General features: G+C 40.1%; 3 protein-coding genes across 4 annotated transcripts in view; 2 read left to right on the top strand and 1 right to left on the bottom strand.

Annotated features, from left to right (window-relative positions):
- fam210b (family with sequence similarity 210 member B) overlaps nucleotides 1-47,811 on the top strand; it is a 55,882-nt gene extending 8,071 nt beyond the window's left edge. Inside the window, exons 2-3 of the mRNA XM_060836304.1 lie at nucleotides 31,935-32,116; nucleotides 46,236-47,811. Of these exons, the coding sequence (XP_060692287.1) occupies nucleotides 31,935-32,116; nucleotides 46,236-46,452 (399 nt within the window). The 3' untranslated portion in view covers nucleotides 46,453-47,811. The remainder of the gene's footprint in view (nucleotides 1-31,934; nucleotides 32,117-46,235) is intronic.
- A 6,295-nt stretch (nucleotides 47,812-54,106) lies between these two features.
- Nucleotides 54,107-83,992, bottom strand: LOC132822710 (aurora kinase C-like). 2 transcript variants are annotated; one of them, XM_060835981.1, is made up of 9 exons: nucleotides 83,934-83,992; nucleotides 76,622-76,678; nucleotides 69,597-69,906; nucleotides 65,579-65,636; nucleotides 64,736-64,927; nucleotides 60,658-60,796; nucleotides 58,801-58,949; nucleotides 55,868-56,042; nucleotides 54,107-55,152 (listed from the first exon to the last, which is right to left on the bottom strand). In XM_060835981.1, the coding sequence occupies exons 2-9, from the start codon at nucleotides 76,661-76,663 to the stop codon at nucleotides 54,964-54,966; spliced, it is 1,254 nt and encodes a 417-aa protein (XP_060691964.1). In that variant the 5' UTR covers nucleotides 76,664-76,678; nucleotides 83,934-83,992; the 3' UTR covers nucleotides 54,107-54,963. The 2 variants fall into 2 exon arrangements, with proteins under 2 accessions (XP_060691964.1, XP_060691962.1); XM_060835979.1 differs by lacking the exon at nucleotides 83,934-83,992 and adding an exon at nucleotides 78,089-78,233.
- Nucleotides 83,993-86,034: 2,042 nt separating this feature from the next.
- znfx1 (zinc finger, NFX1-type containing 1) lies at nucleotides 86,035-143,286 on the top strand. The gene is made up of 14 exons (XM_060836303.1): nucleotides 86,035-86,428; nucleotides 97,235-97,369; nucleotides 100,191-102,095; nucleotides 107,161-107,292; nucleotides 111,918-112,066; nucleotides 112,156-112,299; nucleotides 113,027-113,147; nucleotides 120,198-120,430; nucleotides 121,527-121,666; nucleotides 123,384-123,538; nucleotides 126,615-126,760; nucleotides 131,012-131,122; nucleotides 133,351-133,446; nucleotides 138,360-143,286. Exons 2-14 carry the CDS (start codon nucleotides 97,249-97,251, stop codon nucleotides 140,799-140,801), a joined length of 5,895 nt encoding a protein of 1,964 aa, XP_060692286.1. The 5' UTR covers nucleotides 86,035-86,428; nucleotides 97,235-97,248; the 3' UTR covers nucleotides 140,802-143,286.
- Nucleotides 143,287-144,179: the final 893 nt, after the last annotated feature.

Here is a 144,179-nt window from a genome sequence, read left to right as displayed (position 1 = left end):
TTCAGAGGATATGGGGAAAATGCTGGTAAGTGGGACTGGACCAGTTTATGATATCTGGTCGGCATGGATGAGTTGGATCAAGGGGTCTGTTTCCATGCTGTACGTTTCTATGACCCTATGTTATATTTAAATGCATGTAGCATTTGAATCAAGGTAAATGAACTTCTAAATAGATTAACATTTGGCATGCTGTGGGCATCACAGAGATGTGGCTGCAAGTGGATCAGAGCTGGCAACTAAATATCCAAGGATACGCTCCCTATCAAAAAGACAGACAGACGGTTTGTTAGTAAGAAATGAAATGAAATTAATAGTAAGAAGAGATGTATGGTCAGAACATGTCGAATCTGTATGGGTAGGACTGAGGAACCACAAAATAGAACAGACTTGATTGGAGTTATGTTCAAGCCCCCCCCCCCCCCCCCCCCAACAATGTGCCAATGGACTAGGAAAATCCGATCGCTAGCAGATTCCATGAAAAGGAATATGTGGATTGTCAGGGGTTTTTTTTGATCAGTTTGTGGTAGAGCCAACTAGGGAACAGGAAATTCTGGATTTAGTGACGTGTAGTGGAGTCATAGAGTACAGAAACAGACCATTTGGTCCAATCAGTCCATGCCAAATGTAATCCCAAGCTATCTAGTCCCACCTGCCTGCTCCTGGCCTATATCCCTCCAAACCTTTCCTATTCTTGTACTTATCCAAATGTCTTTTAAATGTCGTTGTACCCGCATCCACTACTTGCTCCGTGTTATGACATGGGGTAAACCCTCCTGCTCAACTTAAACCAGCAACACAGAAAAGATTTATCTCATGCAGTAGTCTGTGAAAATTCGAGAGGTCGAGTACTACTTAAAGTAAATATTAACAACTTTATTTCTTAAAGTCTAGCAAAATAATGAGTTGACGACTATTTCCAACTCCTTTATCTAACCAATCACTTACTTTCCCTTCTATAATACTCATCCAATAAAACCCCTAATTAAGATTTACCAAAAATTCAAATTTGAAAAACAGCCAGCTGTTGAATCTTCTCTTTGTATCTTCTGGAGAATTTCTTCTTTGTAGGATTTCTCTTTCACAGGTCGTTGATAGATAAATGTACCTTTTAAGAGAGCTGTGTTTTGGGCAGTCTGTACATGCTGGTGGCGTGGCAGTTCTCCCCCAACTGTTCACGTATTCCCGGACTTACACGTCCAAAGCATCAGATTCTATCATTGGCTTTTAGTGTTGTCAATATACTAAATTCAAACTTGATTGGAGTTTGGTATTTTTGGGGGTAAAATTTAAACTGATTGGCCTAATTCGAATTTGTTTTTGTCTCCAGGCAATCAGCTACACTAGCTGGTGGACCAAAAGGTTGCATTGTATCTTGTTCAGAATACTTTGTGCTGTTAGGTAGTTCTGATAGCTTTTAATTTTCTTAAAAGTACAGAACGCTTCTACACCTTCATAATATCAGGAAGTTCATTCCATATGCGAACCAGCCTCTGTGTAAAAAAAAAAATTACTGCTCTGACGAGAACTTGATTAGAGAGCTTGAGGTTAAGGAACCCCTAGGGAGCAGTGACTGTAACATGATAGAAATGAGAGGGAGAAGTTAGAATCAGATGTAATCATATTACAATTGACTAGAAGTAGCTGAGGGAGGAGCTGGCCAGAGTTGACAGAGAAATCGGGAACAGCATAAAAACAAAAGATAAAAGCATACAATGTGGTAAAAAGGATTGGGAAGCAAGTGGATTGAGAAACCTTAGAAACCAACAGAGGGCAACTTAAAAAAAAGCATGAAGGAGAGAAAAAAATTAAATATGAGAGTAAGCTAGTTAGTAATATAAAAAAGATCACAAAGGTTTAGTTTAGATAGGCATGAATGGACTTTGGACTGCTGTAAAATGAGGCTGCAAACATAATAATGGAAACAAAGAAATGGTGGAGGAATGGAATAGGTATTTTTGCACCAGTTTTCATAGTGAAAGATAGCAAAACTTCAAGAGAATAAGGAGGCTGAGATGTGTGTATTAGCCATCATTAATGCGAAGGTGTTGAGAAGCTGAAAGGTTTGAAGGTGGATAAATCAGCCTGACCAGATGAATTACAGTGCAGAGTTCTGAAGGAGATAGCTGAGGAGATTGTGGAGGCATTGAAGTGATCCTTCAGCTATCAATGGAGTCAGGGAGGCTCCCAGAAATCCTTTTGAAAAATGGGTAATGTAACACTGTGTTTAAGAAAGAAGGAAGTCAGAAGATGGGAATTTATAGGCTGGTTAGCCTGACCTTGGTTGTTGTTGAGACTTTTAGAGTCCATTGTTAAGGATGACATTGCAGAGTACTTGGAAGTGCACAGTAAAATAGCGCTAAGTCGAGGTGGACCATGCTTGACAAATCTGTTAGAATTCTTGTGGGAGATAACAAACAAATGAGCCAAAGGAGAGCCAGTGGATGTGATCAATTTGGATTTCCAGAAGGCCTTTGACAAGTTGCAGCACAAGAGGCAGCTAAATAAGACAAGATCCCAAGGTACAGGCATGGATAGAGGATTTGCTGATTGAGAAGGCAGAGAGTAAAGATGAAGGGCTCTTTTTCAAGATAGCAGCCAGTGACTACTGGAGTTCACTTATGACTATGTTGGGACTACAACTATCCACATTATACATTAAAGATCTGGATGAAGCAACTGAGGGCACTGTTGCTAAATTTGCGGATGACACAAAGATAGGTAGAGTGACAGGTAGTATGGAGGATGCAGAAGCACTGCACAGGCTAGAACTGTAGGCAGAAAAATGGCAGATGGAACACAAGGTGCGAGTTTGTGCACTTTGATAGGAAGAATAGAGGCACAGACTGTTTTCTAAATGTGGAAAGGCTTCAGAATTCTGAAGAGATTTGGAAGTTCCAGTTCAAGATTCTCATAAGATTAACATGCAGGTTAATTTCCTAATCAGAAAGGCAAACATAATATTAGTACTCATTTCAAGAGGGTTAGAATACAAAGCAGGGTGTTGAGGCTGTGTGAGGGTCTGGTCAAATTACATTTGAATATTATGAGCAGTACTGGGGCTCATATCCAAGGAAAGAAGTGCTAACTTTGGAGGGGGTCCAGAAGAGATTCACAAGAATGATTCTAGGGATGAAGGGCTTGTCACTTAAGCAGTTGAAGACCATGGGTCTGTACTTGATGGAGTTTAGAAGGATGATAGGGGATCTGACTGACGATTATAGAATATTGAGAAGCTTGGATAGAATGGAAGTGGAGAAGCGGTTTTCACTGGTAGGAGAGACCAAGAGCCGAGGGCACAGCCTCATAGTAAAGGGATGATCCTTTGGAACTGAGAGAGGAATTTCTTCAGTCGGAGGGTGGTGAATCTGTGGAACTCATTGCTGCTGAAGACTATGGAGGCCAAGTCATTGAGTGTCTTTAAGACAGAGAGAGGCTCTTGATTAGTACGGGTATCAAAGTTGATGGGGAAGAAGCAGAAGAATGGGATTGAACGGTGGAGTAGACCTGATGGGCCAAATGGCCTAATTCCGCTCCTATATCTCTTACCTTATGGACCCTTCTTTGGAATCTTGATCACTTAGCGCACTGCTATTTGTGGGAGTTCACTGTTTACAAATGCTTTACTTACATATATATGTCTGTCTTTTTGGGTTGTGATAAAGCATTCAATATACGATTGAAAAAGGAATGGGGAGGTTTTCATGAGGTGTTGATCAGAACCTTTCCTTCAACCAAATATATCACAAAAACACATTTGATTACTTACCACTAAAATAAAAATAAAATACCTGTGGTTGCTGGAGATTTGAAATACTATACATGGAAAGTGCTGGGAAAACTCTGTTGATTTGGCAGCATTTGTGGAGTGAGAAATAGAATTAAAATTTTGCGTTAACTATGACTCTTCTTCATAGAGTCATAAAGATGTGCAGCATGGAAACAGACTCTTCGGTCGAAATCGTCCATGCCAACCAGATATCCCAACCTAATCCAATCCCATTTGCCAGCAGTTGGCTCATATCCCTCCAAACCCTTCCTATTCATATACCCATCCGGATGCTTTTAAAAGTTGCAATTGTACTAGCCTGCACCACTTCTTGTGGCAGCTCATTCCAGACATGCACTAACCTCTGCATGAAAAAGTTGCTTCTTAGGTCCCTTTTTATATCTTTCCCCTCTCACCCTAAACCTATGCCCTCTAGCTATGGAATCCCCTACCCCAGGGAAAAGATTTTGTCTATTTGCCCTATCCATGCCCCTCATGATTTCATAAACCTCAATAAGGTCACCCCTCAGCCTCTGACGCTCCAGGGAAAACAGCCCCAGCCTATTCAGCCTCTCCCTAATAGCTCAAATCCTCCAACCCTGGCAACATCCTTGTAAATCTTTTCTGAACCCTCAAGTTTCACAACGTCCTTCTGATAGGAAGGAGAGCAGAATTGCGCGCAATATTCCAAAAGTGGCCTCGCCAATGTCCTCCGAACCATGGTCACTTACCCCATTAATGTTTGTGGGAGCTTGCTGCTTGATTTCTATTTATTTCTGTAATTTATAACAGGGTGTGCTCAGAAGAGAAATGTAATGCATTGACTGTGAAGCATGTTGTGATATCCCAAAGTTGTGCGCTGTTTGGACAAAAGTATTTTTTGATTGGGAAGAGAAGTTTGCAGTCTTCATAAAATTGCTTCAAAAACTTATTGTTGCATAACAGAACAGCGGTAGTTCAGAGTCATAGAGCTGTACAGCACGGTAACAGACCCTTCAATCCAACATGTCCATGCTGACCAGATATCCTAAACTGATCAAGTTCCACTTGTCAATATCTCGTCCATTAACCCTCTAAACCCTTCCTTCTCATGTACCCATCCACATGCCTTTTATATGACACACTTGTACCCGCATTCACCACTTCCTCTGGCAGCTTGTTCCAAATCTGCACCACCGTCTGTGTGAAAAAGTTGCCCCTCAGGTCCCTTTAAATATACATTGGCAATGTAAAGTCAGATCTGTGTCAGACAAAGAGGCTGGGCTGCGATGAGCAGTAGGACCAGGTGCATGAACATCTTGAATGCTTGTCCACAAAAAAGTTTAAAGGTGTGAGTTGGTGGGATTGACTTTGTATGCCTAGATGGTTGTAGTTCCAAAGCTCGAGTTGTAAATACAGGTGTTAACTGAACCCACCGTAACTATGATCTGTGCAGAAAGGAAGATGTTTGTTTGTGTTTTACTTTCTTACAGATCTGGTTACATTTATCTTATAGATGAGACTGTGACCTGAGCTTTCCCTGTCAGCTCGCACTGTGTTATTCCAAAGAGAAGTTGGGAGTTTTCCCAGCTGACCTGGCCAAAATTTATTCATCCACGAACCAATGTCACTTAAAAACAGATTATCTTGCAGTTAACTAATTGTTGTCTGTGGGATCATCCTATGCAGTAGTTGTGCCGCAAAATTCTTGACTTAATACTGTGGAGCTGTTAATGTAACCATCAGGCTACACAACAGCCAATCATATAATAGGATGTTCACAGCCATGCTCCTTCTATCACAAATAAAATCTGCAGAAAATGACAAAAGGAAAATTCTCTAATCTTTTTTCACATGGAGAAAGTTTGTGATTGGGGCATATAGAATGTACGAATTAAAATCTCCTGAGCAATGGACACACCAGTTGCTTTAGGAATCTAACATTTTTTTGCACTAACTCTGTCTATTAGATGTTGCTGATTACAGCATTATCAAAAAGTTAGCTTGAAAGAATAAGCTGTAGCTTTTTATGGACTTTTTAATTGTGATGTTGAAGTAGGGAAGTTGCATTCTCAGAGATTCCAATGAGAACCACAGTGCAGCCTGTGGTGGAGCACTGTGTGATGTATTGAAATTTCAGGATTTCCGTGTGTGCCAGACATTCTAAAGCTGCAGTCAATTTCAGAGGGTAATGACAAATGCTGACAGCTGACTATGATGTAAAGGTTTATACCAATACTTGCTGACTTAGGAAATTGGCCCTTCTGTAAAATTAAAAAAAAGTCTGTGTGTGAATATATATATATTTATCTGTATCGAGGGAATCACAGAATTGTTACATTATAGAAGGAGACCATTCAGCCCGATGTGTTTGTACCAGCTCTCCCAGTGAAAAATTCATTTGGTGAATTATATGATTATTTATATAAGCCACATCTTTTAAATTTGAGGTGAAGTGAGGGATTCAACATCCAGCACCTTCACTGGCTTGTCCAGATTACCAGAGTGATGTTTGTGTACATCGACAGTTTCTGTCATTGTGTGGATGGTATAATTACCAAAATGGAAATACTACCCTGGTGGTTAGCACTGCTGCCTCTCAGCGCCAGGGACCTGGGTTCGATTTCAAACCCGGCCAACTGTCTGTGTGGAATTTGCACGTTCTCCCCGTGTCTGCACGGGTTTTCTCTGGGCACTACAGCTTCCTCCCACAATCCAAAGATGTGCAGGTTAGGTGAATTGGCCATGCTAAATTGCCCCGTAGAGTTCAGGGACGTATAGGGTGCATTAGTCAGGGGTAAATGGTAAAGTAATAAGGTAGGGGAATGGGTCTGGGTGAGTTACTCTTCAGAGTCGGCGTGAATGTGTTGGGCCTTATGGCCGTTTCCACACTGTAGGGATTCTGTGATTGTATGAAAATGAAGGTGAAACACCAACAGTATGTTCTGTGGTCAGCCACTGAGTTCAGTAGAAGCTATGATTGAGCTGCTTTATGTAGTACATCTTCTTTTATTAAATACTGTTCAACTAACCAGTCCTGCTGGGTGGCTACAAGATGTTCTTTCATGTATATATGACAAATTGATAGCAGATCCTTCACACAAGGCTGTATAGATACAGTAGTATTATTATTTATTGGTCTAGATGAACAGTGACGATAATATGTCCAGCAACTGTGTGGTAACTGAAAGGAGGTGTTTTCGCTATTAACCTTAACAGTACACAGCAGCCAGCATCCGTGTGCAGTGCTACAATCATAAATGCTATGTGCAGATGAAGTTACACCAGAAAAATGCTAGACAACAGGAAATTTAGTATCTAATGAGCAAAAACAGTGTGAAGTAGAAAATAAAAGAGAGAGAACTTCTTTAAATGTCACACTAACAATCAGTGCTTTCCAGATTAATTTAACTTCACCCATCAAAAATCTGAACTTGTCACTGAGACCAGGAAGGTGCAAAGTCATGGATGTACTTACAATCAAGACTTTCAAAGATTCTTGAGTTGCAAATGCTGAAGTTAAGTTTGTGGTGGTAATTGGAAACTGACATGTTTGGGCTGTCTGTGTAAATAAAAACATAAGAATATGAAGCAGGATTAGGCAATTCAGCCCCACGAGTCTGTTCAACCTTTTACGGTGCCTCATTCTAGATTAGTTCACTGGGGAAAAATAGGCTTTCTGTCTACTCTATCAATCCCCTTTAGCATCTTTTATGCTTCAATTAGATTCCCTCTCTTTCTTCCAACCTGTCATGAGTATAGGCTTAAATTGCACAAACTCTGCTCAGAGAGAAGATATATGTGACATTGAACTGTTTTGATGACAGATCAAATCAAACCATCCTAGATTTAAAATAAAAATGCTGTAGCTCCAGGAATGTGTGTTACTTCAGATTAAAAATCTGATTAAGATCAGAACTGCATAATTTAGCATTGATTTATATTTAAAGCAGTACACTCTCAGTTATTAATCTTGGTGATCTTGTCATTAAAATCTCTTACTTTTTAAAAAAGCCCTAATTTTCTAAACTGACCTGTTACTCTAGGTACTGTTTACTCCCAAGGCATGGTAAATGAATATTCATTTGTATTTTTATATCTTCTATTTGCCAAATTGAACTTTTTCTGTTTTTAGAATCCTAGAATCCCTACAGTGCACACAGACCATTCAGCCCTCGAGTCTGCACTAACCCTGTGTACAGCATCCCACCCAGATCCACATCCCCACCCAATTCCTGTAGCCTTGCAGTTACCAAGGTTAATTCACCTAACTTGTGCATCCCTGGACACAATGGGGCAATTTAGCATGGCAAATCCATTTAACCTGCACCCCTTTCGACCTTAGGAGGAAACTGGTGTTCCCAGAGAAAACCCACACAGATACAGGGAGAGTGTGCAAACTTCACACAAGTTCATCACCCAAGGCTGCAATCAAACTTTGGGTTTCTGGTGCTGTGATTCTCCTAGAAAGGGCTGGAGAGGGTTTCAGTTGAGGAAGTTGGTTGCATTTACATTTGTAAAACGAAATGAATTATGAAGACATAAGGCCCTTTTTTAAGCTCATTTTTATGCCAGTGGACAAGAAACTAGCGGGATGACTGACACAAATTGGTCTACAATCAATTGGTAGAATCCAGGCAAAATGTAACATATTTATTAAATTATAAACATTTCACTGAAAATTTGAAAATCAAACTAAACTTGTATGGCACAGCTAAGTGAAAGCCCTGAATGAGATTATGTTGGTGGTAATTGAGGAAACCAGAGCCCGTCTATTTATGCTGGAAAGTACCATGGAATCTTTCACACCACTTGAGTAGACAGACAGGTTTATCAACTCATCTGGCTCACTCATCCAGTTTTTGATTTATCAACTGTACTCAAAATTGTACTCCAGTGCCAAGCCCATTTATTTGCTTATGGGGAACTTAAACTTATAACCTCTATCTCATGAGAGAGTAAGTGTGCAGTATCTCTGTTTACCTTTATTAAAATACAATTGAAAATAATATTTCCTCAAAGATCTGTTCCCAAACATTTACTAGTCTCAATGACTCTGCTATTGTTTGCAAGATTTGGAGATGCCGGTGTTAGACTGGGGTGTACACAGTTAAAAATCACACAACACCAGGTTATAGTCCAACAGGTTTAATTGGAAGCACACTAGCTTTCGGAGCGTCGCTCCTTCATCAGGTGATTGTCAACGCTCCGAAAGCTAATCACCTGATGAAGGAGCGACGCTCTGAAAGTTAGTGTGCTTCCAATTAAACCTGTTGGACTATAATCTGGTGTTGTGTGATTTTTAACAATGTTTGCAAAGCCTGCATCGCCTTTTGTTCCATAATACTTACAAAAAAGAGAAATCTTTTCCAATTAAAAATTGCATTTTATCTTAATAAATAAGATACACACTTGAATAACTGAAAGCTTATTGGAATAGCATTGATAAATGGTACAAAATAAACATTAAATGTTTCCTCTTTTTAATAAAAATTGTTTTATGAGTGAAATTGTATTGTGTTGCATGAACTGTTTCTGCATGAAGAAACAATTATCTCCATTATCTGGTCTTGACACCAATGTCATTAAGGGATTAGTACAAGGGAATGCAGTGGTCAATTTGTGAGTCACTCTAGAGACTTTTAGAGGCTGATAATTGAATAAGGTTGAATATAGTGGCATTGTGATGCCCAGAGATTTAGTGATTCCATGTACGCTGACAGGTACTTCTTTGAGGATTGATTTATCTATACGATGTGTCAACAGATTTTTTTTTAAATGCTGTAACAAGCCTGAGTAAGTCTAGTACAACTTACTTCAGTGTCATTATTACCATTAGCCAAGGTAATACTCCACTAGTTTCAAATACCCGCTGACTTAATTTCTAATACCATAACATTGCTAACTAAATGTAATCATATGGCCAAGCTAATGAATATTTTTCAATATTTTTGTGGTGCTATGTCTGCTGTTACACCAATGTGGAGTATATCTACCTGAATAGTGACAAGAGCGCTGTCAAACTTTAAGACAAATCTTTTCTGGTTAGAAAATATCTCATAACAAAAAAAAATCTGTTAACGGTCTGCCTCCAATTAAATATGCGTCATCTGTTCCATGAGGTAATTTGGCCATATGGTACAGATGAAACCTATCCGATCAGAGTAAGCTTGGTGTTTATATTATTGTTAGGTCTGTCAGAAACTGTTCCTGAAGGACTAGCTGTTGATGCTGGTGGGGAGGGAGAGAAACACAAGCAACAAAGATAATCTGAGAATTGTAAATTTCCATGATGGGAATAGGCTGAGTATTGTTTACCTTTTGAAAGAGGAGCCTCAAGGTTTTCTAGATTATGAAGGCAGCTGGTGAATTGTGAAGGGTTAAATACTGAGACGTGGACTGAAAATCATTAATTTGATAAGAGACGGGATCACAAGGTACATTTTCACCTTTAAAGGCAATATAGTTGTGGGGTTTGTTATACAGGAAGGCCATTACAATTGGCGCACACATTTGTCTGTGTTTCTGGAGAGGAGTACGAAGGGCAGGCAAGTAGAACTAATCCATCAAAAAGGATATGCTTCATTTTTCAAAAGATTGCTATCCTTTAGATTTTGATTGAGAAGGTGACTGTTTGAATACTGAGTTAATTTAGAATTTGCAGTGGTGCCTTATCCATAATGAAGAATAGCGTGAACTGCAAAGAGAGCAATCAATATTTGTATCAGAGCCCAAGTGACCTAGCAGGTCTAGATTTGGCATTCCTTTCACATTGAAACATTTAATTGTATCATTGTTGCTGATAGGTAGTTGTCTTTAGTGCCTGCCTAATATAAGTGGAGACAGGTCAATATTAGGGAAGCAGATGCTGGCTTGCTGTTTGGAATGTGTGACAGATATGTGTATGTGGGCAGAGGAAATTTGCAGTGGGTGTGTGTGTTTTGGGGGTGGGGAAATGTGTGGCAAGCATAATGTGTGCGTAGGGAGACAAAGTTGAGTCAACAGATTAGCTAATCGACCAAATGTTGTTGTCACATCTGATCAGTCACCGGGAGTAGAGGCGGTGAGAGTTTGTGCTGTCACTTGAGGACATGAGCTAAAGTTAGAGACTTACTTAAAGCTCTGTAGAAACGATACTACTTCAGCAATGTAGCTCCAACTGAACCTCCTGTGGTAATAAGGTAGCGTGGCTGCATTCTACCTAGGGCTTTGTTGTGGTTTTCTGTTGTGGTTATTGCATCATTGCTCAAATTGTCTGGCTCCCTTTTGAAATGCTACGACAATGACACTGGTGAAACATGATTTTGCTGTCATTGCAGATTAGCCTGCTCAGTTCCAAGTGCTAATGTTCTATCTCCTGGCAACATTGCCGCATTCCATCAGTTGGAAAGACAAATGCTCTATGAAGCGAGAATATTTCCTGAATAATAATATTGCTGAAACGCCAGTGCATAATAATCTGTTTTTATTCACTTGTGAGATGTATTATTTAGTAATAGTAAATAATTGCTTGCACAAAAATAGTTAATTTAACTGTAAAAAACATTTGATTTTCTTTGTTTAAATCCCTTTGGGAAGGGGAAAACAAACCTGAACGTGCACTGGGAAAACTGAAATAGTTTTCTTTTAAAAAGTACTTTAAGTGATAAAATTAATTAAAAGTAACAGCCATATATCGACCTCACAATTAATTTGAAAGTACAAAGTGCCTGGAGACACTGAACTATGTGAATCAAAGCTAGTAATGTATCAAATATTCATAGATCAAAGTTTTATGCTACGGGGGAAGTTTGGCGTTCAACAGTACTTCAGTCACATTGAACTGAATTAGCACTTTGGAATGATATAGACTGGAGGCTGTCAGTGTCTGATTAAAGCACAGGGGAAGGGCAGTCCTGTCCAACCTAGAGCTTTGTAAGATGCTACTTGAGAAACTATTTGCCTAGAAGCCATAGATTGGAAGTGAAGTGTTCGCTGCAAACGAGCAGTGGAGAGGAATGCATTGATATTATTCTTGTGTGTGGTCTCTGATATTCTGAAAGCATTTGGTCTGTTGAATGGTTGCTGTGGGAGTGACACACTCCACGCGTTCTCTACACTGGTAACATGTCCCAACACACTATATTTAAAGCATTGAAGAGAGCATTTTTAACAAAAAAGACCTAAAGTATTAACTGTCTAAATTATTTACTTAAGAGCATTGTATTACATTGCCCCAACTTGAGATTATCTAGTATTTAACTATAAAGTCTTAATTTTGTGCATGAATAACTTTATTTAATTCATATAGTCAGTTTTATAATTGAACTTCAACCTTGTCGTTTAATTGTTGATCTCTGTTATAATTCTGGATACCTCCAAATCTGACCTTTTGTGTCTGTCTGATATTCATCCTCCCTCCATCCCTGACAGTTGGGCTTCAACTTATAGATGCCACTGTATGGAAATCCCTTCTTCTTCTCTCTTTTTTTTAATGCCCCTTAAAAGTCTTGGACCCAAGTTTTTCGTTCACCTGCCTCCGTGGTTAACAGTGCTGCCTCACAGTGCCAGGGACCTAGCTTTGATTCCAGCCTTAGATGACTGTGTCTGGGGAATTTCCAGGTTCTCCTGATATCTGCCTGGGTTTCCTGTGGGTGCTTCAGTTTCTTCACATGGTCTAAAGATGCGTGAGTTTGGTCCCATTGGCCATGGTAAATCCAGGTTATGGGTATGGGGTTGGATCTGGGTGGGATGCTCTTCAGAGGGTTGATGGAGACTCGATGGACCAAATGGTGTCTCAGTGCACTGGAAGGATTCAATGATTCTAATACTTCCCCGCGTCACTTGGTGACAAGCGTTACTTGACAACGGTCGTTTGAAGGATCCCGGTGTATTTTACTTCATTAAATGTGCTCTCCAAGTATGTATTATTTTATTGCCTATTTCCCCTTCCCAGTTAGTTTACCCTGACTGGGATTGTTTCTCTTCTTTTGCTGAGTTCTTCTGTTGATGTTAGACCTGATTAGGTTATATCAGTATTTCCTAATCATGTAGCATACAAAAGGAGGCCTTTCGTCCCATTGTGCCAGGACAGATTCTACCCCTGAACCCCAAGTTGGACATACTTGATTGAGCTTGTTTACAAAACTGTTGGTGGAGTGCAGCAGTTCAAGAAGGCAGCTCATCACCATCTCCTTAAGGCAACTAGAGACTGGTAATAAATGCTAACAAGGCAATGATGCTCACTTCCCACAAATGAATCTAAAAAAAATTAAGCTGTCCCCTGCAAATCATTCTGATGTAGGTAGCCAGTGTACCCTTCACCTTTAGAAACCGAGTGGAACCTCACTGGCATCATGGAGGAGTTTTATTGATTCCAAGTTTAAAGTCTGCTGTCACAAAAAAATTCACATTTCTATGATTATATTTATCCTCTGATTATTGTACTGTGGAAATTTTACATTTTAGAATTCCAATCTGCCACCTCCTTTTTAAATTTTTTGTCCCTTTGACACAGTAACATTTTTTTATTAGAAAAATGTTTGGTGATTCACAACATCAGTTGCAACTTTTTTAGGTAGTGTACCAGCTCGTAAGGTAATCTTTTAATGGAAAACCTTGACTTATAAATTACTTCCACATTTTTTACACTAGAGTTTCAACACCACCCTGGTAGGTTTTAATCACCTGGGGGAATGACACCCGCCCGAACTCATGGTAATGAAAATGCTAATATGTCCATTCCAGATGACTCTCTTTATTTTCCCAAAGATAAATGAAGCAGATGTGCAAAGTTGATAAGAAGCGACCAAATTTTCTACTTCATTTCAAATGTGTTCACACAATTGCTTTTTTATAAATGATACCATCCAGAAGGATGCCTTCATCCCTGTGCTGACTCTCGAAAGATTTATTTAATTAGTTTCACTGCCTCAGTCTGTGCTCATAACCCTCCATTATTTTTTCCCCTTTTTAAGTATGCATCCAACTTTCTCTTTGAAGGTGCTAATAAATCTGATTCCGTCGCTCTTTCACCAGTGCATTTTAGACCGTAACTCATTGTAAAGCCCTCTAATTTTGCTAATTGTCACAATTGTTGTGCCCTCTTGCTCTTGAGATCCTGCCAATGAAAATAGCTCCTCTCTAATTGTTCAACCAAAATGCTTCACACTCTTAATTACGCTACTCTATTAAATCCCCTCCTCCGCCTTCTCAGCTCTACAAATTGTAGTTAGTCACTGAGGTATGGCAGTTAATGCTTCCAGGTATTTATTTCACTTAATTATCTAAATGCAGAAAAACTTCAAAATGGTCCAGTACAGAGGAATCTTGGCATCCTTATACATGCATCACAGAAAACTGTGTAGGTGCAATTGGTAATGAGGAGGGCAACTGGAATTTTTTTTTTGCTAAGGGAATGGAGTATAAAAGTGGGGAAGTGTTGCTGCAATTATGCAAGAAGTTGTGTCTGAAGTACTGCGTACAGTTTTTGGTCGCATAACTTAAGGAAGAATGTAATTGCATTGGAGGCAGATCACTGCATTATCCCAGAGCTGAAAGAGCAGTCCTACAAAGAGAAATTGAGCAGTTTAGGCCTATACTCAGTGGAGTTCAGAAGGATGGCAGTAGGTCTAATTGAGATATATAAGATATTAAGGGGGATCAACAAAGTAGATATGGAGTGGATGTTTCTGTTTGAGCAGCAATCAAGAACCAAAAGTCATAATTTTGGGCTAAGAGGTAACATATAAAAGAGAGATTGCTTCTTTCAAAGGGTTGTGAATCTGTGGCATTCACTACTCCAGAGTGCAGTGAACACCAGGTTGCTCAATAAATTTTAAGAAGCAGATAGATTTTCAGGGTTATGGGCTACAGGCAGAAATAGTGGAGTTGATGCCAAGATAAGATCAGCCATGATCATATTAAATGACAGAACAGACTGGAGGTGCTAAATTGCCTGCTTCTGCTCCTGGTTTTTATATTCTTCCCATTTCTTAAGAAGCAATAACAATAACATGCAGTTATATATTGCATTTGGCTCACAAATATATCCAAAGCCATTTAATAACAGTGGGAGCAGAGGAAGAGACCCTAGAAGGGTTGAGCTGATGTAAAACTTGGTCCGAGAACTGGATTTTGAGGAGGCTCTGGAGGGTGGTGAGCAATATGAAGGTTGATTACTTTAGTGAAGAAATTCTGGAGCATTTGGGCTTAAACAGGATGCAAGGCTGCCAAAAATAGGACAAGGGAATGTAGTAGAGTCGGACTATAACCGATTCCTGATTCCTGGACTCCTGAAGAAGGGCTCATGCCCGAAACATCGATTCTCCTGCTCCTTGGATGCTGCCTGACCTGCTGCGCTTTTCCAGCAACACATTTTCAGCTCAGACTATAACTGTACTCACCTCCACAGCTTCCTCTGGCAGCTCGTTCCATATTTGCACCACCTCTCAGGTCGTTTTTAAATCTTGCCCCCCTTTCCAGCCTTACCTTAAATCTATGCCCTCTACTTTTGGATCCTACTACTGCAGAAGAAAGACCTTGGCTATTCATCCTTTCCATGACCCTCATGATGTTGTAAACTTCTACAAGTGTAATCACTATTAGAATAAATATAGGAATCATGGCAGCTAATGTGTACATAGCAAGTTCGAGTAAACAGCGATGGGATAACAATCCAATAATCTGTTTTTTGGCATTTGGTTTGAGATATAATTTTTGGTCAAAGCATGTGGAAAAACCCTACCCATCCTCGACAAAGAACTTTGGGAAGTTTGCATTTCCTAGAGAGCAAGGTGGTCCTTGATCTAACATCTTATCTGAAAGACAGCACTCCTGATGCTGCAGTGGAATGTCAACTTTGATTGTTTTGCTTAATCTCCGGGAGTAGGATTTGAACGTAGCCCTCTGAATCTGAATCAACCAAAAAGGAATAAAACAGTAAAACTTCAGAATGATGGATAATACTCCCACTTGTTCTGTAAACCTTAGAACAATGCTCTAGTATGACTAATATGTCCAGAGAATCTTATAGCACGGGAAGAGGCCCTTCGTCCCAACTCATCCATGCTGATTAGGTTTCCTAAACTGAACTAGTCCTGTTTGCCTACGTTTGGCCATAAATCTTTCCTATCCATGGACCTCTTTTAAAGCTTTGTAATTGTACCTGCCCCTATTCCTTTCACTTCCAATTATTTTTTTTTTAAACTGTTTTTTTTCTGGGAAAAGTGCTACCAACCAAGCCAGTCTGGCATGCGGTGCAGATCGAGATTAATTTAAGGAGCAAGCTGTTTTTTTTTGTGTGTGTGGAGACATCACAACTAGTTCTGGAGCACAAGTCTTTAGCATGACAGTTCAGGTGTTGTCAAGGCCCAAAACATTTGCTGGTACCAATATGCTCAGCCATTTCTTCATAACACGTGGAGTTAATCAAATTGCCTGAAGATTGGCATCTGTGATAATAGGGACCTCACAGGAAACTGTGGTGTTGGCAAACATTAAAGGATAGAAACTTGCAGCGCAGAAAGAGGCCATTCAGCCTCAAATGCTGCTTTGAAACAGCAATTGTGATTGACTGTTTGATCAGGAGTGATATCCTTCTGCCAGTCTAAACACTTGACAGCAAGACCCAGATTCCATCTCCCACCACCATCTCAACAGTCAGTGCCTCACAAGCTCTTATAGCCCTTCCTTTTCCTCTTTCACTCCCAAAGCTGCCCAGCTGCCTAGGTGATAGTTGCAGCTCTGAAGTAAAACTTCAGTTTTTACTGATTCTGTCAGAGCTGCTTTTCATGGCACAAACAGGAAAACGTACACACCAAAGCAATAAACCCTGACCAAGAATTGTGAATCCAGGCTGCAGTGTTGACAGCGCTGCCAAATCCTTAAAAAAGAAAATAAGAGACCTCAGGAACAAGCCCGAGATGAGCCTGATTGGGGAAGAGTGACAGGTTTACTTCTCTAATGGAAATTAGTGAGCAGATTCGGGTTTACGACATAGTAGAATTATTGCACAAATGTATTACAAAGGGAGGTTATTTGACCTGTTGAGCCTATGCCAGTTTTGTGCACAAACAATTTAATTGGTCCCACAGTAACCTTTTACAGTTACTGCAATTTTATTCTTGATTGATTTTTAATAGATTAAATTCCCGCACCCCCTTGGTGGGATTGAGCTCATGGTTTGGATCATTAGGCTAGGTCCCATGGATTACTGTTTGAGTAACACACCATTATGTTGCTATGCCCACGAGTGAAACAAAATCAAAACAGCGTTGTTACGAAGAATTTGATCTGAAACAGAAAAACCTGGAAACATTTTGGAGAAACAGATCAAAACTTTCAAACCCAGTCTTTCAAGCATTTTATTTTTAATCTCCAATAGGCAGAGACAGGGCGGACCTGGTTAGACCAGTACTGCTCGGTTTCTCAGTAACTTAATTAGAAAATTGACACTTAGCTGCCAGGCTTGGTGTAAATTTTAAACTTGGCAAGTTGGCTCTAATCAAGGCTTTCTGTGAGAAATGTACCAGCAAATGGCTGTGACCAATTTTGTTGAGTTGAAATAGAGGTAATGCATATATATGTTCTTTCCATTTGCAAAGGATGGGGTCTTGCATACTAACATGTGCTGTTTCCACTTAACATTTAGTGGACTACACTCTGACTGACAAATTATGCTTGTTCTAAACAATCTCTGTTTATTAGATTAATGTTCCGATTTGAAGACAATTACACATTATGTTGTTGTCTTGAAGGTTATTTGTAGTTAAGTTACTTAACTGGTAAACTGGAGACCCAGATTAATGATTAGGAAGTGCATATTCCAACTCAGCTGGGAGAATTCAAATGCAATTCATGAGTAATTTTCGAGCAAAAAACTGGTCTCATGAATAGTAACCATGAAACTACTGAATCATTGCAAAATCCTTTTGTGGATCCACTAATGTCCTCTTGGGAAGGAAATATGTAATTCTCAGCTGATCTGGCTTCTTTGTGAATTCAGGGATATAGTTGAACCTTAACAGCCTTCTAAAGCTGTCTGGCAAGCCACTCAGTTTTGCAATTAAGGATGGCCAATAACTTTTGGCTTTGCCAGTGACACTCCTATCTTGTTCTCAGGTTACACTGCAGCAGTCACTACTTTGTTTCTTCCTGTTCTTTGCTTCTGCATTAGCATTTCTGGGTCACCAGTCTGCTTTGCTGTATCCAAATGGTTCCCTTAGATGTAGGAGTGGCACTCAGGTGGTAGTGCCCTCGTGACTGTTGTCATGGTGACATGTCTGGAAGCAGAGCTCCCTATAAGTACAGTCAAATGGATTGCATACTGTTCATTGCTGATGACATTGGCACTGATAACTCAATAGAAGCTGTACAGGTGTAAGAAAACATCACTTTAGAGCTAATAGTTACTCTTGCTTTTAAAGCCATGTTTCCTTTTGGGGCAAAAGCAAAATTCCGTCATCTCTAATGGATTTCGATATGTATATAATTCACGCTGTTTTCAAATGTCACGCCTAATGATACTTTAAGAGTGTTGACAGCTCCGAACACATGTGGCAGCTGGAGATTTACTGTTTAACACAGCCACAGTCTGTAATACGTAAAAAAATGTATGTAATGGGTTTGTTTGCCTTTTACACAATAAAGTGTAGCCAAAACTCTTGTGTATGCAAAGTCTGGCTGATCAGGTTATTGAGTGCAGTCGACTTCCATGTGAGAATCCGTGGGTTTGTAATGACAATGTGGATCCTGGAAATGTAGACCAAGGGAAGGGGAGGGTCAAAGATGATCAGGTGGTGGTGAGAAAAGTGTGGAAATGGATTTTTTTAAAAACAATTCTTGAGAGAACAGGAAGCATTACAAATAATCAGTGAATTGGAAGAAAGATTTGAGGAAAGGGGTGGGAGGTGTGATCTGAATTGTAAAAACTTATTTTGTAACATCCCAGCAAAAAAAAGCACTATGGCTGTCCCCTCCACACTTCACTTCAGCTCTGATGGAGTCATCCAGACACAAAATGTTAATCTCCATGGATACTGCCTGACCTGCTGTGATCTCCAGCATTGGTTGCTTTCTGCAAGGTAGAGATCAATATGCCTGACAACCACAGTGCCATACTTGTTGCAGGTTTGAAAATAAAGCTAGGGTCACACTTCTGAGAGCAGAGTGCAACAAGTTTGGGAAAAGGGGACGGTTAGTGGCAGAGGTAAGCAGGAATTTAAGGGAGCCAATGTAATGGACCGAGAGCAGGTAAGATGGTGGAGCCAGACGTCCAAATGAAGGGAGGGTAGTGAATGATTCCATGTAGGAAGAAGAAGACTTCTGTCCAAAGAAGTGGATGTGGAGATAAGGGCAATGAAAGAAGAATTCAACATTTTGCTGCACCTGAAATTCATTGGAGTTAGGGCATAAATAGATAGAATGGCACCAATTGTTCAGGGTCACAGAGCAGAAAGCCAGAAGGTGTGGTAAATCCATGACCAGAGGGGCAATTAGAATGAGAGATGGTGGGGGGGGGGGGGGGAGGGAACAGGATATGAGGAAGGTTTTGGAGCTTGCATTCCCTAATACCTGAAAGGAAGAGAAAAGGTTTCTTGTTAAGATGTTAGATGAGTCGAAGAATAAATGGAACATAGACCAGGACAGCTTTGAGTTGCTGAGAGTCGCTGCTGTGTGCTGATATATGGTACTGAATGTGCTGATATATGGTACTGAATGTGTATCTCAGGCTGCAATGATCACATCAATCTGGGGAACATTCTATACCTCACATGAATAGGCAGCATATAGAGAGAAACACATCATGTGCAGGCAGATGGGATTGGTTTATAACAGTAACATGGTCAGCACAGATATAGTGGGCTGAAGGGCTTCGTCCTGTGCTTAACTCTTCTGTGTTCCACGTTATTATTGATAAGTGAAATCCTGGTGGATTTGAAACACCAAGGATGGAACTTAAACTGGAATCCAGGTTAGATGGGTGAGAGTTGGAGTCAGACGCTGGGGAAAGAGCTGTGGCTTGAAAGTGAGTTTTCACAGAAATCTTATCAAAACAAAAGCAAATACTGTGACTGCTCTTAATTTCCTGCAGAAGTAGTGGAAAAAACTAGCACTTCTGGCAGCATCTGTTAGAATTCTTATCTTCACAGTTAAATCTTTCCAAGCCAGTCCCTTTGGCTTCTGGTAGCCCCCCCCAACCCTCTTGAAAATTCTGTTTTCCTTCAGTTCTAATCCTTTGTGCATCCACCACATCTTTATTCCATCTTCAATGGTCTTCAGGCTCTCTTGTAACATACATTGGGGCTGGAATCACAATCTGGCTCACACAATACACATACAACTTATTTCTAAACATGCAGGATAAATGTGTGGGAATCATGGGTAATAGACTATGATCAAACTACTCCCACATCAAACAGGAAATGCAATCAAGACAGATCCCCATACCTGTGTCCCAGCAGGTCATATAATCTCATCTGAATTTCGCAAGTGAGATATTCCAGTCTGACCTTGTCTATTCTTGTGTGAAATGCCTCTAATAGTTCCTGTTCTGGTCCAGAGGTTTTATCTCCAACTCCCTTACCTTTATGGTTACAAATACAATGAAATAGCTTCCTCTCACCTCTATCACCGTTTCAGACTTGTAGCAATTATCTGTGACTTGACAAATAACTTCCCATTCTGACTTCCACTCCTATTACCCATAATGCAGCACTTCGGTCAGGGTACCAGTTTCTCTGATGCACATTCTACCACCATGAGTCAAACCAACCACTTAGGATTCGACCAGAAATGCCTTTCATTCATCAAAAGAATTAAAACAATGGTTATATGATTCAAAATTATTAATACAATACAGAAGTGAACAATATTTTGATTGTGTGTGTGTGTGTGTGTGTGTATGTGTGTGTATGTGTGTGTGTAGAATGACACATGCAAAGGCTTACAACTTGGAGTGGAATTTGAACCTGGAACATTGTGGCTAGGAGTAAGAGTATCAACAAATTTGCAGATGTGGAGGAGCTGGTGTTGGACTGGGGTGCATAAAGTTAAAAATCACACAACACTAGATTATAGTCCAACAAGTTTATTTGGAAGCACAAGCTTTCAGAACGCTGATCCTTCAGCTACCTGATCATCGATCTCTAATAATAACTTTGTTTATGCAAGTTATTTGGAAAATGTGCATCTGAGTTCTTAGTTATTTCTTCACGAGACACTATATTTATTTGGAAGAAATAGATCTGAGCTTCTTTCTTTGAAAACATTTGGTATTCGCTCAGAGTTGGGGAATTGTAAATATTCCTTGTGCATTAATCAGATTTGGCACGTGTTCTCACTAGGTGGGTGGTTTTTGCCTAAGGTTTTTATTTGAACAAACAAATTGTTGTCAAATTAACACTGCTGTTCACCACTCAAGTAAAAACTGGCACATTATTTCCATTATGTAGAAATTTATGCAATCTTAACTCTTACTGTTCTATTGTGTAGGTTTTCTACAGCTTGTGTAGTCGGATTTTCAACCTTTGGAACAGTCGAGCTATTGTGGGTGTACCTACAACAAATGATTGCAACAATTCAGGCAAATTGCTCACCACCAACATCTCCGATGGCAGTTAGGGACGGGAATAAATTCTGGCCCAGTGAGTGATACCCACATCTCTGAATGAATTAAAATAAAAAAACTACTGCATGGTAATTGGGAGGATTAAGCCGACAGTTTATCCCCCATCCGTCATACTACTTAGTATCCCGCTAAATTCTTACGACGTATCATAAGAGGTACAGTTAGTAAGTTTGCAGATGACAACAAAATTGGAGGTGTAGTAGACAGTGAAGAGGGTTACCTCAGATTGCAACAGGATCTTGACCAGATGGGCCAATCGGCTGAGAAGTGGCAGATGGAGTTGAATTCAGATAAATGCGAGGTGCTGCATTTTGGGAAAGCAAATCTTAGCAGGACTTCTACACTTAAAGGTAAGGTCCTAGGGAGTGTTGCTGAACAAAGACACCTTGGAGTGCAGGTTCATAGCTCCTTGAAAGTGGAGTCGCAAGTAGCTAGGATAGTGAAGAAGGTGTTTGGAATGCTTTCCTTTATTGGTCAGAGTATTGAGTACAGGAGTTGGGAGGCCATGTTGCAGCTGTATCGGACATTGGTTAGGCCACTGTTGGAATATTGCACACAGGGTGGTGTGTGTATGGAATAAGCTGCCAGAGGAAGTGGTGGAGGATGGTACGATTGCAACATCTAAAAGGCATTTGGATGGGTATATGAATAGGAAGGGTTTGGAGGGATATGGACTGCGTGCTGGCAGGTGGGACTAGATTGGGTTGGGATATCTGGTCGGCATGGACGGGTTAGACCGAAGTGTCTGTTGCATCTGTACATCTCTATGACTCTGTGATGTTATCACTGTGTGCTTACTGCATTCATAGTGTCATAGAGATGTACAGCACTGAAACTGACCCTTCGGTCCAGCTCCTCCATGGTGACCAGACATCTGAAATTAATGTAGTCCCATTTGCCAGCATTTGGTCCATGTCCCTCCAAACCCTTTGTACTCATATACCCATCCAGATGCCTTTTAAAGGTTGCAGTTGTGTCAGCCTCCAACACTTCCTCTGGCAGGTCAGTCCAACCATGTATCATCTCTGCATGAAAAAGTTGCCTCTTAGGTCCCTTTTCAAATTTTTTTCCTCCTACTTTAAACTATGCCCTCCAGTTTTTGACTCTTTCCCCCCCCCCCCCCCCCCAACCCACTCAACCCACACAAAACCTAATTCAATGTATGGATCTTGCAGTGGGCCAGTCTTATAGGGAAGAACCTGGGAGACTTTAATAAATGCTCATTTTACAGATGTATTTTGTGTCTCCTTGTGTTCAGTTGATAAGCATGTGCAATACAGTGGTAGCTAGCAATCATCTCACTGTCATTATGCTGTAAAACATGGCCTTTTGTTTGCTAGGTGCAGACGATGCTGAAGCAGTCTGTTCCTCCTCCATCCCATGTAGAATATATGCTGATTTGATTTACTTCCACAGTTTGTACTTGATGGAATCAATTTCACTCTTTAGTGATTATACATCATCTACACACCATAAGTCTGTCATCACAAAGCTTATAAAATTCTCATTTCACATTTCTGGCATCCACACGGTATTATGTTTAAGAAATGTACTTTCATGTGACAGCAGCAAATATCTTGGATGTCTCCAGGTTTTTTTTAATGATTATATAGGACGTTCAACAACCACTCCAACATTAATGGGAAGCTGGATTTAAACTGTACGTAAACGTCAAATGGCTAATTCTACCAGATCTTTGTGGTCTATTAGTACAGTTGCTTCTTTGGCAAATCAGTCCAAACAAAAACACCCATCCCACATTCTCCCCGTGTCTGCGTGGGTTTCCTCCGGGTGCTCAGGTTTCCTCCCACAGTCCAAAGATGTGCAGGTTAGGTGAATTGGCCATGCTAAATTGTCCATAGTGTTAGGAGAAGGGGTAAATTTAGGGGAATGGATCTGGGTGTGTTGCTCTTGGAGTGTTGGTGTGGACTTGTTGGGCCGAAGGGCCTGTTTCCACACTGTAAGTAATCTAATCTAATCTAATCTAATCTAAATCTCTGGGCCGACAAAGCTCTTGCTAAACCAACCAATGAGACATCCAAATGTAAAATGGAATGAGTTGCCTGGCTTCAAAGACTGGATTTTCAGGAATCTAGACTTGTAGTCAACGTTGTTGATGACCCTTCATTTCAATGACTATTTCTGTTCAGGGTCATAGGTTACTACCATGGGTCTTTGTGGCTGAATAGGCCAATTTTCAGCCTTTGGAGCAGCAAGGCCCATGAACGTTTGGGATCTGCAACACAGGATTTTTTTCCTTCCCTGTAGCTAGTCTGCCTCATCACTAAAATATGACTCAAAACCTGATGTACTTATACTTTGAGAGATTAGTAGCAAGCTTCTCCCCGTCATTAATGGTGCAGCTACTGCAATACATGGAGAGCGTTAGAGTGTATTTATTGTTTTTGCTATCTTAGGTGGCAATCATATCAGTGGAGGCCAAAGAGTTTACCAAACAGGACACAGCAGAGAAAATAATTTTTAACCCAATGGACACAGTGGCTGGTTCCATCAACATTGATTTTTTTCTTTGAGAGTTTTGTAGCTTGTAGAAAGGTAATAATTTCTCTTCCCCCAGTGCTGCCGTTGAATTTCGGAGATTTGGTGGAGATGTTGCTGGTGGAAGGGTCTCTCTCTCTTCTGCTTTGCTAATACACAATCCAGGTCTCGCTATAGTACGAGATATATTGATGACTAAGACATTTTGTTGACTTTGTTCTCAGAGACTTGATGGTGTAGTTTGTGACAGGCTGTGCTAGTGCAGCTGATTCACCATTGGATCTCCTCATCAATGCTGCGTGAGGCGAGTCCGGAGGAATGTAAAGAGCTTGAGATGTTCCCAGGTCTCTCCTTCAACATATGATAGACATGGAGTATTTGGCCAATGGGTTGATGTGAGCTTTGTTTGGGTGTCATTCAGGAACAGACTGTGTTTCTTGTTTTAAGTACTGAAAAGACATGGCTCTCGGGCACTTTTGAGTCTAATTCGTTATGCTGCACTGCAGTAATATGTGGAAGTGGATCTCATCCATACAATGATGGAGACACTTACCAAATAGATAATTTACCTGCTCTTGTCTTTCCAAAGTATTAACAGATAAATCACGAGTTAAGATTGCTCTAAAACAAGCTTCAATATTTAGTGCGGTGTAACAAGTTGCAGTATCCATGACTGTATGACATGAAACTAACTCGCACATTATTGTGGCCCTGATCTGGGTTATAAATTTCGTCATAGCTTCAGGAAGTTTTCAAATAAATGCTGTATGAATATTTAACAGTGAAAGGCCAAGCCGTGTCTGTGCTATCAATGTTGTTATCCTGCCAACTTGGTAATTTGCTTGACAGATCCTAGCTGAGATCTAATTAAAGTGGCTTCTTGACCTACAGAGTGCTAGCAAGCTCATCAAGTTACTGTGTGCTAATAGCAAATCTAGTCGAACATTGTGCTCCCATGTCCAGAATTAATGCAATGGATTGTACTCTGCTGGTTTCTACAAAGTGCCCATACTTGCTGGCTATCGTATATTTAAGGAATGCTACGGGTTTTAATTTGCTTGCAAGGCCAGCATATGTTTCCCATCCCTAAATGTCCTTGAACTAGTGTAGCCACTCAAATCTATTTCAAAGAGCACTTTAGAGTGGACCACATTGCTGTGGTTACGGAGTCACATCTAGGCCAGACCAGGTATGAATGACAGATTTTCTTTCCAAAGGGATATTCTTGAACCAGATGGGTTTGTACAATAATCAATGTTTAGAATTATAGTTGCCATCACTTACAGCTAGTTCTGTATTCCAGATCTATTAAATGAATTCCAATTTCACCAGCTGCCCATATGGGATTTGAAACAATACCAGTTAGAGAATTACTCTAGAACGACCTTAGACATTACCAGCACTCTGTGCAATGTCAATTATGTCTGCACACTTCTCAGAATTGGAGACCTATGCTTTTGTAAAGGCCTCAAATTACTAATGAGTCTATGATCAATGAATATTTTTCCTCCAAGTGTGAGGCATCAGAGGCAAGAGTACTCTTTCGGATGCATTAGTTAACCAATGTGTTATGTGCCATATCAGGGAAATTTATAAAAGATAAGGGAGCAGAACTGGGAGAAGTTGAGTTTTAAAGAATCATCACTTTTCCAAATTTTATTCCAAACAAGCATACAACCAGTTTGAAAATATGCGAACATAGATGGAGAAGGTAAGTTTTATCCTTTACAATTTTTATTGAATTCATTATCCTGGCAATTAAAAAGCATTTGGGATTGTGTTTGCACATATTTCTGTTAAATATGTGCCAATATAAAATATTAATCTTTTGGATTTGGGGTGTGTCTTTTGTGGATTATTTTTATACTATAAAAGATTCTAGCAGAATGAATTTTACAGGGGATGATTTGAACAGTTTAAGGTGCAGTTTAAGGGAGGTGCAGTTTTGAAAATTGTCTTTATCAATTTGTAGATCAGAAGTATGAGTCTGAGTCACTGAACACAACGTTAGCTGAGGAGACCTCTGGAAGGTTAGTTGCAAAGGTGTTTATATTGTCACTGGCCCTGTTGAGCCACTGAGTGGGAAAGTATTGTCACTGCTTGTGGTGAGGTATTGAAGGCTGAGCATTATTTTACAATGTGTTCTTGTCCTCATTCTTAAGTGTAGGCACTAATGTAATGCAGGCATTACAACAGCCAATTTGCAGAAAGTAAACTCCTGTATACTGTGCAGAAAACTGCCACCAAACAACAATGTGATTGTGACCAGAAAATCTGTTCATTTTGTGATATGGATAGAGGGGTAGAAGCGAATGCAGTTACTGAGCCTGATTATAATATTTCCTATCCAAAAAAAAATCTTTGGTGAGTAGCAATGACCAGTGGTTACTTAACAGACTATAGATGGAATTAATATCGTCACACAGAAATTTGCCAACCAGCATAATAAAAATTTGCTGCAAACAGCCCTTGTCTGAGAGACTATTTCTTTTTCAATCTTCTAAAAAGATGGATAGATCATAGTCATAAAAATGTACAGCACAGAAACAGACCCTTTGGTCCAACCCGTCCATGCCGACCAGATATCCTAACCTAATTTAGTCCCAATTTCTAGCACCTGGCCCATATCTCTCCAAACCCTTCCTATTCATATACCCATCCAGATGTCTTTTAGATGTTGTATTGTACCAGCCTCCACTTATTGTTGCAGCTCATTCCAACAAGCACCTCCCTCTGCTTTAAAACATTGCCCGTTAGGTTTCTGTTCTTTCTTTCCAGTCTCACCCTCCACCTATGCTATAGTTCTGTACTCTTTTTTTTTCTCTCTCTTTGTCTCTCTCTTCTCTCTCTCTTCTCCCCCCCCCCCCCCCCCCCCCCACACACACACACACACACACACACACACACACACACACACACACACACACACACACACACACACACACACGGGAAAACACCTTGTCTATTTATCCTATTTGTCAAAAAATATATTCTGGCAGCCCATCTGCTTCCAAGTGTATGTATGTGCAGGTTTGACTACTTTCTATGACCATTTATCTATAGCAAAATTCTATTTTCTATCACCCCAGGCTGATGTGTTTCTGAATAAAATTACTAATCTCCATCCATTTCGTTAACCTAGTTTCACAGAAATGGTTCAGGGTATCATTAATCTCCCTGGTGTTGCATATGACCTGACCTCCATACTCTCCCAAATCTGTCTGCTGCATTAAATTTGTGCTCACTTTTATTTTCATTGGCAAGCAGTTAAAATGACTGTTTTATCCATATTCTGGTAAATCCTTGTGATACAGCAAGATAGAATACCTTCCCAGAGGGGCTTCCTTTGCACTGTAAGATTGCAGACAGGCAGTTGCTTTCAACAAAGCTGCATTGCTTGTTGCCAAGATGTGGGATTGATATGTGATATACCTACAAATGACCTGATGGTGCTGGCTGTGTTAGTCAGGTCTCAGTGATTGTAACCGTCTAGCTTTCAGTTGTTAAACATTTTCTCAACAAAAGCATGCATTGCTGGAGTGAAACCTACCCTTTACGACCTTGCCTTTTGCTTTGGCACTTCTGCAGTTTGTTACCTGGTTCAATTCTGAAGTGCCTTGGGCATCTTATTATATTCCAGCTGCTGAACAATTGCAAGTCAGTGTGAAATTCAATCTCTATTCAAAGAAGGATTTTTAAATGCTTCCACAAGGAATATTTTATATAATGGAATTCTATTGGATTTTTGAAGTCTGTTTACTTCGTGATTTTTCAAATTGGTGACTGTTAATCATTGCCACTTAAGTTTTTGATCCTGGTGATAGGAACGTGTACGTTTTCCTGCAATCTTGTTTGGCCAGCGATTACCGTTTGTTTGCGCACTCTCGCTGTCTAATTTACAATTTGGAGCTGGGCTGGGAATGTTTCAGGCCTTGCAGCTGATCAGTTGGCATCTACAAACACAAACAATTCAGGCTAGTCTTAAAGGAAGACATTTACTCCTCTGCTGTTTTTCCAGAGGTACTGTCTGACCTGCTGTATGATTCTGGCATTCATTGTTTATGTTGCTGATGCTCTCGTGTTTATATTTATTTTCACCAAGTGGCAGGTGAGGGTACTGCAGTTGTGATCTATCAAGATTTTGGGTAATTTTGAAAAAATGTATTCAATTAAATTCAATTCACTCTTGTGTATTTAATCAATGATTGCATGGCCAGCGTTGTACAAAGTAGTGATTCTGAAGGGGTTAATGTTAAGGTAAAAGGCTATACTTGCTCCATTTATTCCACTGCTGTCTCTGTGTGTGTGTACTCATGTTCTCAGAGTGAGACCCCCTATAGTCCTAATCATTATCACCAGACCAAATATAGTTGTACTGATTACAATCATGCAATAAACCTTCTTGTTACCCAAGAACAGTATCACTTCTTTGCTGTATAGAGATTAGATTAGATTACTTACAGTGTGGAAACAGGCCCTTCGGCCCAACAAGTCCACACTGACCTGCTGAAGCGCAACCCACCCAGACCCACTACCCTACATGTACCCCTGCCCCTAACACTACGGACAATTTAGCATGGCCAATTCACCTAACCTGCACATTTTTGGGCTGTGGGAGGAAACCCACGCAGACACGGGGAGAATGTGCAAACTCCACACAGTCAGTTGCCTGAGGCGGGAATTGAACCCGGGTCTCTGGCACTGTGAGGCAGCAGTGCTAACCACTGTGCCACCGTGCCGCCCAATTATGGTCACTGGCTCCAAAGTGCTCCCCCACTGCCACCTCAGTCACCTGCCCTATCTTATTTCCCAAGAGTAAGTCAGATTTTGCACCTTCTCTAGTAGGTACATCCACAAACTGAATCATAAAATTTTCTTGTGGACACTTAAATTCCTCTCCATCCATACCCTTAACCTATGGCAGTCCCAGTCTATGTTTAGAAAGTTAAAATCCCCTACCACAACCACCCTGTTATTCTTACAGAGATCTCCTTACAAATTTGTTTCTCAATTCCCTCTGACTATTAGGGGGTCTTTAATACAATCCCAATAAGGTGATCAGAGATATTTCCTTCTTTTTTTAAAAAAAGGTATGTTCGTAGAATGTGGACATAGCTGGCTAGGCCAGTATTTATTGCCCACTGCTGTTCGCTCCGAGAAGGTGGCGGTGAACAACCGCTAACCATCAGGTTCATGACAGGAGAGACGACGTTGGTAACCTCCTGCAACAGTAACACATACTGAGATGGCAAATATCACAAGGTTCCAGCATTAGTCATCTGATAAAGTGCTAAGGGTCAGATCTTCTGAGAAGTCCATACATGTACTAACCGTGTGCCCCAGTACTCCATGCTGTTACCTGGGCCACAATAAATCTAAACTCAAGGATGCAAGTTGTATAGTTGGTGAATGCTGGAAATATATAGCATGCTACTCATGCTAGCCTCTGTGCTGGAAAAATACACATCACAAAGTTTCAGACAAGGCTCTTCAGAATCTGCCTGAAGTGTTTTTGCACTCTTGCAGTCTGTAGGAATACACTGACCTGCTGTGTGTTTCCATCATTTTCTGTATTTCATTTTTTAAGCTTTTTTTATCTTGCCTAATGACTAGTGACTAAAATTGTGGCTTCACTATGTACAAATGCATGAGAAATAATTGGAACTAGATTAAAGACCCAAATTCAAGAACATATTTTTTAATGATTAATGCACAAACAAGTATTGGAAATCTAGATTTCCCTCTGCCCGAGTAATTCATTTCAAATATTTAAAGAAAAAACATGTTAATTTTGATGCTATGACTCTTCTGTGTTTAGCCATAACTGAGTTGGAAACCTGACGTTTTGTGTTCAAGTCCCACTCCATTACTTATTTTGAGTGCATTCCTGGGGAAGTGCTGCATTGCCATATGTCCTTTGATTGAGACATTAAAGTGAGGCTCCAATCTGTCTTCAGAAGTGAGCATAAGGGCTTCAAGACACTTTTAAAAAGTGGTTAGGAGAGTTATCTTGGCTAATGGTTATTTCTCAATCAGTGTCACAAAGAAAAATCCAATTATTATTTAGTTGTTTCTGTGAATTTGCTGGCTACAAATTTACATTATAATTACAATCTACAATGTACTGCGCAACTTACATTGTAACCATGACAACTCTTCAAAAAGACTTCAAGAAATCGGAGGTGGTTTGAGCCATCTAGTGGTCATGAAAGGTGCTATATAAATGCCAGTTGTTTTCTTCATTCCTTGAAGGTTATGAATTGATTGCCTTTCATTAGCTTTTTCTTTTCCTTGAAGCAAGTTGACACTGTTACATGACCATTGTTTGAGTGCCACAAACCTCGGAAAATCCCACTGAATATGTGAAGATACCAACACAGCCCTGTGGCACCTACCCCTGCAACTGCAGAAGGTGTAACATCTGCCCATTATCTTCCTCCCGCCTCAGAATCAGAGGGAACTAAACATACATTCCAGATGAAGCAGCACCACCCACCTGCACTTCATACAATCTAGTCTACTGCATTCGCTACTCGCAATGAGGTCTCCTCTACAATGGGGAAAACGAAGCATAGACTGGGTGACAGGTTTTCTGTGAAGCAATGTTCTGTCTGCAAAAATGACCCTGAGCTTCCATTTGCCTGCCATTTCAATACGCCATTTTGTACCCAAAGTCTCTATCTCAGGCTTGCTGCAGTGCTCTGGCTGAGCCTGAAGAACAGCATCTCATTTTCCGCTTGGGAACTCTACAGCCTTTTGGACTCTATATTGAGTTCAACAGCTTTAGGGCTTGAGCTGACCAATGTCCTTACTCCTATTCCCAGACACCAGGCCTTATTATCACATGGTCTGCTATTACACACAACCCATTGTTAGCTAATAATGGTCCCCATTAGTAGCTATTCACCCTCCCAATCTGATCGTTATTTGTTTGTCTGTCTGTCTTTTGGCCTTCTATTATTTCAATGAGCCAACACACACTGCAGCACAGAGGAACTACGCAGAGCAGAGGAAAATCACTTATACTGTGTATTCAAAAAGAATGGGTACCCAATGAACACAGTCCACTGATTTCTCAGCAACAAACCCAAACAAGCAGTCAAAACCCATCCAGAAACCCAAGCCACTCTCCTCTACGTCAAAGACATCTCAGAAATGACTGCCAGACTACTCAGACCCCTTGGCACCATGGTAGCTCACAAACCCACCAGCACACTAACACAGCAGCTAATGAACTTGAAAGACCCTATACAGACAATGAGCAAAACTAACGTCATTTACAAAATACCGTGCAAGGACTGTAACAAACAGTACATTGGACAAACAGGCAGAAAACTAGTCACCAGGATACATGAACATCAACTAGCCACAAAATGACATGACCCTCTCTCACTAGTATTCTCACATACAGATGAGGAAGGACACCACTTTGACTGGGACAATACATCCATCCTAGCACAAGCCAAACAAAGACACGGATAAGAATTCCTAGAAGTATGGCATTCCAACTGAACTCTATCAACAAACACATCGAGTTAGACCCCATCTACCACCCCCTGAGAAAAGGAACAGGGAGTGACTTCACCACAGGAAATAACATCACCAACCCGAAGAAACCCAAACATCTAAATAGAAAGCAGGAATTTTCAACATTGCTGTACATGAGGCCCACTGATATTGTTACCTAGTAAGGTAACAAAATGTCTGGAAACGAACCTCCAAGCTCAGCGAGCAAACCTACATTCAAAATCTCAACCTGAGCTACAAATCTTCTCAAAACTTGCTTTAGCCTTCTCTTCAGCTATTGTTTACTCCTCCTTCTCCAGCACAGCTGTCTTTCACCACACCCACCCACTTCTCATCTGCATAAAAACTGACATTTTCCTAGATACTATCTGTTATGAGGAAGGGTGACTCTGATTTTCTCCACCGGTGCTGCCAGACCTGCTGAGCTTTTCCAGCAATTTCTGTTTTTGTTTCTGATTTCCAGCATCCACATTTCTTTTGATTTTTATAAGATATGTTTTGTTGCTTTTGCTTTATCCTTCATCAATAAACTTCCTCTTTGTTGTGCCTCCTCAGAGTGTAACTGGAGATGGAACAATTGGGAACGAAGCCAGAAGATTTAACAGCAGTGATAGTAAAAAACTCAGCAAGTCCCAGCAGCTGAAACAAGTCTTCAAAGAGTATGGAGCTGTAGGGGTTGTATTTCATGTTGGAATATCACTGACCTCACTTGGAATATTTTATCTGGTGGTTTCAAGGTTAGTTTTCTGAAGGATCCATTTTTAATTGTAATAGAACAGAGAAAGGTACAGTACACAGTACAGACCCTTCAGCCCACGATGTTGTGCCGAGGATTAATCCTAATCTAAAATCAAATAACCTAACCTCGCTCCTCTCAATTCCCTGCTGACCATGTGAATGTCCAGCTGTCGCTTAAATGTCTCTAATGACTCTGCTTCTACCACTGCCAATGCATTCCATGCGCTCACAACATTAAGCATAAAGACCCTAACTCTGATGTCTCTCCCTTACCCTCCTCCTAACACCTTAAAACTATGACCCCTTGTGGCAGTCAATCCTGCCCTGGGGAAAAGTCTCTGGCTATCGATTCTATCCATGCCTCTCATTACGTTGTGCACTTCGATCAGGCCACTTCTCTTCCTCCTTCTCTCCAGAGAGAAACATCTGAGCTCAGTCAATCTCTCCTCCTAAGAACAGCCTCTAGTCCAGGTAGCATGTTAAATAATGAGTGGATATTTCAAACAATGTGATTATGCAGTGTTTATTGTTTCTCCAAATTTTGCCCCTTTTCTACCTTCTGTCCTTAGGCACTGACTTCCTATAAGGCTGTAAGATGAGTATCAGGTGTCAAGTAATATCATTTTTCAAGTAACTACCCTTCATGTGTAAGCCTTGGCAGGGCTTATATTTTAAAAGTGAAGGCCATCACAGCTTAATCCGATCCTATTCTCACTTTTTATCTAAAACCAGATATATGAAAATGAGTTCCACTAGATCATAGTCAGGAGACGGCTCATGTAATTTCTAGTTCAGATTAACTAACGTGAGGGACTTTCATTAACTGTTGCTTCGTGAGCTACTAACAGCATCCAACTCTGTTGAAAACACACACAAATATTTGAAGTCATCTTTCCCAAAGTGTTTCCCTGAGTCCACATCATCAAAAACCAGTGACTAACATGTTTAGAAATTATTTGAATGCACTTTCGAATAACTGGTTTGTAAGGTTTGCTTGAATAACGCAGTTTTCAGAAGTAATTCACTGATTGTCATGATTGTGTATTGAATGCTGTGAACGTGAAGACACCAGATGATTGCAACAATTGAAAGGCAGCTCACCATCACTTGCTCAAGCAATTGAACATTGCCAATAAATGGTGGTGTTACCAGCAATGCCCATGTCCCATGAACAAATTTTTAAAAACCCAGAATGCCATCAAATGTATGTCAGAGAAATAGTCATGTGACCCAAGCAATTCCTGGAAACATTTATGCACCATCCAAGCTTCAATCTTTCCTCATTCAACTAGATCAAGATTGACATAAGGAAGTTCAGTAAAAATATGAATGTGACTTTATTAATTTGAAGAATTAGGGCTCCATCATTCATCTCTCTTCCTGTATTGAAACACAATGTTGTAAAGCAGCACTGATTTTAATACAGTTTAAAAATTCCATTTAGGTCGAAGAGGTTAACTTGAATCAGAGCAAACAGCAGTTGTTATGATAAGGAATTTAAGGAATGTGTTCATTTCGTGGAACACGATTTTTTCTATGTTGCTTATTTTCTTTTGATGAAGATTGGAATTTTCTTCCTGTTAACTTTGTGTTTTCCTGAGTAGTCATCCAAGAACATAGAAAAGTGCAGCACAGAACAGACCCTTTGGCCCACGATGTTGTGCTGAGGATTATTCCTAATCTAAAATAAAATAACCTAACATGTGCACCCCTCAATTCACTGCTGTCCATGTGTATGTCCAGCAATTGCTTAAATGTCCCTAATGACTCTGCTTCCACCACCACAGCTAGCAACTCATTCCATGCATTCACAACTCTCTGCATAAAGAACCTTCCTCTGACATCTCCTCTCTACTTTCCTCCTAATATCTTCAAACTATGACCCCTCATGCCGATCAAACCTGCTCTGGGGAAAAATCTCTGGCTATCGACTCTATCCAAGCCTCTAATGACCTTGTATACCTGGATCAGGTCACCTTTCTTCCTCCTCTCCAGAGAGAAATGTCCAAGCTTAGTCACCCTCTTTGTAAGACAAGCCCTCCAGTCCAGGCAGCATCATGGTAAACCTTCTTTGCACCTCTCCAAAGCCTCTGTATCTTTCCTATAGTAGGGCGACCAGGACTGCACACAATATTCCAAGTGTGGTCTCACCAGGGTCTTGTAGGGCTGCAGCAAAACCTCACGGCTCTTAAACACGAAATCTGCTGTTAACGAAAACCAAAATACCATATGCTTTCTTAACAACCCTATCAATTTGGGTGACAACTTTGAGGGATCTATGCACTTGAACACCAAGATCCCTCTGTTCTTCCACATTGCCAAGAATCCAGCCTTTACTCCTATATTTAGCATTCAAGTTCGACCTTCCAAAATGCATCACTCCACGATTACCCAGGTTGAACTCCATCTACCATTTCTCAGCCCAGCCCTGCATCCTGTCTATGTCACGCTGCAGCCTGCAATAGCCCTCGATACTTCCAACGGCACCTCCAACCTTTGTGTCATCGGCAAATTTACTAACCCACACCTCAATCTCCTCATCCAAGTCATTTATAAAAACTACAAAGAGCAGAGGCCCAAGATCAAGGCCCTGTGGGACACCACTCACCACTGACCTCCAGGCAGAATAATTTCCATCTACAACCAGTCTCTGCCTTCTGTCAACCAACCAGTTCTGAATCCAGACAGACTGACTTTACGAATGTGTCTACCATGGGGAGCCTTAACAAATGTTTTGCTGAAGTTCAAATACACCACATCCACAGCTCGACATTCGTCGACCTGTCTGGTCACCTCCTCAAAGAACTCAATAAGATTTGTGAGGCATGACCTGCCCCCCTCAAAGCCATACTGACCGCCTTTAATCAGGCTATGTATTTCCACATAGTCAAAAATTCTATCCCTCAGAATTCTTCCCAAAACCTTGCTGACCACAGATGTAAGACTGACTGGTCATAGAGTCATAGTGGAAACAGACCCTTCGGTCCAACCTGTCCATGCCGACCAGATATCCCAACCCAATCTAGTCCCACCTGCCAGCACCTGGCCCATATCCATCCAAACTCTTCCTATTCACGTACCCATCCAAATGCCTCGTGAATTGTTGCAATTGTACCAGCCTCCACCACATCCTCTGGTAGTTCATTCCATACCCATACCACCCTCTGTGTGTAAATGTCCCTTAGGTCTCTTTTATATTGTTCCCCTCTCCCACTAAACCTGTGCCCTCCAGTTCTGAATTCCCCGATCCCAGGGAAAAGACTTTGCCTATTTACTCTGTCCATGCCCCTCATAATTTTGTAAACCTCTATAAGGTCACCCCTCCGCTCCGATGCTCCAGGGAAAACAGCCCCAGTCATTTCAGCCTCTCCCTATAGCTCAAATCCTCTAACCCGGGCAACATCCTTGTAAATCTTTTTTAAACCCTTTCAAATTTCACAACATCCTTCCGATAGGAAGGAGACCAGAATTGGATGCAATATTCCAACAGTGGCCTAACCAATATCCTGTACAGCTGCAACATGGCCTCCCAACTCCTGTACTCAATTCTCTGACCAATAGAAGAAAGCATAGCAAACACCGCCTTCACTATCCTATCTACCTTCGACTTTCAAGGAGCTATGAACCTGCACTCCAAGGTCTCTTTGTTCAGCAACACTCCCTAGGACCTTACAGGAGTGTATAAGTCCTGCTAAGATTTGCTTTCCCAAAATGCAGCAACTCTCATTTATCTGAATTAAACTCCATCTGCAACTTCTCAGCCCATTGGTCCATCTGGTCCAGATCCTGTTGTAATCTGAGGTAACCCTCTTCGCTGTCCACTACACCTCCAATTTTGGTGTCATCTACAAGCTTACTAACTGTACCTCTTATGCTTACATCCAAATCATTTATGTAAATGACAAAAAGTAGGGAACCCAGCACTGATCCTTGTGGCACTCCACTGGTCACAGACCTCCAGTCTGAAAAACAGCCCTCCACCACCACCCTTTGTCTTCTACCTTTGAGCCTGTTCTGTATCCAAATGGCTAATTCTCCCTGTATTCCATGCGATCTAACCTTGCTAATCAGTCTCCCATAGGGAACCTTGTCAAACCCCTTACTGAAGTCCATATAGATCACATCTACTGTTTTGCCCTCAAAAATTTTCTTTGTTACTCCTTCAAAAAAACTCAATCAGGTTTGTGAGACATGATTTCCCACGCACAAAGCCATGTTGACTATCCCGAATCAGTCCTTGCCTTTCCAAATACATGCACATCCTGTCCCTCAGGACTCCTTCCAACAACTTGCCCACCACTGAGGTCAGGCTCACCGGTCTATAGTTCCCTGGCTTGTCTTTACTGCCCATCTTAAACAGTGGCACCACGTTTGCCAACCTCCAGTCTTCCAGCACCTCACCTGTGACTATCAATGATACAAATATCTCAGCAAGAGGCCCAGCAATCACTTCTCTAGCTTCCCACAGAGTAGTCGGGTACACCTAATCGGGTCCTGGGGATTTATCCACCTTTAACCGTTTCATAACATCCAGCACTTCCTCCTCTGTAATATGGACATTTTGCAAGATGTCACCATCTATTTCCCTACAGTCTATGTCTTCCATTTCCTTTTCCACAGTAAATACTGATGCAAAATATTCATTTAGTATCTCCCCCATTTTCTGTGGCTCCACACAAAGGCCGCCTTGCTGATCTTTGAGGGGCCCTATTCTCTCCCTAGTTACCCTTTTGTCCTTAATGAATTTGTAAAAACCCTTTGGATTCTCCTTAATTCTATTTGCCAAAGCTATCTCATGTCTCCTTTTTGTCCTCCTGATTTCCCTCTTAAGTTTACTCCTACTGCCTTTATACTCTTCTAAGGATTTACTCGATCTATCCTGTTTATACCTGACATATGCTTCCTTCTTTTTCTTAACCAAACCCTCAAGTTCTTTAGTCATCCAGCATTCCCTATACCTACCAGCCTTCCCTTTCTCCCTGACAGAAATATACTTTCTCTGGATTCGTGTTATCTCATTTAGATTTAGATTTAGATTACTTAGTGTTGAAACAGGCCCTTTGGCCCAACACGTCCACGCCGACCCATCGAAGCGCACCCCCCAGACCTATTCCCCTATAATTACCCTTGCACCTAACACTGCGGGCAATTTAGCATGGCCAATTTACCTAACCTGCACATTTTAGGACTGTGGGAGGAAACCGGAGCACCGGCGGAAACCCACGCAGAATGTGCAAACTCCACACGGTCAGTCACCTGAGGCGGGAATTGAACCCAGGTCTCTAGCGCTGTGAGGAGCAGCAGTGCTAACCACTGTGCCACCGTGCCACCCATTTCTGAAGGCTTCCCATTTTCCAGCCATCCCTTTACCCGCAAACATCTGCCTTCAATTAGCTTTCGAAAGTTCTTGTCTAATACCGTCAAAATTGACCTTTCTCCAATTTAGAACTTCAACTTTCAGATCTGGTCTATCCTTTTCCATCATGATTTTAAACAAATAGAATTATGGTCGCTGGCCCCAAAGTGCTCCCCCACTGACACCTAAGTCACCTGCCCTGCCTTATTACACAAGGGTAGGTCAAGTTTTACACCTTCTCTAGTAGGTACATCCACCTACTGAATCAGAAAATTGTCTTGTAGACACTTAAGAAATTCCTCTCCATCGAAACCTTTAAAACTATGGCAGTCCCAGTCGATGTTTGGAAAGTTAAAATCCCCGACCGTAACTACCCTATTATTCTTACAGATAACTGAGATCTCCTTATAAGTTTGTTTCTCAATTTCCCTCTGATTATTAGGGGGTCTATAATACAATCCCAATAAGGTGATCATCCCTTTCTTATTTCTCAGTTCCAACCAAATAACTTCCTTGGATGTATTTCCGGAATATTCTCCCTCAGCACAGCTGTAATGCTCTCCCTGATCAAAAATGCCACTCCCCCTCCTCTCTTGCCTCCCTTTCTATCCTTCCTGTAGCATTTGTATCCTGGAACATTAAGCTGCCAGTCCTGCCCATCCCTGAGCCATGTTTCCGTAATTGCTATGGTATCCCAGCCCCATGTTCCTAACCATGCCTTGAGTTCATCTGCCTTCCCTGTTAGGCCCCTTGCATTGAAATAAATGCACTTTAATTTATGATTCCTACCTTGTCCCTGCCTGCCCTGACTGTTTGTTTGATTCACTTCTGTTCTCAATTGTACCAGTCTCATATTGATCTCTTCCCTCACTATCTCCCTGGGCCCCACACCCCCACCTTACTAGTTTAAATCCTCCCAAGCAGTTCTAGCAAATTTCCCTGCCAGCATATTAGTCCCCTTCCAATTTAGGTGCAATCCGTTCTTCTTGTGCAGGCCACTTCCACCCGAAAAGAGATTCTAATAATCCAAAAATGTGAATCTTTCTCCCATATACCAGCTCCTCAGCCATGCATTCATTTGCTCTATCATTCTATCCTGCCCTCACTAGCTTGTACCACTGGGAATAATCCAGATATTACTACCCTTGAGGACCTCCTTTTTAAATTTCTGCCTAACTCTCTGTAATCTCCCTTCAGAATCTCCACCTTTTCCCTTCCTATATCGTTGGTTCCAATGTGGACAATGACCTCCCGCTGGCTCCTCTCCCCCGTGAGAACATTCTGCACCCTCTCTGAGACATCCTTGATCCTAGCACCAGGGAAACAATACACCATTCTGCTTTTTCTCTGCTGGCCACAGAAACGTCTGTCTGTACCTCTGACCACAGAATCCCCTAACACAATTGAACTCTTGGAAGCCGACGTACCCCTTGTTGCATTAGAGCCAGTCTCAACACCAAAAACTTGACTGGTCTACCAGGGATTCCCTATTCCCCTTCTTGAAAAGAGGAACAACATTCGCCTCTCTCTGATTCTCTGGTATGACTCCCATGGAGAATGAAGAAGCAAAGATCTTCGCCAGAAGCTTTGCAACCTCCTTTCTCGCTTCCTGGAGCATCCTAGGATAAATCTGGTCTGGCCCTGGGGACTTGTCAATCTTAATGTTTGCCAAATTTTCCAGCACATCAATTTTATCAATCCTGATCTGTTCAAGCCTGTTTCCCAGCTTCTCAAAGTTCTCATTCACAACAAGGTCCCTTTCCTGAGTGAAAACCGAAGCAAAAATCTCATTTTAGGGCTTCCCCAATCTGCTCAAACTCCACGCACAAGTTCCCTGCGTTATCCCTGACCAGCCCTATCTTCTCTCTGATCATTCTCCTATTCTTCACGTGTGAGTAAAATGGCTTTGGATTCTCCCTAATCCTTCCTGCCAAGCCTTTTTCGTGTCCCCTCCTGTCTCTTTTCAGTCCATTCCTGAGCTCCTTTCTAGCAAACCTGTATTCCTCTAAAGCTGTGCTAGATCCTTACTTCCTCCACCTTACGTAAGCTGCCTTCTTCCTTTTGATGAGAAGCTTCTATGTTCTTGTCATCCAAAACTCCTTAAGCTTACCCCTTCATGTCTGTCTCAGAGGAAGAAATTTGAGCATCATTTGCAACAATGCTCCTTATACAGTGTCCACATGTCTGTTGTGCCCTTTCTGTGGATTTAATTGCTCCCAAACTGTAGTTCCCAACTCCTGTCTGATAGTGTTATAATTTTCTTTTCCCCAGTTAAATATTTTCCCTTTGGTAACTGCTCCTTTCCCTCTCCAAGGCTATGGTAAATGTGAGGCAGTTGTGGTCACTGTCACCAAAGTGTTCTCCCACCACGAAATCTGACACCTGTCCTGGCTCAATGCCGAGCACCAAATGGCCTCTCCCCTTATTGGCCTGTCTACATACTGAGTAAGGAAACCCTCCTGAATACACCTGACAAAAACTGCTCCATCCAAACCATCTGCAGTAAGGAAGTTCCAGTCGATATTGGGAAAGTTGAAGTCACCCATAACAACAGCCCTGCTACTTCTGCATTTTTCCAGAATCTGCCAGCGTATGAGTTCTTCGATCTCCCTACTGCTATTAGGGGGCCTGTAGAAAACCCCCAATGAGGTGGCTGCTCCTTTGCTGTTCCTAACTTCCACCCATACTGAGTCAGTGGATAAACCTTCCTCAACAACCTTCATTTCTGTAGCTGTGATGCACTCTCTGATTAGCAATGCTACACCCCCTCTTTTTCCACCCTCCCTGTTCTTTTTAAATGTTCTAAACCTTGAAACATCTAGCAACCATTCCTGCCCCTGTGAAACCCACATCTTTATTATGGCCATAATATCATAGTTCCAAGTACTGATCATCATTCTTATTTCTGATAGTTCTTGCGTTTAAAGCAGGCACACTTTAACCGATCCCTTTGATTCATCACATGAAAAACCTTCCCGATAGATTCACTACATCCTGTCACTGCTCCGTCTACAACTACCCTCTTCTCAGATATGTAGCTCCGGATCCCACCCCTTACCAAACTGGTTTGTGTTGTCTTCAGAGGGATGGGCCAATATGTCACTTACCCCATCCTACTCCAGATAATGATGCGTTGTTTTCCTTGTTTAATTTGCAACAGTGTAGAATTCTCTTCCTCCACCAATTTTGTGCATTCCAGATCAGCTCAGTTCTTCTCACAGCAGTTAATTAATCACACTCCATACCATTTATTATTCCGTGGGTGGCACAGTGGTTAGCACTGCTGCCTTACAGCGCCTGAGACCCGGGTTCAATTCCCGACCCAGGCGACTGACTGTGTGGAGTTTGCACGTTCTCCCCGTGTCTGCGTGGGTTTCCTCCGGGTGCTCCGGTTTCCTCCCACAGTCCAAAGATGTGCGGGTCAGGTGAATTGGCCATGCTAAATTGCCCGTAGTGTTAGGTAAGGGATAAATGTAGGGGTATGGGTGGGTTGTGCTTTGGAGGGTCGGTGTGGACTTGTTGGGCCGAAGGGCCCGTTTCCACACTGTAAGTAATCTAACCATTCATCTTATCATTGTGGCAGCTGGTTGAGGAATATTTCAATCTTGATATCTTTTAATTTTCTGCCTCATGATTTGACTACTGAAATTTTGATTTGACTAAAATTCCATGTCTTTCCAAACCAAGTAATTGGATGACTATCTCTGTGGTAGCAATTTGGATTGTATTTCAAGGTGTGTGGAAAAGCATAATTCTCGTATTTTGCAGGACATCAAATCGCTACCACAGGGAAAAAAAGATTTCTTTTCTGCCTGATGGTAATTTTGTTACTTGAAGTTAGCATTAAGCCTGTTAATGAGATTTTAATTGGACATTTTTATCAGAATTCAGCAGTAGTTAAATGATTTGTTTGGAGTGCTCTTCCCAAATTGGCGTTGTTCCACACGCTCTTCCTATTTTCTGGGCAACCTGCTCCCAGATCCTCAGGAGAGAATTGCTGGGAAAACTGTCATTAACAGCAGGCACAAAAATGGCTGAGATGGTTTTCCTGATTCATGATTAATTCTCCCACCACTTATTGTAGGGAAAATAAGTTGGGTTGGGCCTCTTGGATTGTGAGCATGTACCTGTTGTGGCACAGGGTTTCCTGTATCTTTACTCCAAAATGAGAATGCTGTTAGAAGATGCCTAGGTAAATTACTGTGCAACATGTTGTAAATGATAGGGACATCACTGCCGACTGAGAAAGTTGTGACTGGGGAGTCCAATTAGGTGGCTGCCTTGAGTTGTATTGATATTTTTGAGAACATGCCATCACATTTCTAATTGGGCCTTGAACATTGGTGGGTAGGCTTTGTTGGGAAGTAAGTTACTCACTGTAAATTTCCCAGCCTCTGACCTGTTGTTCTAGTCATGATATTAAGGCACTAGTCCAGTTCAGTTCTGGTCATTGGTAACCCTAAGCCACTGGGTGATCCAGCAATGGTAATGCTTTTAAATGTAAAAAGCAGGGGGTAAGATTTTCTCATTGGAGGTGGTCATTGCTTGACATTTCTTTGCTGCAAATGTTATTTGCTACTTATCAGTCAAAGCCTGGTATGGTACCTTACTTAAACAGTCCATGCCAGCATTCAACAACTGAGAAGTTACGGATGGAACTGAGCATTGTTCCCTGATGATTGCACATTCCCATTTTGACTTCTGATGGAAGGAAAGAAATTGCTGCAGAAGCTGAAACCGGCCAGTGTTCTGAAGAAGTGACATCCTGCACTGATGTTCTGGGGAAATGGATTTGCCTACACAACCACAAAGCATCTTCATTTGTGTTAGATTTAACTCTAATGGGCGGTACAGTGGTGCAGTGGTTAGCACTGCTGCCTCACAGCACCAGGGTCCCAGGTTTGTTTCCAGCCTCGGGCGACTGTCTGCATGGGTTTCCTCTGGGTGCTCCGGTTTCCTCCCACAGTCCAAAGATGTGCAGGGCAGGTGAATTGGCTGTGTTAAATTGTCCATAGTGTTAGGTGCATTAGTCAGAGGGAAATGGGTCTGGGTGGGTTACTCTTCAGAGGGCTGATGTGGACTTGTTGGCCCGAAGGGCCTGTTTCCACACTGTAGGGAATCTAATCTAATTAGTGGAGAACACTCCCCCCAACTTGCACTAGCTCCAATGTTTGGTCTCTTTAATGCCACCCTGTTAACTGCTGCCTTGATGTTGTCTCTCTTATTTCACCATAAACCTTTTAATTTCTGGGGGGCAGGAAGAGAGAGAGTTCTCAAAACCAAAAGGAAATCACCCTGAGCACCTTCAGAAGGAACCTTCACACAGGGGATTTCTGCTCAGACACCCAGGATCTTTATTTTTAGGCACATTTTCTGTTGACTTCACAAAACCACATTTGCGAAGTTAATACCTTGAGAAACCTAGGACTAATTTGGCTCCATTTGCAACTGTTTTCCAGCCTAGAACCATAAATTATTGCGCGTTAAAGTTGAGTACTGAGTTGCATCGAACCATGGAGTTAGTCCTATTTTTTAGTATCACCATAGAAAAGCTTACTGTTTACCTTTTGAAATAGCTTGTCATATAGGAATTTCCTCTTGTTGAAATTTTATTTTGTGCCTGACAGTTGGCTTTCTAACCTGTTTGTCTTCTAAGGTCTGCTATACAAGCTGCTCTCTCTAATTCTGGTCTGAACCAACTGCCAGGACTTGCACAAACCAGAAGCATTTCTGAAATTGAGAAGCTTGAGTACTTGAAGCAGGTCACCAACAAAATTGAAAGCAATAAGAATATTCCATCATTCCTTTGCCAACATGTTGATGCAACAGAAAAGTGAAAATTATGTTCAAAGACAAACTTGCAAACAGTTCCTGTGGTGCAAAGTAGTCTGCCAATTTGCTATGGCCTACCAACTTATAATTAATCTTGACATTCTGGTATGCTACTGGGATCTTCCACATATAAAGTACTTATTCAGTTCTTCTGCCAACTTTGGTCCCCTTAGTTCTCTAGCCTCATTTTCCAGTGGTCCAATGTCCACGCCTGCCTCTCTTCTCTCCTCTCCCCCCACCCAGTTGTCCTCTGCTGGCTTTTAAAATATTTCACAATGTATTGAAAATTATTGGATACTTTTATGCTGTAACTTTTTGTTAGCCAGGGTTGTCTTGTCCTCCCCTCAGTACATGAATGTTCAATCATGTATGTTTTAGATTAGATTAGATTACTTAGTGTGGAAACAGACACTTCAGCTCAATATGTCAACACCAACCCTCTGAAGAGCAACCCACCCAGATCCATTCCTCTACATTTAACCCTTTACCTAACACTATGGGCAATTTAGTATGGCTAATTCACCTGACCTGCACATTTTTCGGACTGTGGGAGGACACGGGGAGAATGTGCAAACTCCATACAGTTGCCTGAGGCGGGAATTGAACCTGGGTCTGTGGCGCTGTGAGGCAGCAGTGCTAACCTCTGTGCCACCCATGTTAATTTTGTTTAATAGATCTTTACATTCTGAGTCGACAAAAAGTGGCTTGCCTTTATGAAGCATCTATTATAGTGAATGGTTGTTTTGGAATTTTTAAAGAAGTATTTTTATTCCACAAACCTATTTTCATTTTCAGTGCCGGTTTGAAATGATTCAAGTTCACTTCAGCTGATTGGTTCAGTGATGAGTCATATTACTTGTTGTGGTGAAGGGTGACTGGCAGGAATATCTTGAAGCAAATGGCCTTTAGAAATCAATGCTTTGAACTTTTACCTTTGACAGTACTGCCATTTAAATGATATAAGATGCTATCTTTCAGCTAGGACACCTGCTGTTAGGTAGATGCAAAAGAAATTCCCCTGGCACTCAGGATGATCTTTATCCCTCAACTGTATGGCACTTTGGTCAACCTTCTGCTAATTAAACAAAACTCTCAAAAGCTCAGCTCACCTCTTAATCTATGAAAGTATGAGTGACAGAACTACTCAAATTCCACTACTTAATTATTTACAACTCTAAGCCTCCTTTCTCTTAAAAAGGTTTGTTATCTACCTCCCACTCTAAACAATATACTGACACAATAAAGCCTCTGTTAAATTTACAGCAACTCAATCTTCAAAACCAGACAGTGGCTGTCATTTCTGGTATCAATCTTCCTCTATTTGTAGATCTCCCTGCATAGTTTTCGATCTTCTACTATACAGATTTTTCATATGAAAAAGGTACCATCGCCTGAGAGTTTTCAGGCAGTCTGTCAGACAATGGCAGATTAAGGCTCTTTCTGGCTAATCGTCCAAAATTTGGATAATCTAATTGGTTCTATGTTGTCAAAAACAGTAAAATTCAAATTTGATTGGGTTTTTGTACCTTGATGCATAATTTAAACTGGTTAAATTCAAACAGTTGGGCAAAATATTGGTATCGAAGTTACAGCCAAAATTTTACATCTTTCAATTTTCTAGCACACTGACATGACAGGTGCTTGGCAGTTTTCACCCCCTCAAAAGTACAATACCTTCAACTTCATAACACAAGCAGTGCCTGGATCATCTATTTTTAAATTGCTATTTGCATTTAGACCCTGTATGCAATTGACTTGTGTTTTCCTACATTACTCTTCAAAAATACATGATTGGCTAGGATGTTATTATAAATTCAAATTATTTCTGGCTCAATAATAAGAGACTTCTGGCACCTTTCAGCCCAGATGTCAGCCACAAGAATCACAATTCCTGAGGTAACTTGGCCAAGTGTGGCATTGGCCAGAAATTCTACCATCCCATAATCAAAAGTCTGACTTTTGAACTTTGGCCTAAGAGCAGCTTCTCATACAGATTTCGGAATAAAACTGCTTCGGGGCAAGGGCAGAGATAGCAGCGTACAATTCACTCTAAACTTAGTTGAGTTAGTCAAAATATGAAAATATTAAGAACTCTTGCATTTGCAGTCAACTGACAGTGACACCCCTAAATCACTAGACCCACTTTCCTCAACATTAACATATTTGCTTGTTAGAGCCTATAGTATATTGGAATATGATACTGTAGGCAGAAGTGGCAAGAATTCTAACTTTCATGCCTTTGGTGTGTAAAAATAAAAGGACACCACACATAGGCATCAACTAATAGAAAAAGAGTTCCAGTTTCGCAGTGTCTCATTTTATTTTACGGTCTGTACCAGCCTTAACAATATGGCCTAAGTTCAAGAACTTCTAATCAACTTCCAATAATAATTTTGTCCTAATGTATAGAATGTTAAGGTTTTAATTTTGTCCTAAAGTCATGTGCTTATTTAAAAAGGATTTGGCAGGTCAATTTCAATTTTCCAGAAAAAAAGCTTAATTTTAGTGATTTAATTTGTTTTCTAGTGTTTGTTCCATTTTAGAGATAATTTAACTAGTCATATCTATACTTGTCTTGTGAAGGGAGAGTTTACCTTGTGCCACTTCTACTGTTGAAGTATGGTGCTAATAGCAGTAAGTTTTTTTTAAATATAATAATCCAGTTTGCTTGAGAGACACTGAATTGACTCTACCACCACCACAGACAATGTATGCCTAGATCCTAACCAGGTTCTCGCAGGAAAAAGTGTCACCATTTGCTAATCATGTCAAATCTATGTCCTCTGGTTTTTGATCTTTCCATTAACAAAACCTATCAACCTTCTAAGAGAGATTGGTTACTTGGAAACAAATAAAATAGGTTGAAAATAATAAGCCCGGTACAGTTCATTGCAGAGAATTGCCTTTAACATTTTTTTTTTGTTTTTCAGTGGTGTGGATGTAGCTGCACTCCTTTACAAGATGGGATTTAGTGAAGCAGTCGTGCAGTCCAGAATGGCAGCTGGTACCAGTACCTTTGTACTAGCATATGCTGTTCATAAGGTCTTCGCTCCAGTACGAATGAGCATTACTTTGATTTCTGTGCCATTAATAGTAAGATACTTCCGCAAGATTGGACTTTTTAAAGCATCTACTTCCAAACCATGAAGAAATACTTGAATCTTAAGATTGTAGCTGCAAAGGATCTAGACAATTGACAAAAAAAATTCATAAATGAATGCAGTACTTAAAATTGTTAGGCAGTAGTTACCTGTAAGCCTGTGCTCTTGATGGCTGGTTTCAACTTGAAGCTGAACTATAGTGTCACTCTCAACCTTGTGCAAGACACTTTTACAAAGGCATCTATTGCCTAGATTGCAGCAGCTGAAGTGTCAGTTGCAGGGAAGGTAATAATCATTGGAAATATTTGCATGAGACAACTAAAATTAACTGTCAATATGTACCATTTGACAATCTAAAACTTGAATGCAGCCAAATTATTGACTTGAAGGAAATAAAGTGAGCAGTGTGGAAAAACAACAAACATGCTGTTAGAACACAGGGGCGTATTCTTTCAGCAGACTTACTCACTCAACTAATTTCCCCAGCAAGATGAGACTAATTTAAAACTCCATTACATGATTGTTGGTTAAGCCTTTCAGTTCACTTCAAATGCAAACATTCCCATGCTGTGCAGCTTAAAATGAAGTGGCACTTCCCTAAAGTAGTGCTTGAAGTGTGGTGTAGGGAAGAGTGGAGAAGACAATGGCCCCTGTATTCATTCCTTAGCCAAAAGCAATGAATTTGGACATCAATGTCCAGCAACGTTACCTAATAACAAACTAAAATTATGTACACAGGCACATGCTTGGGAGAAGTAACAGTGAACAAGCTATTTATCCTGATGTAGAAATTTTGGTATTTCAAATTTATTTTTTAAAAAGGGATGGATCATTTCTGAAGAACATTTTATACAATAAATCCATGCACATCCAACTCATTACATACAAATTAGCTGTCAACGGGAGCTACCCCTCTACAATCGTGGCTCTTCTGTTGGTACTGCACTACACCTGTCCAATGCAAACTCATAATTGGAAGCTGCAACAGAAAATGTGATATTCGCTCATTCACATTATAGCCAATAACTTCATTAATACAATAGATTAATACATACTACAGACTAAGTGTGACACAAGTGAATTGATTTTATTCAAATTAGTATGTAATAGCTGCTAATGCAACTTTCCAAATCCAATACTTCGAGACAATATTTATGCTAGGTTAAACTTAAGTTAAATAATCAAAACCACAACAGTAGCACCAATCTCATCCATTCACTTAAAAATCAATAAGCAATAATTGTTATTCCATTGAGGATGAATTAGGACCAAAGGAAACTTCAATACCTTGCTGCATTGTGTATGAGTAGTATAATCACAAACAAATACTTGGACTGTAATTGTTTACTGTTTGCCTTTTCAAATACTGGTGTTTCATTAAACAAGACCTCAGACTGAAGATTAATTTTCATTGTCATTTGAGTCTTTACATATTTTGTAAGTTACTGGCAGCGTGCTAGCAAGTGATAGTATTCTAATTACCACTTAAAATTTAATTATTAGTGCTTTGCTGCTGCGCACTCAAATGAGTAGGTGGTAACATTAGAGACTTATTTGGAATCTTAAATTTGAGCATTGTGAAACTTAAGATGTTTCCATTAAATGGCAAGTATCCCAAATCCTGAAAATAAAAGAACTGATCAAGCAAAAACCAGACTTGAATGTATTCAACATTACAAGTTGAAGTTACCTTAGTCAATCCAGAACCATCTTTACCATTTAAAACCAGGCTTTGGAAACTCGAGATGAATGGTTCTCTTTTGAAAAAGAGTTGTCTAATGTTGATTTTATCACATGGGTACTGACCAGAAGTGCAACATTGGCATGCTTTAAAACTAGGAATTCACCAAAATATCTGGTAGATTTCTCCTCCCTCCATTAAACTTGAATGTATGCATTAGTATTAGAGTTCTTTCACAGGTGGTCTCGGCTTGTATTTGCAAACTCAAGATTTTTTTTTAAAAAGGCACATTTTAGAATGGAGATGTAAAGCTAGGAAAACAAAATTGCTGCCAGAATGTAATACCAAATAATGCAGGTGCTCGCTACATTATACTATTTTGTGACAGTAAAGGTTTGAGTTTTGTGATTTGGTTTATCCTCTTCAATGTTAAAGTTAAATCATAAAAGTAGGAAAATTCTGTAGCAAATACAAATGCCATATACCAGTCCACAGGATCAGAGCAGAGTTTCACTAGTGCGTAGGTTTGTTTCACCATTAGTTCTAGAGGTGCACAAACAAGTCTTCACCAGCATTTAAAAACTAAAACAATGTTGCAGAATAAAGGCACTTAAATAAGTGTGATAGACAATTGAAACTTACCATGCTAGTACTCATAGGCCTAAAGCCATATATTGACAATATAACCTCTACTGTGAATCAGTTTTCTACAAGTAAAACAGCCTGTAGAACTATTGAATTTTTAAAAACTATGCATTTACAAAAACATTAAGACCCTTCAGAATTGGGTTATAACCTGTATATAATTTCAGTATGCTAAACATTAAGGCAATGGTGAAAAGTTTTAATTTAACCAGATAAGTTTTAACATTGTTTTCTCTACTCGAGTAAACTAGTTACTTTTACACTTTATTCAACTTCCACTGGTGAATCAACTTAAAATGTAATGGTTTGATTGCATAGTGTTTTCCACAAAAACAAAAAAAAAGTAAAAACGTTTTTACTTGCCTTGAAAGACATTTTTAAGGCATGACAGATTTGCAATCTGCAAGTGAATCATTTACTGTACAGTTAATTGCTTTTATTAGACAAAAAAACTAGATTGTAGAAACTTGGAAACAAGAGGCTGGTTTTAAAGTTAAATAAAAGAATTGGTTTTAAAAAAAAGTGTCAGTCCTTCTTTTTCTCTCCTGCTACTTGTGCTCCTAAAAGGTTATGAATTGAACAGGTACATTAATCTGAAAGTAGGTATATACATTACGTAGATTCCATTAAACAGAACATTTGTGGAATCAGAAGTTAGAACATAGAATACAGTGCAGAACAGGCCCCTCGGCCCTCGATGTTGCGCTGACCTGTGATCTATTCTCAGCTCATTTCCCCCCCCAACACTATCCCAAAATCATCCATGTGCTGATCTAAGGATTGTTTAAATCTCCCTGAGCAAAGGCTTTGAAAGATTAACTGCTTGCATCACTCAAGGGAGCTACCAGCTTAGAGATATGTTCAGCAGCACCTTTCAAAAGAAAAACTCAGCAGGATGGAGTCATGCAATATAATTTTTAAACTTGTTCAAAAGTTCATTGGATACAATGAAGTACCCATTGTGCTCTGTACCTTTTAAAGATAGTAATTTTTAAGTTGAAGTCACCCCACGCTAAAATGCCACCCTTACACAATACACATTTGAATTGGAATCACTAGGTTTGAGAGAAGATTTGTAGCTCGGGTGCTCTTTGTTGTGTTCTGTTCGCCGAGCTGGGAATTTGCGTTGCAGACGTTTCGTCCTCTGTCTAGGTGACATCCTCACTGCTTGAGAGCCTCCTGTGAAGCGCTTCTGGTGATCTTTCCTCCAGCATTTGTAGTGGTTTGAATCGGTCACTTCCAGTTATCAGTTCCAGCTGTCCGTTGCAGTGGTCGGTATATTGGGTCCAGGTCGATGTGCTTATTGATTGAATCTGTGGATGAGTGCCATGCCTCTAGGCATTCCTGGCTGTTCTGTTTGGCTTGTCCTATAATGGTAGTGTTGTCCCAGTTGAATTCATGTTGCTTGTCACCTGCGTGTGGCTACTAAGGATAGCTGATCATGTCGTTTCATGGCTAGTTGGCGTTCATGGATGCGGATCATTAGCTGTCTTCCTGTTTGTCCTATGTAGTGTTTTGTGCAGTCCTTGCATGGGATTTTGTATGCTACATTGGTTTTGCCATTGCTGGGTATCGGGTCCTTTGTCCTGGTGAGTTGTCTGAGCGTGGCTGTTGGTTTGTGTGCTGTTATGAGTCCTAGTGATCGCAATCGTCTGGCTGTCAGTTCAGAAATGCTCTCGATGTATGGTAGTGTGGCTAGTCCTTTGGGTTGCGGCATGTCCTCGTTCCGTTGCCTTTCCCTTTAGGCATCTGTTGATGAAATTGCGAGGGTAATCTGTTTTTGGCAGATACATTGTATAGGTGTTCTTCCTTTTTTGCAGTTCTGGCATACTGCAGTGTGTTGTGGCTCTTTTGAATAGTGTCTTGCTGCAACTTGTGTGTGTTGGGGTGGCTGCTTTCATAGTTTAGGACTTGATCCGAGAGTGGCTTTCCTGTATACCTTTTGTGGTGAATTCTCCGTTAGGTGTTCTCTGTACCATCACATCTAGGAATAGGAGTCAGTTGTCCTTTTCTTCCTCTAGTGAATCAGATTCCTGTGGAGTGTGGTGTTAATCTAGTGTGTTCTCTATTTCTGTGTTTTTAATGATTACAAAAGATGTCATCCACATATCTGCCAGAGTTTGGGTTGAATTTGCAGTAAAGACTGTTTGTTCTAACCTTTGCATTACCGCTTCTGCTATGAGTCCAGAGATGGGTGAGCTATTGATTTGTTCATATATTTGGTTGTTGAATGTGAAGTGTGTTGTGAGGCACAGGTCCAGTCGTTTGAGTATGCCGTGTTTGTTGATGGTTCAACGTCCTGTTGTGTATTCTATGTCCAGCAGGTTGGCTATTCTTTCTCTGGCTAGGGTTTTGTCGAGAGATGTGAACAGTGCCGCAACCCAAAGGACTAGCCACACTACCATACATCAAGAGCATTTCCGAACTGACAGCCAGACAACTGTGACCACTAGGACTCCTAACAGCACACAAACCAACAGCCACGCTCAGACAACAACAACTCACCACAACAAAGGACCCGATACCCAGCATGAACAAAACCAATGTAGCGTACAAAATCCCATGCAAGGACTGCACAAAACACCATAGGACAAACAGGAAGACAGCTAATGATCCGCATCCACGAACAACTAGCCACGAAACAACATGACCAGCTATCCTTAGTAGCCACACATGCAGATGACAAGCAACATGAATTTGATTGGGACAACATCACTACTATTACAGGACAAGCCAAACAGAACAGCCAGGGAATTCCTAGAGGCATGGCACTCATCCACAGATTCAATCAAAAAGCACATCAACGTGGACTCAATATATCGACCACTGCAACAGACAGCTGGAACTGAATCTTCCGGTTGTCAAACCACTATAAATTCCGGAGGAAAGAAAGATCACAGAAGCGCTTCACGGGAGGCTCCCAAGCACTGAGGATGTCACCTAGACAGGGGATGAAATGTCTGCAACACATTTCCAGCTTGGCGAATGGAATCATTCTGCTATACTGTTAGTTTTGTCAATGCAAATTGGCTATAATACAATTGACAATAGGGGATGCGGTGTTTAAAGCACAAAAAAACATATTTGCTATAATACAATTACAAATCGCTGATACTAAGTGTATTGGTATTGCATGATTCTTGGATAGTACAGGATTGCCCAGGAACATGACTAATGCTGTTTAGAAGAAATTGACTTTGATTAAATCATTTTCCCAATGCAGGTACACAAGACAATTCTAGGAAAGATCTTTATTCCTCAAATTGAATGAACATTGTTTTTCTATGATGATCTGTGGGATAACAGTTTTATAAATAAACAGGTTTTGTACTTGGAATACATTTGAACAAAGTTTGTGCGAAGATTTGTAGCTCAGGTGCTTGTGGTAGTGGTTCTGTTCGCCGAACTGGAAGTTTTTGTTGCAAATGTTTCGTCCCCTGGCTAGGAGACATCATCAGTGCTGTGGAGCCTCCTTCGAAGCGCTTCTTTGATGTTTCTTCCGGCATTTATAGTGGTCTGTCCTTGCTGCTTCCGGGTGTCAGTTTCAGCTGTCCGCTGTAGTGATTGGTATATTGGGTCCAGGTCGATGTGTCTGTTGATGGAATTTGTGGATGAATGCCATGCCTCTAGGAATTCCCTGGCTGTTCTCTGTCTGGCTGGACCACAAATTCCATCAACAGACACATCGACCTGGACCCAATATACCAATCACTACAGCGGACAGCTGAAACTGACACCCGGAAGCGGCAAGGACAGACCACTATAAATGCCGGGCGAAACATCAAAGAAGCGCTTCGCAGGAGGCTCCACAGCACTGATGATGTCTCCTAGCCAGGGGACGAAACATTTGCAACAAAAACTTCCAGTTCGGCGAACAGAACCACTGCAACATTTGAACAAATAAGAATCATAGGATCCCTTGTGTGGAAACAGGCCATTTGGCCCGACATGTCCAGACCGACCATCTGAAAAGTAACCCAACCAGACCCATTTCCTTAATCTATTGCTCAACATTTACCCCTGACTAACCTACACATTCCTGAATACTATGCACAATTTAGCATGGCCAATTCAATTAACTGTACATAGAGTCGTAGAGATGTACTGCATGGAAACAGACCTTTCCGTCCAACTTGTCCACACCGGCCACCGTGGTACCACTTGGCTTAAGGCCACAGGACCCCCCCCCACCCCAAAAAAACACCACAATTAATGCAGTCAGATTTGTCAGTCAAGTCAGAACTATGGCTCAGTTTTTCCCCAGTTGAAAAAAAAAGTGTTTGATCAGACACATACAGAAATTAAATTTTAAAATACAGAATAGTGCAGCATATTACAGGCCCTATGGCCCACAATATAGTACTGACCATTTTTCCTATTCTAAAAAGGATAAACTAACCTACATGCTCTTCATTTTACTAACATCCAAGAGTGATGTAAATGTCCCTAATGTATCTAACTTTACTACCACTGCTGGCAGTACATTCCATGCACCACTGCTCTATAAAGAGCCAAACTCTGACATCTCCCCTAAATCTTCCTTCAAATTACATCCCCCTCATGATAGCTATTTCTGCCCTAGGAGGGGAAAAAACCCACAGTCTCTGTCTATCAACTCTTCGCCTCATCTTGTACACCTCTATCAAGTCATCTAGGTTTAAAAAAAAGAATGATGTGCTGCACTCAATGTAATGCTGCAGTAAATTTGGCTGACCACCAAATCCAATTTAAGTCAGTCAGCAAGTTCCATTTTTGAGCACCACTTGGTTGTCAGTGCATAAACTCCCCCATTGTGCCCATTTTTAATGCTTGACCTAAGAAACTCAGTTTAAAAAAAATAAATTGGGAGAGAAGAAAAAAAAAAAGAGATTGCTATGTTGGGGCAGGAAGCTCAAGCATTGTTGTACAGGTACAAGAAAAATAAGTTTGCAAGCCCCATTACTGACAGCAATTATTCTTCACCGCTCATTCCATTATGCCACAGGTAGCACCAGTAAGTCACTTAAGGGGCCTTCATCAGATTCCTATTACCTTAGTCTTCATTTCCCCAGCATCATTGCTGCCCAAGCTCAACCCCAATTATTTGGCCCATGAGCATACTGAGTTTACCCAAAGTTTTGGATCACAGTTTGAAATACTCCAGCAAGACAAAGTTTTAGCCATAGCTCTTCAGAGTTAAATATTTAGCCAAAATATTTCTTATACCAAAATTATTTCCACTTCAAGATTCATGAATTGCAAAGGTATGTGCTCCCCTACCCCACTTTCAGATTATCACAATTCAGTTTGAAAGAAGGTAGTCTTGAAATACAGCAAACACCTTAACTGAAGGGGATCAGTAACAATTGAAGGATAAAAGGGGCAAGAGGAAAAGTTTGATTTTAAAAGCTAGATTGTTTATTAACATATGACAAGATCAACTTCATAGATACTGTAATCATAGCTTTAAAGAGATACTTTCAACTAGATCAAGAAATTCAATAGGAAAATTGAAAATAGGTGATCCATAAACTGCATGCAAATCAAAATTCCTGCATATCAAATCTTACCATTTTCAACTCTGATCGACTCATGGACGTTTTGGCACAAAGTAATAAGTATTTTACAACTGCAGTTTAAAGATCACCTCCCTTGATACCACAAGTACATTGACAGAACAAGACATTGGACAAGTTATTAAACATTAATAATTGTATTTATACAACCTGGAGTGTAATTAACTCATACAATTTACACAGTCCAAGAAACAGACCACACAATTTTGACTAGGTGCAAAGGAGTAAATTGTTATTGTCTGAAGCAGTGCAAGCAACAGCTACACAAATGCCTTTTTGGTCTTTCAAAGTTAGATCCCATTACATTAGAATTAATATTTTTAAATTCAACTGAGTTATTAGCACAAACCTGAAGTGCGTCTAATTCCTTATGTAAAGCGACCATGTGCTGGCAGTTGCAAAATTCAAATTCACAACTAGGGTTTGTTGGTTCATTTCATCCCATTCATTAGTGAAAACATTGTAGTATACACTCACCAGTGAAAACAAATTGTGAATTCTAAACACGTACAAAGAGGTAAATTAAGAAATTCACCAATTCTCTATTAGAGAGAGTCATCTGCTGACAGGAAGAAAGATTCCAGCACTCCAGTCAGACAATATGGTGGCCGCAGGCACTCAAAATGGTTATTGCACCGCCAAGTCTCAATCTATACATGTCCTTTACATTCCTGGTTTACAGATTGGGATCAGATGGTGTCACAGGTTCCTTTTTTTGTGAGGCCGATTTAATGGAGTGCTTAACCACCCAAAAATGTTCAAGCACATCTTTCAAAGGTAGCCGTTGGTTTGGGTTATGCTTCAGCAGCCTACTGATCAGATCTTTTGCACCCTCCATTATAAAGGATGGAAATTTAAGGTCAACCTGAAAAAGATAGAGCACAAAATAGTTTTAGTACCAGATTACGTAGGCACATTTAAATCAATAATACATAACTACAATTTTTTGTTGGATTTATTAAACTGCTCAGTATTTCATTTTTTAATGCAAATTAATTTTCCTTATTCTGTCAAACTAACCAAAATACTGATAAGACAAGTAGTTCTAGATTGTAGCTCAACAAAATTGACGTGGGCATTTATGAAAACCTTAGAGTCTCAGAGGAAGAAAATGAAGATCAGTGTTGGGCTTTATTATGTAACCACATGCACTACCTTGGATATTCAACAAGTCAGTTTGCTAACCTTCATCCTTTCTAGGTGAAGGATAGGAGAGAGAAATATCTACCTCCATGTTATCATTTTTAGTTGGAAGGGGATGTAGGAAATGAATTTTAAAGAGTGTGGTTCCGTCAGCAATTACTTAGTGACTCTTCTCAGTATATCAGGAAAATGAACATTGCATGTTTAAAAATGGTGATCACCTGGACCTCAAATGTTTGAAGTTAATGCCTTTATTAGATTCAGATTTTACAAAATTAAATATTTCTAACCCTAAAACTGATGTAGATGTATCCCTGCTGAAAGCAAACTAGACTACTTCAGGACATTTCGTTCAGTTTAAATGAGCAATTTCCATTATAAAATAAATCTACAATAATAGTTGCAATGGAAATTTTGTACTTATCCAGGTCACTCACTTTAGAAATTCTCCGAAAGGTTTCTTGACGATCTGCTGCTTCAAATGGAGGGTGGCCTACCAAGAATTCATAACAAAGAACACCTAGACTCCAAAGGTCAACCTTTTCATCGTGCATTTTCCCCTCAATCATCTCTGGTGGTAAATAATCCAGGGTACCACATAATGTTGCTCTTCTGTACAAATATAAACAAAAATGTTGAAAATACACATTCCTACATACTATTAAATGTATTGTTTCTAGTAGTAGTTAATTTTGACAGACTGCCAATGCAAAGTACATTGACTTCTAAAAACAATTAGAGGTATCACAAGGACTTGAGGAAAGTTTAGATAGTGAAATAAAAAAGGGAACAAAACAATGTGGATATAAAAAAAATTGAATGAAGGATCAAAAAGGAACAGTTAAATGGTATTTTAGAACGAAACAGTACAAGCTCCCTTGTGTTGGACTTAGTTTTCACATGACCTAGATTTTGGTATGCAGGACCAATTTCAAGAGTTTGAGAATGACAACGAAAGACTTAAACTGAAACTTCAGAAAAAAGATAACAAGTTGAAGTACTGAGGTGATAGAAATGTAAGGCAGCATACAATAAAAGGGTACTAGTGGGAGACAGAGGGAGTGTGTTCAGAAGAGTTTTAGGGATGAGGCTTTAGTTATGCAGAAGATTAGAAGATAGGACTGTTACTTTCCTTGGTCAGAATCAGCTAGTACTTCATTTGTAAGTCTTGGCTTTATCTTCCTCAAAACATTGAAACAGTCCCTGTAGACTAGAACCATATGCAAAGTAGGAATCATCCGAGAACTTCAAAATGTTGAAAAAATTTCTGCTTCTACCACCCTTACAGGAAGAGTTAGATTCCTACCATTTTTTTGGGGGTGGGGGGCACAGGGAAGCAAGGAAAGTATTTTCTTAATATACTTTCCAAAACTTTTGCCCTTACCATAAAAAAAAGGTAAACTCCGTGGTCAGTGATCCTTCAGGAAAAGGTTTCCTCCTGTCTATTCCCTAGTCTTCTCTGCTCAAAAAAAGGGGACAGCAACAGTTTACACAATCTCTTTTCATTAACTCTAAATTGGAGAACATCCTGGTGGATTTCCTTTTACATCTCATGCAAATCACCTCCCTGTTGTAAGATGGATCCCAAACTGTCCACAGCTAGAGAATCTATACTATGTATTATGCAGTTTCATCACAACCTTCCTGCTCTTCAATTGTATGCCTCGGCTAAGAAAGGAGTTTATCCCATAGGCCTTCTTAGCCACCTTACCTACTTGCCCCACTACTTTCAGGAACCAGTGGACATGCACACCAAAGTAGTTGTCATTCTTCTTGCTCCAAGCTCCTACCGATCATTTTTTTTTGCCCATTTGGCCTGCCCATGTGCACACTTATCTGGACTGAATTCCAGTTGCCAGTGATCAGCCTACGTCCTCCTATAATCCATGGCTATCTTCACTATTTCCTACCTCAAATTTTTATATCATCTGCAAACATACTGATCAAACCTCCTCCATTCAAGTAGGAATAATAAAAAAACACTCCGCATCAGAAAATGGGCCCAATACGGATCCCTACAGAAACTCACTGGCACAAGCTTCCAGTTAAAAATGCCCCTTAACTTCTTGCTACCCAGCCATCTGAATCCAATTTATCTTTGCTGTTAACCTCACTAATAAAATACTTGAAGTCCAAGTCAACTAAAGATATTGCCCTCATTTGCTCATGTGGTCACCTCTGAAAAAATAGTATCAAGTTGGTCAGACATGAGCTCCCCTTAAATCCATTTAGACTGTTCTGCATTTGCAGAGGCAGGGATTAATCCAGAATAGTTCTGTTCCTCAAATGGATTCCAAAAGTTTCCTCATTTACCCCACCCTCCCTTCTTGAATAGAAGTGCCACATTTGCTGTCCTCCAGACCTGCTCGTGACCAGAGATGTATTGAAAGTTACCACTGTCCCTCTATTTACTTGCCTGACTCAGCCTGGGATACATTTCACCCAGCTCAGGAGAGGAATATAAATTTTAACCTAACCAGACCACATTAATTTTATATACTTAGCCCTTACATCTCTCTCAGGAAGTCGATTGTTTAACTCTAGGGGACCCACTTAAGGGAAGAATGACACTAATATTTAGAGCAATTTATAAAGTTGTAGAAACTGAACTCAGCAGGTCTGAAATGGTTATTCAAAGTTTAATGGATTTGTTTCTGATAAGTAATTACTTCTCTGCAGAGATATTGATGAAATAGATTAGCAAATGGCCACACTACCCAAGCTCAAAACATTTGGTTGTATCACAATTAAAATCATTTGGACTTTACAAGCATAGCATGAAGTGTGAATAGTCCAGCCACTGAAGTGATGACCATTGCTGTATTATGTGGAAAGACTCAAACATGCAAGATCATCTGCCAGCTGAGTCTTCTTTGCCATCTACCCTCAACTCACTTAGCTTTCATTTGGAAGAAATCCTGTTACACACATCTCTCCATAATTACTTAACATTTCCAGTACACAAGAATAATATCTATTAAATGCTTGCCATCATCTCCCATTGAGGTCTACAACTAGATGCCCTTTCAATCCTAACTCCCAACTGACTTTGCAGACAAAAAACAAAAGGTTTGATGTGACATTTTATTGATTTTTGCTAAGGATTATTAACACTAAAGATTCTTATTATATTGAGTGTAGTGACAAGTGGGTCAATGGGTGCAGAAAGAAAAATCTATTGACTTACATGTTTGATAGCAACAATCATACTAAATGAAAAATAGATTTAGAAAAAGTAACTTAGTGTAAGCATCAAAATTTGTTTCCAAACCAGATGACTCATAGGAAAGAAAATCTTTAAATATAATGGTAGATATATGAACCCAAAATGGAATTCGTGCAGCTAAAAAAAGTTTAATAGAATCAGTACCTGGATGCTGGAGCATGCACAGACCATCCAAAATCTGCAATCTTCAGCTCTCCATTTGCTCCTAGTAGTAAATTCTCTGGCTTAATATCTCTATGAATCACCTTCTTTGAATGACAGTATACAAGTGCATCAGCCAGCTCTGATATATACTGTAAAAAGGAAAAATGTTACCAAATCATTATGTAGTACTAACAGTCAACCCTAATGACTCATTGGTTGTGCTTACAGATCCTCATTGCATTTTTTAATGAGATTACTCTAAAGAGCTCGTCCCTCTAAATATTCACTCAAAATTATACCTTGTTTTTGTATTAGATTTAATTCCTTAGAACTCCCTCTATTTCTTCTCTTATCTCCTGTTACTTGAGAGTACTTGGATGAACATTTAAAAAGGTAACCATGTTCTGCTCTATTCCCCGACTTTCAGCTTAATTCTTTAAGATGAAAGCCAAATTAATGCACACCAATTGTGTCTTTATGAAGTAGCACTCAGCTGCTGCAAGGTGTTACAGAGTAAATCCTTCTGCTAGCTTAAACAGACAAAAGCTCACCTTGCCTTGTAATCTGTAAAAATGAGTGACAAAGAACTGCCAAATCCCACTATTTAAAGAAAAGAAATTAACAATTTATTCTTAAACTCAGAAAAAAAAACTATCTACACTGTAATCCTCCTTTGTCGGTTCAGATTATCTACCTCCAACTCTACAACATGCTGATTCGATAATCGGGGAGTAGGGGGTTAAGATTTACAAAAAACTCAAATTTCAAAACCAGTCAGCTGTGTAGATTTTCCTTTGAATCTTTCTGGACATTTTTCTGGGTCTTATTTTCAGTCTTCTGCTGCACAGATTTCATATGAACAGGTACCTTTCAGAGCCTGCAAAATCAGTCTGTTGTTGGTGCTCTTTGCCACTCTGGCTAACTGTTCAAAGTGCCTGGTTTTTGTACCCCAAAGCAATCTGATTGTCTCATTGGTTTGACGTAATCAAAAAATTCGATTGACCTTTGGTATCTTGAGGCATAATTTAAACTGGATTGGCCAAATTCAAATTGGTTGTGTACCATAGCAACAGCTCAGCTAGTTATTTCACAACCAAATGTTGCATTTTTGAACTTTTTCAACACTGCTCAAGTGCTTGCCAGCTTTAACTCTCTCAAAAGGTACAGTACATGCCTTCATCAAAGGCACAATAAATATTGACAATTCAAAACCATACATGTCTTGAAGGCACACATCCCTGTACTTTGTTGCCTGAAATTGATGGAACCCATACTACAGAATAGGCTTAGGTTTAACTGCATTTCACGTTTTCTAGTGTAGTTTACCCAATAGCAGTGATTAATAAAAATTGCTAAAAACACAGGTTCAGCAATGCGTGCAGAATTAAACATTTAACTGTTCTCCATTTTCTTCAAACCCACTCAATACTTGCAGCATTTCAGCATCCATAGTATGTTACTTTCATTTTAATCTAATGGCACTCCATGCAAGTTTGTAACCACCACACACCACCCAAACTGGTTTCAAGCTATTGATCAGAATAGGACAAGAATAAAACAAAAGGACTAAGTATTTCAGCATTGCAGACTTCAAAATGAATAGTGTAGTGTAACTTGAATTGATAGAACAAATTGATCATGTTACCAGAAGAAAAATGGTCAGAAACAGGTGATACTCTTTTGCAAGCTGTTTCAGATCACATGTAGAATGTGCACGATATCTTAATGCCTATGACCAAAGAGTGTCTAACACTGGAGGAAAAAAGGTTGAATTGCTGAGCTGAAACCCTGGTTTGGTCGATTCACATTGGACAGCAACACTGGATCACCTCCCAAGAGCAAATAATGATCTCATACCGTAGCACTTCGTCCATCGTCAAACTTTCCACATCGCTGCAGCTCTTTATAAAGTTCACCACGGGGAGCATACTCCAAGATCAAATAAACTCGAGAAGCATCATGAAAGTAACCAAATAGCCGTAAAATGTTAGGATGTCTGTGGAAAGAATAGATAGGTCACAATACTTAGTTATGTAGCTTCTGAATATTAAAACGGTCACTGTTATAGAAAAGTTGTCACTTCATACCAAGTCAAAATAAGCACACAATGGTCTCAAAGTTAGGTAGAGCTCATCATAAACCAGTGGTAAGGAAGATGGACAGGTAGGACAGTTCAAGAGAACAGTGCAGAATTGGAGGGTTAGGATAAGGTAAGGGAGAAGGGAAAATCAGAATTCCTACAGTGTGTAAACAGGCCCTTCGGCCCAAAACATCCACAGTGACCCTCCAAGGAGTATCAATGAAGTGAGGAACCTCTACATTAGAGACAGGACACCAACTTGAAGAATGTTTCAGAGAATCTCTGGAATATGCACTAAACAACCCCACTGCCCTGTGGCCAAACACCAACTTCCCCTCCCACTCCAAGGAAATGCAAATCCTGGGCCTCCTCTACTGCCAAACTGTAACCAGACACCTGGAGAAAGAATACCTCGTCTTTCACCTTGCGACCCTCCAATTACATGGAATCAATGTGGATTTCCCCTCCTGCCCACTTATCCCAGATCCAACCTTCCAACTCTGCACCACCCTCCTGAATTGTCCATTTTCTTCCCCACCATCTGCTGCACCCTCCTTTCCAACCTATCATTTTCGCACTCACTTTCATCTACATATCACATCCCCAGGTACCTTCCCCTCTGCCCCAGCCCCATTTATCAGTCAGCCCCCTTGGGCCACAAGCCTCATTCATAATGAAGGGCTTATGCTCAAAACTATGATCTTCCTCAACTACAAATACTGAATTAAGAAATTGACCATAACAGAAATTGCTGGAGAAATTTAGCAAGTCTAGCAGCATCTGAGGAGAGAAAGCAGAGTTAACATTTTAAGTCGAGTGACTCTTCTGAATGCAGTAGCATTTCAATTTGGATTGAAAGTTTGGCCCCTATTTCTAACCAGTATTGACCACAGTGGAGATGTTACCACCTAAATTTAATAACAAGTCTCTAAAAAAAAAACAACAAAGCCATGCCACAGACAATTCTTCCTCCACCAGAAGTATAAATTTGTATTTTTTTTTAAAAAAGTTGTTTTAGGTTAGGGAAACCTATTGCACATTTCAAGCTAAGCTTGGTCAAAATGATTAGGAAGAAAGCAGCAAGTTATTTTTAAGTTAAGTTGAGAGAAAAAAAAATCAGTTCAGTTGAAGCAAAAAGTTGCCTAGTAAACACAAACCATTCAGAAGAATGCATTTTAAAAGTAGTTCAAATCACATCTAAACAACTGCATTATACGGCACCATTCAAATGGTGAAGTAGTTTAGGTGAAAAATTACTCCCAAAAATGGTAATTACTCGATCAAAAAGGAAAACAATTTTCTGTTGTATGTCGTCAATGAAGCTGCCAGTCCTCAGCTAGCATTTGCTAAGGATTGAAGACCCTAAGTAACACATTTAGTCTCTCTCATCACCACCATCATTCCACTGTCCACTTCAAAAGTACACTCCTGGCTTTCACTATGAAAGAATGCTGACTGCTAACAATGTTGTCCAATTAGAATCATTGGTAGATGCAAAATACAAACAGAAACAGAACAGTGCCATCAAGTGGTTGGCATAGATATGAAAGCATCAAACAATAGTTCTCAAACTGATGCACCAACTTTATGGAAATTGAAGCTGGCAGCCAATTAACAGCAAGTATTATCCCAGTTATGACATTTTTCTGGTTTTAGAGGTCACTGTTTGGGTTACTGCTGATAAGTGGATACCCTTCAGAATGAGGCAACAAGCTAGCTTCTACATAATGGACTGTAGCAGGTGAAGGTTTTAGTTTTGACCAGCAATACCATTAGGAGGGGAATTCCAAGATTTTGATCAAGCTACCCTGAAGGAACAGCAACACATTTCCAGGACAGGATAGGAATGACTTGAAGGGGAGCTTGCAGCTGGTGTTCCCATGTACAGAGGAATCTCAATTATCCAAATACAAGATTATCTGATCAAGATCAAGGTCTCAAAAACATTACCTCAAAGCAGTAATGGATTCAGGTTACCTATACTGAAGAACAAGTGAAAATGCTGGCAAAAAACAAAGAAACAAGTATCTCAGGCAAGAGCAGCTGGATTTTTTAAAAAAAACACAAGGACTAGTTACACAGTCCTTTGCAAAAGTGCTTGGTGTCACTTTTCCAGGGTGTTCATGAAGAAAAAAAAAGTAACAAAGCAAGCAGTGCTTCTGTCTTTCTGCTGCAGCACGGAGTTCAGCAGAAACTGAAACGTCCTTATAAGATTGTAGAAGCTATTTGGGACCTTGCTTCATGCTGGAATTTCATAAGTGATAAGGGTTTAGTCCTTCTCAGTTTAACCTGCAATTTGTAGAATGCAAAAGATTAGTTTGTTTAAATAGCAGACTTATCAAAATTATAGATTTAAACGAACTCTCCAGTAGAGCACAGCATTAGATCAGGATAGCTTCCCTTGTTTAAGGCCAAAATCAATTATCTGAACAAAGTACTGCCAGCCCATCTAGTTTGGATAATCAAGGTTTCTCTATCTTTGTTCCTCCAGATAGTAGTGGTTAGTGGTTTGTGTTCATTTTCTGTTAAAGTTAATATCCAGGGAATGGGTGGTAATGCCATTGAATTTCAAAGGCTCATGGTTAGAATTGCTCTTTGATTCAAGATGGTGCCGACACTGGGCCACTCTTCGCAAGCCCTCCAAAGCAGCTCTTTCTTCATTTCTTTTAATTATTCCACACTTTTAAAATCTAAGTCTACAAAGTTCTCACCTTCTGTACAGCCAGATGTATGCTTTGCTCTAAGCACCATAATGTGTCCTTGTTTGCTATGATATGCTGGCACTGCTCTTTTCGTTATATAGTACTTAGATACAATAAATCAAATTAAATTATACTTGTTGTAAATTTCATTTGCCATCCCAAGTCTGGATATTGTCCAGATTGTGCTACATTTGGACAAGAACTGCTTCAGTATCAGTCTTATCATAAAGATGTAATGTTTAGCACCAACCCAGTGACAAATATCCCTACTTCTGAGTTAGATGGGAGGGAAGATCAATGAAACTGCTGATGTTGGACGAGGACATTTGCCAGAGGCATTTCTGCAGGGGTGCCCTGGAGCAGAGATGACCAACTAATAGCCACAACCATCTTCCAGTGAGATAAGTATGCCCCTCCTTTAGTTTGTTCTTTTAAAGTCAGAAGAAAATTATTTGCGTAATGCCGAAGTTAACATTTGTATATTATGAATTTCCAATTAATATGTTGGAAACTGAACAAAAACTTCCAAAGACTAGCCACCAACTTTTGTAAGTAACAGCCATCCCATTTCAAAATGGAGCAGAGGAATAGTGCAGTCACTGACCTTTCCTGGAGGTATTTCAGAAAAGTTAAAGTTTCAAATTAAAATAGGTCATTGAAAAACACACTAGCTATCTCAAATTTAGGATATTAAATAGCAGCATGTAATTCACAGTTTCCTTGACACCTAATGTCAAGGAAGTTATCTTGGCTGCTTTTCAGAACTCCAGCACAAATTGAATGTTAACTGAAAGCCATCAAACGAGCTGCAATACATTCAAGCTCCCAAAGCATGAAACAGCAATGCCAGTTACAAAGGAATACAATTTGTCAACCTACGTCTGTGGGCCAATATGTCCAATTTTAAAAAAGGTTAAAAAAGAAAAAGCAGCAATTTATTTTCCATACCAACAGCTATATGTAACTAAAGATCTGGCACAATCTTTTGAAATGGGCATTTGACTGTCCATACTATATATAGCAGACTTTATTTGCAGGCATATTTCTCTTATCAATAATGAACTACCACACAAAGAAGTTATTAGAGTGTCTGTTTCATGCTCACTATTTTCCTTATCCCCCCATTCTGACACCTCCACAAATAGTAACTTACCGGAGATGTGATTGGATTTCAACTTCTCTTCTGAGTTGGTGTTCCACACCAGCCTTCTCAAGTTGAGATTTAAAAAGCACTTTCAATGCCAGGATAAATCTGGACTGTCGTTCACGGGCCAAGTACACATTTCCAAATTTACCTTTCCCAAGTGGACGCCCAATTTCAAAGTCATCCAAACACCATTGCTTTCTAAAAGAAAATACATTGAATGGTTTTGACGTTTTCAGAAATAAAGAGGCCATGAAATATTGCATTCATTTCCAAATGAATTTACCTAGCATCTAGGGATTAATAAATAAAATGTCCCTAAAACAAAGTCATTGTTTCATCAATGTACATCCAACCATATTTTCAAACCTCAATTCTTAAGTAGGTCAAATTGAACTAAGCAGCGAAATGAGTATGAACATATTTCTTAAGATATTAGGGGGGAAAAAAAATGTAGAAGGGGCCGAAATTCACTTCTCCCACTAATAACCTATAGACATTACATTCATAGTAGAGCTTGATCATAATCTTCAGTTGGACAAGTGATTACTTAGTTCAACATTTTAAATGAACCCAAAATTAGCAAGTATAAGGGGCCCTAAATACTTAAATTAAACACTTATACGGACACTGAAAGGAACTGGCTTTAGTAGGAAGACCAACTCAGATCTGATTATTTGATCATTCTGTTGTCAACTTATGATTGACACTGGAAACAAAAGGCAAGAGATGGGGGTTTTAAAAATAGGTGGTGAGATGAATATTGCTAAGGGAGTTGATAGAGGGAAAGTTTTTCCAGAATAGTAAATTCAAAGACAAGTGTTGAGATTAAAAAAAAAGTTACCAACTCACTTCTTTTTCTTTTCACTTGTACTATGACAATCCGTTGATACACTCTCAGTAGTCTTTCCTATTTAATAAAACAAAACAAATTGACAAAGCTGACAACAGAATTCATAGCCAGAAACTTTTTACAAAAGATACTCAAAAATTAGATTCTGGCTCCCTTAGTTTGTAAAAAAACTTTCCTGTTACTTATGTGCATATTGTCAAGTAACTTCAGTAATTAATCTGCTATGCTATGCACACCAAATTTCAGACAGTCAATTCTGTTAGAAAAAAAAAGTGTCATTTGGGAATGGAGCATCCACTTCAGGTGCAATTAAAGATCAGAGTACCAATTTTGAAAAAATAAATTTTATCCATTTTGAAAGTGGCAAAAGCTTGTGCTTTATAACCATATCCAGAGTTATCCAGTCATGGATTATATTCTAACATGCCCATCCCTTCTTTTTCTCAGAAAACTAAGTGCTTGGAGTGAAGGCATTGAAGAGTAATAGAAATCAGTTGGTTAAAACAAAATCAAATTGAAACACATTAATGCAATTTAAATGAGGACTGAATTTAAACAACTATCTTCAATCAAGTTTATCCTGACCTACCAATTGCAAAACATTTCTCCTCCAATTCATGAGCTGCAAGCCAAATAACATAGCAGCACAAACACAAGGCAGTAGGATGGCAAAAGGCCATTCAACCCATCATATTTACTTTAAATCTTTGTTGGAATAAATTCATTTCCCCAGTTGGTATCCTAGTGCTCTACTTCAATATACAAAGCAATGGCAAAACAGATTGATTTTTTAAAAAATTCACAAGATGTGAACATGGTTGGCTGGATCAGCCTTTCTGCCTATCCTAATTGCCCTTGAGGTGGTCAGCTGCCATATTGAAGGGCTGCAGTCCACGTGCAATAGGAAAACCTACATTGGGACTAGGGAAGGAGTTTTAGGAATTTGAACTAGCAACTGAAAAGAATGACAACATATTTCCAAGTCAGGTGAACAAGTGACTTGGAGATGAACTTGCAGGTGTTTAATTTCTCTGTATCCGTTATCCCTGTCCTTCTAGATGATAACAGAAGTGGGTTGGGAGATTCTTGAATTTCTGCAGTGCATTTTGTAAATAGTACACGGTTCCCACTGATGCTCAGTAGCAGAGAGTGATCGAATGTTTGTTGACATGATGCCAATCATCAAGTGGGCTGCTCTGCCTTGGATGGTGTCAAGCTTTAAATGGTTGTTGGAGCTGGACTTGCCCACTGTCACCTGCCTGGGTAAGGCAATTAATCCAATACCCAATTTGTGCCTTGGAGATGGCAGACAAGATTTGGAGAATTAGGTGGAGAGTTACAAACTGTAGAAATCCCAATCTCTGATCCAAGTAGGTAGCCATTTGGTTATTAATTAGACCAATTCAGTTTCTAACCAATGGTAAGTTGTCATGCTGTGAAAGCAGAGGATTCAGTGATAAGTGATGTCATTGACTCTAGAGTGATCAGTTATACAATTACTGGAAATAGCAACCACACAGCACTTTTTGCAAGTAATGCTCATGCCATTTGTCAGTACAAACCAGACTACTGGTTTGTGAATATGGAATCACAAATAATTAGAATGGATGCCCTGGAAATATGCAGGGAAGAGGTTTTGGGAATATTGGAAAGGACGAATATAGATAAGTCTCCTGGGCCTGATGGCATTTACCCCAGGATCCTATGGGAAGCTAGGGAGGAGATAGCAGAGCCATTGGCCTGGATTTTTATGTCGTCATTGTCAACGGGAATAGTACCAGAGGACTGGAGGATAGCGAATGTGGTCCCATTGTTCAAGAAAGGGAGTAGGGATAGCCCTAGTAACTATAGGCCAGTGAGTCTGACTTCAGTGGTGGGCAAAGTCTTAGAGAGAATGGTAAGGGATAAGATTTATGAACATCTGGGTAGGAATAACGTGATCAGGGATAGCCAGCATGGTTTTGTGAAGGGCAGGTCTTGCCTCACAAACCTTATTGAGTTCTTTGAGAAGGTGACTAAGGAAGTGGACGAGGGTAAAGCAGAAGATGTTGTGTATATGGATTTTAGTAAGGCGTTCGATATGGTAGGCTAATGCTAAAACTACGGAGGTATGGCATTGAGGATACATTAGAGGTTTGGATTAGGAATTGGCTGGCTGGAAGGAGACAGAGGGTAGTAGTTGATGGATTATGTTCATCTTGGAGCGCAGTTACTAGCGGTGTACCACAAGGATCTGTTTTGGGACCATTGCTGTTTGTTATCTTTATAAATGATCTAGAGGAAGGACTTGAAAGCTGGGTAAGCAAGTTTGCGGATGACACAAAAGTCGGTGGAGTTGTGGATAGTGAGGAAGGAAGTGGTAGGTTACAGCGGGATATAGATAAGTTGCAGAGCTGGGCGGAAATGTGGCAAATGGAATTCAATGTAGCTAAGTGCGAAGTCGTTCACTTTGGTAGGAATAACAAGATGGATTACTGGGCTAATGGTAGGCTACTTGGTAGTGTGGATGAACAGAGGGATCTTGGTGTCCATGTACACAGATCTCTGAAAGTTGCCACCCAGGTAAATAGTGCTGTGAGGAAGGCATATGGTGTACTGGGCTTTATTGGCAGAGGAATTGAGTTCCGGAGTCCTGAGGTCATGTTGCAGTTGTATAAGACTCTGGTGAGGCCTCATCTGGAGTATTGTGTGCAGTTTTGGTCGCCATACTATAGGAAGGATGTGGAAGCTTTAGAACGAGTGCAGAGGAGGTTTACCAGGATGTTGCCTGGAATGGTAGGAAAATCTTATGAGGAAAGGCTGAGGCACTTGGGGCTGTTCTCATTGGAGAAGAGAAGGTTTAGGGGAGATCTGATAGAAGTGTATAAGATGATTAGGGGTTTAGATAGGGTAGATACTAAGAACCTTTTACCGCTAATGGAGTCAGGTGTTACTAGGAGACATAGCTTTAAATTAAGGGGTGGTAGGTATAGGACAGATGTTAGGGGTAGATTCTTCACAGTGGGTTGTGAGTTCATGGAATGCCCTGCCCGTATCAGTGGTGAACTCTCCTTCTTTATGGTCATTTAAGCGGGCATTGGATAGGCATTTGGAAGTTTTTGGGCTAGTATAGGTTAGGTAGGATTCGGTCGGCGCAACATCGAGGGCCGAAGGGCCTGTACTGCGCTGTATCCTTCTATGTTCTATGTACTGTTCACATCTTGTTGCATTTTGACATGGACTGATTCAATATCTATGAAGGTACCAACGCACAACGTTTACCAACCGTTAGCAAAGATTGCTAATTCTAACTACACGGAGAGGTCATAGATGAAGTAGCTGAAGACTGACCTCTACCAACCACAACTTACTTTATGCCAGGTATGACTCCAATCAATGAAGAAATTGACCGGATTCCTGTCAGCTCCAGTTTTGCTAGAGCTCCTTGATACAGTCTATGTCAAGGGCATTCATTCTCACCTTATCTGGAATTCAGATTTGTTCATGTCTGAACAATGTGCAAGGTGGTCAGAAACTGAGAAGTCTTGGTTAACCTAAACTGAGCAAGTACAACTTTATAGGACTGCTAATGTACTTTCAATACTTTGATGATTGAGATAAAACTGATGGGGCAATAATTGGCCAGGTTAGATTTACATGCTGCGTATACAGGACATACCTGGCCAGATATTTTTATGTCGTCAGACTGGTACCGGTTTTATAGTTTTAGTGGAACATCTTGGTTAGGGGCCATTTTTGGGATATACAAGATTTAAATCTAGTCAATTAATAAAAAGTATACACATTGGGAATTAAAAAACTGATGGACAAATTTACCAAAAACTTGACTGCCTGAATCCATAATTTACCAGTGCAACATTGTTTTGAATCTGCATAATCCACTGAACATTAAGGCAGGCATCTAATCAAATAGCAGATCAACCAAGATCTCTCAGCGGTTATGGTTAGCTTCAAAACCGACAAATATTGTAGCATGCTGACATATACAACATTAGCATTGCAAGAAAGTATACATACCATCACTCGACACCTCACCAGGTTGTATATTAGTTTGATTTTTAGGAGGTTCACAAGTTTGTTGACCATCTTTCTGGCAAATCTGTTTCAGTTGGGAAGGCACTTGCACTGCCTGTTTCACTTGATTTGTTAACACTGGACGCTTGATTGGAACAGAATTGGCAGACAGAACCCGTGTTTGAAGTGGTACACTTTGCTGGCCTGAGTTAGGAGCAGATACCACCTGTGTTGACAAACTCCCTGTAGGTGGTTGATTCTGAGAATTGTGCTTTGCTTCTACAACACGTTTTGGACCATCCAAGGTTGGCATCTTTATTAAAAAAAAGAAAAAATAAAAGTGGCTTTTCATACAATAACATCCAAGCAATTGTTCCAAATACCCTGCTGGCACAGCAAGTGTATTATTTCAGAATTTTTCAATCCAGAATGCCATATAAAAATAACCTAGAGGTCATCCATGTGTCTGCTTTGACCATTGAAGTACAGCACAACTACAAATTATTCTTTATTTTGTTGCATGTTCTGTGGGTGGGTGCATGTGCACATATAGATAGAAGCAGCCACAGCCACACTATTGTGTCTGGTGTCAGTGTGTGCAAACAGAAGGGGTAATTATGCATTACTAACACCAAATCCAAAAATCTAGGTAGGCAGGAGTCAGTCTAACCCCTCAACTGGGTGGAGTTTCAGATACCAAACCATATCACTTTATTAGTGTCTTCTATTAGAGAAGATACCCTCATTATAATCGGTTTGAAGATACGAAATCAGTGCAAGCCAGTTTGTTGCATCTAGTATTCAGCAAAGCATTAAACAATTTAATTGCTTTATATATTGCAAGTTATATAAGACGTATAAAGAGTAACTGGTTTACAGTAGTGAATGTCACATGGGTACAACGTACCCACGTCACAATGTACTCTTGGGTAAAGAGTACACAGTGGATTTTTGGTGATCATTTGCCATTGATATCTTCTAGGAGTGTTCTTCCTCATGAGGTGAAAATATTTTGTCTATAAACATCCTCATTTATTTTCTCCTGCAAGTGAGACCACCCATCCTGGCAACCCTTTCTCAATATGTACAATCTTGCATCTTCAGTATCATCCTGGTGGCTTTATTCTGGTCATAGAATGGTAAGTAGAAATGTTAAATATTCCAAAATCACCTGACCAGAAATACAACCTGGCATTTCCTTTACTTTTGTGGCCATGCAAAAAAAAAAATTATTAATCGTTAGTGACTGATCTATGCACACTTTAGTCCCTTTTTCCTGCAATCTTTCAAGGCAAGTTGCCTATTCTTTCTATCAGCATTACTTTACTTATCTGTACTGAAGATCCGCAAGTTAATGCCAGGGTGCAATTTCTTGCACTCCAACAATCCTTCCTAGCTGGTCAACTACAAACATCAAAATTGTAGTTTTGATTCCAAATTCCAAAACATCAAATGTAAATTATTAACAGGAATTCCTCAGCACTGATCCTTGTGGATCACTGAACAGCTACTTTATTTCCACTGTTTCATTTCTTGAAACCAGCTCACAATCTATTTGGCCACTTGTCATGAAATTTCATATTTTATGATTGATCAGTTTATAATGGGGCATCCTAAATCAAAGGCTTTTTTGAAATTGCAGATGTAGTGGATGCAAGTTCCTGTCCACTGTGCTACCTACTCAAAATAAAAGCAGGAGAAAAAAAAAGTCATTAGGCTTGGTCACAAAATGTGGTTTTCAAAATGAGAGAAATTTAATAATGAACACTCAACGTTCTCTTCTCTCCATTAGTAAGGGTTCCATTATTTTTCCTAGCAGTGGCTTTAAACTGACTGGTCTGCAATTCCCAGGCACATTCAGTATCCTTAAAACTAAAAAGGCCCCTGTCTTTTGGTACTACAAATGTTTAAGCTATTAAAAACAAAAAATAACTCTGGTATCTCGTCCCATATTATTTTATGGTAGAGGTGTATTTACCCACAGTTTGTAGAATTATAAAACAAACCCTCTTTATATGCACTTGCGTCCACCTATTATCATTACCACCTATTTAAACTCCCAGATTCATACTAACAGTAAATTTGAGTACTGATAAAGACTCTGTCAAAGCTTTACAGGCTGTATTCAAAATAATTTGCAAGAATACTGGTTTAAGAGTATCACAAAAGGTTCATAATCATGGATAACTTGCAGACATCGAATTTCTATTTGCAAAAGGTCTTGAAAGAGAAATAGACATGCAGACCAAAAGAATGCAAGTTTTGGTCAAAGCTATTCAGTGAGTGCATGAAAGATCTGTGAATCATCAGTTGACTCAAATGAATCAGGAATGTCACAATTCATAGGTATCAAGGAAGCTTCAAGAAGAGGACTTAAAATGAAGAACTATAAACCCCTATGAGTTCTCAGTGTGAACATGACGGGAGAAGACAAATCTGGACAAAAGACAATGTTTGTGTATTCTTAAAAGTGGAAAACAAGACCAGGTGTCATAAGCCAGTTTCAAGTCTTGCTTGTGGGTACTAGTGGACAAAAATTTGTTGAAGTGTCACAAATGAAAAAACCAAGTCATTCTTGATTTACTTGTAAAATAAAAGGGATTCTCTCTTTCTGGAAACCAAAAGCAAGCATACACAGTCATACAGATGTACAGCACAGTAACAGACCCTGTGGTCCAACTCATCCATGCCAACCAGATATCCCAAACCAATCTCGTCCATCCTGCCAGCACACGTCTCATATCGGGAGGAAGGAGACCAGAATTGCACACAATATTCCAGTGGTCTGACCAATGTCCTGTACAGCCGCAACATAACCTCCCAACTCCTGTACTCAATACTCTGACTAATAAAGGAAAGCATACAAAAGCCACCTTCATTGTTCCATCTACCTGCGACTCCACTTTCAAGGAGCTATGAACCTGCAATCCAAGGTCTTTGTTCAGCAACACTCCCTAGGATCTTGCCATTAAATGTATAAGTACAGCTAAGATTTGCTTTAAGCAGAACAAAGGTCTTCCAGCTAACTTACAAGGCCAAACCTCAATGTCAATTGCTCATTTATCAAGTGTGTTATTAGTATCACCCAAATTAACTGCCACAACTTCACAAAATTCAAAGACCGACATCTGTTCTTTTATAAATTCTGTTTGAGATGCTTCACACTTCTAAAGCTGTGTGCACTTGTTGCATTTTGATGGGGGAAAGACAGTGAGTTGGAAGTAATGAGGAAGGGGAGTCACTTCATTCCTCCTCAACCAACAGCTTAATAATTTGGGGTATCACATCTGGAGCATAATAGACCCAGAAACTTCAACCATCAACTGATATAACAAGGAAAATCCAAATGTGTTGCAGGAGAGAATTGGTTGACAAATAGACTCATTGTTAGATGTATTGCCCGAGAGAATGCACAAACTTTTCAGAAACATTCAGGTTTTGTATTACTGACCGTTTTTTGTCCCCAAGCTGTGCTGGGTCCACTGCTTTTTGTAATTTTATATTAAATGATTTGGACGGAATATAGGAGGAATGATTAAAAAGTTTGCAGACTATACCAAAATTGCTGACATAGTGAACAACAAAGGAGGTTGCCTCAATAAATACAACTGCAGTCAGATGGAAAAAAATCTAGAAAATGGGAGGTGCTACATTTTGATATAGAAGTACAGCCCTGATTTGCTCTATGTACTGACAAAGTCCTGGGAAGTGTTGCCAAAACAAAAAAAAAGGAAACCTTGGAGTGCAGGTTCATAGTTCCTTGAAAGTCAAGTCACAGGTAGCCAGGGTGTTAAAGATAGCACAAAAGCAGAAGTTGCTGGAAAGATTCAGTAGGTCTGTCAGCATCTAAAACAAAATCAGTTAACATTTGGGTCTGGTGATCCTTCCTCAGAACTGACAGCAGCAAGGAAAATGTCAGTTTATACAAACCCCTCATTGGTCAGTGCGTAGAGTATGGAGTTTGGACATGTTGTAGCTGTACAAGACATTGGCCCACCCCTCCAATCACAACAAAGGTCAGAACCTTTCATGCCACCAACCACTATCAGTCTTATCATCCATGGACATATCCGTCATCTACAAATGGACCCCAGCAAAGACCATTCCCTCTAATCATCTGGTCAGGTCCATGCCCCCTAACAACCCACCAGCCCCTCCTGGCACCTTCCCCTACCACCACAGACATTGCAAAATCTGCACTCACACCTTCTCCCTCACCTCCATCCAAGGCTCCAAACGAGCCTTCCACATCCAACGTTTCACCTGCACTTCAACCAATGTCATTTATTGTATCTGTTGCTCCTGATGCGGTCTCCTCTACATTGGGGAGGCTGGACATCTTCTCAGAGCGATTCAGGGACCATCTCCGGGACACTCACACCAAACAACTCCACCACCCAGTGTTCAACCCCAGGGCATCAATGTGGACTTGACCAGTTTCCTCATTTCCCCTCCACCTACCTTACCACTGTTTCAGCTTAGTACCACCCTTATGACCTGTCCCACTTGTCAATCTTCCTTCCCATCCATCCGCTCCACCCTCCTCTGATCTATCACCCTTTATCTCCACCTATTGCACTATCATCTACTTTCTCCCCAGTCCCACCCTGCCCTCCCATTTATCTCTCCACCCCCGAGGCTCCCAGCCTCATTTCTGATGAAGGGCTCCAGCCCAAAACGTCAATTTTCCTGCTCCTTGGATGTTACCTGACCTGCTGTGCTTTTCCAGCAACACACTTAACTCTGATCTCCAGCATTTGCAGACCTCACCGTCTCCTAGGGAATCCAAAACTTGAGGGCATAGGTTTAGTGTTGGGGGGAGAAAGAAAGATTTAACAGGGATCTAAAGTAGGCTGGAAGTGAAAGTTTTATGGTGGGACAGTTGACAAGCAATGGAGGACTTCAGAGCAATTTTTCCAAAGTGCTCAGTAGAAGTATTATCAGTGAAAAGCAAGGACTGTAGGAAAAAGTGATATCTGCCATGGGCACCAGAAGAAATAAGGGAGACCATCAAATTAAAAAAAACCAACAGGAAACAAGATTGGGAAAACGTTAAAGGTCAATAGAAAGCCACACACAAAAAAGCTGTAAAGAAACATAACGTAGATTATGAGAGTCAACTAGTTCAGAATATCAAGACAGAGCAAACGTTTCTATAAATATATAAAATGAAAGAGTGGCCAAGGTAAACTCTCTTTACAGGATGAAAAGGGTGATTTAATAAGATGAGGAAGTGGCCAAGTCATTAAACAAATATTTTGTGTCAGTCCTCCCAGTGGAGGGCATGAATAATATACCAGTAATTGTCAAAGAGACAAAGGTAGGTGAGGACACGGAAACAATCAGTCAATCACAAAAGAGGTAGCATTTAGTTTGCCCAACGGAGCTAAAGGTAGACAAGTCTCCTGGTCCTGATAGAATGCATCTCAAGGTGCTGAAAGAAATGGCAAAAGCAGCAAATGCACTTGGTAATTTCCATTAATTCACTAGTTTCTGCGGCAGTTCCAACAGATTGGAAAACAGCAAATGTAACGTCACTGTTTATTAAAATAAAAAGGTAAACAAAAGATGGGAAATTATAGACTGGTTAGTTTAACTTCTGTAGTGAGGAAAATGCTTGAATCTATTATCAAGGAAGAAATAGCCAGAGATCTAGATAGAAATTGTATCTTTGGACAGACACAGCATGGGCTCATGAAATTAGGTCATGGTTCACTAATCTATGGAAATCTATGAAGACATTATGAGCATGGTGGTCAACAGGACCCAGTAGATATGGTGAATCAAGATATCCAAAAGGCATTTGGCAAGCAAAACAAAAGGATGCTACACAAGATAAAGTTGCATGGCATTATGGGTAACTTATTAGCATGGATAGAGGATTAGTTAGTTAACAAGAAGCCAAGAGTGGGGATAAATGAGTGTTTCTCTGGTTAGCAGTGATTCTTTGGTATGCCTCAGGGATCAGCGTGGGACTGCAATTATTCACAATTTACGTACATGGTTTGGAGTTGGAGATCATGCGTAGTGTGTCAAAGTTTGCAGATGACACTAAAATGAGAGGTAAAGCAAAGTTTGTAGAGAACAAGCTTTGTAAAAGGACAGTTTAAGAGTGAGGGCAAAGGTCTGAGTGTTAAGAAATGTGAAGGCATCCATTTTGTTTGTAGTAACAGTAAAAAGGACTATTACTAAAATGGTAAAAAATTGTAGTATGCTGCTGTGCAGAAGGACCTGGATGCATGAATCACAGAAGGTTGGCCTGCAGGTGCAACAAGTAAATAAGGCAGCAAATGGAATTTTATCCCTTGTTGCAAAATGGACTGAGTTTAAAAGCAGGGAGATTACATTGCAGTGTATAGGATGCTGGTAAGGCCACACCTGGAGTACTGCATGCAGTTTTGGTCTCCTTACTCAAGAAAGTAGGTACTAGCCCTTGAGGGAGTGCAGAGGTGGTTCCCTGATTCCAGAGTGAGGCAGTTGGCTTGTGAGGACAGACGGGGTAAACTGGGATTATACTAATTGGAATTTAGAAGAATGAGGCAGGGGGAAAACCTTTAGAAACATGAAATCAGTAAGGGAACAGATAAGATAGAAGTAGAGGATGTTTCCACTGGCGGGTGCAACTGCGACAAGACAGCATAGCCTCAGAATTAGGACCAATTGAGAAAGAACTTTGTCACCCAGACAGTCAAGAATCTGTGGAATTCCATATCCAGTAAAGTAGTTGAAGCTTCCTCATTGAGGATGATTTTAAAACTAAGATAGATAATTCCTACACTGTTCAAAAAATTAAGGGTTCTGGTGAAAGGGTGGATAAGTGGAGCCGCGGCCACACGGAGATCAGCAATGATGTTATTGAATGGCAGAGCAGGCTTCAAGGGCCAGATGGCCTACTCCTATTTCTTTTGTTGATATCTAGCTAGCATGTACAAGTTGGATTGAAGGGCCTGTTTCTTAATGCCTAAGTAGTTAGTCAATATTTCACTAGCTTCATAACCAATTGTTAGCACATCAATTGACAAATATACCTTTCCAGCATGTCCTCTTTGGCTCGCAACCTTTTTCTCCATTTGTTATCAAAAATCCTGCAAGTGGAAGTTAAAAAGTTATTGTACTGACAGCAGTAGTTAATATGTACAGTTTTCCAGAGAATTAGGTCATATGAAAACCCACCATGCATCCTTCCCATTGAAACAGCAAGAACAAAAAATTATTTTTGGGCAGGAATACACCCACTCTAGAACAGAATCCAGATTTGAGAGATTTGTTTACACACATTAACAGTTAATGCAATCACCATTTTCCTCACTCTTCACATCCATGAAAAAGGATTGCCCATCAAGTGCAATTCTACTGGTGGGTGGAGATGGAACAAAATAGAAAACATTTGAAATACAAATGGTTCAGGGCTTTATAGTGATACCCTCTGCATTTTATTGCATGGACTTGAAAAAAATAAAGCAAAAACAACTAGTATCAAAAAAATCCACTGGACAGGACCACTTTGCAAAAGTTAAAGGCTTGCCTCACTCTGTAATCAGTGAACCACCTCTGCACCCCTTCAAGGGCTAGTACCTACTTTCTCAAGTAAGGAGACCAAAACTGCATGCAGTACTCAATATACGGATAAGCTTACTCTACCCCTACTAATCCAGCCTGTCTGTGCTTATTCTGGAACAGCCAGCATCAGCATCGCTAAACACAGAACTCTGAAGAAAGGTCAATGGAACCTGAAACGTTAACTCTGCTTTCGCTCTACAGATCCTGCCAGACCTGCGGAGTTTTTCCAGCAAAAATTGATTTTTGCTCCCAGGCATTGGTCATTCCAATCTTCACACAAGGGCATGAGAGACAAAGTGCTATTTGTCACTCCATCTTGTAATTAACCGAACGGTTCTCATACAAAGCCACAAGAGTAAAATTGGTGCCTACTGGATGAATGGCAACAAGGCTCGAAAGAAACGAATTTCCCGCATGAGTCAATTAATCAGCCTAAAAAAAAATATTACATCCCACAACGTACCACTATCAAACTTCAGCTCAAAGAACAAGACAATGAAATTATCTCAGCATCCATGGGTACCTCGGATGTGATCCTGCCATTTTCAACAGAATGGCAATTATTTACTATGGGGCTGACTCACTCTAAAGCCATTAAAGAATTTGAAAAACTACTGAAATATTTAATGCATTCCAAATACCCTGCAATCGATAGCCACCAAATCAGATGCTGCTCGGAAACATCCCAGCGAAGGAGTTATCCTGGGGGAAAGACAGGGGTGACCATCTGCACCTTACCAGGCCCCAGCTTGACCCTGACAGGCAAGTTAGGGCCTGTTGGAGGAGAATAATGATGATGACATTGATTATTATTGCTAGCTGACCCCCACCCCACCGCCCCGTCCCCGAGATACAGGGAGGAGCAGGAGCACAACTGGAGAAGGCACCGCCAGGCCCCTAAAGCCACAGGAGGGAAAAGAGCGGGCAGAACTCACCCGACAAACGGTCAAGAACGTAAACCGACGGGGGACGGGGAAGCTCTTCCAGCCCCAAGCCCTTCTCCTCCACTTGCGTTCCTCCCCCTTCTCCCAAAGTCACAGCAGCCCTACCTAGCCCTCTCTCACCGCCCGTTTCCCTCAGCTCCTATGGCCGTTTAAATTCAAATCCACCGCACTTTAACCCATTTAACAGAGCCCGCGCGCCAATTGGCCGGCGCTCGCCCGCCACTGGCTTGCTATTGGCGGCTCTTCAACGGACTGACGCGAGCCGACGTCAGGCGTCATCGCGCACACCGTCTGCGTCGCTATTGTTCCAGCCGGGAGGTTGACACATGCGCAGACATGGAAGTGTCCGGAAGTTGTCAATGTGGTGTTATGCATGGAAGTCATAAGGCCCTGTGGTTTTCTTTAAAACAATATACACTTAGTTCTCTTGTTTGTTCTTTTCCTCTATATTTTAAACATTTACATTTATCTGTCACACTTTTTTAACTGTGGCGTTTGATTCAACTACAGTTTCTGGTAGGCCAGCTTCCCTTCCTGCATGGAAATAGAACATGTTAAGCTGTCCCTTTCTTTTTCTTAAATGTCTATCTTCTATTGACTAGTCAGTTAAAATGATGAATTTTCCCCATTTTTAGCTGGGTTTATATGAATTTTAACATTAAATTTGAAAGGAAGAATCAAGAAGCCATTAATCTAGTCCTGGTTGGACATAAGCTATTTTACTGTATTTTCTTCTGATACAAGAACATTAACCTCAAGCCCTAATTCTGTGTCTTTCTACAAATGGTTGCTGAGTATTTACCGTTTTTGTTTGTCTGTGAACTCCCAAGTTCTTAATTCTATATCATACACACAGTATCCTAGAATATGAATGTAAAGAAATGATAGATGACAGCTTGACTTTAATTTTATTCCTCTCCTGCAATGTTCCTCTCCTTATCTATTTAAATCTTTGTAATTTATAATTGTTTGCCAAGTATATGTTCCCAGTGTGAAACAATGATACCTGATTATTAGTTATGTGCCTGATTTGTTAAATATAACAATAAACTGGCAGAGACATTGCATGTGACTTTGTTTTGTTATCTTTGCATTTATACCAGATTTTACAGGTTTTCACAAAAACTAACAATTTATAAAGTAATTAAAAACTGAAGCTTGTATGTAATCATATCATCCTTTACATGATGTGTCAGACTTATGGTTTTTCCTTGGGAGAAACTGAGGACTCCAGATGCTGGAGATTAGAATTGAGAGTGTGGTGCTGGAAAAGCACAACTGGTCAGGCAGCATCAGGGGAGCATGAGAATCCCAACATTTCGGACAAAAGCCCTTCATCAGGCTTTTTCTTGCCAGGGAGGTCAGGTCATATAGGTTTGATATGTTGTTGAGTACAGGTTGGTATAATGCCTGATACTAATGGATTTTGTCAGTGTTGTAGCCATAATTCAGTGTCCCTGAGTGTGGGATTGGAACCTAATATGTGAATATCAGCATCAGAAAATGCATCTCCTTTTGACTATGTGGTCAGTTTACTTCCCACCTACTGGAACTTCAGTGGGAGGATTACAGAAACATAATGGAAATGGCATTAACTTTGCTTACACATTTTTTTGAGGGCTTCTATCGCTCTCCCCCCAAAGTTACACTATATGGTTTTACAAAACTCCTAAAAGCCTTTCCTTCTAGATTACATTAAAGCAAAATCATAGATTATCCCAAATTTGATCATGAAAGGAAGGTTCATGGTGGATGCTCGGGCATTTACGTTATCCTCTGAGTTAATAGGAACATAGAAAATAAGAACAAGAGTAGGCCATTCTGCCTTTTAACATGACTATAGCTGATTCTCAATCTCAATGACATACTCCTGCCCTCTCCACACTTCCCTTTTGCATTTCATCTTAAAAAAACTATCTATATCTTAAGCACATTCAAAAACTTGGGGTCTACAACATGCTATGGCAGAGAATTCCATAAGTTCACCATCCTCTGAGTAAAGACATTTCTGACCATCTGACTGATATTGCTTGCCCTATATTCTGAAACTGTGACCCTTTGTCTGGACATGACTCACCCCCATCGACCTCTTTTCTCACTCCCCAGCCAGGGAGACAGCATCCCTGTATCCACTCTGTCTAGCCCTGTCAGAATGTTATATGTTTCATTTCGATCCCTTCTCGTTCTTACAATCAAACAGTCTCTTCTCAAAAAAACAACTCGCCATTCCCAGGAATCAGTCTGGTGAACCTGCACTGCACTCCCTCTATGTCAAGTATATATTTTAGATAAAGAGACCAAAACTGCATATGATATTATGTGTGATCTCAATCAATCTATCCATTGCTTGTGAGAATTTTCAAAAGGCCAGCAATTAATCTGAGGTGCATGTCCTCACTACTATTAAAAACATTTGATAATGTGGTTGACTTCAATGTCGAATATGGAAGGTGTGTATGTCTTGTTGTTTCATGATGTTGCAATAATTTGTCTTGCAAAGTGACATCTTTACAGAGCCTGCAGAGAATGAAGGGCCACAGGTGCAACAAGTTAATAGAGGAAACCAACAGAAGAAACTCTCTGCTGTGAACTTGAAAAATAGGTGCAGCTGTCACATAAGAGTCTCTTAGCTGAATATATATCTTCATCATGCCTACACTTAATACTCATGTCCACATTCTTACCTTTTAACACAATGCATAAAACTATCATTTGTTTAACATTTTCTTTTAAATCTTTCATGGAATGTGGGCGTTACCCATCATTTAATGCCCAAACCTAGTTGGCCTTAAGAAGGTGGTGGTGAGCTGCCTCCTTGAATCGTTATGATCCATATGCTATAGGTAGACCCTGAACAGTATTAGGAAGGGAATCCCAGGATATTGAACCAGCGACACTGAAAGAATGGCCATATCTTTTCAAGTCGGGATGGTGAGTGGCCTCGAGAGGAAGTTGGAGGTGTTGGAGGTCCCATGTAACTACTGTGCTTGTATTGCTAAATGGTCATGGGTTTGGAAGGTGTTGTCAAAAGATCCTTGGTGAATTTCTGCAGTACATCTTATAGGTGGCAATATACTGCTGCGACTGAGTGCCCTTGTTGGAGATAGTGGATGTGGTACCAAATCAAATTTATTCAGGCTGGTTTCAAGTTTCTTGAGTATTGATGGAACTGCCCTCATCCAGGTAAGTGGGAAGTGTTCCATCACACTCCTGACTTCTGTCTTTTAAAGGTGTCAGGAGGTGAGATAGCACCTGCAGGACTCATTGCGTTAATATGACTAGTCCAGTTAGTTTCTGGTCATGATAACCCCCAGGACATTGATAATTGGGGAATTTATATTAAAACCTATTTCCAGACTTGGACAAGTACACTCCACATAATCAGCAATTCGGGTGTGACTGTATTTTTAAATCGACAAAAAATCCACCCGTACTACTTCCTACCACTGTGTTTGATCTGCGTTATGTTTGATGACAGGATATGATGTATGTTTTGATCGTAATCTGGTCATTCATCAAGGTGATCCCTCAGTGACAAGATTCTCTGAGGTGGCTTACGACTGTGTTAATTATTGAGTTTGTTGTGGTTCTGTTCGCCGAGCTGGGAATTTGTGTTGCAGACGTTTCGTCTACTGTCTAGGTGACATCATCAGTGCTTGGGAGCCTCCTGTGAAGCGCTTCTGTGATCTTTCCTCCGGCATTTATAGTGGTTAGAATCTGCCGCTTCCGGTTGTCAGTTCCAGCTGTCCGCTGCAGTGGTCGGTATATTGGGTCCAGGTCGATGTGCTTATTGATTGAATCTGTGGATGAGTGCCAAGCCTCTAGGAATTCCCTGGCTGTTCTCTGTTTGGCTTGTCCTATAATGGTAGTGTTGTCCCAGTCGAATTCATGTTGCTTGTCATCTGCGTGTGTGGCTACGAAGGATAGCTGGTCGTGTCGTTTCGTGGCTAGTTGGTGTTCATGGATGCGGATCGTTAACTGTCTTCCTGGTTGTCCTATGTAGTGTTTTGTGCAGTCCTTGCATGGGATTTTGTACACTCCATTGGTTTTGCTCATGCTGGGTATCGGATCCTTTGTTCTGGTGAGTTGTTGTCTGAGAGTGGCTGTTGGTTTGTGTGCTGTTATGAGTCCTAGTGGTCGCAGTAGTCTATCCTTAGTAGCCACACATGCAGATGACAAGCAACATGAATTCGACTGGGACAACACTACTATTATAAGCCAAGCCAAACAGAGAACAGCTAGGGAATTCCTAGAGGCATGGCACTCATCCACAGATTCAATCAATAAGCATATCGACCTGGATCCAATATACCGACCACTGCAGCGGACAGCTGGAACTGACAACCGGAAGCGGCAGATTCAAACCACTATAAATGCCGGAGGAAAGATCACAGAAGCGCTTCTCAGGAGGCTCCCAAGCACTGAGGATGTCACCTAGACAGGGGACGAAACGTCTGCAACACAAATTCCCAGCTCGGCGAACAGAACCACAACGAACACCCGAACTACAAATCTTCTCACAAACTTTGAATTATTGAGTTTCCTGAGATTGAGTTGACCCTTGTCTCACAACAGTTAAGAGTCATATGGTGCAATGTATGAGCAAAGTCAAACATTGGATATGGTTTTTCTCAGCCACATAGGGTAAAAAAAAATAAAATGGCAAGTGTAATACAGCAGACTTCACAGTCAGTTTACAGTAAAAGTTTTGGTATGGACCAGGGTATCATGGTATAGAAACTCAGTATGGAAATACGTATTCAGAATTTCATGAGAAAGTAAGCATACTTTTTGAAAAATTAGCCCATATAGGTTTTTAATATATGGAAGATAGTGGAAAGAAAACTTAAGCTGTTGTACAAGCTTGAGCCAGGGAATATTTTAATCTTAAGCTGATTGGAAGCTTGGAGCAGCATTTTCCAGTTGCTGAGCTCCATAATAAGACATTAGTAAAAATGAAGAAGTGTTCAATTTATTATGTTGCTTAAAGGGTTTCCTGCTTAAAATGTCAAGAATGGGGACAAACAAGTTTACAATATAATGATGGAATACTGGTAGATTAATCAGGTTGGCTAAAATGAGGCTTCACCTTTCTCTCGGATAAACTAATCAATAGCACAAGGCTAGACCCAAAAATGTCTCATTTGCCTCGTCAGATCAATTGTTTGAGCATAAGCTCCTTAATCTCAGGCTCATGGTTTTTGTTTAAATTATTGAGTACAGGAGTACAATTATTGAGTACAGCTGTGTTACGGCTACACAGGACATTGGTTAGGCCATTGTTGGTATATTGCATGCAATTCTAGTCTTCCTATTGGAAAGATATTGTGAAACTTGAAAGGTTTCAGGCAAGATTTACAAGGATGTTGCCAGGGTTGGAGGATTTGAGCTATAGGGAGAGCTGAATAGGCTAGGGCTATTTTCCCTGGCGCGTTGGAGGCTGAGGGGTGACCTTATAGAGGTTTACAAAATCATGAGGGGCTGGGATAAATAGACAAAGTCTTTTCCCTGGGAGGGGGGAATCCAGAGCTAGAAGGCATAGGTTTAGGTGAGAGGAGAAAGATACAAAAAGAGACCTATGGGGCAACTTTTTCACGCTGAGGGTGGTCCATGTATGGAATGAGCTGCCAGAGGATGTGGTGGAGGCTGGTACAATTGCAACATTTAAAAAGCATCTGGATGACTATATGAATAGGAGGGGTTTGGAGGGATATGGGCCAGGTGCTGGCAGGTGGGACAAGATTGGGTTGGGATATCTAGTCGCCGTGGACTGTTTCCTTGCTGTACATCTCTATGACTCAATGGTGCTCTTATGGTGCAGTGGTAGTATCCCTACCTTTGCTTCAGCAGGCCTGTGCTCAAGTTCATCTGTGTCCAAGGTATGTCATTGACAAGTCTGAACTGATTTATTAAAAATGTCCATAACAAGTGTCTTCTGACCCTAATGCACAACCAAAAGAAGAAAAGATAGACCATAGTCAACAAGAACACCGTAGGAAACAGCACCACAATCAACCAGAGCTGGAACCAGTGTTTGTGAGAACAGATTGTGAGTTAAACTTTGTTAACTACCATTTTATTGTTTGACTTGTGATTGTACTCAATACATTTGCTAATATTTACAACAAATTCTTCATGCTGAATGGGAACTAATGGTCCCAAACATTAGCTCAAACTTACAGTCTGATGATTGGCAAAATGAATAATTTGGTGAGAAGAAATGCAAACAGAAGCCTTCTGTAAATCTGAAGACAGTGCCCTCACTTCATAATTAACTTTTACATCTGGGTTACACCATCCTTTTTCAAGCATTCTCCAAAACCACCCCATTCTCCCACCTCTGCCTAATTAGATGACATTTCCCAAATCTATGATATAAAGTACTTGTAAAATTCTAAACTGCAGGGCAATGTAGGTACTCTAATGCACAAGTCTTTAAACATTAGTATGCAGATACAGCAAATAATTAAGGTGGCTAATGGAATGCTGTCCTTTATTAAAAGAAGAATGAAACATAAAAGTAGAGAGGTTATGCTTTTCCTGTACAAAGCATTGGGAATCGGTTTAGCTCAGTTGATTGGATTGTTGGTTTACAGAGCAGTGTGATGCTAATACCATGGGTTCAATTCCCATCACCAGTTTGAAGTTCCCATGAAGGACTCTTCTTCTCAACCTCTTCCCTCACTTGAGGTCTTGTGGCCCTCAGGTTAAATCACCACCAGTCGCTTTTCTGTAATAAGAGAGCAACCCATATGGTCTGGTAAGACTATAGTGACACACACACAAAGCATTATTGAGACCACATCAGGAGTACTATGTACAATATTGGTCTCTTTACTTAGAAACATAGAAAATAGAAGGTGTAGGCCATTTGACCCATCAAGCCTGCTCTGCCACTGAATATGATCATGGCTGATCATCCAACTCAGTAACCTGTTGCTGCTCTCTCCCTTGGCCCTAAGAACAACACATAACTCCTTAAAAACCTTTTGCGCATTATCTTCCTGGTAGCCCTCATCAACCTCATTGGCTTTGAATTTCCCCACATTTTTATCCAATTTGTCTAACTCTTAGTCTGTCTACCCCACCAGCCAAATGGAAATACAGCAGAAGCAATTCAGAGGAGATATCAGACAACCCACCCATTGCAGGTATGAGGATAGGTTGAATTGACTGCGCTCAATTCCACTTGAGTTATGAAGAGTGAGGGATGATTTAATTGAAGTGGATTGAAAATCCTGAATGGTTTTGATAAGGTGGACATCGAAAGAATGTTTTCTCTTGTAGCAGGGTCCAGAATGGGGAGGCGTTGTTTAAAATTTTGAGGTCGCCCTTTTAGGAAAGTGGGTTGAGCAACTTTGAAATATTTTGCCTCAGAAATCAGAGGCAGATTCGTTGAATATTTTTAAAGTGAATGATATCACAAATTATCAAGGGCACATGGGAATATAGAATTCAAAATACACATTGTTCAACTATTGAAAGTCTTAATTTTCTGCTCTAACTTAAATGTATTTCCTATGTATTATATTTCCTAACTAAATGGAAATATACTGAAGCAGGCCATAAAAGATTATGAAAAAAGTCTACCTATCATTTTTATTCCATGGACAAATCTGAGCTAAAATGAACTATTTTTTTACGGGCGAGTAGTTACAGATAAGAAGGAACAACAATGTAACAGGAGACCTTAGTATTATGCAAACTTATGAATACAATAATACGGATTAATATTGAATGTACATTTTTTTTCTGGTATTGCTTTTCTTCTGCTTTCACAACTAAAATTTATAGTATGCAATATTGCAATGATTGGAGTTTCGATTTCTGATTCGCTTCTGCAATACTTGGCTTATTTTGCCTAGCAACTGTGTTTTATTTAGGCCACTTAGCGTTTTCCTTTAGCAAGATGGGGTCGTAGTCTCCTGCGAGATGACCCTGGCACAGCCTAAGTCGCCTTTAGCAAGCTGGCCGCCCAGTGATTCAGCCGATCAGGTGACTGTCTCTCATTGCAGTCTTGGTTGTTTCGGATCAAAAACCCGAGTGAGAAACGAAACTGACGGGGCAGTGATGTGGGTGTTGAACGGATGCATCTCATATAGAGGGAGGGAGAGGGCCATCGTGCAGTCGACTGAGGAGCGGATCCCTCGAAACAAACACCGTCAGGGCAGGCCAGGCTGAAATCGATGCAATTGTTTTGCCTGAAGTGACATTTTGTTTTGTTTTCTCTCTGTTCAAATGGACCCGGTTCGCTTCATTGTTGCCACCGCGGCTTAGCAGCATTCTCCGGGCGTGGAGCTTGAAGAGGGGAGAAAGCAGGAAGAAAGCCAGGTAAAGAGCCCCAGCTGCACAATGGGCAAGGAGGCTGGGGGTGACAACCTGTCTCATTTTGGTTATATTAGTAGGAGTGCCGAGAGGAGGGGTAAGCATCAAGAAGGGAGTTGGCGATCGCAGTGGGTGCAAGCCCCCTCACTTTGATCAGCAGTGACAAGCCAGACTGGTTCGACCCTAAATTATTCAACAGTTCAGCCCGACCAAGTGGAGTCATCAGAGACGATCCGGAAGTGTAATTGTGTTTGCCGAGAAGTCATTGAAACGACGTGTAGCCGGGGAGATGTCTACGATCTCTTTCATTTCTCTCCAGCACACCCTGCCCCCCCCCCCCCCATACACACACACACACACACACAAACTTCCCCAAAAGTCCCCGTGTTGTGTCATCATGTGAAGGTGCGTTAGCCTTGGTCCAGGAAATGCAGCTGTCTGTCCATCTCTCAGTCTGTTGTTGTGCAGCTTCCCTCGGAGCTGATGTTGTTGGGGGGTGTGGGGGTGCGGGAGATGGGTGACCCACTTCCCAAACGCTGACCTGTTTTCCGCCGTCTCCTGTGTTTATTTCATTTCAGAATGTTAACTGGTTGCGTAAGTGACAACAAGGTGCTATAACTCGACCCAGCGTCCACAGGTATCGGGTGTAACCACAGGGTGAAATTCCTCTTGACGCTAATTCAGTTTTGAAGCTTAATCACGACGGGGACAAACTGAAATTTGTTAATTTTGTAACCGCCGGAACTTTAAAGAGAAACACTCACTTTGATGTAATTTATTCTTTCCCACCCTTCCAATTAATGTTCCAGTCCATGACATTTGGCCCTTTGGGGAATTTCACAGTAAACTGTAAAAGTGTAGCCAACTGAAAAAAACTTGTATTTTACTGGAAATTGGTGGGAAAAAATCATTTTAGAGCTTTAATAAGCAGCTTAACCTCTACTGAGAGGGACGGGGAAATACGTGTGCTGATCAGTTCCTGTTGTGAAAGTTGACTGACATTTAAAGTAACCCTTTATTAACATGCGTTATGCGAATATATTTCAGTTACTGAAAATGATCAATATTAATGAAATTTTGCTTTCGTGTTGGAGACGGAGAATAGCTCAAAGTTTGTTGTTGCTTTACTGTTGCTGCAAAATGGCAGGAGCTGATGGTAAAGTTGTCATGTTTCATGATTGTTTTTTTCGTATATGTTGGGTGGGCGTGGTGGGAGGTAAACAGTTTATCGTTTGGGATTGGAAGATGAATATTGCTGTGTGCATTTAATCTAAATGTTCAGCAACCGTTGTTTGTCCAGGAAGACGATTAAACGTTTCCTGGTTCGTGCCAGAGGACGTGAGAGTGGCTATCGCTGCATCTGACTGGTACAATATATCTAGTCAGTTTTGTTTTTCTCCCTCTGCCTCATGTTAATATCTCTTTTGTCTTGTTGACAACTTTGCAGTCAATGCCAGAAATTGACGGCTCCATCGTGTGGTGACCTATCGCCACTAAATCGACGGCGTATGTCAATGTCTTACTTTTTCTACTTTTTTTCCCCCCTTGTTAATAGAAAACTTGGTAACATGTATTGTTACCTTCCCGAAGCCTTAGATAAAGGTTGAATCATAACCTCATGTTGTGTAATTCTGTGTAAAAACAAAAGCTTTTACGGGGTGTTTACTGTAGATGCCGTATAGAAAAAGTAGTTTGACAGTACAATGATATAAAAGATTTCAGCGGAGAAGATAGTACCTGAAACAGTTTGCATATATCACAAGATGAGCTCCGGCCCAGGACGTCTTCCATATCGTGATGGGCGGAGCTTATCTGTGATGTATGCAAACTGTTTCAGGTACTGTCTCCCACCACCCTCCAATCCCATGTGGTGACATCTTTTCTATCATTGCGCTATGAAACTACTTTTGCACCAGCTATTCAAAGTTGTAAGGTCAATCCTAGAGCAAAGTTCATAGGGATAACGGTACTGTTCGTCTGACAAGATGCAAAAACAGTAATTGCTGGAGAAACTCAGCAGGTCTGGAAGCATCTATATGGAGACAGAGCAGAGTTAGTAATCCAAATTCTTCAGAATTGGCAAGAAGGTTGAAACCTTACTGCAATGTAAAAAGATCACTTTCTCCTGACGTGGTTTGAAGAAACTAAAGATCTTCCAGAGCAACCAACATTCAACAGGAACATGAATGGCAGAGAGCATCATCTGCAAAGGGCATTTAGGAGATCAAAATTTTGTTTAATAGTTCTAGTTTTGCAATGAACTACAGCAGACTTCTGCCCCAACCATGTCATCAGTCATTTGTAAAGTCAGAGACTTTGGGGGTGGGAGTTTAGGGTGGGAAGGAAAGATGGGATAGTGCTAAAACTATTTGGTAAGCCAACTTTACTTACCCAAAACAATTGTATAAATAATTTGATAACAAGAATAGAGCATGGTGACTATGTTGTATAAGACTGTTAGTATCCAAAAGGGTTAACAGAGTCTCCATACCTCAGGGTACAAAGGATGTCCTGGGAGGAGCTAACCAGTGTCTGTGCCAGTTCTTCTAAGTTGCAAGGCAAGTTCTAGTGCTGAGTCCACTGAGCTAACAGTAATGTTACTCTTAAGTCCAGCCTGATGGTTTCTTGTCAATTATGTTAACACAAATGTAATGTAACTAGATATTAAGTACTCTGTAACAAATCTGTTTTGTTTACCAAGATTGACCCTATCTTCTGCTGAAGAAATCAAAAGGATTTCCTTCTGCATTTGTCAATGACTTAGACTAATATCAAAGTTAAGAATTGGTGACAGTGAATCTACCCAAGGCATCTCAGATAGTTCCACTGGACACTGTATTGATCAAGGAGTGAATTTCATGATATATATCAGTGAGAGGCACTTTTTAAGCTTTGCCAGCTGAGTTTGAAGTATAGTGTGTGTTGCGGATGGGAAGTACTGAACTGAACAGCTATTCTTCACCAGTTTTTTTATGCAATTGCTGATGCTGGTCCAGAGCAGTTGTGTACCCATACTCTGGATCAGTGGTGCTGGAAGAGCACTGCTGTGCTCTTCCAGCACCACTGATCCAGAATCTGGTTTCCAGCATCTGCAGTCATTGTTTTTACCTGTGTACCCATACTGCCCTTTAAGCTGAAGGTGATGTATGGCCTCCTTCCCACTACAAAATTGCAAAGAAACACAACAGTGAAGAGTGGTGTAAAGCTGGAACCAATTTTGTGCTATCTACACTGAAAAAATAAATTTGATCATTCAGTGCAGAACAACATTGGTTTTAATTAATATCACAAATATAGATGCAAGAAGAATCAATTGGCCTGCAATTTTACAGATACATAGGATAATCTAATGAGAATTGAAACCTTCCATTAAAGATTAGGTGAAATATTTATTTTTCCAGACAGCCTTCAGCTACCAGGATGATAGTTCATAAACAGTTTCAGACATGTAAAATGTTACTATATCCTGACTTTTATGGAGAAAAAAATTCATATTTGGAGCAATACGAACTTGTAAAGAACATTTATGAAGGAAGTTAAAGTATGTGTCCTAGATGGTGGATAATATGTTTGAACATTGTCCTCCATTGTTTACAACAGTTTATTAAGATTTACAATTACCTACAAAAACTACATTTTGTAGCACAATTTTATTGGAGTGTGGACCCAAGCATTTTGGCAAAATGCACATCACTGCAATTAAGAACTCATTCAAAGTTGTACTTTAAGATCAAAGCATAATGGAATAGAATAAACATGACAAATGTTTAAGTCTTCTGAAGGTTAATTTTCACAGTAAAATTAGAATTCTTTCACCTAAGGTCAGAAATCTCAGAATGCACCATTCATTAAATTTGTGAAACTTTAACCAAATATTGTAATTAAAGTTTCTAACTTACAGCAAAATTCTTAATTGGAAAAATAGGAATCAAAGATTAGAATTGAAATGGATAGATTGTTTTAAATCTGTTATGTGTACTATGATGTACTGGTGTTTATTAAATTCTTCGGCAGAGTATTGGAGTCCAGCTATTAAAATGTGTGAATAAAATTTTATTGCAGGTCTCTCTGCTTGCTAACTGTGATCTTGAGTCATGGAGAGTGGGAAGGTTTTAACATGTTATGTCTGATTGTGCTCATTAAGCTGTTCACATCCAAGGTGGATTTATGTGTGCATGATGAAAATCTAAAATGAAAACCAAAAATATTGGAAATGCTGAGCAAATGAAGTATCAGCTGTAGAGAGAGAAACAGTTTAAGGTTCAGATATTACTTAAAATTAGTGATTTTTTTAAAAGAAAATTTTGTAGCTCAGGTTGATGATAACTATGTAAGTTAGCTCACTGAGCTTGAAGTTTTGTTTTCAGATATTTTGTCACCATACTAGGTAACATCATCAGTGAAAATCTCAGGTGAAGCACTGTTGGTATGGCCTGCCTCTCTATTTATAGGTCTTGGTTTCTTAAGGTGGGTGATGTCATTTTGTTTTTTTTCAAGGGAAGGTATATAGGATCTAAATCAATTGTTTATTATTAGAATTCTGGTTAGAATGCCATGCCTCTAAGAATTCTCGTGCGTGTTGTTGTTTTGCTTGTCCTAGGATTTGTGTGTTGTCCTCGTTAAAGTGGTGTCCTTTTTTGTATGTATAGAAACTAGTGATAGTGGGTCTTGTCTTAAAATTATCAGAACAATTAGAGGTAGTAAACATGGCCACAGGATTCCTGGGCTACCAATAAATCAATAAGTTTCCCTGTGTTCACTGATGCTGAGAATGTTATGTGGTTTGTTAGTGATGGTCTTTCACCTTTAAGTGGACGCAACACATCTACTAAAATTTGCACATGCGAATCAGCTGCAAGTCTGGTGTATGAGACAACTGCCAACACCAATGGAACAGCAATCTAAGAAGAACTGGTATCTTTAGGAGAAGAGAAGTAGGGCTGGGGAATTTACATTGCAGTGGTACTAAATGTACTTAGTATTTTTATCAACCTAAAGAATAAATGTGATGCATAACAAATTTAAAACAAAATTAGAAATTGCTGGAAAAACTCAGCAGATCGGCATCTTCTGTCAAGAGAAAGCAAAGTTAAAATTTGGGTCCAATGACCCTTCTTCAGAACACCTATCTCTGCCTCTCTTTGCCTGACCTGCTGAGTTATTCCATCAATTTCTGATTTCCAGTATTTGCTATTCTTTGGTTTTTCAGAACAAACTTAACTTTCATTTTTCCCAATAAAACAGATTGACCTTATTGCAGTTTGTCTGGTTAAATAAAATGTCCAAGTTATGTCCTAGCAAAGTCTGCCATCTATCCTGCATTATTTTTCTGGCATTGAATCTGCATTGTGACCATAAGCCAGTATGATGTGTTAGCCTGCAGTTCCTTTAATAATAAATGTGCATATTAGAATTTGGAATTTTTAAAAATAGAGGCAAATGGACTTTAGTTTCGGTTTTGTGAAGGTAACAGTTTTAATTTGAAGAGTTCAGAAAGTGCTTGAAACAGCAACCTAAATACGTTATTTCTGAGAGAGCTTGTGATTCAGTATACCTGTGGTGTTAAGTGTTATGTATACCTCTGAGTTTATGACAGACTGGGAAAACAAGCCAGAGGCCACTGGTTTAGGTTTTGACTTCAGTTTAGAAGAATCAGCAATTCAGTTCAGTAAACCAGTTTCCTCCTAGCAGAAAAAGAACATAAGAGACAACGTTTTTACACAGGGAGTGATTAATTCGTGGAATGAACTACCAGATAAAGTGGTGGATGCAGGTACAGTGACAATGTTTGAAAGAATTTGGATGAGTTCATGAATAAGAAAGGTTTGGAGGAATATGGGCCAAGTGCAGACAAGTGGGACTAGTTTAGTTTGGGAACATGGTTGGCATGGACTGTTTCCATTCTGAGCATAAGAATCAAATTTTCAGTTCAGAAGAATACTCACTTTAGCAAAAAGATTTTAGTTTCAGAAGTCTTCAAGCTGTGACAGTTTGTACATAGTTTTCAAGTTGTCAGAATTGAAAAGAGGTTTAGGCCATCAGGACTGGAAATAAACCATTTCCAGCAGCCCAAGGAGAATTGGAAAGAGTCAGTTAATAAAGAGTTGAGATAGGTATGATATTTCTCTGGATTTTGACTGTGTGTAAAGGATATTCCTGAGAAATAAGTTGTAGCTTGTTTCAATTAAAAATTTTCCAAATTCTCTCATGCTATACATAAATAGCTTTGTTTCTTTTAAATTTTATATAATAAACTTTGGTAAGAACATTTACAATCTTGTGTGAATATATTCACAGAATTGTAGAATCCCAACAGTAATGAAAGAGGCCATTTAGCCCATCAAGTCTGCACTGACCCTCTGAAGAGCATCCTACGCAGATCCAGCACCCACCCTATCCCAGTAATACCCCTATATTTCATGGCTAATCCGCACACCAATGGATACTATGGGTAATTTAGCATGGCCAATCCACCTAACATGCGCATCTTTGGACTGTGGGAGGAAACCGGAGCACCTGGTAGAAACCCACACAGACACTGGGAGAATGTACAAAGTCCACAAAGTTCCCAAGCCTGGAACCAAACACAGATACTTGGTGCTGTGAAGACAGCATGCTAACCACTGAGCCATCGTGCCACCCCTTAGTGACTAATACCAGAGTAACTAACTGTAGAATGTAAACATATGTTCTTGCAAGTCAGGGTTCACTCTGGAATCTGGCATGTTCAGTCACATTTGTGGGGAGGCTGTGCTATAATGGTAGTGTCACTGGACGCGCAAGCCAGAACCTCAGCGTAATGTTTTGGGAACAAAACCCATGATGGTAAATGGTAATATTTGAGTTAAATTTAAAAAAAGTGGCATAATGTTATTTTTCTTAAAAAAAAGTTATTTTTTTCTTTGGGGAAGAAAATCTGTGTCCTTACCTGGTCTAGCACCCATGCAATTTCAGGCCCACACCAATATGGTTGACTCTTAACTGAATAATTAGGGATGGGCATCAAATGCTGGCAGTGACACCCACATTCCATGAATATATATGTAAAAACACAAGTAGTACGATCAGCTAGAAATATTATGTGCGTTCCCGTTGCAAATTTTCACGGCTCCACGATTGGAAGATTGATCTCTGGATCACTGCTGTGTGCAACCCTAGAGAAAATCACAGGGATAAAAAATGATTGCTTATTCTTATGCAGTTCAGGACTAGCCATTTCCCTAACAATTTTCTCAAGCATAGCAACAACAATGGTATCTATTTCGCAATATGGAAATGTGGTAAATGGGACTATATTAGGATCTCTGGTCAGCGCAGATCAGCTGGAGCAAAAATTCTGTTTCCATGCTGCATAACTCTGACTCTATGTTCAGAAAAAGGACATTTTCAATGGAATTGGTTATTGACAGCATTTGCTCAACAACAATGTGCTCACTGATGCCAATTTGGGTTGTGCCAGAGTCATTTAGTTCCTTAGCTCCAAAGATGAACAAAGGAGCTGAACTTCAGACATGCGATTAAAAAGGTAAAGAAGGCTGTTCTTGACATCAAGGCAGCATTTGATCATGTATGGCATCAAAGATGTTTAATGAAACTCAAGTCACTGAGAATTGGAGGAAAGATTCTTTGTGGATGGGCATTATCCTTAGACAAAGGGAAATGGTAATGGCTGCTCCGAGTCTATAATTTAAGTCCTGGGACAGCATTGCAGGAATTCCTCAAGGCCCATCTTTCTTAGCTGCTTTATCATTGAGATCCAAAGTGAGAATGTTTGCAAATTCCAAACTGCAACCTCTACCACTATAAGAACCGCAGCAGAACAATGGGAATGTCATCAGTGGCAAATTCCCATTGAAGCTAAACATCATCCTCACTTGGAACAAATATCAAGAGATTAAAATCCTGGCACTTCATTATTAACAGCACTTGGATCTAACTACACCCCCAAGATTGCTGTGGTTCAAATAGGCAGCTCATCACAAGTTTTTCAAGGGAAATTGGTAATGCGTAATAACTGTCACCCTGGCTAGTGACACTCATCTTCCATGAGTGAGTAGAAAAAAAATCCTTCGAATATTGAAACTAAGGATAAATAACTGCTTGGCTGTTAATCAAGCATTACCCAATTACTGAGTAGCCTTCAGGAATACATTTAATCATGTTTGACAATCGTAATTTCTGCAGCTTTGTTTTGCATCAAAATATTTTGGATAAAGGAAAAGCACTGAATGTTCATAGTTCTTAAAAATATGCAGCATAAATAATAGCCATGGCAAGAATGAAAATGAAACTGTGATATAATGTTATAGAGAATCTTTTCAATTATATATAGTGTTTCATTGTAATAAATATAACTGAATATATGAACTTCAGTATCTTCTTTCTATTGTTTGTAATTGAATAATACCATGGATTTGAGTATTATGGTAAGTATTATTGCAGTGACAAAAGAGTAGGAGCTACTGGAGAAACTTTGATTACTGTGTAAACAGTACCTATCCCAGTCAACAGTTTCTTGTGCATATTTATTAACTTAGAGTACGTCCACCATAAAATGAAGGTTTTGTTTTAAAGTGCTTTGTGTGCAGGCATTAGGATCGCCATGTGCTGAAAAAATTCAAGTGTTCCCTTGCATAATATCATAGCCACCAGTTTTGCAAAAATCCTATTTCTTTAACAGTTTTTGCCTTCCACATGAATTTCAGTGACAACACAATTAAAGGATTTAGTCATCACTATAATTACTACTGCATTTATTTACAGGGTCCAGGGCTGAGAAAGCTTTTCATTGTGGTACCTGAGATCCTTACCCATGCCCCATGCATTGACGTCTTCTCAGGATGTATGTTGCTGCAGTGGATTATTAGTAGTCCAGTGGTGAACTAGCTGAACTCATCATCTGGATTACAAAATTACATTTGTTCCGTGATCCTGAGGCAACAGGAAGAGGAAAATGGCAGGACTTCTACTCTTACTATTAATGCTAGAAAGGGTTTGGGAGCACATCAGGATAGCATTGTGCTTGGTAATGATGCCTTATATGGATAAATGGTGACACTTTGAAGGCTAACAACTAATTGAGGTACCTGAGGATGTTTGTAGAACCAATCTGATCAGTTGGAGTTCTAACAAAACCAATAACCAATACTTAGCCCATGGAAGGCACACTCCAAATATTTGACTCTAGTCAAGACACAAAATTTGCGTTCACATTTAGGTTATCTCAGTGGGCTAGTAGGTAATCTTTTAATGACTAACCTGATGAGACAAATAACCCCAAATTTGAAACTTTTTCCTGACCTATATTAGTGGAACCATTGACTTCAAGAATGAATCAGGCGAATTAATGCTGGATCACAATATTTCTTTCACTGAAACACTGGGACAAATGAAACTCATATATTTTATTGGAACTTGCTGTCTTCTAGCAGTTAGTACCTTAGTCTGTTTACTGGTGAGGAATATACCTACGAATAGCTTTTTTTCTCACCTGGCATTTTCTCCTATGTTACATGGGATTATCATAATGCCAGTTGATCACTCTTTCATATCAACCATCATTTTTGGATTTGGCAGATGATTTACAGCTGGAAACCCTTCAAGGTCTCAATTCTGACAGACTGAGAATCAATACAAACACACATTAGCTTGTCTATACGAGTTACTGGATTATATATTTCTGTGTGTATATGTCTGCAATATTCTGAATAGCCCAGTAACATTCCATTGGACTGATACCTAGCGGCATCTTTTTTACCAGGTGTCAGAATAATAATTTTGACTTGATTCTATTAGGTAGTGTTATTATCACCTCCCTAGCATTAATGACCAGTTGTGGTTATATTCCAGGAAACCTCTATTAATTTGAATGTGAATTCATCAGCAGCACAATAAGAAGAGAACTAGTTTTGTGGATCTAATTGTAGCTATAAGGAAAATACTCTTCAAGACAGGCCTGAGGCTTTAGGCTGTTGGCTGAATCTTTTGAGTCATAATACAATGAATCAGTTTTTTAAAAAAAATGTACTCAGTTTTATTAGGACATAGAATTTATTTGCTTGAAAAATATCTCATTAAATGATCCCAAGGATCTGGAAGGTTGTCTGGGAATCAACGGCTAAAACACTGTGAATATTAGGTTTCATTTCCCCACATGTTTCAATCAAATAATGTGTAATATCATTGAAATGTCTCAGGTAGTCTTTTGGTGGATTATTGATTTTAAAACTTAAATCTATCACCATCCACTGTGTTGCTCAGTTGCTGACTATATAGAAAAGTTAAGCCATGCAGATGAGGAAGGCCTGGGATTCAATTCCTTGTTATACATATGAATGTATATTTTTAATCTAGTTTTCTAATCAATTTGTTATTACACACCTCTGGACTTGAACCTAGGTCACCTGGTGTAGGAGTAGGGACACTATCACTGAACTACAAGAACCCTCAATTCCTAGTTATACAATCTCAGCTGGTATGGCAATAAAGCGCCAGTACTTGGCCTCAATCCTCTTCGATTGGGAATAGGAAATTTCAGCTGTCAATTGCTGTTGTGTGATGAAAAGATTGGTCTTGGTTATAGTAGTCTTTTAATCATAGTTTTTCACCGCTTGTGATCCAGTTTTACAGATAATAATTGCCACTTTATCAAGGTACAATTTACCTTAAGGCCAGGAAAAATTAGTCAGGAGAGCAACAAATGATTCTAGTTCACCCTTTTTCTGAAACTTTGCCCTTATATCATATTTTGATGGAAGATATCACTTCTTGTTGCAAAGCAATGTGATTTAAAATGGCTTGATGTCTTCACAGGGAAGTTTTTTCAAATGGATCCTGACTGGCAGAGGGCAAACCACAGGAGAAGGGGTGAAGAAACTGAGTTGGAAAATACAAACAAAAGAGCAGCTGCAGCAGAAAGGCCAAGACGGAACTCGAGAAGAGGAGATGGTGAGTGGGATTGTGAAAGATTACAAATCTTTCCCTAAATCAGAGAAGAACGCATTATTACTTTGTATTATCAAGTGTTATTTCTTTCCCCTCTCTGTCCTGCTGAAATATTCAACATTTTCAAGCTAGGAACTGGTCTGCAAGAAGGCAATAGCTAGAATGATTTTCGATTGGCTGCTTGAAAGTGCTTGTGCCTGGCATGCAGTAACTTTCCATTTAATTCTTCCATGTTTGTCGTGAAATAGAAGGCTTCTGTCCAGATATCTTCTTGATAAGAGATGGGGTGAAAGATTATGTGGGTAGATGGGAAAGCAGAGTAATCAGATCAGCCATGATTTTATTCTGTAGTGGAGCAGGCTCAAGAGGTTATGTGACCTACTCCTGCGAGTTATTCACATGTTCAATATGTAAGTTAAAGGAATTTACCCTTTCTAAGTCCTGGTTAATTAATAAATGGACCCACTGACTCACACTGACAGTTCCTCTGCCCTTGACTACATCCCCAGACCAGAATCCTGAAGACCTGACTTTCCTGCTCAGACCCAATTCCTGTCCACCACTCCAGGGATCCAATCCCTAATTCTTCTCTCTATAAACCCAACTCTCCACTACCTAGCTAGCCCCTACCCTCCAAAGACCTGACCACTCCTCGACCTAATCTAATCTCTAACTCATTCTACCTGCCCCCTGTATTCCACTGTTGGTAGCTGTCAAAGTTATTTTGGGCATTTAAACCATAGAATAAGATATGCAGTGCTGTGAAAGAGGTGTCTGGTTTCAGCACCTGTCCATTGCACTGCTGTCCGTATTGGCTCCTAGTCTGGACCAAGCTGCTTTGTCTGGGAGGCTCCTTGCCTGGGAACCCACCCGAGAAACTCCTCTGAAGTAAGTGGGAAACATTTAGTTTCATCTGGTTGGATCCAACCCAAATCAGAAGATTCAGGCCCTTATCCCTCGACTTCTCACGATTACAATTGAGATTGGGAATTTCCAGTGTCAGAAATTATGGGTTATGTTTAGTGCCAGCTCTCAAATAGCACATTTCAATGTTAGTTTACATGCTTAGGAAGCCTGAGTTTTAGCTAAAAATAGCCATGCAATGTCTTTAGTAGGGAAAGAAGTAAATCGAAAGTGCATGTATTGTTTTCCCAAAGGGCATAAGTATGGTGAGTCAGTTGTTGATTGTTCTCTCCCTTCCTGTGAGAAAACATTGATATTTATAACCTGTCATTGCATTTTAACCCAATCGTCTCTGTTCACTGCTTTTTACTTCTATATATTTCTTTGGTTTACTATTTCTTGGTTGTCTTCAATTTTCTGTCCTTTAACAGTTACATTCTCTTTCTCTTATTTGACTTACACAAGTGATCTTATTACAGCAAATTTGGGATTGAGGAATCTGTTTCAGAATAACAACTCACAGCACATGGATGGACACTGATCTTGAACTTAGGGGAGTCAGTTTGTCACTGGATTAATTATACAGAGGCCCAGGCGAGTGTCCCAGCCCTGAAAGAACCTGGAACATTACAGCATAGCACACTACAGACCCTTCAGCCCTCAATGTTGACAAATTGGGTCTGTGAAACCAATCTGAAGCCAATTCTATTTAGATTATATCCCACCACTGTTGGAATTTAACTTCAGTTTAAAAATCTGGAGTTGTCAGACAATTTCAGTAACGTTGACCATGAAACTATAAATGAGTTTTATTAAAAATCATCTTGGTCCAATTAGGAATGAAAATTTGCCATCCTTACCTATGTGGCCTTATGTGATTCCAGACTCTCAGTAATGTGGTCACATACAAGTAAATACACATGCAAGTTACCCACTTCAACAGCAAGTTTAATAGGCATCAAATGCTGAGTTTGTCAGCAATCCCATAAACAAATTTTAAAAAAATTAAAACTGACCATTCATATGTCATGCATGAATACAGCCATCACCACCTATAGCTAAGCCCTGTGCAAAGCAAACATAGTCTACACAACATATGCTTTAGTTAGGAATATGCTGGAAGTCTTAAGAATATACTGGTTGGTAATGTAAAAAAACTGTTGCAAAATAAGAACTTGCAATTTGTTTATAATCTTAGCAAGAGTCCTTCAACAGCACTGAGTAAACTTGGAACCTCTATCAACTAAAAGGACAAGGGCAGCAGGTGCATTGGACTCCACCACCTCCATCCATCTTGGCATGTAACTATATCAGCATTCCTTCACTGTCGCCTGGTCAAAATCATGGAACCCCCTTCCCTAACAACACTGCATACACCCTACCCTGCAGCAGTTGAAGGTGGTAGTTCATCACTACCTTTCTCAAGGGCCGTTAGGGATGGGCAATGAATACTGTGGTTGAAAAGAATCTGTTGTGAATTTGAACACTCTGGTTGACCTGCCCTTTAACTATTCTGTGAGTTTAATAATACTGTACTGCTTTTACCAGTTTAGCCAGACCATAGTTCTAATCCATGGAAGTTAATGTTCATAGAACTATTCAAAACATATATTTTGATAATAAACCCATTAATAACTAGATTACTGTTAATGTACAGTGCTTTAAAGTAACTCATAGATTATACAGTGAAAACATTCTAACAGAGAGACATTATTTGGTGGATCTCTCAAATTTAATAGCCAACTGGTTCTTTGAAATAAATAATTACCCAGTGAGTCTGGGGCGAATGAGATGTAGTTACTCATCTTACAATGAAAACAAGGGATAGTAACATCTAAGAAAACTGTTTTCAACAAACATCGCCTGAAGAATTTGACTATAAAATATGTAATTCATCCTTCTGTTTTTTTTATGTCAATAGCCTCTTTGGAACGACTTCAACCACGAGGACGGCAGTATAATGGAAGCCAGAGGAATCCTGTAGGACCAGGCGACCAGAGAGGTGCACAACTGCGACGGGCACTTTCCACACCCAGGCATGGGGAGCTGCTGGCAATTGGAGAGACTGGGGGAAGGAACCAAGAGTGGCACATTGACCCCAACCCCAGATATGCAGAAGGGAGGCAAAATGTTGTGAGACCCAATAGAAATCCAGCTGGACGAGCTGCTCCTGCTCTGGGAAATCGCCAAGGCCCCCAACAGGCCAGAAGGGATCAGCACCCTGAACGTAGGAATGAACCGAAGAGAAGGAATGACTTTCGTGAGGGTGGTAGAGGCAGGCAGATTGAAGTGCAGGGAAATCCTCACTTCCAGAGAAGGAGGCCTCAAGAAGGAACTAAAGAGGAACATACAAAGGACAAAGAGCAGTTTGTGAGAAAGTTAGGCTATAAAACAATGGAGGGCCTTTTGGACAAAGAACCCTCTGAAATTGTCATAACTTTAGCCTATAGCTCTGGCTTAAAAGACTTACTAAATCAACAACTAAACACATCTTTTATTCAACTCATTTGTAAAGTTTTATGTAAGGCCTGCAGGTCAAAGACTGACAGACAGAGCATTCAGCATCTGCTAGGCATTGTAAAGGACTCTCTCTTTCTGAAGGTTCAACTGCCTCGCTATGTGGTTCAGATGAGTACTGAAGCAGTGCCTTCCCGAAGGCATCAATATCCTGAATATATTGAAAGTATTCTATTCTTACTTCAGGAATTGGTGAGTATTTTCCCAGCCAGTTCAGTTCAGGAAATGTCTATGATGATTTCAGTTTTGGATCCCACAGTGAATACCCTACGGGCTGCTGGAGTTTCAATTAGTGAACAGATTGAAAATAGCCTGGAGAAAATCAAAAATATAACTCATCACTTACAAGAGCGAAAACGGGATGGAACACTCAGAACAGATACCCATATGATGATTGACAATCAAGAAACTGGTCCTGAGGACAACTATAGAGCAATGACCATATATCCCACGTACAATGAGGTACATTTGGAGGAGAGGCCATTTCTGCGGCCTAATCTTATTACTGAAAGGTATGCAAGCACTGAAGTCTACCTTGATACCCATTTTCGTCTTCTGAGGGAAGATTTTGTAAGACCACTGAGAGAAGGAATATTAGATTTGCTTCAGAATTATGATGATAAGGGTCTGAGGAGGAGAAAATTCGATGACATTAGAGTATATTTCAACACACGTATTATAGTCCCACTCTGCACCTCCACTGGTGTAGGCTATAAGGTCCAGTTTGACACAATGCCACTGAAGTTTGTCCGGTGGCAAAACTCAAAGCGTCTGCTGTATGGATCACTTGTGTGTATGTCCAAAGATAACTTTGAAACTTTGCTGTTTGCGACTGTGTCTAACCGGGATCCCACAGAGCTGAAAGACGGCATTGTCCATTTGTCTTTTAACGTGCGAAGCCGACACTTGTTGGCTGAGATTGAACCTTCGGATTGTTTCCTAATGGTTGAAACAACAGCTTATTTTGAAGCCTACCGCCATGTTCTAGAAGGGCTGCAGGAGATCCAAGGAGAAGATGTTCCCTTTCAAAAGTACATTGTAGAATGTGATACTGAAATCCAGGTTCCAAGATACTTGAATTTCAACGATTGCTATGACTTTTCTGCTCTAATGAATGCAAAACCCCAAGACCCTGAGGAAAATCCTGATCAAATCTTTGAACATTTTCAAAGGAACACCAACATCAATGTCCTTAATCCTGCATCATGGCCAACAAAGGAAGAACTGAACCTGGATGAGTCACAGATGAGAGCTCTGCAGATGGCACTGACTAAAGAGTTGGCCATCATACAAGGTCCTCCTGGGACAGGTATACTCAAAGAACAGCATCTGCACTTCTAGTTTATTTAGAATGTTTTGTGGCTTAAAAATTTGAACTATTGTTGTAAAATCTTTGTTCGCCTACGATGTTTTCCTTTTCTATCCTAAAAATACGAAATCACTGTGGAATACGAAAAAATGCACTTAGTAGTTTTCAGCATCTCATCTGTGTGAGTGTCATTGAGTTTTGAAATAACATAAGGGCATCACAACCGAATGCAGATCCTTTCTCTGCCTAATTTCCACACACTATTGTGCTATTCATCCCCCCCAAATTAAATGCATTTAACTATTTTTGCATAGCTACCACAAGTGTATTTAATCACAGTCTGTAACCTCATGTCTTGGTGATTCCCCCTCTCTACCATTACCATCGAGTCAGAAGATCAATTCTGGTTCAGTAGAGATTGCAGGAGGACAGGCTAGGCGAAGCTCCTGGCATATCTAAAATTGAGGTGTCAACTTGATAAAGTAACAACACAGGACTACTTCCATTCTAAACATTGAAAGGAGCATGTAATAGACATGGCCAAATGATCCCAGAACTAATAGGTTAAATCTAAGTTCTGCAGTCATGTTGCATCCACTTATAAATGGAGGTGGACAATTAATAAATCTAGTGGAGATTAAAGCCCTGCAAACACGTCCATTCTTAACAATGGATGAGTTTGGTACATCAATGTGAAAGGACAAGGCTGAATTATTTGCACTATCTTTGGTCAATAACCCAGAGTGGATGATTCATCTTGGCCTCTTCCTCTTCCCCCTATCAAAGGTTCAAGTCTTCAATTTGATACACTCCACGTGACCTCAGTAAATCACTGTGAGTACTGAACAGGCTATGGGCCCAACCAATATTCCAGCAATAATACTGAAGACTTATGCTCCAGAATTAGCCGTGCCGCTAGCCTAGCTGTTCGAGCTTAGCTATAAGATTAGATTACTTACAGTGTGGAAACAGGCCCTTCGGCCCAACAAGTCCACACCGACCCGCCAAAGCGCAACCCACCCATACCCCTTACCTAACACTAGGGGCAATTTAGCACGGCCAATTCACCTGACCCGCACATCTTTGGACTGTGGGAGGAAACCGGAGCACCCGGAGGAAACCCACGCAGACACGGGGAGAACGTGCAAACTCCACACAGTCAGTCGCCTGAGGTGGGAATTGAACCCAGGTCCCTGGCGCTGTGAGGCAGCAGTGCTAACCACTGTGCCACCATGCCGCCCTTATAACTCTGGCATCTACATAATACTGTATATTCCTCAGCTTTGTCCTGACAACTTTTGCCCTGACAGTCTTATCTCCATCATTAGCAAAGTGATGGAAAGGGGTGTGGACTGTTGCAAAGGCAATAGGAGCCAATCATCTCTGATCACATGACAACCTTGATCCAAACACTGTCAAAAGAGCTAAAATCCAGACGTGGGGCGAGAGTGACTGCCTGTGAGCTCTGGGTGAACATTTGATCAAGTGAGGCATCAAGAATCCCTAGAAAAAACAGAATCAGTGGAAACCAAGGGGGAATCTCTCCACTGGTTGAAATCATACCTAGCACAAAGAAAAATTATTGCAGTTGTTGGAGGTCAATAATCTGAGTCTCACGACATCACTCGGGAGTTTTGACCAGCTTTCTCTCTCACTTTCTTTCCAGCTGCACAGGCATCCAAGGCCTGTGCACAGCAACGACTTCCAGAACTGGAAGCCAGTACCATGATTGGTGTGTTGATACCAATCACTATGTGCAACCTTGGAGTGCAGCCGTGCAGCTTGGAGGGAATGCTAGTTTAGATCCAACCTGGGCTCAACTTATTCCATGGGGCTAATTAAAAGCATTATAGTTCTTGCAGAATTAGTTTGTGCCACATTTGTGAGCTCCTGCTCTAAATACATCAAAACATTTAAACTGAGATTTATCTGAAAAGTAAATATGACTTTTTTCACCTAGATATTTAATAAATGTATGTATTGCAGTCCTTCACACAAATAATGATCAATCTACTCAATCTCATGCAAAGGAACAAATCTTTTTCTTCAGTAACAGATTGTCCTTAAAGCTTAGATGTTCCAAGGGAAGCAGTTGAGACAGTTCCATTAAAACTTGCATTTGTCGCAACTAAAGTATCAGCACAGGAGTTCCACCAAAGTTTCCAGTAACGTTCTTACATTTGATAGATGAAGGGATGTGAAGATATAAAAAGGAATTCACAATATACCACATGCATTGTGTACCTATCCTTCCCCTCCCAGCAAACCTCATTCACTGTCCTCTACAAACTTTCCTGGGCATGTCAGTGGGAAACTATCTCCAGCATCTTCTCTTCACAAATGCTATACAGTTGTGCCACTTCCTGAAGGCTGTTCCTCAGACAACTTAAATGTCCTTCAGATAACTCGTGAACATGATGCAAGCAACTCTTTTAAGTCACAGTTCTTCCAAATCACAACCACACACACGTACTGAAACTGCTCTCGATAGGCATGTCAAGAAAGTAATGCAATACACAATATTTTCGACCATCTTCAGCTCTCCCAGCAATGGTCTTGCCTCCACTATAAGATCGGAAGTAGGTTCATTGATAATTGCACAAAGTTCAGCAGCAGTTACAACTCCTCAGATACTGAACAGACTTTGTTTACATGCAGCAGGCCCTGGACAACATCCAGACTAGGGTTAATTAGTGGTAAATAATATTTACACCACACAGGTGCCAGGCAGTAAGCAAATCCAACAAGAAAGAATGTAGCTCTTGCCCCATAACCTTGTAAAGCTACATTAGAAAATTCGAGGCTTGGAACTCTGCAGCAAGTAACTCATTTTCTAAGTCCCCAGTTTCTGTCCACCATCTACAAGATTCAAGGCAGGAATATAATGGTGTACTCTCCACTGGCCTGGATGAGTACAAAGTTGATTTAACAAAGTTGATACTATTCATGACAAAGCAGCCCATTTGTTTGGCACCTGATCTATTATTTTCAATATTCACTCCCTTCCCAATTGGCATACAGTGCAGCAGTATGTAACACCGACAAGATGAACTGTACCAACTCAACAAGGTGAAGTAGCCTCAGTAGTTTCCCATCCTATTTAAACATTAATTGGAAAGTATACAAATAAGTGAAGAATCTAATTCAGGAATAAAACTGCCAATCAGGCCACTAATAAGTACAAAAATAATGAATAATCTAGGGCTCTTTCCTCTTAAATAGATGATTTTATGGAATTCTTTACATTTATGAAGGGCTTTAATAAGGTAGATCTGGAAAAGGTGTCTCCAGTTGTGTGACATTACAAAAATAGGAGCCACGAATGTGAGATACTCACTAAATCAGTAAGGAATTCAGCACACACTTTCTTATCCTGAGAGCAATTAAAATGTGGTACTCTGTATCATACAGAGTAACTGAGGTGAAAAGTGTGGATATATTTAAAAATATGTTGGATAGAGAGAAAGGAATATAAAGATATGTTGAGAGAAAGAGATAAAATAAGTTACGAGGTGGCTCATGCAGAGAATAAATGTGTTAAGCCAAATGGTCTATTAGTGTGCTATAAAATCATTTAAGTGTTAGCTATGGTAATTTTGTCATTTATTTTCATCCTACCTTTTATGCTGACAATCTTGTTTGATTTCTGTTTTTATGAATTGCCCACACGGAAATTTGAAAGATATTCTGCTGCCCCTGAGGGCACAGTTGGAAGAGATATTGAAGTGAAGCTGGAAGGATTCTGAATTTGTAAATGTGTTGCTGGAAAAGCACAGCAGGTCAGGCAGCATCCAACAAGCAGGGGAATCGACATTTCGGGCATGCCCGAAACGTCGATTCTCCTACTCCTTGGATGCTGCCTGACCTGCTGCGCTTTTCCAGCAACACATTTTCAGCTCTGATCTCCAGCATCTGCAGTCCTCACTTTCTCCAGGATTCTGAATTTACTTTGGCCAGGATTTTGTCCACCAGTGCCCTCCAGATCTGACCTCAGCAAAATGTGAAGGCTCAGTGCCCTGGCATCTCACATCAGACCAGAAATTCTGATGCTTGCTGTCATTGGTGGGTATTGGTTGAGAAATGACCTACTCGGGACCATGTATTTTGATGAGGGGTGGCAGGAGAGGCAAACAGGTGGTGTGAATAGGTGAGGCACAATTAGTGGGACAAGTTCAACCAACTTTCTTCCTGCCTGGTGGTTACAGGGTGTAAGGGCAGCTAAAAAGGAACAGTTCCATGACTGATTTCCATCCCATTCCATGGGATGTTAACATCACTGTTTTGTTGGTTGATCAGGCGCCTGCCTAAATCATATACATATGCAAGTCAGGGTCAATGTGACCTTGTGACTGTGTCCTGAGCAGAGCTCCCCCCAGTTCCGATGACCCAGCATGTGATATCACCCACGTGCGAAACCTTTGACTGTGAAGCCACAAGGAACAGGAGTGTTGTCAGATCAAACCAGCAACGTCTTAGACTCTCATACGCTGGACACCGTTCTCCCAACTTCCTGACCAGGAGATGCTGTTGAAACTGTGTTAAGGGGCTTCTAACTGATACGTAACTTCAGGTCATGTAATTTTAACAAACTGGCTGTCAGCTAATATCTTCTGTCTGTTTTCTTCAGGCAAGCAGCTGATTGAATGATTATAAATAAGGCCCAGGATCTGTAATATGAAAGTAATTCCTTACGTTTCATTTATTTTGCATTGTGTGTTGCCTTTGGACAGAGCAAATGGAATTAGTATGTTCAAAGACTGCTGCTTAGAAATGTTCAGAATTGGATTGCTCAAACCTCTTTGGCAAGATAGCTAGTAAACATCCAAACTTAGCACTGATGTGTAGAATAAATCTTCAGAATGACTGTTTCGGTGTTTGTAATGAGACAGAGTAAAAGAATCTGCCAGGTCTGTTATCCCAGATAACATACATGCAGTCACCTCCGGTTTTTTTTAACAAGAATGTTTAAACCCTTGGTGATAAATACCAAATTGGTATCATCTGGAATACTCATTTAAAGCTTTTCTTTAACCTGAGCTAAGTGTTGCTGATTTATCATTTACAGGAAAAACTTATGTGGGGTTAAAAATCGTGCAAGCACTGTTAAATAATGAGCCAGTTTGGCAACAATATTTAAGGAAATTTCCAATTCTGGTGGTGTGCTATACAAACCATGCACTGGACCAGTTTCTTGAAGGTAAGGTTCTGTCATCAATCTGCTTGAATTTCATTTTTGTATACTTTATTAAGCACCCCGGTGTTGTACTGGATTGTCATTCAAATATGCTGACTATAAACCCATTTACCATCTTGAATAGATTTACATAAATTAACTTGGATATTTAATCAAAATGTCTTTGTTTTGTAGAGCCCTTTATATTAAATGTTAGAGAGTGATTGTGCTATACCTTGGAGATGATCTTGTTATTCTCATTGCAATTTGTATTTATGGCATAAATCTATTTAATACAATGTGACAAACTTCCATTAACATCTGGATCAAAGAGCAGTTTGCTTCATTCATTGATCAGTTGATAAATGCAGAATGGCGCGACACATTGCAATCAACCTTGTATTGGTTACCAGTTTGAGACATAAGACTGGAATTTTGTAACTCAGCTGCTAGTGCAGAACAATACAAAGGATGAGTGTGGGTTGGAGAATCAGGTTATCGTGTTCTAATCCTGTCTTCAAATCACATCCTGTCAGAGTCACTTGCAACCAGAACCAGCCCCATTGTTTATATGTGATACTACTTCAGTTAGTGCCATGGTACTAGTGAAACAAACCATTTATACATCATTCTTTTGAGTATACTCTATAAAACAAGTGACTGTGCTTCAAAAATAAATCATTGTCTGAAAACTTGCTTTGAGACGTCTTGGGTGCATGCAACCCATTTTTTATAAATTCAAATTCCTTCTTTGACCATCAGGAACCTCTTAAAAACTTACCTTTCCTGATCTTCTTTCCCTAAACATAATCATATGCAATTGAGAAAGGTTCTGTGTGAGTATAAATAATAATAAATTGACAAACTCAGTGGTTAATTATTTTCTCGGAGCCTAGATGGCAAGTGTTGGTAGACTGTTTCCCATTTGAAGGGGGAATGTCTGGCAGTAACTCCCAATCCTGTATCATGGCACTTATTTATTGAATACTTCCAATACTCTGCTATAATAATTGATGTAGAAAGAAATAGAGTTAATGTTTCAGGTAAAACTGAAGAGAATTAGGAGAGAAAGACTCTAAGTTTTAAACCTGTTGGAGGGAGGAGGGGCTAATAAGTTTGATATACTGGAGACGGCAGAACTGCTCTATGAGGAGAGATTGATATGACTGAGCCCGAGTTCAGAGGGATGAGAGGGGATTTGATTCAAACACATAACATTCTAATAAGCTGGACAGATTGGATGCAGGAAAGTTGTTTTCCCTGGTTGGGAAGCCTAGAACCTGGGAACATTTTTATCAGGGTATGGGGCAGATCATTTAGGACAAGATAAAGAAGGTTGTCTTTACTTGAAGGATGTCGAAGTGTGTGGTGCTGGAAAAGCACAGCCAGTCAGGCAGCATCTGAGGAGCCGGAGAATCAACGTTTTGAGCATAATTCCTGAGGAAGAGCTCTTTCTTGAAACTTGGATTCTCCTGCTCCTCGGATGCGACCTGACCAGCAGCACACTCTCGACTCTGATCTCCAGCATCTACAGTGTTCATCTTCTCCCTTACTCGAAGGATAGTGGAATTATCTATTACAGAAGGCTATGGAGATGACAGCTTAATGGTATTATCGCTGGATTCTTATCCAAAGACCCAGATAATGTTCTGGGGACAGGGGTTCAAACTTCGCAATGGCAAATGGTGGAATTTGAAAAAAATAAATATCTGGAATTAAGAGCCTAATGATGACCATGAATCCATTGTTGATTGTCCTCAAACTCATCTAGTTCACTAATGTCCTTTAAAGAAGGAAATCTGCTATCCTAACTGGGTTTGGCCTACATCTGACTCCAGACCCACAGCTATGTGGTTGATTCTTAACTGTCCTCTGGGAAATTTGGGATGAGCAATAAATGCTTGCCTAGCCAGTGATGCCCTCATCCCATGTACGAATAATAAAAAAAAGCCTTGACCATATTCAAGAAAGTGACAGATCCTTTTTTTATGAAAGCTTTGCTTGCCTCATCTCTACAATGTTTATATATACATATATATATATATATATATACAGTAGGTGAACCACCATATGCCTTTAACCTTCAGACTTTCCAGAAATTTCTAAGAAATCGCATGGTAAGCCCCTTTCAAACCAGAAATTGTCCACTTCCTTCCATCTCTTTCAGCGCCTGTCACAAAATTAATCGTAAGGTCTGATACAGTAGAGTCTGAGGAATTTGCCTGGGAATTTAACATTTCCAAGAAGCAATCCTTATGTGCCTTGAACTCTCTGAAAACATCTATTTAAATCCGAGAATTCAGAGGGTTCTGCTGCAGTTCAGAGTTACCTTGGAAATATTAGACAATTAAACAAATAAGTTTGATTCCTGGTTAGCCATTAAACTGATCTCCCAACTTGGCACACAGCTCCAAACTACACCTCCCCAGAACCCTTATAGCCACTGGATTCTGACCTAACAAATTACCTCCTCCACCCTTGGACTTGACAATCCCTGGTCACCTGGGACCCAAAGTTCCCTCTTCGTTTGGGACTCAAAAACCACTTTTCTAACTAAGGTCACCTTCGCCTCTCTCTCCCAGAGACCCAACATCCACTAATCCCTGGAATCTGACAATCTTCGCTTCCACTCAGGAACCAGACATCCTATCTCCCCCGCCATGTGACCTGACATGCCCCTCCCCATTTCTGGACATAATATCCACCCACAGGACCTAATATCCCAAACTAATCTTAAAGACTCCCTCATTTACCTGGCACCCTTATGAACTTGTGCCCTGGTACCCTGCCCACCTGGTATCCTTACCAAATAATTACGTTAGATGCTCTTTCACAGGAGCTGCGGAAGGGGCTGTTAATTGGACATTTAAATCATAAAATACCTAACTACTGCCATGAGAAAGGAAGAATGGTTTGATTTTCTGTGATCATCCTGCACTTCAAGGCACCTTTAAGTCTGATTTAAGTAGATTTAAGTCTGCTCTACATTTCTGAAGGAGAATGTCCTGCGAGAAGTATAATAAAGTTTCCTAACAGGGAAAAAAATAAGAGTGAGATGGTTATCTGTCCGTGTTTGCTGCTCCTTGAACAATCTGTTATATTGGAGTCTTATAAATGGTTTGGAAATAAACTTGCGATAGCTGACTCAAGAAGAACTCTGTAATATATATTATGCTGACTAACATTTAGTTGATCACAAACAGCATCAAGCTTGGAAATGGAGTTTGCAAAAGAGCCATTCCAGAATTTAGTGAGCAGAAATTTTTGTCTGTTCACAATTGGGTGTGTGACAAAGTGTATGACAAATCAGAGATAATGGAACACTTAAGAGAGGTGGGGTCATATTGAACTGGCATTAGCAGCATACATGTTGGAAGCTGATATGTTTTTGATTAATGTTGTGTAGCAACAGCATTTGGATAAGAAATAGTTGAGGCTCAAAGTTGGATCTTTGAGGGACTCCAGTAGAAGAGAAGTCAGTGGAGGTTGTTGTCTGTCAATGTCTAGATAAACAAAACGGAGCCAGATAAAGTCTATCCTATCTCTCTGGATGATGAGGTGATGTATTAAAGGAGCTGTATTAAAGGCTGCAAGCAAGTGGAAAACCATTGGAGACATTTACTACAGTCACACAGACTGTCATTTATTTCTGCTAAAGGCCATTTCAGTACAGTATATATTGATGTGACACTTTTAATTTGAAATGAGTTTACAGAAATTAGCTTTGTAGCCAGAGTTAAGCGCAGAGTTGTGGATTGAAGCCAGATCAGTCAGGGTAATTTACAAAATGTTGCTTGAGCTGAGATCAGGCAATGGGAGTGCAGCAAGATCGTGGTGAGATAAAATACTTTTTTTTTGAAAACTGCAGTGCACTTTTGCCATGGCAGGGAATTCAGTCAGAACAGTGACAAATTTAACTGGCTGCATAACTGAACAATTGATGGTCAAGTAAGGAGCTTGAAGTCATCCCTCAAATTTCTGCTGAGAAACTCCAGGCATCAGTTGACAAACGAAACTGGCATTGTGAACTATCAGAAGCATGGTCATCATTTTCCCAATTTGAGGCCAAATGGGTGGGGAGGAGGTGGGTGTGTTAGGCATCAACTAACTCACCATCCCACTGCTGATCAAACTCCATCATTTGAGTGCCAATCAGTGAGCAAGCCTTAACAGTGGCATTCCAGCTCGCCAGAAGCTGCCAGGTATTCAGATGTTGGCTGTGTTCGGGTTCTGATATCAGTTGGTTGAGGCCTACTTCTTGGGAGCCAGTGTCGAGAAGTTACAGCTTGTGCTTGTCATGGGCTTGAGTTCCTGTGTGAAGAGAGCTCCAGGGTATCAGACACAAAGGCATCAAAGGCAGGACTGGCAATTCTGTCTTTGGAGGGTCGGAGTGGACTTATTGGTCCAAGTGGCCTGTTTCCATACTGTAGGGAATCTAATCTAATCATGTCGAAGGGTCTTTGGACTTGAAGCATTAACTTGACTTTCTCACCATGGGTACAGCCAGAGCTGTTGAGTTTCCCTAATAATTTCTGTTTTTGAATCAGAGCTCCAGCAGCTGAAATTCTTTGTTTTATTTTAGAGAAAAATTTGGGCCAGATAACTTAATAGTAAATGTCATTTTCCATTTGTGCTTTTTTCTTGTTCAGGGATCTATGGATTCTTGCACTCTGGCCTAGTCAGGGTGGGTGGAAGAAGTAACAGTGAGCTACTGAAAAGATTTACACTGAAGGAACTGAGAAACAGCAGAGATTTCAGAAGAAAACTTCCCCAACATTTACGAGGCGCCTATTTCGAGGTAAGGTTGCAGTATGATGCTGAAATCCCATGACTTTGTGTTATTGTTGGCAAAAATCACTCAGTTGTTTCAATTTGTGTCCAATAAAGGTCACCAATCAAATGAGAGAATCGGAGCAGAAGATTCGAGCAGCAGCACAGCAGTTGGAGTGCACAACGCAAGGGGTTCTTCACGAACAGTATTTAGAGAAATACATTTCTGCAGTACATTGGAACAGCTTGCAGAATGGACTGGTATGATCACATAAGATGTCTCCCTATATTTTTTCAATAATGCAATATGTGTTCCGAACATATTCTTGTCAGTGAAATTGTAGTTTTATGAGAATGCTTGTGTGTCTTCCAGAAGGGCATATTTTTCAGATGAGCCTAGATGTTATTGACCGTTATTTTGATTTGATTTGATTTATTATTGTCACGTGTAGCGAGGTCCAGTAAAAAGTGTTGTCTAATGTGCTTTACGGATAAATTATTCTATACAGGTGTGTCAGGGTAACAGCACAGAGTGCAGAATACAATATTACAGTGCCGAGAAGGTGCAGAGAGATCGACATTAACATTAAAGAGGTCCAATTAAAAGTCAGATTTTTACCTTGGAGGTGCTATCTAATTCTCAGCTGATGCCTGTAAGCATGCTTCTGCTAACAGAAGTCACTGGTTGACGTCAGAAGCTGATTGTTCTGAGTTATGGTGTGAATGCTGCATTGTTTTTGCCATTACTTCAGATCAGTGCTGGGAAGCCTCAGTGCTAATTGAAGAAGTTTGCTTATAATTTAAAAGTTGAAGTGTGATTCCACTGGGGTTAGGAATACTCAAGGTGTTTGTTAACACAGTTAAGGTCTAAAAATGTTACCAAACTCATTTTACATGGTTGTCTGAGGGCTTATGCTGTATGTTGTGCCAGTTACTGTGTTCAGGATAGAGAAACTACCTTTCACTGGATATTTTAATGCTTTTACAGGTATTCGATGATTTTGGCTTCCTTGGAAGAAGGTATTCATTAATGGTAGAGTGGTTGGGCCTTGGTTTCATGAGTGTGACTGCAATTCCTGGAGCAGATCCACAGAACATGGAGAATGCTGGTAAAATCTCCACTGTCATGTTCAGAATTTAAAAGAAAAAAATTGTAATGAATTTAAAATACAAACAATATCATCTTCTGTTACTTCCCCTGCTGACTTTTATTTTCAACAGTACCATTAACTAATTAACATGATCCCCTTAACCCTAAAGCCATGACGTGGAGGTGTTGGTGTTAGACTGGGATGGACAAAGTTAAAAATCACACAAGGTTATAGTCCAACAGGTTTATTTGGAAGCGCTAGCTTTCGGAGTGCTCTCCTTCATCAGGTGGTTGTGGAGCAGGATCATAAGACACAGAAAGCAAAAGATCACTATGTCATGCAACTGAAATGCTATATTGAACAAACCGAGATTGCTGCTAAGTCTTTCATCTATTAGAATGGGTTGCAGATTTCAGTTGATTAATATGTAAATTCCAGACTTCTTTCAAGTCACATTCTCAAGATAACTTGGAATTTTATTTAAAAAGTGACATCTCAGTTCAGACAATGCATTAAAGGTGTGAGGTTAGAGTCTGTCTGTTTCCCAACCTTGAATCAGACTGGTTCTATTTCCAAAGTAGGAATTTATAAAATGTTACATCACGCGCGCACACACACACTTATGAATACACCTTCTGACAGGCTTATACTCAATCACACATGCACACACTCATATCAAGCACGCACACATGCAAACACACTCTCTCTCACGTGCATGCACACTCAAATTCACTCTCTCTCTCTCTCTCTCTCTCTCTCATATGCACACTCACACACACATATAAGTCTATGAGATGAGTTTGCATTTGTGGGATTGTATTTGCAGATATATTCTATTTTGCTCAAAAAGTGCACAATCCGCAGGCAGTTAGTGCAGGCAGCCCATCCATGTAACATATTATAAATTCCTACTTTGGAAATTGAACCAGTTTGACTCAAGATTGGGATACAGACTCTAACCGCACACCTTTAATGCATTGTCTGAGCTGAGATGTCACGTTTTAAATAACACCTTAAGCTATCTTGAGAATATGGCTTAAAAGAAGTTCTGAGGTTTACATGTTAATGAACCGAAACCTGCAACCCCTTCTAAAAGATGAAAGGCTTGACAGCGATATAGGTTTGTTCAATATATTATTTCAGTTGCATGACACTGTAATCTTTTACTATAAATTCTGTGTCTTATGATCCTGCTTCATAACTACCTGATGAAGGAGCAGTGCTCGTGTCTAGCTGCATCATTTAAAGAAGAAGAGGTTACCATTACTTTCTTTAAAAGATCTTTTATATGTCTCACCTACCTTATTCACCATTCCTGCGCTGACAGCATTTCATAGTCAGAGCTAGTTTGTTCTGGTGTTTTTGTTTCTTTAGTCTCCTCTCTGGACCCACTCTTACAAATCCAAATAATTCACATGAGTTTCCTGTGTAACTTTGAGCATTCTGAACAAGGGTGTCCTACATTATTTCACTGAGACCCTCAACACCTTCTTTCCTGATCTGAGAAGAGGATCTTAGCACATTTCCAACTCTCTTTTCTTTATCTTGGATACTTCCCATCCTTTTGTTTTTCCACTCTATATCCTTCTTGAGTTTGAGGTAGATGGAATAAAGGTTTTGTTTTATTCATTATTTCACAATCATCAGCTATTCCTGCTGTCTGTCCAGCAGTTGTAACTCTCTGATCTTCAACAAAGGTTCTTACTACAAAAGCTAATGAGTTTCTCTGAGAACTTCATGCATTGTGTTTACTCCTCATGTTCCTTTCTATCTGTCACAATTACTTTGATTCACCCTTTGAAATTCAGTATATGTTTGCACAGGCTGCTTCTCCAAATGTCAAAACTTTTGCTTGAGAAACAAACTCCTTTTCACCAAGAATAACTTTCTATTTTAATAATGTTATAATCCATAGAAATTTCTCTGACAGTGATGCATATGTTTCAAGTCTTCCACTTGTCAACTTGTCTAGTTTTCCCTGGCCACTTTGTTTGTCTTACTAGTTTTTCAAATGACATAAAGAATGCTTCCACACTCTTTCCCTGCAAATTTCTCATCTGATGTCACTTCGGTGAACTGCAACATTTTAAGATGGTATTTCCGATCTCTCTCTCCACTTTTAACCTTTCTTTACCCATTTATTTATGAATCCCTAGTTCTGTCTTCTTAAACACACTCTTTTTATGTTTGACCTCTCTCTAAATTTCAAATTCAGGGTTTTAAGTTTAAATTCCCTTTTTTGTTATTTCCATCAGCTTCAATTCTATTTTATAATCAAGCTGCTTGGACCGCAACTGAGTTTTTGCTAACTCGAGTGATTCAGTTCTTTGTATACTTAGTTTCTCCTGTACTTCACATGTTCCCTGATGTTTTGTGAATATTTCAATTAGCTCTGCCTTTTTAGTTCTGGGAGGCAATTCCACTTTTAACTTCTTTTCCTACTTTAGCAGTCTAGCCTTTGTTACTTTTGGTTAAATCCATCAGGACTATCTATTCTAATGGCAGGATGGTTTTAGCTGCTTCCAATGCATCTTATTTTAATATGTGAAATCTGATATCTTTCTGTTTATCTTTTACCACGCACTTTAACTCCGCATCCAATTTTACGTTGACCTCATTCAAAAGGTCCTGAACACTAACCTCCTAAATCTCTGGGAGAAGTGCAACAAGAATCGTGTTGCACTATTGCACATGCTGTTGCTAAATGTATACAATCCCAATTAAACAATAGCCAATTTTCCTGACATTGCTATCCAGGACAAAGGAAATTCACATCATTAACAGAAAATAACTTGTTTATTGTAACACACTTAACTTTAATAACTGGCAGAGAAAAGGAAGAATTCCTAATCTACTACTATACAATTTAAGCTATACAAATTTAAAACCACAGAATACCCTCACAATCATTAAAACAAACAAAAAGTAGATAGCTTGACATATGTAATAAGTGGAAATACAATATATATAGAAAATAAAATTCTGAAGACCTAAAGTCTCAATTTTGAGGGTGTATTAATTGTCTCTCATTCCCTCTTCTTATTTTAGCAATGGCAATACATTGTTGGTCTTTAAAGCGATGGTTGCTTTTAACTTGAATAGTTGACCCAGTTGTGCTACACTTCACAGAGGCCAGGGGTCCTCTGTGCCAAATCATGAAAGGGTTGCTTCACATTTACATCAGATGTCAAGAATAGGGCTCATTACACTGGGCTGAGAGTAATGTATTAGCTTAGATCAATGGAGAGAAAATAGATCATTTTTGAGTTGGCAGGTTATTACTGGTGGGACTTAGCTATTTCCAATCAATACCATCTTGGATGAGGGGATTGAGTGTAATATGTAGAAGGTTGTTAATGGAAAACTGATGGAAAAGTAAATGTGAGGAGGACACGAAGTGGTTACAGAAAGATTAAATGATTGTGCAAGATTGAGTCAACTGTACAATTATCTACTTTGGCAGCAAGGATAGAGAGTAAAATAAATTTTTAATAATGTCACTAGTAAATAATGATGCAGAGGGATTTAAATGTCCTTGCATTCAAATTGTGATCATAGCTTTATTGTTATGTTTGACTCCTAGGTGAGGTTTCAACCATGTATCGATACTGACATTAAGATTGTCAATTTCCACCTTAATCACAATACCTGACTGTGTCCTTTCCTCAGCTCATTTATTGCTGAAATGCTCAATTATGACTTTATTATCTCTAGACTTGGTGATCTAATGCACTCATGGTCGACCATCCTCATTCCTCTGTGCAAACTTGAGTTGGTTCAAACTTTTGCTGCCTGTGGCCAAACTGGACAATATCCTAATCCCCGTTCATCTCTATGCATGCTGACCCACTTTGGTTCTTGATTAGGCAACACTTCAACCTTGGAAATTATTATCATTGTATTCAAAGATCTTGCTGCTCCCTACATTGGTTATCTCTTCCAATCATAACTGCTTGCTGAGATTTCTGTGTTCCAGCAATTCTGGCACAGTAATAATTGGAAATGCGCAATCATTCTAACAGTTGCAACTGTACCTTCAGTTTTCTAGGCTCTAAATGTTTTGGAATTCCCACTCTTAACCTCTCCAGCCTTTCTACCAATATTTCCTCCTTCATAGTTTCTCTTCAAATGGATCTCTTTGACCAGACCTTTGGACATTTGTTCTAATATCTCCTTTTTGAATCACGGCATAAGAAGGTCATTCTGCCCATCATATTTGAACTAGCTCTTTGCAAAGGCCAACACAAGCTTGTCCCATTCCCCTGCCTTTTCCCTTTAGCTTGACCAACTTTCCTCTTAAAAAAATTATCCAGTTCCTTTTTGAAAGTCACAATCAAATTTGCCATCTATCACTCTTACTCCAGGACTTAATAACTTGCTCCTTAAAAGGGTTTGCCCTCTTATTGCCTTTGATTCTTTTTGCCATTGTTGTCCTCTGGTTCTCCACCAATGAAATTCCTTTACTTTTCCTATGCCTCGATCTTTCATGATTTTGAAAATCAAATCTCTTTCCAACCTACTCTTCTATAAGGACAGCCTCCCCAATTTCTCCAATCCATTCACAAAACTGAATTCCCTTATCTTTAGATCATCACATTCTTAATATGGCTTGGCAACTAACTTAGGTTTATTCATACATGAAAAGTGATTGGGGATGTTTTATTACAATAAAGGCACTATAGGCAGCATGTGCTGTGTTCATTTTCATTCTAAGGAGTTTGGAGAATGAAGTAAAGGGAATTAATGAGACTACACCTGAAATTATCTGTACAGTTTCCATCTCTGCTTCAAAGAAATGTGTGTTTATCTTAGCGGGTTTATAGTAAAGATTGACCTGTGAGGTGAGGAAGAAGAAAGCTTATATTAGGATAAAATGTGAAAGCTCATGTAGGGTGCTTGAGAGTTACAGGTTAGCCAGGAAAGACCGAAAGAGTTATGAAGAGCCAGGGGGCGACATGAGAAGTCATTGGCAGATAGGATCAAGGAAAACCCAAAGGCTTTCGATAGGTATGAAAGAATGAATAGAATAAAATTAGGGCTAATCAAGGATAGTAGTGGGAAGTCGTGTGTGGAGTCAGAGGAGACGGGAAGCACTAAATGAATATTTTTAGTCAGTATTTACACTGGAAAAAGACAATGTTTTTGAGGAGACTGCTGAGATAGAGGCTACTAGACTGGATGGGATTGAGGATCATGAGGAAAAGGTATTGGCAACTCTGGAAAGTGTAAAAATAGATAAGTACCCTGGGAAGCCAGAGAGGACATTGCCAATATTTATGTTGTCATTGTCTACAGGAATAGTGCCAGAAGACTGAAGGATAGCAAATGTTGTTCCCTTGTTCAAGAAGGGGAGTAGAGACAACCCTGGTAATTATAGACCATGGAGCCTTACTTCAGTTGTGGGTGAAGTGTTGGAAAAGGTGATAGGATTTATAATAATCTAGAAAGGAATAAGCTGATTAGTGATAGTCAGTGTGGTTTTGTTGAAAGTTAGGTCGTGCCTTACAAATCTTATTGAGTTCTTTAAGAAGGTGACCAAACAGGTGGATGAGGGTAAAGCGGTTAATGTGGTGTATATGGATTTCAGTAAGGCATCTGACAAGGTTCTCCATGGTAGGCTATTGCACAAAATACAGATGCATGGGATTGAGGATGCTTAGCAGTTTGGATCAGATATTGGCTAGCTGAAAGAAGACAAAGGATGGTGGTTGATGGGAAATGTTCATTCTGGAGTTCAGTTACTAGTGGTATACCACAAAGATCTGTTTTGGGTCCACTGCTGTTTGTGATTTTTATTACGACCTGGATGAGGACATGGACAGATGGTTAGTAAATTTGCAGGTGCAGAAGGATGTTGTAGGTTATAGAGGGACATTGAAAAACTGCAGAGCTGGGCTGAGAGGTTGTAAATGGTGTTTAAGATGGATAAATGTGAGGTGATTCACTTAGGAAGAAGCAACAGGAATAAAGCGTACTGGGCTAATGGTAAGATTCTTGGTAGTGTAGATGAGCAGAGAGTTCTCGGTGTACAGGTACATAGATCCTTGAAAGTTGACACCCAGGGTGATAGGGTTGTTTAGAAGGCATACAGTGTGTTAGCTTTTATTGGTAGAGGAATTGATTTTTGGAACCATGAGGTCATGCTGCAGTTGTACAAAACTCTGGTGTGGCTGCACTTGGAATATTGCGTACAGTATTGGTCACCACATTATAGCAATGTTGCTGAAGTTTTGGAAAGGATTCAGAGGAGATTTACAAGGATGTTGCCTGGTATGGAGGGAAGGCTGAGGAACTTGAGGCTGTTTTCATTAGAGAGAAGCAGGTTGAGAGGTAACGTAATTGAGATAATCAGAGGGTTAGATAGGGTGGACAGTGACAGCCTTTTTCCTCACATGGTGATGGCTAGCACGAGGGGGCATTGCTTTACGTTAGAGGAGTGATAGATAAAGGACAAATGTCAGAGGTAGTTCCTTTACTCAGAATATTAGGGGCGTGGAACATACTGCCTGCTACAGTAGAAGACCAGCCACATTTTAGGGCATTTAAATGGTCATTGGATAGACATATGGATGAAAATAGAATAGTGCAGGTTAGATGGGCCTCAGATTGGTTTTACAGGTCTGCACAACATCGAGGGCTGAAGGGCCTATACTGCGTTGTAATGTTCTGTGTGATTTATTAGAATAGGCTTATATTTTGTGGAATTTAGAAGAATGAGAAGTTTTCTCAATGAATCATATAACAATAGCTTAGAAACCAGGGATTACAGTTTTAGGATTGGGAATTGGTCAATTTTAACTGAGATGAGGACAAATTCCTTCACTCAGATGATTGAGTTTTTCAGAATTTACTGTCCTATTGAGCAATGGTACTCAATTATTAAGTAAGCTTCATGCAGACAATACATTTGGAGAATCAAGGGATGTGGAGTTGGACAAGGAAATGGAGTTGAGATGGAAAATGAGCTATGATTCAGTTGAACGGCATGGGAGGTAAACAAGTTGATATGACTCAACCCTGCTCCTCTCTCTCATGTTATATACCTTCTTATTGCATTTTTTTGTGAAGATGAAGAGCAGGAGGATCTGGAAGATGAAGATATGGAGGATGATTTGATTCAAATCTCTGAGGAAGCAGAGCTTATCCAGAGAGACAGAATGATTGATGACGATGAACCAAAAATGAAGACCAAGAAGAAACAAGATGCTGATCTCAACGAACTGGCAAACACCTTGTTAGCAATGAATCTTAACAACCGGGGAGCTCAGAGAGGAAATCCACAGGACCAAGATGGCTGGCAGGTGAATCCAGAGGTTTTGAAACTTAAAGAGCTGCTGTCATGATTAGTTGGACTCTTCACTGAAGTTGGGCTGGATTTAATGTGCTCTCGCTGACAGGTTTGAAAGCAAGGTGGCATGTCCTACATGTCCACTCAGACCCCACTGTAAATACACCAGCGGCAGGGCTGGACTCATACTACTTGCCCACCAGTGGACCAAGTGAACCTCTTCAAAAGTGGATAATATATTTCCACTTGAGGACTTCATCCCACCACCACACTCATTTAACTGGCAGGACAGACTCGCATTCAGGTGGCCAACTCGACAGATTTCCATGCATGGTTTAATAGTGGCAATATCACTCCTTAAGTGTTTCCCTGGTCCATTGAAGTATCTCTTCTCCCAACTTCCCTTCCCCAATTTGCAACCACTCCCAAGGTTTCCCTTCCATAACAAACTCCCAAACCTCAGCACCCCCTACCTTCTCTGCTGATCCCTGAGCAGTTACAAAGTTCTGATTCTTACCTCTTATTGCCCAAGTGTAGTACTGACAGTGACCACTATTCATGTTGGCGCTGCTGCTACTTTGAGAGCTGTTGGCCTCTGATTGACTGGCAGTTCTTTCAGGTGGGATGTCCTCTCTCTGAGTGGCAGAAATCCCATCTTCAGCCTATTAGTGATTAAATAACTTAGGGCAGCCATTCTTCCCTTCGACAGACAACTCCCCTGTTCAAGTTGAGGCAAGGCAGTAAGGGAGTCTCTGAATATAATTCAATCCATGAAATTTCAAGTCTTCGCTCCATCAGTATGAGCGTGCACAAATTGATATAAAAGTCCTCAGAGTATGCCATGGCAATGGGAAGCTGACTGCTATCAGTGCACATCAGAGCATTTGCTTGGAGATTTGAGGCCAAATGGGCTGGATGAGATTCTCTGAAGCCAACACGTAGTTGGAAAAGAATACATTGTAGAAGTAACATATCACATATGTATTCATTTAAAAGATACCTGAAGTTTATCCCCTGCATTGCCTAAAACTGCGTTTTATTCCAACATATATTTTTGTCGTGTGATTATTCAATCCCACTTGAAGTGCATTGTTCCTGTTTTAAAACAGGTGCAACGGGGTGAAAGGAGGAAAATGAAACAGAAAGCACAGGCTGAACTCCGCAAGAGTGGTGCTATGACTGCAGAAGAGGAGGAGAGAATTTTCAATATCTGGATGCTTCCTCTCAAAGATCGATGGCGCCTGTATAGGTCAGAGCTGAGTGCTGCTACTTGATTTCCCTCAAGATTTCCTGCTCTATTTGCCCAGCTTTTTGTTGCTGAACTCCACTGTTTTTGAGACCATATAACCTTGCCACTTAGCAGAGCTTTATCAGTCAGAGAGATACCTCTACTGCAGCCTACTGGGGTTCTGTATGAAATAAGTTTTTCTCAAATGAAGCTACTTATTTCTTGTGTTTGGCATGGTGGCTCAGTTATTAACTCTGCTGCATCACAGTGTCAGGAACCCGGTTTCGATTCCAGTCTCGAGCGACTGTCTGTGTGGACTTTGCACAGTCCCCTCGTGTCTGTGTGTGTTTCCTCCAGGTGCTCTGGTTTCCTTCCACAGGACAAAGATGTGCAAGTTAGGTGGATTGACCATGCTAAATTGCCTATAGTGTCCAGGGGTGTGCAGGCTAGGTGGATTAGCCATGGGAAATGCAGGATTACTGGGAAAGGGTGGGATGGGGGCTCTTTGGAGAGGCGGTGTGGACTCAGTGGACCAAATGCCCTTCTTCCATGCTGTAGGGATTCTATGGTTCTATGATTCTCACTCATGGAATCATTGAACTCAGTTTACTGAAGCCACACAATTTGACTTAGCAAGTGGTTTTAAAATTCATATTTAAAATTCACAACATTAAAAAAGAAACCAAGTTATATATGTCACAGAAACTTTGCATGATGTTATTGAGTTTTATTAATCAATAAATATGTTGTCACCACTTTGGTAACATGAGTTCATTTGATAGAAATTAATTTGTTTTACTCAAATGGTTTTCAAAAAACATTTTTATCTTTACGTTTAGAAGGTATTAAATGTAGTGAGATGTAACATGCATTTGTGAGAAACTGATCAAATGCTGCAAGAGATACCTTATTTTAGAACTTGCCACCAGCAAATTGAAATAACAGGGCACATTTTCTTCACCCTTGTCCTGAGGAAGCATAGTTTGATAGTGATGATAAAGAAGATGGAAGTGGACTCTTAATCCCTGTCTGGAAACTATCGAGACCCCAGGAATAGAACCAACCCAAATTTAAGAGCATAGGAAAACAGGACGTAAGAGCAAGAGTAGGCAACTCAGACCTTCAAGCCTGTTCCACCATTCACTACGATCATGGCTGATTTGATTGTGGTCCAACTCCTGATTTCCTATCTGCCCATAACCCTAATTGACTTGTCCGTCAAAAAGCCGTCTAATCCACCTTGAAAATGACTCAGCCTCCACTGTTTTCTGTGGAAGAGAATTCCAAGACTAAAGACCCTGTGATAGAAAAGATTTCTTCCCATTGCCATCCTCAAAGAGAAACATTTATTTCAGACTGTGTCCCTTGTCATGGTCTCCCCCTCAAGAAGAAATATCTTCCCAATAACCACCTTCTCAATTTCCATCAGGATCATGTTATACGTAAGTTTGAATCTGAGCACAGAAGCACCTTCAAATTTCTAAGTGCAAATAACTGAAAATGATCTGAACAAATAGGTCTAGTGGCTAGTAATGGAGTTGTACTATAACTGTACTTGAATTTCCTGCACATCTGAAATGTGGGAATAGGGTGGAGTGTGTATTTGTTCCAGGAATACCCAGCATCATCTAGGTTTGTGGTGTTTTAAAGGAAAAGGTTCCTACATTGTTTCCCATACTTTCAGAACAGTGAGCATCCTAAGAATTAGATGCTATAAAAATTCCTTTGAAAATTCCAGGTTATGGTTGTCCATGTATCAAACGGACGTAAGACGAAGGATAATTCAGCATGAGCAGCTCTACCAAGCAGCAGCTGACAGGTTGGCAGAGTTAAGGCTACAAGAAGACCTCTGGGTTCTGAAGGAGGCTAAGGTTGTGGGGATGACAACAACAGGTGAGATCTTATTACATTTACTTATTGTGCTGACTCAATGCAGATTATGCAACATTGACATCAAAATACTCAACTTGATTTACCAACTTGCGTGTGGGAATGGGGTTGGAAGTCAGAGTAGGAGATTTTCTCTGTGACTAGTATGTAACAGAAATGTAAGCTTGTTTATAAATGGGTTTCTCATTCAAATATACATGCTGCATATAGAATTTTGCTGATACACTTAACAGGGTGGTCATAAAAACAGTTTTGACAATACAGCCTGAAATGGGTAGAGAGTGAGGTGTATTCTAGCAGGGAGACTGTTCCTATTCCTGTCTCATTGTGCAATTTGGATTCCACTATGCCCTTCCTTCATTGCTGCTCACATCCTCCTCAACTGTAATCCTTGCAGATTTCTCTTGTGTCCATTCTTGTCACTGGTATTTCCAGCGACTACCATGTAGGAAGTGATCGAAATGGCTGTATTCGTCATCAGCCCTCCTCTCTCCCCAGCTCTTGTAATGATGTTGTCATCCTTAAACATAGTCCCCACCTATCTTGTTTAGTAGTCGTAAGCCTCTCCTAAAACCTACAAGGCCAATGACTCCCTGATTTTGGGATACTTCTGCTTCCTTAAAAGTCTGACTTTTTCATTTTGGTATTGTCAGGAGACCACTATGACTATTAAATGCCCTCCCAGTGGAGAGAAATGAGTCTGGACTGAGGATAGGCTGGGTGGATTTCGGCTTGAAAGAGGAGAATCCGACCTGATGAACCAGAAGCACACACTCAGTGTCTGCTGATGAGCAGTCTCACTGCTTGGCAAACCTTTTAACTTCCTCTTATTGTAATCATAACTCTATATTTGGCTCTTTATTTCGTTGATTTTAACATTGCTTGGGTATATCATCTCTGAATTTTATGACACATTTCAAGTAATAGATTGTGACAAAAAAGGTCACCATTGCACATTGTTGACAGTCCATATATACAAACAGCACAGCAGCTTCTCCTGGTAGTCATCCATGTCCATTATCACATTGTGGTGATTGTAACAGCTCAGAATTTTTAAAACCCTCTTAAATGTGTCACCTGTCGCAAGGTTTAAGTAAATTTCCCTCAGCTATTTGAAAACACAAAAATGTTAAAATCAAAGCAAAAAGGCTGAAAGAACACAGATGGAGTAGCAGTGTCCTGTTATGATCCTACTTGATATTACCCTGGACAAGTCCAAGCCCAGACTGAAATCTGACTTATTTACCCTTAACAAGTTGTGAAAACACACAATAAGACAACAGCCCCATCTAACTCAACACCATCATGTTCACTGCTCAAACAGCAGAGAGAAATCATTTCTCTATCACAGCTGTAGGTTTCCCTTCACTATTTCCTTCAATTCATTGAGAGATTGCTAACCTTTTTCTTAATTAGTTTGAGCTTAGACTTTCTCATTGACATTGGAATCAAACAAGGGTCCCTACATTGCACTATGTTACTCAATACAATTTTTACTCAGTATTGCGAATGGGAGGCCTTCCACCATGGAAAAGGGACAGCCTGTAGTTCCAGGAAAGAGAGTGGGGGAGAACTTACAGACTGAATGCCCCTTTAGCTGCCAGACCAACTTTGTGCCATTCCAGTCTCCACTTGCAACTGTGATCATTTCCAAGTCGACATTGTTGGATGGGGAGTGGGTGTTTCAAAGCAATCCTGGTCACTCTTATCCTAGCCTGGCAGTGGGAGGTGACCGCCTCACTCTGGCCATGTTTTGGACACTACAGGGGGCTGACTGAATCCCTCATGTGCGATGAAATGTGCCTTTAAGAGAGATTTGTCCTGTCCTGTTTCTCTTGAAGAGAGGTGGCTGTCCCATGAAAAGAGGAGTAAATCGCTTTTTTTTTAATTGGACAAAAGAAGCATGAGTGAAACAGACACAGGATTTTAATTTTCTTTCAAAATGAAGTTGCAAGACACATCTCTCCCTCTCTCTCTTTCTCTCCCCCCCTCTCTCTCTCTGCTGCTGAAAAAAAGTTTGAGTTCTCTCTCTGCTGCTAGTTTCATTCTGTTGGTGTTCCTTCTTCTGCACTGGAGGCGATAGCATGTGAGGGAAATCTATTTTGTTGAATTTGCCTTTGCTGAAGGTGTGTTTTTGAGATGCTGCTATATTGGAACAGTAGATGAGCAGTATTTAAATAATATGTTAGTTCATTAAGTATTTTTATAGAGTTAAAGTTATGCCATTTTGTATGTATTTTAACAGCAGAGTAAGAATAAAATATGTTTTTCTTGAAATTTGACCAATTAAATTACATCTGGAATACAGTGCCTTATGCTTGCCTCTAAATAAGATAAAAATTCTGGTCTAGGCTATGTCCTTGATATATTTTGACGGGGTTTGGTCTGGTCCGTAACAAATGACAAGCATGAAGTTGCTATTCTGAACCTCACCCAATCTCCTGGAAAATGACCAGAAGTCTGACCTGTACTGAGAACTGACATGCTAATCAATGGTGAGAAATTGCAGGCTCACTCACAACCGTTCCCAGATTGATTTAGATTAGATTAGATTAGATTTACAGTGTGGAAACAGGCCCTTCGGCCCAACAAGTCCACACCGACCCGCCGAAGCGAAACCCACCCGTACCCCTACATTTACCCCTTACCTAACACTATGGGCAATTTAGCATGGCCAATTCACCTGGCCCGCACATCTTTGGACTGTGGGAGGAAACCGGAGCACCCGGAGGAAACCCACGCAGACACGGGGAGAACGTGCAAACTCCACACAGCCAGTCGCCTGAGTCGGGAATTGAACCCGGGTCTCAGGCGCTGTGAGGCAGCAGTGCTAACCACTGTGCCACCGTGCCGCCCACAATTGATGTGACAGATCACGACAAATCCGGCTCACTACAAAAATTCTGCCTAAAATTTTGGAGTAATAATCTTTAGGCAGATCTGGAATCCTGATGAAAGGTCACCGTATTTCTAGTATTTCTTGTTTTATTTCAGCATCTGCAATACTTACTTTTGTACAAAAATCAGGAGTTGTGACTCCATGACTAAAAGTATTGACTTGAATTATCCATGCAACTAGGTGCAGCGAAATACAGGAAGGTACTCCAGGAGCTAAGACCCCGCATTGTGGTAGTAGAGGAAGCAGCTGAGGTTCTGGAAGCTCATTTAATAACAACACTCAGCAGTGCTTGCCAACATCTTATCCTGATCGGGGATCACCAGCAGGTCAGTACAGCTGCTCTTCACTTCTGCCACTTAATTGACTGCTCATTTGATTTGGTTAAGCATTGCTTCCTGCTTTCTTTGATGATCTTCTCTACTCTTTCAAAGGAGTTTGGGGGAGGGGGGAGTGCTACTGTCATAGTTCGAAATGCAGATCCTTTCAAGGCTGAAAGTAACTGCGTCAGAGTTGATTGAGAGCAGATGACAGTTTTAAGAGGTATCTTTTATCCTGGTTTCTTTTAGAGAGAGATTAGAGGTGCTGAGCAGTCTATGAGAAGACAATCAACTTGAGAAGCCTTGGGTTTTTTTAAAAAGGTGAAACAATAGAAGCAGTCTGAGTGGGTATGGTCAAGCTCCCATCCACCGAATCAGTGATTTTAGATTCAGCAGTTGTTGCTGGAGTCTCAGAAGAATTGGAATGTAGTGGGTCTCTCCCAGCTGCTATACTCTCTCTCAATTGTCTTTTGATGTTCTTTCCTCCTGGATTAGTAAACTGTATGTGAGACCATTTATTTCCTGAATTTGCCTTTTACCAAAGGGGTGTATTTGGGATGTTATTATATTGTAACAGTTAATTAGTAATAATTACTGTATCTATTATTCTGTTAAGTTTTCCAGTGGAGTTAGGTTATTCCAAGTTCCTCTTTCTTTTGTTCTATTTTAACTATCATGCTTAAATAAATTGTTTTGTTTAACGTTGAGTAGTTTGAATAGCATCTGGAAAACAGCACCTCACATTTACGCTTAAAACATGATAACGTTAATGGCTAGACTACTTTTTTAATATATGTTGAGGGGCCTCATCTGGTGCATAACAATAGGCATTGGACATTCATATACTAGTGTTATGTTACAGTTTTCCCTTGAAGTCATTTATTTTGATGTTATCATGAGTTATGTTTACTGTGACGATACTATGACTTTAAGAGGTATATTTTGTCCTTTCTTTTTAAAGATGTTTTGAACTGAGCTATCTTTTCCAAGCCAATAAAGTAAACACTTTGTGAGGTCTTGGGTTTTCCTTTTAAACTTGGAACAATCTAAGCAGCATGAATGGATGGAGTCAAGCTCCCGTAGAATGAGGCTTTTAGTTTAGCTTTCAGTAGTTGTTTGGGTTTGAAATTGGTTTTAGAAGCTGCCATACCCTGCTCTCGAACAGAACTTTCTCTTGGTGTTCTTTCCTCCTGAACTGGAGAAACAACCCATTTTACTGAACTTGCCTCTGTCAAGGGTGTATTTATGGGTTTTACTATTGGAACAGTTGCTATTTTGCAGTTATATAATCTCGTTTTCTGTTAAGTTTTCTAATAGAGTCGAAGTCATATCAATTCTTCTTTCTTTTGTTTTTACTTTACCTGTAGGATAAAAGTAAAGTGTGTTTTGCTTAAAGCCGAGGAGTGTAACCAATCGAATTACATCTGGAACACATCACCTCACACTTTAAATAATATAAAAGCTCGGGTCTAGGGTATCTTCTTGATATTTTTGATGAGGGTTTTGTCTAGTCCATAATATTATTAATACATTACGAAATAATGTATGTCAAATAACTCTTCAGATGCTAGTATCCCCTCACCAATAACCCTTTATATACAAATGCATAGCCTTTGATAACAGCACTGCCTCTCACTGAATCAGGGATTCCAGCCTCAAAATCCCTGACATTTATCCTTTTGTGTTAGCCATATTTCCTTGTTTGGACCGGGGGACCACTGAAGGAACTCATATTATGGAATGTCCAGTTCACTGACCTCATTACAACCACTACAGTATAGAGAGATGTACAGCATATGAAATTTTTAAAAAACTGTGTCATTTAGTTAAGGAGCCTCATCACATTTAAGAGTGGTGGGACCTTTGGGGCTGGAGTGCTTTATCTCCCCTTCCAACAATTCTGATTTAGTTCCTTCCCTTGTTTCTCCATTTTTTTCCCTACCCCTGGTGAACATTTATTTAATTTGATTAATTGAACAGTTTGTTAATTTGGTATGTGTATTATTGAATTTTTTTATGTATTGAGCTGAGTTCTTCCCCAAAGGAGTGTTCATTTCTGGAAAGGGAAAGGGCCCAGGAGGGAAAGATGGAAACTGATGTTTGTGCCAATAAAATGTTCAAGAGTCTTTTATTAGTAAAGACTATTCATGGTTAAGACACTCGTTTGGTTCATTTCATGTGATGAAACTTGCATCTTGCAATAGATGGCAAATTAAAGATAAATTTAGGAACATGAATGGAATGACGAACACTAATAGCAACATATGCTTCTAGCAAGATATGCTGCAGAGTTTGTGCATATGAACTGTCAATGAGTCAAACTAAGGTAATAGTGTGCACATATAAGAATAGTTTCCTGTATTTAGCTTCACCAGTTGCAATGGAAACTTCATGGCGATGCTTGTAGTCATGAAGTCACAATACTCAATGTGTTTTCTAAAAATTTATCAATGAAATGACAAGTACAAAAATGACCTTAGTGTCGTACAGCATGGAAATGGACCTTTTGGTCCAACTAGTCCACGCTGATCAAGTTTTGAAACTAAACTGATCCCGCTTGCCTGCATTTAGCCCATATCCCTCCAAAACTTTCCTATTCCTGAGCTTATCGAAATGTCTTTTAAATATTGCAACTGTACCTGAATCCACCATTTCCTCTGGTAGTTCATTCTACACATGAACCACTCACTGTGTAAAAAAAAAGGTTGCCCCCATGTCCTTTTTAAAACTTGCTTCTCTAGTTTTGAACTCCCGCACCCCAGGGAAAAGAGCCTTGCCACTGACCTTATCCATGTCCCTAATGATTTTACAAACCTCTATAAGGTCACACCTCAACCTCCTATGTTTCAGTGAAGAAAGTTCCGGCCTCTCCTTATAACTTAAACCCTCCAATCCCAGCAACATCCTGGTTAATCTTTTCTGAGCCCTCTCCGATTTAATAACATCCTTCCGAGAGCAGGGTGATCCAGTACTCCAGAAGAGACCTCATCAACATTTTGTACAACCTCAGCATGACATCCCAACTCCTGTACTCAAAAGTCTGAGCAATGAAGACAAGTGTGCTAAATACCTGCTTAACCACCTTCTCTATCTGTGATGCAAATTTCAAAGAATACTGTACATGACTCCTCTGTTTTACAACCCTGCCCAGGGCTCTACCATTGCGTAAGTCTTGCCTTTGTCTTACTGAAATGCAATACCTTGCATTTATCCAAATGAAACTCCATCTGCCACTCTTCAGATCCAAATGGTGAATTTCACTTTTTAATCTTCGAAAACCTGTCCACCAATTTTGGTGCTATCTGCAGACTTAGTTACCATGCCTCCTATATTCTCATCCATATCATTTATAAAAATGGCAAACAAAAGTGAATCCAGTATCGATCCCTGTGGAACACCACTAGTCACAGGCCTCCAGTCTGAAAAAACAACCCATCACCACCACCCCCTTCTTGCTTCTTTCCACATTCCACTTCTTGTGGTGTGCTGTCATATCTGAAGAGCAGATGTACAAGCAAACACAAATAACTTTTTGTTTAACTGTTTTTCAACTTGGTTTGTCACCTTTTTTCTCCAGTTGTCCCTAAAGTGAGTTTTTGTCATCGACCTCAAAATAGAACCAAAACAAACACATTTATTTTGATGCTCGTAGATTATAAAGATGAACACAATTTTGCCCAGGGGTCCTATGTATATATTCAATGTCAATCATTTTGTCCTTGCCACAACTTTTTTTGACATCACCATCTGTTTATCAATTATTTAAATATTAGCAATGCATGTTTTTTTAAATGTCGTAACAGGATTGCTCTACAAAATCTTAGATAGTCCACTGAAATGTCTAGGTTTTAAACAAGACAAGATTGCTGTAACCAACAGCCTGTACTGTAATTCAGCAGCTGTAACCACCTAAACTGGGAACTACTTCAATGAAAGTCTTATTTTACACAAACCTATGCCAGACTAGGCTGAACGTCCAAAAGAATGTGCTTTAACTTCAATACATTATGGTTTAACAAAAGACTTCCTTATGATCTTACACTTGATGTTTCTCTCATAATATGCCAATCTGCAGTCTATGTGGTTTTCTTGGTGATTATCCAGTGACTACCATGAAATCTCATCTTAACATTCTACTAATGCTTTTGAAGAGTTTTTAATGTGCCTGTCTGATCATCTGTTAGGGGTCAATTATGTGAATTTTGTGTGTTTTCTGTGTCTTTTAACTCCAGTCATTAATATTTAATTCTTTCTTAACAGCTTCGACCTAGTGCTACAGTATACGATCTGGCCAGAAACTTCTATCTCGAAGTATCTTTATTTGAACGTCTTGTAAAAGTGAACGTTCCATATGTACGACTAGATTATCAGGTGAGAATGGATAAATGCAAAAATATTTCAGCTACCTTGCCTCAATGCTGTTGGAACATAGCTATAATTTAAATTGGAGCAAATTAAAGATTGTCATTTTCTAACTATGATATTACAAAAATTGATAGGTCAATATTTGGCTTTCAGGGAGGATAAAATTTCACAGCTCCTGTTACTAATTTCTCAAGAACCGCTACTCCAGTAGCTAGTACAGCCACACAAATAAGAAACTGTTTCTTGCTGGAGCTGAAAAATTCCCTCCTGCTATTGTATTAATCTAAAGTAAATGCTCGCATGGGAATTTGTGATGAGCAAAATCTCCCCAGATACAAATTCCTTCCTTCTGTGAACAGGTGTAAAGAGCAGGAATGAGAGCCAGCTGAAGTGCTGCTTCCTAAATTCATGTTGCATGGTAATTGAGGTTGCTTTGTTCAAACACTCCCAGCAATTATGTTCCTATGGTTTCCACATTTATCATGCACACGTCATTGCAATGCTACAGCAACAGGGTCAGCTGTCAAATCTCTGCTACAGATCTGAGAAATCCCAGCAGCATTCTGGGTGTAGCTCATGCTTATGTAACTGACTGTATTCTCTGTTTTATCTGAACCAGTGAAGAAAAGCAATGGCAATTTCAGGTGCAGAGTTCACTGCAGTCTTGGTTCTTTGACACAAATCCTTTTCTAGTATCAGTATATTTGCCCACTATTAATTAATCATGATGCCAGGTCCCTCCCTTGCCTGCAGGCTAAAAGCCCATGCTGCCAATACCAGTCAGGGGGCAGCTTGTTCTCAGCACTGCTGCCATTACAGTTCATGACAGCTTTTAAAGCCACAGTTCCTCCTTAGGGGATAAAAATAAAATGATACAGTCACAGCAAGATGTCCAGAGATGTGCTAGAAAGCATCTAGAATACAGACTGTTTAAAGTAGGTGCTTGAACTATGCCTCTAAGACCAAAACGTTATTGATCCAGAGAAGCAAGGTATCAAAGTTAAGGTTACTGTCAGAATTGAACGTCTCACAGGAGTCATACTTCCAGTCTCTTTGAAGATGACCAGAAGAATGCAGCAAAGCTTTGGAAAGCCAGTGTAAGATTGAAGTGAAATCCAATGAATTTAAAACCAGCAACAAATTTTCCAGTGGAAGAATGCAGCTACACAGGTGATGTTGATCTGAATGAGAATGTCAGTTGTAAGCTCTTTGTGTGTTGTGCTTAAGGTTTGGGGTGGAGCATCACAATAGTGCCACTAGCACACTATGTCCCTAGATTATAGTTATTGTATTATCTCTCTCTCTAGCTTAAGCAATTAAAGTTGAAGGTAAACATAGAGATTGAATACTGAACTTTTTTGGAGGCTGTTTCATGTACAGCTTATTATACAAATTGATTAAGATGTGACATTGTCTCTCTCCCCGTTATGATCTAACTAGTTGTATAATCATTTCTTTAAATAAACCTATTTTATGTATTAGCAAGCATACTATCACAACATTCCCTTTCCTTGAAGAAAATAAATATCTAACATGACTGTGTACGTGAATCAACCATTTTTAACCCACATGAACATGAGTAATGTTAAAGTTGTCAAATATTGAATGAGCCATTTCATAGTCTCTGAAGGGTACTTGCTGTCAACTGACTAGACCGGACCTGGGAACTACAACATAAAGCTGTGATTTTGATCCTTCTGTTCCTTCATTCTGAGGACTGCGTTTGTGTTGACTGTGTAGAGTTATCATGATGTTTAATATGTTTCTTGATGTCTGCTCATTTGCAAACCATACAAGCTGTGCACAGATGATGCTGATTTGTGGCCTTATGTTTGGCTAGCACTGACCTCTGTACACAAACCTTATGGACTACAGTGGTTCAAAAATGTAGTTCACTACCTTCTCCAGGGCAATTGGGGATGGGCATTGAATTCTGGCCCTGCCCATGAAGTTTTTTTTTAAAGTTAGTGACATTCTTAAAACATTCTTAAGACATGTCTATCTTTCTCAGGCTACAATGTGATGCTGACATACAAGAAGATTATAGGGATACAAGCCAAGCTTTGCACATGCGAGTAACCGACTCTATTAAAGCTAAGAAGATACTCACAATCGACTACAATTCATTACATTTCCCTATGAGTTTAATATCTACAGAATAGTGAGTGTGATTGTATGGGGGAGGTTAACATTTGGTAGAAAATGTTAATTCTGTCATTTTTTTTTTGTTCCAGCATCGCATGAGGCCTGAAATAGCTGCATTATTGAGTCCTCATATCTATGAACAGCTAGAGAATCACCCATCTGTGATGAATTATGAAAATATCAAGGTTTGGTCTGCATTTCTACATTTGTGAATCAACCATTTTGACAGCAATGGAACAAGTCTAAATTGGATAATATCGAATGCAGTTTTACTCTGATCGTTGCAGTAATTTAGAGAAGTCACTGGTGCACTTAGGATGATAAAAGCTTTTGGTCCACACTTCCATTCATATGGTGCCTTTAATGTAATGAAATGCCCCTTCAAAGGAGTATTATAAAGCGAATTTGAAGCTAAATCAATGTAAAACCATTTTGACACTTAATTCATGTAAAGTAGTATTTGGGCAGATGACCAAACACTTGGTTAACAAAGCAGATTTTAGCTATTATCTTCAAGGAGGAATGAGAGATCGAGGCAGACAGATTTAAGGAGAGAATTCCATGTTTTAGGACAATGGTTCCAAACATAGGAAATTGTGTTTGATTGAGTTTTTTTGAAGATTTTATCAGCAATATTGATTAAGGAGAGCCAATAATAGACCACTTGATTTTCAGAAGAATTTGATAAGTACTCCACGGGAGACTAGTTAGAAATATTTAAGCACATGGAATCGGATGTAATGTACTGATATGAATTAATGATTGATTAATAAAGAATGTGATACTGAAAGTAGTCATGAATAGGTCAATCTCACGTTTACAGGTTGTGACTAGTGGGGTACCGCAAGGACCGATACTTGGGCCCCAGCTGTTCACATTATATATCAATAATTTGGAAGTGGGGACCAAATGTAATATTTCCAAATTTGCATATGATACAAAGCTAAGAGCAAAGGTATTTTGGAAGGAAGATGTAATGGGACTCTAGCAAAATTTTAACGGGCTTAGTAAATGGGAAGAATATACAAGATGGAATATAATGTGGAAAAAATAAGAGGTTATTCACTTTGGTAGGCAAATCAGATGTGCAGAGTATTTCTTGAATGATATGCTGTTAGAAATTTCAGATATACAAAAGTACATCCTTGTATCCTAGTTGTTAAGTCACTGAAGGCAAACATGCACGTACAGTAAACTATCAGGAAGACTAATAGAATGCTAGCCTTTCGTGCAAAAAAAAAACTTGGATCCAGAAGTAGTGAAGTCTTGCTTCAGTCGTCTAGCAGCTTGGTTACACTGCACCTGGAGCACTGTGGGCAATTCTGGTCTCCTTATCACAGGAAGAATATCATTGTTGCGGAGAGAATGCAATGAAGGTTTACAGAACTTGCTCTTGGGATGATGGAACTGTTCTAAGAGGAAGATTGGGCAAGCTCTACCTGTATTAGAATCATAGAGTCATAGAGATGTACAGCATGGAAACAAACCCTTCAGTCCAACCCATCCACGCCAACCAGATATTCTAAACTAATCTAGTCCAAATTGCCAGCACTTGGCCCATATCCCTCCAAACCCTACCAATTCATATACCCATCCAGATGTCTTTTAAATGTTGTAATTGTACCAGCCTCCACCACTTCCTCTGGCACCTCATTCCAGACATGCACCATCCTCTGCATGAAAAAGTTGCCTCTTAGGTCCTCTTATATCTTTCCCCTCTCACCCTAAACCTATGTCCTCTAGTTCTGGACTCCCCAACCCAAGGAAAAGACTTTGTCTATTTATCCTATCCCCTCATGAATTTTTAAACCTCTCTAAGGTCACCCCTCAGCCTCCAACACTCCAAGGAAAACAGTCCCAGCCTGTTCAGCTTCTCCCGATAACTCAAATCCTCCAACGCTGGAGACATTCTTGTAAATCTTTCTGAACCATTTCAAGTTTCACAACATCCTTTCAATAGGAGGGAGACCAGAATTGCACACAATATTCCAAAAGTGGCCAAACTAATGACCTGTCAAGCCGCAACATGACCACCCAACTCCTATACTCAATGCTTTGTCCAAGAAAGGAATGTATTCCAAATGCCGCCTTCACTATCCTATCTACCTATGACTCCACTTTCAAGGAATTATGAACCTGTACTCCAAGGTCTCTTTGTTCAGCAACAATTCAGTCCTGCTCTGATTTGCCATTTCAAACATTCCAAAGTGCAGCACCTCACATTTATTTAAATTAAACTCCACTTGCCACTCCTCAGACCATTGGCCCATCTGATCAGATCCCGGTGTACTCCGAGTTAATCATCTTCACTGTTCACTACAGCACCGATCCTTGTGGCACACCATTTAAGATTACTTACAGTGTGGAAACAGGCCCTGAATAAGTCCACACTGACCCGCCGAAGCGCAACCCTCCCATACCCCTACATTTACCCCTTATCTAACACTACGGGCAATTTAGCATGGCCAATTCACCTGACCCGCACATCTTTGGACTGTGGGAGGAAACCGGAGCACCCGGAGGAAACCCACGCAGACACGGGGAGAACGTGCAAACTCCACACAGTCAGTCGCCTGAGTCGGGAATTGAACCTGGGTCTCTCAGGCGCTGTGAGGCAGCAGTGCTAACCACTGTGCCACCGTGCCGCCCACGGTCACAGGCGGTCATCATTGGTCACAGGCCTCCAGTCAGAAAGGCAACCCTCCACCACTACCCTTCTTTTTCTTTCAAGCCAGTTCTGTATCCAAATGGTTAGTTCTCCCTGTATTCCATGAGATCTAACCTTGCTAACCAGTCTACCATGAGGAACCTTGTTGAATGCCTTACTGAAGTCCATATAAATCACTTTTAATGCTCTGCCCTCACCAGTCCTCTTTATTACTTCTGCCAAAAACTCTATTAAGTTCTTGAGACATGATTTCCTATGTACAAAGCCATGTTGACTATCCCTAATCAGTCTTTGCCTTTCCAAATAGATGTAAATCCTGTCCCTCAGGTTTCTGTCCAACAACTTGCCCACCACCGATGTCAGGCTCACCAGTCTATAGTTCGCTGGCTTTTCCTTACCAACTTTCTGAAATAGTGGCACCATGCTAGCCAACCTCTAGTGTTACAACACCTCACCTGTGACTATTGATGATACAAATATCTCAACAAGGGGCCTAGCAATCACTTTCCTAGCTTCCTAAGGAGTTCTAGGGTGCACCTAATCAGGTCCTGGAGATTTATCCACTTTTATGCATTTTAAGATATCCAGCACCACCCCCTATGTAAAATGTCCATTTTTCAATATGTCACCATCTATTTCCCCACATTCTATATCTTCCGCGCCCTTCTCCACAGTAAACATTGATGGAAAATAATTGTTTTGCATCCCCCCCATCTGCTGTGGTTCCACAAATAGGTTGCCTTTGCTGATCTTTTGAAGGGCCCTATACTCTCCCGAGTTATCCTTTTGTCCTTAATGTATTTATAAAGTCCCTTTGGATTCTGCTGGCTTTCCTGATTTCCCTCTTAAATATACTCCTACTGCCTTTATACTCACAGGATTCACTCGATAATATTTCGAAGAATAAGAGGTGATCTCATTAAAACCTCCAAAATACTTAAAGGAATAGATAGGGTAGATATAGGTAAGATATTCCCATAGGATGGAAAGTCGAGAACCAGGAAACACAAGTTAAAAATAAATGGGTTCCCATTTAGATCCAAGGTAAGAAGGTTTTCTTTTTACTCAGTGGGTTGTGATCCTTTAGAAATCTCTGTCACAGAGCACTTGGAAGCTCAGTGTTTGAGTATTTTTAAGGTAAGATTGATATATTTGTGATTACCAGTGACATATGGATTAGAATAAGTAACAGACATTGTCTTGTTAGATTGACGATGATGATATTGAATAACAGAGAAGGCTCAATGGACTGAATTGCCTACTTCTGTGCCTATTTTCCTATGTTCCTATGCTTTCCCATTGTGACTCCACTTTGAGGTTTGAGTGTTGTGAACTATGACAAACAGGCGGGGGGGGGGTGGGAGGAGAAGACCTCTGAAATTGGTTGGGGGAGAAGGATAGAGATCCGCTTCAGCCATTGTGACTTCAGAACTCACAATCCCAAAGTCAACACTCTGGACCCCTTTCGGGTTTCTGATCCACATGTTGGAACACGCTCGCTTGGAGCCTGTGCAACTTAAAATATAGCCATAAATTAAGGTTGCACAAGAGGATAGAATTGGAGGAGCACAGACAGACACTATGGAGGAGGTTACAGGGCTAGGGACTGTTGAGGCCTTGTAGAGATTTGACAACAAGGATAAGAATTTTAAAAATAGAAGCTTAGCTTAACCAGAGGCCAATGTTGGTTAGCAAACATGTGAGAGGTGGACCAAACTTGATAAAAGTTAGATGAGCAGCAAAGGTGTGGATGGCATCAAGATTGTGAAATTTAGTATCTGTGAAATGGCCAGAGTGCATTAGGATAAAGGAATAAAGGTTGTGAGTATAGAAGCTTCCCACCTTAGACACTAAAATAACAAACGTAGCTTAAAATCTCTAACTTTGTAATGAATATGCCTGAATTGATCCTGCTGACTCTGTTTAAAAAAACAGCCTGAATAACATAGGCTGCCGATGGCTCAGATGATAAAATCTCAGTCTGAGGCTGATCTCGACATAATTTCAAATGCATTCAAGCTGGAACAAATCAGCTTTTCCCCTTACCACTAGTACACAACTGAACTGAAGTGCTTAATGTTACTAATATATATCTGAGATGTAATGTGTACAATGACATAGCCTGTACTATTTAATTTCACTTTTGAAAATGGTCATTGTATCTGTAATAATCTGAAGGGTTTCGACATTAAAGGCCGCAAGCCTCTTACAAAGGAATACCAGGCTTCTGTGCCAGTTCCATTTTAAATGGGGAATTTCAGAGAAGATTTCTGTAATTTCTCAGCAACACAGATACATCCAGTCCATCTATATCAATTTATTATGTGTTCTGCATAAGGCAATTTTAGTCAGCTGTGGAATTTGTTGCATTGACATTTTCTTTGCATTTTTATTTAACTCTCTCTCTTCATTCCCATAATTCATCAACAGGGAGTGTCTTCAAACCTGTTTTTTGTGGAACATAATTACCCTGAAGAGGAAATCCAGGATGGGAAGAGTCATCAGAATCTGCACGAAGCTGCCTTTGTTGTAGCCTTGTGTCACTATCTGATCTGTCAGGATTACGCACCCTCTCAGATTACTATCCTTACCACATATACAGGACAGCTCTTCACTTTGCGCAAGATGATGCCATCCAAGAAATTTGCTGGTGTGAAAGTCCATGTGGTCGACAAATACCAGGGGGAGGAGAACGACATTATTCTGCTTTCACTTGTGAGAAGTAATAAGTCAGGCAAAGTTGGATTCTTGCAAATAGCAAACAGGGTTTGTGTTGCTCTCTCTCGGGCCAAGAAAGGTCTTTACTGCATAGGAAACATGAGCATTCTGGCAAATGTTCCTCTTTGGAGCAAGATCATGCACACCCTGCATGAAAAGGCCAATATCGGTCCCTCACTAATGTTGACCTGTCAGAATCACCCTAAAACTATGACGCTTGTGTCCAAAGCAGAAGATTTCAACAAAGTACCTGAGGGAGGCTGCAGCCTACCTTGTGCATACAGACTAGACTGTGGTCACGTTTGTACTAGAGCATGTCATCCGTATGATATGGAACACAAGCAATTTAATTGTTTAAAACCATGCCAGAAAGTACTTTGTGAGGATGGACATAGGTGTGCAAAGTCCTGCTATGAGAAATGTGGCAAGTGCCAAGTAAAGGTGGATAAAGTGATTCCACAGTGTGGACACTTGCAAAAGGTGCCTTGTTCTATGAAGCCAGGAGACTTCATCTGTAAAGAACCATGTTCCAAAATCCTGTACTGTGGCCATAAGTGTGCTGCAGCTTGTGGTGAAGAATGCGCAATGTGCACCAGAAAAGTGTCAATAACCCTGAAATGTAATCATGTCCAGGAAATTGACTGTTGCATAAAAGAGGCTACAAAGATTGGAACATGCGTTCCTTGCAAAGAAAAATGCAAAATGCTTCTGGACTGTGGCCACCAGTGTCCAGGATCTTGTCATCATTGCTATGAAGGCCGCTTTCATGAAAGTTGCAAGCAGCCTTGCAGACGGTTACTAATATGTTCACACGAGTGTTTGGAACCTTGCACAAAAGAGTGCCCTCCATGCCAGCGACGTTGTGAAAACTTATGCAAGCACAGTAAATGTAGCAGGAAGTGTGGGGAGCTGTGTACTCCTTGTGTGGAGCCTTGTGAGTGGGTCTGTCAGCACTATAAGTGTCATAAGCTCTGTTCAGAACCATGTGACAGGCCACCTTGTAACAAGCCTTGCAAAAAATTCCTTAAATGTAAGCACCCATGTGTTGGGCTCTGTGGTGAGCCTTGCCCCAAGTTGTGTCGTGTATGCCATCATGCTGAGCTCACGGAAATTTTCTTTGGGAATGAAGATGAGCCTGATGCAAGATTCGTTCAGCTAGAAGACTGCAACCATATTTTCGAGGTGACTGCTTTTGACCATTATATGAACCAGGAGCAAGAAGATACTAAGACAGCCATAAAGCTAAAGGACTGTCCAAAGTGTCGAATGCCCATCAGGAAGAATCTTCGCTATGGGGCGATAATAAAGAACAGTCTCAGTGAAATTGAAAAAGTGAAGAAGCTTGTCCAAGGAGATGCAGAGAAAAATAACCAAATTAGAAAACAGTTAGAATTAGAACTCAGGAGGCACTCTATAATAGCTGAACAGCTTCCAAAACAAAATAAAGACTTAGTGCATGCACTACAGAACCCTCTGCCACTACAGGGTCTGAGTATGGTAGAAAATAAAATTGCATTTCTCTCTAGACTTGCTGAACTTAAACATCAAGAGGAAAGACTAAATTTTCAGATGAAAATGAAGTTCAAAACGAAGTTCCTTGAATGTCTGAAATGGGTAGATAGACCCAGAGGAAGATTCACGGAACAAGAGCTTACTGATCTGCAAAATGAAATTCAGAGGCTAACATATCTTTCTGACCTTTATAATCGGTGTACTATGGCATCAGGTAAGAAGCTAGATTCTTCAACGCAAGATGATATTGCGTCTCTGCAAATGATTCTTGAAAGCACAAAAAGGTTCACAGAAGATAACGAGACATTTGTTAAAAAGGAAATGGAACGACTGAAGAGAATTTTACCTGACACTGGTCTTGCTATATCTGAGAAGGAGAGAGTGATGATAGTGAAGGCAATGGGCCTTCGTCAAGGTCACTGGTTTAAGTGCCCAAATGGACACGTCTATGTTATCACAGAATGTGGAGGTGCAATGGAAAGTGCAAAATGTCCAGATTGTGATGCAGCAATAGGGGGCAGAAACCATACTTTGGAGAGTAGCAACCAAGTGGCTTCAGAAATGGATGGTGCTCGCCATTCTGCCTGGTCAGATGTTGCAAACAATATGCTGAATTTTGAAGAGCTTAGAAGATTTTTATAATTGACTCCTATGCAGTGAATCATTGGTGAGAAAAAGATCTCGTATTGTTTACATTGATATTTTGGTAGCTCTAGCTGAATACTGAAAATCATGTTGCATTATTTGGACAGCAGACTTAATTTCTGAGTGGCTGCATTTTTTTGTTTTGTCCTTACTAATACAAAAAGAAATGATAATGGTTCAAATGTAGTGTGGCACCTTTTTGGTTTAAATTCATATATAACGCATCTTAAAACAATTCTACTAAGCACTAGTGGATGATCAATCATGCACAAACATATTTTTAACCCTACACTGCTTTCAACGCTTGCAGTCAATATTATATTTGCAAATCTCAAACCAAATTAGAAAATGTTTGGACCTCCATTATTAGTTCAGCATCCATACAATTCTTCAACAACTTTTCCTTGTAATGAAAATGGGCCTTTCTTTTTCCGTTGCAATTTAATACTCAGTAGTTTTACTGTTAAAAAATTAAAGCACCTTCTATTGAGTTGGCTAAGAAACCAAACTGTATTTTTGATTTTACTCCTTACTACCCTTCATCACAAATGAATAGTCATTGGCTAAAATGAAGCAATGGATTAATCATGGAAACTCTGCAGTCATTCAGATATTCGCCCACTAAAACTTCAATGAATCAACTAAGAACTGTTCGACCAGGAAATACTGAACCCTGTCCAGTCAAATGTAGCCATCATCTGAAAGAAGGGCAGGAGGGGAAGTAAGAGATCCCATTGTCAAGAGTAGTCTTGGCAATATAATCTTTTGTTGAACAGTCTTCCAACCTCTCAGTTGGAACCACAGCATGATAATTTTAGATAATCTTGGTCATTCCAAATTGGTTGAAGTTGATCCAGCAGGCAATAGGCTGGTGTTGGAAGGTTGTGATCATGCCTGAACAGTCAAATGCCAGGCAGTTTTTTCATAAATGACCTTCACATAGGCAGGATTCTAGCATCTCTGATAGATGGGTATTCCTGCAACAACATCCAGCACTGGATTCCTTTGAGGAGGAAACAGTCCACATCAGGAAATGTCTCCACTTCAAAGTCTGCTGTGGTTAATATAGATTCCTGGCAGGAGATGGTGCAATAGTTAGGACTCTAGATTGTCACACTCTAGATCTCGTTTAACAACAAAGTGCCTCTGGCAGAGGATTTTATTTATAAATTTATTAATGAAATATAACTTTCTTTAAAAATAAAAGATGGTGGTTAGAGCTAAAATTTTGAACTGTTTTGACATTATGGGCTATTCAGATATATACTCACAGGTTACAATAAGACCCCAAATTTCTTCAGGCTTTTTAAGCATTATCTTAATCTAGATTCACTGTGAAATATCTTCTGGTTCCAATACATCAGTACCAGCCTTGATTTTGAGGATCTGTGAACTTTTTTTTGGAGGGGGGGAGTCACACTATCCGTCTGTTCCAAGCACACCCTTATGTCTTAACATGTCATGAGGAGGAGGTTGAGGTGTTCAGGTGCAACATTTCTTCTACTCAGATTGCTGATAATTCAACAAGGACGTAGACACACCATTGTCACTAGGAGTGTCTCATCTGGACTTGTAAAATAAGACTGGTACTACAGGACCTTGGCTGATCCATATCTTCTGTGGTCTGACTAGCAGTCAGCAAACAACGCTTTTTGCTTCCACACCCTCATGCCTGAAACATGCTCATTGTAACGCAGCTATCTGCCAACATTAGGCAAATCAAAGAGCACCATTTGGACCCAGAACCTCATTGGATGCAGTTCCCATGAAATGTATCCTGACACTTGACCCAGGATTTTCAGGCCAATTAAATTGAAATCAACTAATAAATTAGAAATATCTTGAGCGGCAGATACTTATGAGTCTTCAAGGTGTTACTTAGGATTTATCTATCAGGTAAGGTCAATAACATTAGAAGAGCCTTGTGCAGATCTTCAGACACAGAATGGCATCAGGTAGTGAATAAGAAAAACGAGTACAAAATGAGAAAAGAGTTTTGAACTGCGTGAGTTGAATTGCCAGGGTCTTAGCATCATAGTGTGGACTCACCCAGTGAATGGGTATCCCTTTAAAGGTGTTGGTTGTTGTCAGGCTGAGTAATCCACTTAGGTAGCAGCCGGGTTGCCATGATAAATGGTATGGATTAAATTTTAGAAAAGCAAAAGTATAGAAAAATAATGAACTTCTGTCAATGTTAGTCATGTTTCCAGAACAAAAGGGGATTTGGTTCTCAGCATTTCTTATACTGTGTTTGTGAATTACAGTTCTTTTGTGGCTTTAATAGAATCAGTTGTTGAATTTTGCCAGTTTTAGTTTTGTTACAGATTTTAGGAATCAAATATCTATTTCTTTGGTACATATTAATCCATGAATCTTAGAGTTCTGTCTGTAACATAAATTCAATGCATTTTAACAGACTACATGTTCTTAAAGACAAAGGATGAAATGTAACCAATTAATCGGCAAAATGTATTTAATAAAACAGTCTGCATAAACTAACAAAACGCTCTCTTTGTTACATATTTTAGCAAATATCGTATATGTTATAAGTGTGGGAACATGAAAACCACTGCAGTGAACTTCACCCTTTGGCTTAATTCCCTTTGGGTTGAAATGAGATTTCTTTTCCTTCATGTTTCAATTTAATTCCAGTTCAGCCATTGATCCAAGTGAAATACAAGACTGTTACTATTTTTATTTGTTAAGTGCAAAAGTTAAGCTGAAGGATTTGCAACCATCATAAATTGGAGTCACCAAATGAATGATCCATCTAGGCCTCCTCCTGAATTCCCCAGCATTACAGATGCCAATCATAATCCAATTTGACTAACTCACTTCCTGGATATTGCAAGGACTATTGTTCCTGATAAGTCTTCAGTACTATTGCTAGAATATTGTGCTCTAGAACTAGCCATGCCCCGAGACAGGATATTGGCATCTACTTGGCAAAACAGAAAATTTCCCAGGTATGTCCTATGTACAAAAAGCAGGACAAATCCAACCTGTCCTGTCAATGTCCAATCAATCTACTCTTGATCACCCCCAAGTGTTGGAAGGGGCCATAAACAGATGGTCCTTACTCAGCAATAACCTGCTCACTGATGCTTAGATTAGGTCCTCCAAGTGACACTGAGCTTGTCACCCAATTACAGCTCTTCTCCAAACATGGCCAAAGTTTTGAATTCAAGAGATGAAGCAAGATGGTTGACCTTGATATACAAACAGCTTTTTGATAGAATGTGATATCAAGGAGCCCTAGTAAAACTGAAGTCAATGGGAATGGAGGTGGGGGAGGGGGGAACTCTCCACTGGTTGGATCCATAACTAGTACAAAGGAAAATGACTGATTGTTAGATACATTCCTGATGAAGGGCT

Source organism: Hemiscyllium ocellatum, chromosome 15, assembly GCF_020745735.1.
Source record: "Hemiscyllium ocellatum isolate sHemOce1 chromosome 15, sHemOce1.pat.X.cur, whole genome shotgun sequence".
NCBI lineage: Eukaryota > Metazoa > Chordata > Chondrichthyes > Orectolobiformes > Hemiscylliidae > Hemiscyllium > Hemiscyllium ocellatum.
Note: the sequence above shows the minus strand (reverse complement) of the source record. Positions and strands in the feature narration are given on the sequence as shown.

Excerpts from the sequence above, each read along its gene's own strand:
- LOC132822710 (XM_060835981.1), bottom strand. The coding sequence starts at position 76,663 with ATGGAGAAAAAGGTTGCGAGCCAAAGAGGACATGCTGGAAAG. Across the intron at positions 64,928-65,578 it reads ACAAGTGAAAAGAAAAAGAA|AAAGCAATGGTGTTTGGATG; the intron begins GTGAGTTGGTAA and ends ATTTTCTTTTAG. Across the intron at positions 55,153-55,867 it reads CCTTTCGGAGAATTTCTAAA|GTTGACCTTAAATTTCCATC; the intron begins GTGAGTGACCTG and ends TATCTTTTTCAG.
- znfx1 (XM_060836303.1), top strand. The coding sequence starts at position 97,249 with ATGGATCCTGACTGGCAGAGGGCAAACCACAGGAGAAGGGGTGAAGAA. Across the intron at positions 102,096-107,160 it reads ACAAGGTCCTCCTGGGACAG|GAAAAACTTATGTGGGGTTA; the intron begins GTATACTCAAAG and ends TATCATTTACAG. Across the intron at positions 112,067-112,155 it reads TACGAGGCGCCTATTTCGAG|GTCACCAATCAAATGAGAGA; the intron begins GTAAGGTTGCAG and ends TGTCCAATAAAG.